The sequence below is a fragment of the Pongo abelii genome, chromosome 23 (assembly GCF_028885655.2).
Source record: "Pongo abelii isolate AG06213 chromosome 23, NHGRI_mPonAbe1-v2.0_pri, whole genome shotgun sequence".
Taxonomy (NCBI): domain Eukaryota; kingdom Metazoa; phylum Chordata; class Mammalia; order Primates; family Hominidae; genus Pongo; species Pongo abelii.
The window spans coordinates 45,906,815-46,045,480 of NC_085929.1; the positions used below are offsets into that span (position 1 = coordinate 45,906,815).

General features: G+C 54.2%; 5 protein-coding genes and 1 long non-coding RNA gene across 15 annotated transcripts; 3 read left to right on the forward strand and 3 right to left on the reverse strand.

Moving 5' to 3' along the window:
- The first annotated feature begins 25,196 nt into the window (after window positions 1–25,196).
- On the forward strand, window positions 25,197–59,940 carry MGAT3 (beta-1,4-mannosyl-glycoprotein 4-beta-N-acetylglucosaminyltransferase). 5 transcript variants are annotated; one of them, XM_054543480.2, is made up of 3 exons: window positions 25,197–25,308; window positions 40,329–40,429; window positions 55,102–59,940. In XM_054543480.2, the coding sequence occupies exon 3, from the start codon at window positions 55,109–55,111 to the stop codon at window positions 56,702–56,704; it is 1,596 nt and encodes a 531-aa protein (XP_054399455.2). In that variant the 5' UTR covers window positions 25,197–25,308; window positions 40,329–40,429; window positions 55,102–55,108; the 3' UTR covers window positions 56,705–59,940. The 5 variants fall into 5 exon arrangements, with proteins under 5 accessions (XP_054399455.2, XP_024095998.3, XP_054399453.2 ...); XM_024240230.3 differs by lacking the exon at window positions 40,329–40,429 and having other exon boundaries at window positions 25,198–25,308; XM_054543478.2 differs by lacking the exon at window positions 25,197–25,308 and having other exon boundaries at window positions 38,051–40,429.
- Window positions 37,426–46,599, reverse strand: LOC129052669 (uncharacterized). 6 transcript variants are annotated; one of them, XM_054543482.2, is made up of 4 exons: window positions 45,740–46,503; window positions 43,612–43,680; window positions 37,864–38,089; window positions 37,426–37,771 (listed from the first exon to the last, which is right to left on the reverse strand). In XM_054543482.2, the coding sequence occupies exons 2-4, from the start codon at window positions 43,667–43,669 to the stop codon at window positions 37,426–37,428; spliced, it is 630 nt and encodes a 209-aa protein (XP_054399457.2). In that variant the 5' UTR covers window positions 43,670–43,680; window positions 45,740–46,503. The 6 variants fall into 6 exon arrangements, 2 of the variants coding, with proteins under 2 accessions (XP_054399457.2, XP_054399456.2); XM_054543481.2 differs by lacking the exon at window positions 45,740–46,503 and adding an exon at window positions 44,199–45,111; XR_008517774.2 differs by lacking the exons at window positions 37,426–37,771; window positions 37,864–38,089 and adding an exon at window positions 42,675–43,099.
- Window positions 59,941–63,761: 3,821 nt separating the features above from the next.
- Window positions 63,762–74,820, reverse strand: LOC129052670 (uncharacterized). Its single transcript, XR_008517777.2, has 3 exons — window positions 74,708–74,820; window positions 74,067–74,281; window positions 63,762–65,050 (listed from the first exon to the last, which is right to left on the reverse strand). It is a non-coding gene; the product is annotated as an uncharacterized LOC129052670 (long non-coding RNA).
- Window positions 74,821–75,032: 212 nt separating this feature from the next.
- Window positions 75,033–90,692, forward strand: MIEF1 (mitochondrial elongation factor 1). The gene is given in 6 exon segments (NM_001132001.1): window positions 75,033–75,110; window positions 76,903–77,234; window positions 83,864–84,014; window positions 84,431–84,608; window positions 84,814–85,076; window positions 86,090–90,692. Coding segments are annotated over 4 exon segments (1,392 nt in total). The 5' UTR covers window positions 75,033–75,110; window positions 76,903–77,234; window positions 83,864–83,870; the 3' UTR covers window positions 86,897–90,692.
- Window positions 90,693–93,423: 2,731 nt separating this feature from the next.
- Window positions 93,424–95,552, forward strand: ATF4 (activating transcription factor 4). Its single transcript, XM_009234396.4, has 3 exons — window positions 93,424–93,617; window positions 94,220–94,537; window positions 94,639–95,552. Exons 2-3 carry the CDS (start codon window positions 94,312–94,314, stop codon window positions 95,469–95,471), a joined length of 1,059 nt encoding a protein of 352 aa, XP_009232671.4. The 5' UTR covers window positions 93,424–93,617; window positions 94,220–94,311; the 3' UTR covers window positions 95,472–95,552.
- Window positions 95,553–101,924: 6,372 nt separating this feature from the next.
- Window positions 101,925–105,664, reverse strand: RPS19BP1 (ribosomal protein S19 binding protein 1). Its single transcript, XM_002831158.4, has 4 exons — window positions 105,492–105,664; window positions 105,202–105,330; window positions 102,640–102,737; window positions 101,925–102,443 (listed from the first exon to the last, which is right to left on the reverse strand). The coding sequence occupies exons 1-4, from the start codon at window positions 105,541–105,543 to the stop codon at window positions 102,312–102,314; spliced, it is 411 nt and encodes a 136-aa protein (XP_002831204.2). The 5' UTR covers window positions 105,544–105,664; the 3' UTR covers window positions 101,925–102,311.
- Window positions 105,665–138,666: the final 33,002 nt, after the last annotated feature.

Genomic DNA, 138,666 nt, shown 5'->3' on the forward strand with positions numbered 1-138,666 from the left:
GCTTTGGGGAAGGATCTTCTATAAATACCAGTCCATAGAGCACTTCATCCTGCTTTCTGGGACTTAAGAACTCATCCCTCTAAGAAGAGCCTCTGCAACAGAAACCGAAACAGTGCATCTGCTTAGGAACAAAGCCACGCTCTGTCTGGTGTGGTCAGAGGGTCCTGGATGTCCCCCCCTCCACTCTGCTGGGCAGGGGCTGTGCCTGCGGAGCTTCCTTCCAGGATCTGTCCTCCTCAGCTTCCCCAGCCGAGCCGCCAGGGGTCCTGAGGACCACCATGGCCCCTGAACACTCCTGGAGCTGTGGTGTCAGCCCTGCCACCTGAGAGAGAGAGAGAGAGAGAGAGAGACATGGTGAGTAACTGAGGCACAGACAGGGTCAGGCACAGTCCTGGTCACAAGTGGCCACCATGCAACTCTAGGCCCCAGGCCTCTCCCAGCACTTGCTCTGCCCTAAGCGTGTGGGGCCGGGTGCTGCACTGTTGGCTTTACGTCCCCTGTCCCCAGCCTTGGTGTTACTTACTGCACTTGAGCCTGTCTCCTGGAGGGAAATGAAGGTGAGAGGGACACTGTTTCAGCCAAGAGGGGAAGCTCGGAAATGGGTTTGAGGACTTAAGGGGCCAGGAGTCAAGGTAAGGAATGTGAATGGCACAGCAAGGCGGAGCTGTGCAGCCCTGGGCGAGTCACTGCCACCGTCTGTGTCCCCAGGTGGCGTCTGACACAAGGCGGGCCAAGGTGGCCCTCTCCAGCCTGTCTGCCTCCCATAGCCTCCGTGGGGAAAGCACTGAGGCAGGATCAGATGGAACCAGAGAAGCCCATCCCCCACCCCGTGCCCCCTTGTTCCTTAAAGACATCAGTCTCAGCCGGCGCAGTGGCTCACACCTGTACTCCCAGCACTTTCGGAGGCCAAGGCGGGAGGATCGTGAGGTCAGGAGATCGAGACCATCCTGGCTAACACGGTGAAACCCTGTCTCTACTAAAAATACAAAAAAAATTAGCCGGGCGTGGTGGCGGGCGCCTGTAGTCCCAGCTACTCAGGAAGCTCAGGCAGGAGAATAGCGTGAACCCAGGAGGCGGAGCTTGCAGTGAGCCAAGATAGCACCACTGCACTCCAGAGCCTGGGCGACAGAGCGAGACTCTGTCTCAAGAAAAAAAAAAAAGACGTCAGTCTCTCCCAAAACCCAGCTAGGTTGCTGGCTTGATGGAGGTCCTGGCCCTCAGAAATCCCGTTGTCCCAGGACAGGGGCAGGTGGGCTGAGGGCGCCGCAGCACCCGTGAGCCATCTTCACTGGGAGTTGTACCGTCCTGGTCTGGTCCTCTCATTCTCTCATGAGCCGGGAGCTGGCAGCAGAGCCAGGAGCGGAGCTGCAGAGCAGGCTCCCCACGATGCCCGTGTCGGGATGTTCCTGCCAGTGGCAGTGAGGGCAGTGGGGCCTGTCTGGAACAACTCCAGGCTGCTCAGACATCAAAGGGAAAAGCACCTGATTGTGCTGTTTGCGGGGCTAGTTCCTTCTTGTCCCTCAGGTCTTAGCACAGATGCCCCCTCTGGAAAGAGCCCTTCCCTGGCCCCCACCCTGCCGCCCCCTGCCCGTCTCCCTGTTGTTTCCTCCATGGGACACTCACTCTCAGCCTGTATCCGTGTCATCTCTCACCTGCTCCATGGGAGCAAGGGCTTTCTCTCTCTTATTCCACTAGGTCCCAGCCAGGCACGCAGCAGCCCCTCACACAGGCATGGCATGAGTCAGGGAGGAAGGGACAGAGGGAATGGCCGTGTGACCTTGGGCAGTTACTTGGGCTGGCTTTTCATGTACAAAATTAGGCGACGACCCACTTAGATTGCTGAACACATCGAGTGGCCATAGCTGTGAGAAGTGAGAGCTGCCCCTGCCCTACTGATGGGGAGACAGGGACAGGTGACAGGAGCGTTAGCCAAGGTGTCCACCTGTCCACCACATACCTATGGGCACCCTTGTGCCATGAGGGCTCAGCCTGGGCCCTGGTGGAAGCAGGTACCGAGTCGATGCTACCTGCAGCCTCATCAGAGCCTAGCTCTTGGGCAGCGGGTGTGGTTCTGGCCTCTTCACAGCCGAAGCGCAGACAGGGGCTGTGGGCCAAGCTCCTGAAATTTCCGCCGACAAGGGCATCTTTCATGAGTCTTCCTTCTGGGCCCCCTGTTTTGAAACCAAACAAGGATGCAGATCTCTGCCAATCCCGATGAGCTCGGCATGAGCACAGGCTCTGTTCCCACGCGGAGGTGATGTCAGCCCCGAGCAGAGACAGGCGCTTGGCATTCCATGAGCCTGGGCGGCCGCGTCAGGGACAGACACAGTGTCTGACAGCCGGCTTTGAGAAATACTGACACCAGTTCACAGACTCCATTCCTGCCTTCAGGGACCCCCAGAAAGGTGAGAGGACCCCAGGTTGTGTGACCAGTCACCTGATCCAGCCCCTTCTTGTCCTGGTTCTCCCATCACAGAGGGGCCAGGGCAGGGCAGGAGTGGGCCTGAGAGCCCATGGCTGGTTTCCACATGTGCCGTGATTAAGCTCCTGCACTCGGCATTTCAGTAAAGCCATCTTGTGGTACAGACGGTGCTGACACCAGAACCTTCCGTGGATCCAGCCTCCTACCTCTGGGCACCTGCTGTGTGGGAGTCACTCCCCTCCCCCAGCCCTGAATGCTCCTCCAGTCATCCCAGTAGCTCAGGGCTGGCCCCTGGGATGTGTTTAAGAACATGAGTGGACAAATAGACGGACTGCCCAGAGCAGGGTTTCTGGGACTTCGTTGCAGGATATGTCATCGCCCTGCAGAAAACTACCCCCACCCTAGGACCCCCCGAGTTTTGGGGTTTGTAAGAAATTACATGTCTCATTTATTTTGAACAGGTGAATTTTGCAGTCAAATTCTTGTGTTCCATTTTAGTACAAAAATAGCATTATCTTTTCAAAAGTAACATTTTGAAATTACTCGTCAAGTAAATTGATGCTTCAGGAAGAGCTGTGTCAATCCTGTAGGTTTATAGACCCGCGCTTCACAGGAAACCCCGGCAGGTCCCCGGCTGCGGGTCCCAGGTGATCCTAATGAAACTCTCCACTGCTCAGGGCCAGGTGCCCTGCTGGGAGCTTGCAAAGCCTTCATTCCACTCCCGCGGCCCTCACCCAGCCCCTGAAGAGCAGCGATTTGTGTCTGAAGGTTCGCTGGGTCCTACTGCTGGCACCCATTTTACAGATCTGGAAAAGCAAGCACAGACCAGTTAAGGAGCTTGGGCAGAGGGACTGGGAGACAGCTCAGCTCTGTATCAGAAAGGGCTTTCTAAGCGTGCATGCTGTTGCATGTAAGCGGCTCCCTGTGGGTGGTGGGCCCCCCCCGCACCACCACCCTGACATCACAGGTGTAAGCAGCCACCGCACACACTGGGTATCACATGGGCCGGGGAGCCTGGCTCTACAGCACAGTCCTTTGGCCATGAAGACGGGGTGGTACTGAAGATACAGAGTCCTTGGCTTGACAGGAGGTGGGGCTGACAGCCTCCCATCTTCCAGCCTGCCCCAAGACCACGTGACCTTTCCTGACCTGGTGCTTCTGTAAGTCCCACCTCCCCGGGTGCCCCTGGGCGACTTTGGCCCATAAATCTCTCTGATCCCCATCACATCTTCAAATGAAGTTTTACAGCTCAGCTTTAAAAAGAAAAAAAAAAAAACTAGTAGGTTCTGGCTGGGCACGGTGGCTCACGCCTGTAATCCCAGAACTTTGGGAGGCCAAGGCAGGTGGATCACCTGAAGTCAGGAGTTCGAGACCAGCCTGGCCAACATGGTAAAATCCCATCTCTACTAAAAATACAAAAAAGTAGCCAGGCGTTGTGGTGCATGCCTGTAGTCCCAGCTACTTAGGAGGCTGAGGCAGGAGAATCACTTGCACCCTGGAGGCGGAGGTTGCAGTGAGTGGAGATTGCACCACTATACTCCAGCCTGGGCAACAGAGCAAGACTCCGTCTCAAAAAAAAAAAAAAAAAAAAATGAGTTCTAACTATGTTCCAGGCACGTAGCTGACATGTAATATCTCATTTAACCTGGCAAAGAGTTGGTATCCGTGACCCTATTATAGAGATGAGGAAACCAGGCCTCAGAGAGGTTTAGAAAGTTGCCCAAGATCACACAGGAGCAAAGATTTAAACTCTGGACTTTTCTCTATGTGCCATGAAGTTTCCTCCTGATTTTCAGAGACCCTTCCAGGCCTGCGAGCAGATTTGACAGCCATCCCTCAGTGCCAACTAAACCTGCTGGGCAGCCTGACCCCAGGGTAGGAAGGAAGTGCCTACACCAAGGGGCCCTCTGGGAGCTGAGATCATCCTGGGGTTTTGTTGCCTGGTCTGACTTGTGCACTGGGATCTGCTCGTGCCAGGCCAGGCCCCACTCCCCCCCTGGGACTGGGCAGACCCCCTCCCTCATGCATCTGTGTCCACTGAGGCTTCCCTCACCTAGAATGGCCCATCCTTCAGGACCCAGCTCACTCGCATCTTCTCTCCAGGGACTCACCCCCCCAAGGCTGTCCTCTGATCTGGTGAGCTCAGGGCTCTTGGAACTTGGTGTGCAGTGACTCTGGGGTTCCTGGTTAGGACCCATGTTCTCTAGGTCCCAGCACCCTACACAGGGCAGTGTTTGTGACACTGGGCCCAGCTATTCTGAGAGAAGGAATCCAACCTTCCATCAGGCATGGCCCGAGATGTGGGTGGCCCTGTGCATGGGGCATGGATGCATTGTGACTTTCATGGGCCTCTTCTGCAAAAAAAAATTTTAAATTATACTTTATGACTATTGGTAGAAAGATAAATATATTAATACATTAAAATTTCTCTTTGAGTAAAAGTTCATTTTCTTCTGTTTTAAAGGTAAAATATTTCCACAGCCCCCTGAAAGGATGGTGGGCCCAAGGGTTCATGCCTGCTGCACCTCATCAGGAGGGTGGCCTTGACTCAGGGGGAACAGCAGGGCCTAAATCAGCCTCTTCAGTGCGGTGGCCTGCAGCTAACGTCCCCATCCCAGCCTTCCTGAACTTTCAACCACCCTGGGGCCTCAGACCCAGGAATAAGATCCGAGAACGGTGGGGGGGGGGGGGGTGCTGAGGGGGGAGAATCGCTTGAGCCTGGGAGGCGGAGCTGCAGTGAGCCGAGATCGTGCCACTGCACTCCAGCCTGGGTGAGAGTGAGACCCTGTCTCCAAAAATCCAAGAAACTTTCAAGAACAGGTGGAAAGAAATCCGGAGATGACGGAGAGGGATGTCCCCTCGTACTCTGCTCCTTTCCTCCAAGCCTTTGCCACGGCTGTGTCGGCTTCCTGGTGTGCCCTCCCTTTACCTCTAGCCAGCAACAAAGCCTGCCAGCCACCAGGCACCAAGTGTGCAGCCAAGTAGGGGCTGAGGCTGGCAGGGTGGGGAGAGGGGAGGCAGTCAGAAAGTCTCTGTTAATACTCCGGCCCTGCAGGGGCTCAGTCTCTGGGGAAGATAAAACTACACCTGGAAGTCTGGCCAAAACGGCCAGAATGGGCCCTGAGACCCAGGCCAAGGGGAGACCCCTTCTGTCTGACGAGTTCCAGAACCTTCCCAGAGCAGGTGGGCTCTGCACCGGGCCCTGGAATGCTCCTGAGGGGTCTGGGCTTCCTGGGACTGACTGCCAGGCTCCTCCTGTGCTGGCAGCTTTGCTAAAGATGACTGACTAAACACATTCGTCCACTTTCCCTCCCTCCTCAAACCCCCTTAAAACAACAGGGAGGGATTTCTCCCTCCCTCTGCAAATCCCTCCCACTGCTTTCCCCCATCCATCCCTCCCTCCCTTCCTCCTTCCCTCCATCCCTTTCTCTTTTCCTCCCTCCCTCCCCCCTCCCTCCTTCCTTCCCTTCTCCCTCCTTCCCTCCTTCCTTCCCTCCCTCCCTCCTTCCCTCCCTCCCTCCTTCCCTCCCTCCCTCCCTCCTTCCCTCCCTCCTTCCTTCTCTCCCTCCCTGCTTCCTTCCCTCCCTCCCTCCCTCTTTCCCTCCCTCCCTCCTTCCCTCCCTCCCTCCTTCCTTCCCTCCCTCCCTCCTTCCTTCCCTCCCTCCCTCCTTCCCTCCCTTCTCTCTCCCTCCCTTCCTTCTTTCCTCCTTTCCTCCTTTCCCTCCCTCCTTCCCTCCCTCTCCCCTCCTCCCTCCCTCCCTCCCTCCTTCCTTCCAGGTATAAACCCACAAGGTTGTAGCAGTCAGGATAGAGACAACATCCACACAGGTTTTGAAGCTGAAAAGTCGACATAGAGTGGCAACTGACTTAAGGGACACAGAAGTTACATCCCAGGTGTGTGATGGCAGCTGAGCACCAGTGTGGTTTACCCTGAAGAACCACGGGAAGCTCAGTCTGAGCCAGCAGTCCCAGGTGGGGGCAAAATGAGGCGCAGTCAGGTCCCCGGACTCCCACCCAGAATGGCCAGGCAGTCCCCTCGTCCGCTCACCAGAGTGCACTCAGAGATAGCGGCACTGCCACGGCACTGGAAGCAGAGCTGCCAGGTGCTTCTGGGCACTGGGACCCCGTGTGCCCTGCCCAGCTCCCAGCACACAGCCCAGTCTTCACCCTCCAGCAGGACACTGAGGCTCCTCGCTGGAGAATCTGACGCACAACAAAATCCTGAAAATCCTGACATGGGGGGGTCCCTAACAAGTACCCCCCACCTCCCTTCAGTGAAATCAAGAGTCTGTGTATCTATAACTAACTTTCTTTTTTTTGTTTTTGTTTTTGAGGTGGGGTCTCGCTCTGTCGCCTAGGCTGGAGTGTAGTGATTCAGTCTTGGCTCACTGCAACCTCCACCTCCCAGATTCACGTGATTCTCCTGCCTCAGCCTCCCGAGTAGCTGGGATTACAGCCACCACCACACCCAGCTAATTTTTGTATTTTTACTAGAGATGAGGTTTCACCATGTTGGCCAGACTGGTCTTGAACTCCTGACCTCAACTGATCCACCCGCCTTGGCCTCCCAACCCACCTCAGCCTCCCAAAGTGCTGGGATTACAGGCGTGAGCCACCGTGCCCAGCTGTATCTAGAACTTTTGATAAGCAAAGCAAATGTTAAAAGATAGAAGGAACCAGCCATTACCATATGAGCCAGTAATTCCACTCCCAGGAAACAAAAACATACAGAAACAGTACAGAAGTGTTCACGGCAGCATTACTCATCATAGCCGAATGTCACAAGCAACCTAGATATCCATCCGAAGATGAGAAGCAGACTGTGCTGCCTCCACGCCACGGAATAGTATTCAGCCGTGAAAAGGAATGACACTGACAGGCCACCACATGGAAGAGCCTCAAAATCACTGTGCTAATGAGAGAAGCTGGTCACAAGAGGTCACATGTATGATTCCTCCTAGAGATGCCAGTTATAGGCATATCCACAGAGATTAGAAAGCAGGGCTGGGGGAAAGGGGAAACTGCAGAGACTGGTAACAGAGCCAGCATGTTTTTCTGGGGTGAGACGTTGGTGAATGCATTGAGTGCCACTGACCTGCAGTTTTCAAGTGGTTAATTGTATGCTATGTGAATTTCACCCCAGTGAAATTGAGGAACCAGCCCAAGGCTTCCTCTGCTTGGAAGGAAGAACTCTAGGTGGCTCCTCTGGACTCAGAAAGCACCTGAATTGGTCCTCTAGGATGACGAGTCCAGAGAGAGAGTGTGAGCCTCACATGCCGTTGTATTATTTCATTTCATTCCACCTTATTTTATTTTTAAGACAGGGTCTCACTCTGTCACCCAGGCTGGAGTGCAGTGGCGTGATCACGACTCACTGCAGCCTCCACCTCCTAGACTAAAACGATCCTCCCACTGCAGCCTCCCAAATAGCTGGGACCACAGGCATGCACCACCATACCCGGCCAATTTTTTGTATTTTTTAGTACAGTCGGGGTGTTGCCATGTTCCGCCTCTGCCTCCCAAAGTGCTGGGATTACAGGCATGAGCCACTGCTCCTGGCCCATATGCTATTTTGTTTATTTATTTATTTACTTAGAGATGGAGTTTCGCTCTTGTTGCCCAGGCTGGAGTGCAATGGCATGATCTCGGCTCACTGCAACCTCTGCTTCCCAGGTTCAAGCGATTCTTCTGCCTTAGCCTCCCTAGTAGCTGGGATTACAGGTGCCCGCCACCACGCCCAGCTAATTTTTTGTATTTTCAGTAGAGACGGGGTTTCACTCTAGTGGCCAGGTTGGTCTCCAACTCCTGACCTCAGGCAATACACCCGCCTCAGCCTCCCAAAGTGCTGGGATTACAGGCATGAGCCACCACGCCCGGCCCATATGCCATTTTAGATGTTCTAATAATCACATTTGAAAAAGTAAAAAGGGGCAGGTGGATTGCTTGAGTCGATGAGTTTGAGACCAGCCTGAGCAACATGGTGAAACCTCGTCTCTACTGAAAAATACACAAAAATTAGCCAGAGGTGGTGGCACGCATCTGTGGTCCCAGCTACTCAGGAGGCTGAGGTGGGAGGATCATCTGAGCCTGGGAAGTCGAGCCTGCAGTGGGCCATGATCACGCCACTGCACTCCAGCCTGAGCGACGGGGGTAAAACCTTGTCTTGAAATCCAGGTGTATTTTACCCGTACAGAATAATTCTGTGCAGGCCCCACGATCTGGGCTTCACGGCCATGGCTCGAGGTCATGCCACTGGATGGTCCAGTTCCAGACTGTTTCAGACTGGAGGCTGTGTATACTCTGAAGAGGACGAGAGTTTTAAATTATAGTGCATTTTAACCCTATGAATTAAAAACAAATAGGCAGCCGGGTGTGGTGGCTCACACCTGTAATCCCAGCACTTTGGGAGGCTGAGGTTGGTGGATCACCTGACGTCGGGAATTCGAGACCAGCCTGGGCAACAGGGTGAAACCCCATCTCTACTTAAAATACAAAAAATTACTCAAAAAAAAAATTAGCTGGGTGTGGTGGTGGGTGCCTGTAATCCCAGCTACCTGGGAGGCTGAGGCAGGAGAATTCGCTTGAACCCGGGAGGTGGAGGTTGCTGTGAGCCGAGGTCATGCCATTGCACTCCAGCCTGAGCAACAAGAGCAAGATTCCATCTCAAAAAACAAACAAACAAAAAAACCCAAATAGGCTATAATCCTCTTTAGGATCATCTGAATAACCACCTTAAAAATTAGTCTTGAGCAACCATAAAAAAGAATGAGATCATGTCATTTGCAGGGACATGGATGCAGCTGGAGGCTGTTCTCCTCAGCAAACTAACACAGGAATAGAAAACCAAATACTGCATGTTCTCAGAAATGGAAGCTAAATGATGAGGACACACAAACATATAGAGGGGAACAACACGCTGGGACCTTTCAGAAGGTGGAGGGTGGGAGAAAGGAGAGGATCAGGAAAAATAACTAATGGGTACTAGGCTGAGTGATGAACTAATCTTCACAACAAACCCCCATGACACACACTGACCTATGTAACAAACCTGCACATGTACCCATCAACTTAAAAGTTTAAGCTGGGCTCAGTGCCTCACAACTATAATCCCAGCATTTTGGGAGGCTGAGGCGGGTAGATTGCTTGAATCCAGGAGTTTGAGACCAGCTTGGCCCAGATGGCAAAACCCCATCTCAGGCCGGGCGCGTGGCTCACGCCTGTAATCCCAGCACTTTGGGAGGCCGAAGTGGGCAGATCACAAGGTCAGGAGTTTGAGACCAGCCTAGCCAACATAGTGAAACCCTGTCTCTACTAAAAATACAAAAATTAGCCGGGTGTGGTGGTGGGCGCCTGTAGGCCCAGCTACTCAAGAGGCTGAGACAGGAGAATCGCCTAAACCCAGGAGGCAGAGGTTGCAGTGAGCCAAAATTGTGCCGCTGCACTCCAGCCTGGGCAACAGAGGGAGACTCCATCTCAAAAAAAAAAAAAAAGCGGGGGGTGGCTGGGCACAGTGGCTCACGCCTGTAATCCCAGCACTTTGGGAGGCCGAGGCGGGCGGATCACCTGAGGTCAGGAGTTCAAAACCAGCCTGGCCAACATGGTGAAACCCCGTCTCTACTAAAAAAAAAGAAAAAAAAAAATTAGCTGGGCATGGGCGTGCACCTGAAATCCCAGCTACTCAGGAGGCTGATGCAGAAGAACCCGGCAGGTGGAGGTTTCAGTGAGCTGAAATTGTGCCACTGCATTCCAGCCTGAGTGACAGAGCAAGACTGTCTAAAAAAAACCCCCAAAAAACTGTCTCTACCCAAAACACAAAAAAATTAGCCATGTGTGGTGGCATGTGCCTATGGTCCTAGCTACTCTGGAGGCTGAGGTGGGAGGATCACTTGAGCCCAGGAGGTGGAGATTTCAGTGAGCCAAGATCATGCCGCTGCACTCCAGCCTGCGGGACAGAGCAAGACCCTGTCTCAAAAAAAAAAAAAAAAAGATTAAATATTAGTTCTGAATTCAACATAGAATTATCATACGACTCAGTAATTCCACTTCTGGGTGTACACCCAGAAGAACTGAAAGCAAAGTCTCAGATGCTTGTGTGGCAATGTTGGTAGCAACATTATATACATCAGCCAAAAGGTGGAGGCAACTCATCAATGGATGAGATGTCCATGGATAAACAAAATGTGTTCTATCTATACAATGAAATATTATTCAGCTTTAAAAAAAAAAAAGAAATTCTGACACATGCTACAATGTGGATGAATCTTAAGCACATTATGCTAAGTAAAATGAGGCAGTCACAAAAGGACAAATACTATATGGTCTCACTCAGACGAGGCACTTATGGTAGTCAAATTCAGAGACAGAAAGTAGAATGGGATTGCCAGGTGCCGGGGGGCAGGGGAATGGGGAGTTAATGTTTAATGAGTGCAGTTTCAGTTTTGCAAGATGAAAATCGTGCTGGGCCGGGCTGGCTTGGTGGCTCACACCTGTAATCCCAGTGCTTTGGAAAGCCAAGGTGAATGGATCACCTGAGGTCAGGAGTTCCAGACCAGTCTGGCCAACATGGCAAAACCGTGTCTCTACTAAAAACACAAAAATTAGTCAGGCATGGTGGCTTACACCTGTAATCTGAGCTACTCAGGTGGCTGAGGCACAAGAATCGCTTGAACCCGGGAGGCAGAGGTTGCAGTGAGCCGAGATCATGCCATTGCACTCTACCCTGGGCGACAGAGCGAGACTCTGTCTCAAAAAAAAAAGCATTCTGGAGATGGACGGTGGTGATGGTACCACACCAATGTGAATGTACCTAATGCCACCACACTGTGTGCTAAAAAGTGGTTAAAGTGGTAAATTTTGTGTTATGTAGATTTTACCACATTTTTCTTTTTTAAAGTTTGGCTACCCAGTGAGTGTGAATTTGTGCTGACCAGGGCATTGAGACTTTATAGTCACTGGAGCTAATGGCAAAAGATGCGGGCAGACTTTGGCCAGGTGCTGCCTCAGCCAGGCCTCCCAGGCTGGGTAGATGTGAACAGAGGAGGCTGCAGGGAGGAGAAAGGCCTTGCTTGGCCTCCACACTGGTCAAAGCCACCGGCCCCAGAGAATCAGCCCCTCATTGGGCACCTCGACTGCTGACTGCGCTGTCTGTGGTGAGAGCCAGCAAGGTTTTTTCCTGTTGTTAATTCGATTTTTTATTGGCTCTATGTTTTTTTATATTCATTTTGCAAATTTGCTTTGGTTTTGTTTTGTTTTTTGAAACAGAGTCTCACTCTGTTGCCCTGGCTGGAGTGCAGTGGCACGATTAAGGCTCACTACAACTTTTGTCTCCTAGGTTCAAGCGATTCTCATGCCCCAGCCTCCCGAGTACCTGGAATTACAGGCGAGCGCCACCAAGGCAGGCTAATTTTTGTATTTTTTAGTAGAGGCAAGGTTTTGCCATGTTAGCCAGGCTGATCTGGAACTCCTGGCCTCAAGTGATCCTCTCACCTTGGCCTCCCAAAGTGCTGGGATCACAGGCATGAGCCACCGTTCCCAGCATTGCTTTGTTTTTAATGTTGGAGGCAAACATAAACACAGGAGCTTTACACCTAGCTCAGTGTCTGTGCTTATTTAAGAAACACTATGATAAAAATGACGACAACCCCAGAATCCATGAGAATTTTTTTCTTTCAAAGAGCATTGGGATTTGAGTCATGCTATGATTTGGCTTCTGAATCTGTCTCCCTTGAAGCAGGGTCATCTCTGTGTCCCCGTGGGGACACAGGGCCAGTCTCGAAATTGTTTCGTGAGTGAGTAATAAAGTGAGTGAATGAATGAATGAAGAGCTAGTGGAAGGAGAAATCACTGGGGGGCGGGGTGCAGAAGCAGCAGGAGAATCAGGGAAGTCTTCCAGGAAGAGGCATCCTGGGCCCAGAAGTGAGAGCAAGAGTTTGAGGAATAGGAGATGGGGTGGCGATGGGCATATCTCAGGGTGAGGCACGAGTCCCGGCCTGAAGGGTGTTGAGGGCCTCTGCCCAGTGATGTCACGCCTAGAACCCAGCCTCTGAGCCCAGCTGTCGGGGTGGGCAGTCTAGGGGCAGCCTTCCCCATCAGACCCCCGGGAGTCAGCCCCACAACTCCCTCCCCATGCCACATCCCAGACAACACCTGGTCTCATCTCCTCTTTCCAGCCTCCCATCTCCACCCCAGCCACCATTACCTCGCCTGTTTCCCAGCGCCTCTGCCAGCTCTCCCCACTGCCAGTCTGGCCCCATCTGATCCATCTCAGACCAGCGACATCCACTCATTCCTCCAGAGAATATGCATCGAGCACTTAGTATGCGCTCAGCTCTGATTAGGAACCAAAGGAAGGCCCTGCCCAGTGGAGAGACAGACAACAAACAAGGAAACCTAAGTGCATCTTCTGACAGCCAGCAGCAATGCGCGCCAGGGGGAAAACAGGAAGAATCTGGGAAGGGATCCACCGGGCGCCTTCTCTGTGCCTTTAGGGCCATGGCTCCAGACCCTCTAGCCTTGTCATGACTGCTGTGAGCTGTGAGTCTGGTCCTAGCCTGGCCAGCCCGGACCAGGCCACCAGCTCCACATGGCCATCACATTGCATGGCACCACAGTGTGATCTTGGACGAGTCACTTTCCAGTTGTGAGCATCAGCTTTGTCCACCTGTAGGATGGGCTTGGTGGCAAGAACACTGCAGGAATCACCAGGTCCCTGAATCCTCGTAGGAGCTGGAGGGCTGGCCCGGTGAGGAAGGAGTGACTTTCATCCCGACCTGATTTAGAAACAGTCTCTGTCCTGCCGGCTGCAGTCAGCGGGGGCTACATCATACCCCTCATGAGACGGTGGAAGGCTCAAAAGTGATGTGGTTCATGCGGAGACATGGCCACGGTAAGTGTCCCCACAGCAGCAGCCCTTGTTAGAATCCCGCTGCTCCGTTCCCTGGAGACTTTGCCCAGCCGGGGAGGGTCTGCCTGGATTCAGCCGTCTCCAAGCCTCTAATAGCAGTGAAAACAACTCGTGTTTCTCTGACACAGCCGCTGGGCCAGCCCGAGCGCCACTCACAAGGCTCGCTCACCCTGCACCGTCACTCCAGACCATGCTGGTGCTTTTACTGTCCCTCTTTGGGGGGAACCAAATCCAGGAAAGGCGATACAACTCACCCAGACCTCCAGTGGGAGCAGGCCTTGCGCCTGGTCCTCCTGCCATGTCACTGTCTCTGCGGTGTTGGCTGGGGCGGCCCCCCTGGCCTCCCTCCCAGGCCCGGTGCCTGGCAGGGGTGGCTGGAACAGCCGGGGGAGGCGGCTCCTCTCTTCCCTGTGTGGTCCAGGGCTGCTCTCCCCTCACATTTCCCTCCATAGCCGCTGACCTCCAAGCTGGAGGAAGAGGACGTTGCAAGGCCACTTGAGGCCTAGCCTGGACATTTCCTGGTCCCTTCCACCTCATCCTAGTGGCCAAAGCAAGTCACAGGCCTGCCCAGGTTGCAGGGAGGGGAAAATGGTGGACATGCTGCCAGGGCCGGGGAGGGAGGGGACCCTGCAGCCATCTTGGCAGACACCTCCCACCCAAGGACCCCAAGCCTCAGAGCCGCCCTTAACTGCTGGCAGCCTCCGGTGGGGCAGGGCAGCAGAGTGTATGGTGATCCCCATGCATGCAGAAGAGGCCCAGGAGGCTCGAGGCCCAGCTGGGGGCGACTAGAGGAGGATAAGCGGGCTCTGGACAGGCCCCAGGGTAACCAAAGGCCTTTTCCTCCAGAGGCCCCGGCTCTGTCCCCGCCCCTGAGGGTGTTTTCCCGGGAATGAGAGCCGGGCCTGCTCCTCCTGCAGGTGATAACACTTGGCCCTGCCTGGGGTTTCCGAAAGGCGGAGGGTGCCACACAGCAGCCGCTCCCCGGCCCCCCCTCGGCCTCACAGATTCTGGAGTTCAGCAAATGTCCCCAGGCAGTGATGTTCATTGAGGGTAGCAGGGGGGAAACCAGGGTGGATCTTTCCCCTCCTCCAACCCCTAGAGGCCTCGAGAACCGTTCAGTGGCCTCCCAGCACAGGTGCTGCCACTCATTAGCTGCCTGATCTTGGGAAAGTTAACTTCACTGCTTCATGCCTCAGTTTCTTTATCTGAAAAATGGGGAGAAAGGAAGGGCAGACATGATTGCTCTGTGCCAGGCCCCGTTCTAAGCACTTTGCATCTAGCAACTCATCCAAGCCTCCCAACAGCCCTGTGAGGCGGGGTCTGTTATTACACTCCTCACCTTACAGATGAGGAAATGAAGGCACAGAGAGGGCAAACAAGTTGCCTGAGGTCACACAGTGAGTCAGTGAATCTCGGAGTTGGGCCCAGGTAGCCCCGGTCTGTCTTGTTAGCTGCTATGCCCAACATCACGGGCTGGCGTGACAATGCAGGATGATGCCAGCCCATGGTCAGTGATGTGGGTTTGCTTCTGTGGTTATCATCCCCGTGCTCTTTCCGGAGCCCGAACTGCACCTGCTCCGCTAGTGCCTGTGCTCCGCCTCCTATTCCTTCCCTTTTCTATACCATAGTGTGGCTGAGGTTGTTTTAAACCCGAATTTGTTTGAGCCCCTGAGCTTTCTAGTTGCAGTTCATTGCCCTTCGCAGAGCAGCTGGCAGGAAGTGTGTGTGGTGGCCAGAGCTCTCGCCGCAGATGCAGTCCACGTTAACAGCGCAGGGCAGCCAAGGCAGGTGAGAGACCCTCTGTGTGCATCTGTGCAAGTCAGGACATGTCGGGGGAGGGCAAATGGAGAGTAACTGGGATGGAAAGGTCTGGAAACCATGTCATAGGAGGAGGCACTAAAGAACCTGGGAGGAAGCTGGGCGCGGTGGCTCACACCTGTAATCCCAGCACTTTGGGAGGCCGAGGCTGGCACATAACGAGCTCAGGAGTTCAAGACCAGCCTGACCATTATGGTGAAACCCTGTCTCTACTAAAAATACAAAAAAAATTAGCCGGGTGTGGAGGCACATGCCTGTAGTCCCAGCTACTTGGGAGGCTGAGGAAGGAGAATCACTTGAACCCGAGAGGTGGAGGTTGCAGTGGGCCAAGATCGAGCCACTGCACTCTGGCATGGGTGACAGAGTGAGACTCCGTCTCAAAAAAAAAACAAAAAAACAAAAAAACAACAACCTGGGAGGAGAAGTGGTAGAGGGACCCTTGCCAAATGTCTGGAGGACCGCCGTGCCAATGAAGAAGCTGGCTTGCTCTGCCCAGTTTCAGGCAGCGGGTTCTAGGGTATCTAACAGCCAAAGCAGTCACATAATAAAGAGAATGAGAGAGTGAGCGCCGCATCACAGGACGTGTGTAAGCAGTGGCATGAGACTGGGGCCACAGGAGATGACCTTGAAGCCCCTCTCCTCACCCAGGTCACAGGTGTGAGGCCCAGTGGAACCATTTTGGCCAGTTCCCCAGCCTCAGAGCATGCTTGAGCTAACGGTCAGTGGCTAAGCCTCCTACCGCCAGCTCAGGCCCCCAGGTGGAGACCCTGTGGCCGATCCCAGATTTCCTGAGTGAATTTCTCTCTTCTTCCAGTTCTACTCACTGGCCCAGGTCCAGCTGGACAGCCTGGACCCCTGAACAGGGCTTCCAGCAGCACCCTGGTTTATTTACGTTTCAGGCCACCAAAAGGACCAGAGTAACTGCTGGCCCCTAGCTGGCCACCTGGGGTCTGTGGTTTTCGGGTTCCGACAATCACAAATAGACTGGATGTTCCCAAGGTTGTCTCCCAGGCCCAGCCCCTGCCCACCTTCCTGGGGCTGTGTGGCTGCTGAGTGATGACTCGGCCCAGTGGCCGTGAGGACAGAGGCTGAAACTCCCTGACAGGCCTGGAGACCTGAAGTTGCTGTAGGATGGACAGGCCAAGAGTCAGTGTGTCTGGGCCCACGCCCCCACCTCCAAGTTTCAAGGCCCCTTCACCAAGGCAGGTGCTGGGTGTGGAGGAGAGGAGGAGGGTGTGCTGGAGTCAGCAGAGGGGCTCTGCGTGGCCTGACACCACCCCTGTCTGGGCCTTATGGTTCCCAGCACTGCCCTCCCTTTGGCGACCGTGTGGAATGTTGTCCTGTGAGTTTGTGGGGAGTGCCCGGCAGGGCTTGTGGGTTCGGGGATGCATCCTGTGTGTGCATGTGGGGCGTGTCTGTGTGAGAGCACATGTGTGTATGTGACACTAGGGTGGGGAGCCTTCCAGTGGGTGCACACGCAGGCAGATGGGGACTTGCTCCGTGTGCACGGAGGGCCTGGGTCTCCCTGTGCCAGGCCTGTGCACACAGGTGTGGACATGTCTGCTTCTCTCAAGGGCCCTGAACAAGGAGAAGCCAGCTGGTGACACTGTTGTGGCTCAGTGTGTTCCCCTGAGGTCTCCAGCCTCCAAACCTCACTCTGCTAGGCCACCCTCCTAGGCCGGCCACAGGCTACAGTGGGTTCACCTGCTCAGCTTCACCAGGTCACTCAGTCTGACTCTCAGCATCTGTTGCATTCGTGCAGCTTAGAGGCATCCTTGGCTTGAACCCCCTTCTTCACAGCCACCTCCAACACTTTCTGGCTATGCCTAGCCCCTCCCTTAAGTGCACCAGGCACTCCCTTCTGCACCATCCCCGCCTCCCCTGTGTTCCCCCACCTCAGTCTGGATGCCGTTCTGTCTTTTTTGGGTTTTTTTTTGAGACAGAGTCTCACTCTGTTGAGCAGACTGGAGTGTAATGGCGCGATCTGGGCTCACTGCTACCTCCACCTCCCATGTTCAAGCGATTCGCCTGCCTCAGCCTCCCAAGTAGCTGGGACTACAGGCGCGTGTCACCACGCCCACCTAATTTTTGTACTTTTAGTAGAGACGGGGTTCCTTTCTCTCTGTGGGGTTAGCCACTGTGGGAGACAGGACCCTCTGGGCAGGGAGCAGGGAGGGGCATGGCTCCTGGTGGCTGGACCACTGGCTCTGGAGTCCCAGACCTGGATCTGAGTCCTGGCTCTGGCACTCAGCCATTGAGTGGGATTCATTTCTTCTTGCTGTGCCTCAGTTTCTTCACCTGGGGGCTGCCTGGGGAAGGCAGAGGGGCCTGCCTTCACAGTGGAGGCTAGAGATAGAGCAGTTACCCAAGTTTTCTTGGACCCCCCGACTTCCCCAAGTAATGGATCCCTGTCTAATCCATTGCTCCTGCTCGGCAAGTGTAGAAAGTAAGGCTTGTAGAGAGGAAGGGACTTGTTCAAGGCCACACAGGCCTAGAGGGCTTGACCAGCTAAGCGTGAGGTTTATGGTACAAAAAGCAGTGCACATTCTGGGCCACACCCATCCACATCCCACAGCACCCCTGGCCCTCATGGGGCACTTCAGTGCTAATATTCCTTTGCCTGGAAGGCTGTCACTTCTCTCCCTGGGCTCTCACCAGCCCTCATGCCCCACCGCCAGCGGTAGACACAGATGGGGCAACCCCCAAAATGCACACACAGAGGAGGGGTTGTCTGCAGTTTCCGTCCCTGCAACAGTACCAACTGGGCACCTACCATGTGCCAGGCTGAGCCAGATGCTGAGGAGACAGCAGCAGGAGACAGTGAGGAGACGGGCAAAATACACAAGAAATTTAATCAATGAGTCAATTACCTAGTATGCTAGAAAGGGAAAAGTGCTATGGAAGAAAGAAGGGCAAGCAAAGGGACGGGGGGCTGCCCTGAGTTGTGGTGGTCCCAAAGACCCAGATCAGAGCCCAGGCTGGAAGGAGGAGGAGCTGTGGGTACCTGGGGCTGGAGCGTTCAGGCAGAGGGGACCGCCAGCACCAACGGAGGTAGTGTGCCAGTGGATGAGAGTAGAGGGGAGGAGACCAGGGAGGTACCTGGCCGACAGGTCTCTGGCCTCCCTCTGAGTGGAGGCGGCAGCCACCGCACAATCTGTGCAGAGCAGGGAGATGAGCTGACTTTGCCCACCAGTGGGGAGGCGGCCGCAAGAACGCAGGCCAGGCAAGGGCAGTGGAAGGGGGAGGTGGAAGAGGTGCTCCTGGTGCCCACAGCCGTCTCTCCTGCGGGACAGGCCAGGATTCCCCACCCAGGGCCTGCTCCCTTTGAGAATCTGATAACAGCCATGGATGCTCCCCCCAAAACACGCATGTGCACGTGCACTCATACACACAGATGGGCAGGGGCACACACCCATGTACACACGCATGCACACACTTCTGCACATGTATACATGCACCCGTGTTCACACACATGCACACACTTCCACAGGTGTACACGCACCTGTGTTCACATGCATGCACACACACATGCTCACAGTCACACACACTATGCTACTGGGAATTTTAGGAGATTACTGGATCCCTTGACTCCCCCAAGTAATGGATCCCTATCTAATCCATTACCCCTACTTGGCAAGTGTAGAAAGTAAGGATTGCAGAGAGGAAGGGACTTGTTCAAGGCCACGCAAGCCCAGAGCGCTTGACCAGCAAGACTTGGCCCAGACACCCTACCTGGACCAGCAGGGGCCCCTCCCTTAGGGCCCTCTGTCCCCAGCACCAGCTAGGGGCCACGGGAAACTTCTCTCATCCTAGTTGCCCAAGAGCTCACAGCAAGGCCAGGTGAGGAGCCCAGGACAGCAGACAGGAAGTGCTCAGGTCCCAAGAAAGGGAGTAAGAGGAGACTCTGGAGAGGTGGCATTTGAGCTGAGCTCTTTGGGCTGGGCTGGGAAGGGCACTCCAGGCAGAGCCCAGTAGCAGCAAAGGCCTTGAGGTGAGAATTCTCCAAATGGAGGCAAGCAGGGCTCCTGGAAACCAGAAGCCCTTCAGGGGCCTTCAAGGGGAGGAGACACCTGGGCTGGGCCTTTGAGGATGAGTAGGAGTTTTTTCCAGAAAGGCTTTTTGGGCAGAACACAGATATGCCAGGTACAGGGATTTTAAAAAGCCAGAGAACTGGCCAGGCGTGGTGGCTCACGCCTGTAATCCCAGCACTTTGGGAGGCCAAGGCGGGCAGATCACGAGGTCAGGAGATCGAGACCATCCTGGCTAACCCGTTGAAACCCCATCTCTACTAAAAATACAAAAAATTAGCCGGGCGTGGTGGCGGGCGCCTGTAGTCCCAGCTACTTGGGAGGCTGAGGCAGGAGAATGGTGTGAACCCGGGAGGCGGAGCTTGCAGTGAGCCGAGATTGCACCACTGCACTCCAGTCTGTGCAACAGAGTGAGACTCCGTCTCAAGAAAAAAAAAAGAGATCAAGACCATCCTGGCCAACTTGGTGAAACCCTGTCTCTACTAAAAATACAAAAAATTTGCTGGGCATTGTGGTGCACGCCTGTCGTCCCACCTACTTGGGAGGCTGAGTCAGGAGAATCGCTTGAACCCGGGAGGCGGAGGTTGCAGTGAGCCAAGATCGCACCATTGCACCCCAGCCTGGTGACACAGTGAGACTCAGTCTCAAAAAAAAAAAAAAAAAAGGCAGAGAAATTGCAAGCATTTCAGAGGGCTGCCAGTGGATGGGACAAGCTCAGCTGAATGGAGTGTATGTGGGGGAGGGTAGAAAGGGGACAGATCTGACTTCACCTGGCAAGTGATGGGGAAGGAAGTCGCTAACAGAAGAACAATGAGGTTCACAAATTTGGAAAGGAGAACTTTATTTCTCATAAAGGGTTGCAGCCTGCAGGGCAGCCATTCTGACAGGCTGGGAAGCATAGCTTCCAGCCAGAAGCCAGGAACACATGCTTCAAGGGAGGGGCAAAGGGAATAGGAATTTATACAGAGCAGGGTGGCTGAATATACATATTTAATAAGCTATAGGGGGAGTCATGAATATTGATGTAAGGAGAAACAGGGACCTGTGCAATTGAGCTTCATGCCCCTTCATGAGTCACACATGCAAAAAAATGGTGGCGTTAGTGTGATCGCAGGGTGTTTTTCAGCCCTCTGATGTCAAAAGGTGAAGCACAGGACCCTACTGTGTGCCAGGCCTCTGTGAATGCGGGAGGGGAAAAGAGTGACAGGGGCTATGTAGGAGGAAGGAATTGGGGCTGTGTCCCCTTCTGGCCAGCTCTCTCTGAGGCAGGATCCTGGCGCCACAGGGCCTGAGCTGGGAGGGTAGAGGGCGGAGGGTAGGGCCTGGTGTGCCCAGCTGTGCCCGGCTGTGCCCGGCTGTGCCCGGCTGTGCCCAGGGCTGGCTGTGTGCAACTGAGCAAGTCACTTATCTCTGACGAACACCTTCACTGGGCGTCCACTGTAGACTGTCTGGACAATGGTTTCTTATCAGGAAGGGATGATGGTCAGTTATTGTGTCAAAACTGCAAAAGAGGGATAGCATCGGACAGCTGGTTGGTATCAGTGGTGAAGTCTTTCAAAAGGGCTGGTTTCTGGCTAGCCCTAACCGTCAGCAGGCTTTCTTCCCTAAGGAAGGGGTTCAGGAGGGGCTGTATCAAGGAGCATCTGACCTCCCATTCTGTTGTAGCCAAGAACTCAGCTTTCAAGGTTTCTCTGGGGTTCCCTTGGCCAAGAGGGGGGGCTGTTGGGGGGCTTGGGATTTCATTTTAATTTCTCAAAGGACCCTTTATCAAATACCTTCGGTGCTGCCCAGCACCACCTTGTCACACATCCCACCTCCCTCACCCTCCCCACACACTGTCAGGTGGCCACCTTTATACCCACTCGGCAGACCAATGGGCCTAGACTTTGAGTGTGGAGCCCTGGCGCAGCTCGGAGGGCCTGGACCGGAGCCAGCTCACTCTGTCCACTGCACCGCCATGCTCCCTGACCACCTGGAGCCTTGGCAGGGCTGGGGCTTGATGGCTTGGTTCTCTCTTTCTTTCTTTTCTTTATTTTTCTTTTTTGATAGGGTCTCACTCTGTTGCTCAGGCTGGAGTGCAGCATCGCAATCCCAGCTCACTGCAACCTCCACCTCCCAAGTTCAAGGGATTCTCGTGCCTCAGCCTTCCCAGTAGCTGGGACTACAGGCATGCGCCACCACGCCCGGCTAATTTTTGTATTTTTAGTAGAGATGGGGTTTTACCATGTTGGCCAGGCTGGTCTCAAACTCCTGGCCTCAAGTGATCCGCCTACCTTGGCCTCTCAGAGTGCTGGGATTACAGGCGTGAGCCATTGCGCCTGGCCTATGGCTTGGTTTTCATGGCATGGGTGAGGGGCCTCCCCACCTGGAGACCCAGGGCCAGGAGTGAGATGCCCCAGGGAGGTGGAATGCGGCTTCCGCAGGCCAGGCAGCAGCTGCTGAAAGGGTAACAGACCTAGCAATTGTTCCCAGAGCCAAAAAAGCCTGGGTGAAAGGTGACAGCAGGGCTGTAAGGAGACACCGCCTGAGATTGGCTAATCTTGTATCTGGGCTTTTCCCACCTCCAGCTCCCACAGCCTCCTTGTCAGGCAGCTCAGCCCCTAGAGGAGCAGCGGGGCAAGAGGGCCACCAACACCCTCCCCCACATCACCATGGAGCTTGGAGCCCCAGCCTCCCCCACGTCATCGTGGGGCCTGGAGGATGGCTGGGAGAGGATGGAGAGAACCAGATTCCACTGATGTCAATGCGATGTCAGGGCAGTGATTCGTCCCATTCTGCAGATGAAGAAACTGAGGCTTAGGGATTGAAATGACTGCAACACTTGGTGAGCTGGCATAGAACCCAGGTCTTAAGCACCCTGGGATTCAGCTTCTCCACCTGCTGAGCACCTCCGTGCCTACTGTGTGCCAGGCCTCTGTGAATGTGGGAGGGGAAAAGAGTGACAGGGGCCACGTGGGAGGAAGGAATTGGGGGATGTTTCCCCTTCTGGGCAGCTCTCTCAGAGGGAAGCTTCTGGTGCCACAGGGCCTGAGCTGGGAGGGTGGAGGGTGGGGCCTGGTGTGCCCAGCTGTGGCTGTGCGTGTGACCGAGCAAGTTACTTATCTCTGACAGGCTGGGCGTGGGGAAGATGTACTTGCCACACAGTGCCCAACACACTGAGTGCCGCATTGAGGACATGGAGGCGGAGTTTGATATGAACCCAACAAGGCTGACTCCAGTTAGGCCTCCCAAGAAGCTTGGGAATCTGGAAAGGTCAGGAGAACAAAGACCCAAGTTGGGGGAAGATGGAGGGCGAGCAAGTCCCCTGACCCTGGCCAGCTCTGGGCAAGGCAGCTTCCCTGGGGAGTGGGGCGTGTCTTTACTTCTCACTGGGCCTCAAGGGCAGGGGCTGGGGCTTGGGCAGGTCCTCCTCCCCTTTGCCAGAAGCAATGGAAATGGAGGAATGTGATTATTTTGTGCCTGCCTTCGTGCTTGGGGGCCAGTGTCAAGGTTTTCTTGATGCTCAGAACAAGTTCAATGGAGAATCCAGACTTGAAACAGCACTTCTTTCATGGGTTGAGGGATGCCCAGAGTTGCTGCCGAAGGCTCAGGGAGGGAGAGAAGGTTCTGGGGAAGGAAACTGTCTGTGAGGTGGTCCCTTCCAGAGGGGAATGAGTCCCAGGCAGGGAGAGCTGTGGCATGGGGAATTGGGGGAGGGGGACATATTTGAGCAGAAATCAAGGGTTCTTTGGGGGCCGGAGAAGAAGGGGCAGAGAGGGTTGAACAGCCACGCTGGGGAGAGGAGGAGGACATTTTTGCAGGGCAGAATGGACTGGATTTTGGGGGAGTGACAACTACCTTAAGCACATGTCATAGAGATGATTTATTTTTTTTTTTTGAGATGGAGTCTTGCTCTGTTGCCCAGGCTGGAGTGCAGTGTCATGATCTCGGCTCACTGCAACCTCCACCTCCTGGTTCAAGCAATTCTGCTGCCTCAGCCTCCCGAGTAGCTGGGATTACAGGCGTGTGCCACCACACCTGGCTAATTTTTGTATTTTTAGTAGAGATGGAGTTTCATCCATGTTGTCAGGCTGGTCTCGAACTCCTGACCTTGTGATCCACCTGCCTCAGCCTCCCAAAGTGCTGGGATTACAGGCATGAGCCACCGTGCCTGGCCCATGGAGATGTTATAATGGAATGTGCTTAGAGTGATAGGAACTAGGAATGGATCTTACACTTTCAAATGGTTGGGAAAACATCAAAAAATGTTTCTGGACACGTGAAAATGACACGAAATTCAAATTTTTGTGTCCATAAAGTTTTATTGGAACAAAGCCAGGCTTATTCTTTTACGTATTGTCTATGGTTGATTTTATGCTACGATGGCAGAGTTGAGTAGTTGGGACAGAGACTATATGGCTGGCAAAGCCTAAAATACTTACAATTAGTCTCTTACAGCAAATGGTTTGCCCACCCTTGCTTAGAGAGAGCATCCAGGAAGAAGAGAGCAGTGAGGGTGAGGTTGAAGAAGGGGGCAAGACTAGGTCACCAGGGGCTCCCTGTGCCCCGCCCAGGCACTGAACTTAAGCTGAGGGCAAGTGGGAGCCATTGAAGGTGCACGCAGGAGAGTGACCTGCTCAGGTGAATGTTGGAGTACGATCACTCTGCCTCCTTAGCAAGGATGGATGAAGCTCGGCACGGAGGCACCTGAAGCAGGAAGACCAGCCCTAGGTAGCCCGGATGGCTCAGCAAAGGCCTCTGGGACCACTCCGGGGCACATTCGCTGGGATGTAGCATAGGTAGCGCATCCCTGCACCTTCGACGATGGCGGCGCAGAGATGTCTGCTGCGTACCCACAATGCCTTGTGCCTCGCACCGCGGGCGGAAGTGGCTGCTCTGTAGGCCCTAGAGCGGAACCACCTGAAAGGCGGGAAACACGTGGGGGACGCCTCTGAGCCCTGAGACGAATGGCCCAGAGCAAGGCCACGAGGAGCCAGGGCACGACAGGGTGGGCCCTCGGGGAACCGCTGGTGGGCAAGTGGCAGGAGAGTAGGCTCAAGAGGGTGGGCATGGCCGGCCAGGCCTGGGGTGGCCGGGTGAGGGGGGCGGGGGAGGGGAGGCCCCCCCCCGTTACCCCGCAAGTGCGCAGGTGGCTTCGGGCATGTGAGGGATGGAGGGGGTCAGAAGGACACAGGCCGCTGTACAGCGGTCACCCACGCCCCAAGCAGACACACAGACTGTGTAGACACCGTAACAGGCCCGGCACCGTGCACACATCACAAGCCCAGGCCTCTGCACATGGTCACAGATGCCTGCGCGAAATCCCGGCCCAGGTTCACGCGGGCACAGCCGGATCCACGCACACACCGCAACACGGGTCTGCACGTCCATGCACACATAGGCACAGACTCGGGCACAGGGAGTCACACCGACCCGGGCACGCTGCGGAACGCACCCGTCCACGCATACACAGAACTGGACTCGCTGCCCCGCACGCACACCAGGCCCACACTCCGAACTACCCGCTTTCCCCGCACACGCCCCCGCGCAGGCCGCCCCGGGCCGTGGGCCGGCGCACGCACAGTCACAGGAGGGGCGCGCGCACACTCGCACTCACACACACTCGCTCGCACACGCACACACTCGATCCAGCACGCGCGGGCGGAGCGGGGCGGCGGCGGCCGGAGTCTGCGGTGCGAGGCGCCCCCGGCCCGGCGCGGCGGCGGAGCCCGGCTGGCGGGGGAGGGGAGGGGGTTGCGGTGGGGGCGGGGTGGGGGCCGGAGCCGCTTGAGCCGGCGGGAGCGGGCACCCCCTGCGCGCCGCGCTCGGCCTCGCCTCCGCGCCCCCCGCGCGCCCGCCGCGGTCCCTCCCCCGCGCCCGTCCGCTCGCCGGGCCCCCGCCGCCGCCCCGGGGTGCAGCCGAGCGGCCGCGCCGGGCCCCCGGGACGGGGTGGAAGTGGGGGTGGGGGGAGGGGATCGGGGCCGGGCCGGGGCCGCGCTGCCTGCGATGCCGGGCGCCCGCCGCAGCCGCTGCCGCCGGAGCCCGGGATGGGGCGAGAGGCTGCGGCGGACGCCAGCATCTCCCCGCCGGGGACCCCGGGGGCCGCGGAGCCGCCGCCGCCGCTGCTGCCGCCGTTGCTGAGACCCAGCGGGCGATGGGTGAGTTGACCCCGACGTCCTGGGGGGCACCGCGGCCCCTCTATCCCCGCGCTGCCCGCCCTCCCGCGCTGCGCTCGGCGCCCCCCGCCCGGCTCCGCGGCCCCCTCCCCGAGCGTGACCTTAGGGGGCGGGCGCGGGCGCACTGGGGCTGGGGGCCCGGGGGCCGCGGTGGGGGCGGGATGCCGGGGAAGCCGCTCGGCGCGGGCCCCCTCCCCCCACCCGCCGCTCCTCAGAGCTCGCCGGTCCCCGGAGGGCAGAGCCTCGGCGCCCGACCCCCTCCTACGGCCGGGTGGGGGACGTCCTCGAGGCGCGGGGCTCGAGCCCTGCTTTGTGCGCGGCGCCCCCAGCCTCCGGCGCGGCGCCCCCACAACCTCCGGCGCGGCGCGGGGCTGGGGTGGGAAGCCTCCGAGCCCGCCTTCCCCACCCCCGACCCCGGACTGCGGCGGCGGCAGCAGAGGCCCAGGCGCACTCGGGGGCTGGGCGGGTGCGGGGGCTGCGGCCATAGCTACCCCTGGGGACCAAGCAGAGGCAAATGTGGAGAGGGCCCCCGGCCTTTTACCGGGGTGGGGGCCCCCGGCTCCTTGCACTGCTCTGCTCTGCTCAGGGCGGGGGAGGGAACCTGGCTGAGGGAGGGCGCTATAAATATCTGCAAATAGTGAGTTCTGGAACCGGGAGTGGGGAGGGGAGTGCGCCTGGGTGTGTGTATGGTGGGGTGCCCGAGCTGGGGTGCAGCAGGAAGGGATGCCGCGCGGCCAGACCTAGTGGTCTGAGGTCGGATGACCCCCAGCCCCGGAAGACGCCCCTGAAGGCCTCTGATGGGGTATGGGCAGACATACCACCCCAGTGGGATTCCTCCCTGGTCCCCCACCTCATTCCTGGGACACACCAGTCCACATTCTCCTTGATGGGGGAGTTATGAGCACTGGCGTGTCACTTGGGGAGGGGGAGCAGTTATGAAAGATCCAGACATGGAGCCCAGCAGAAGGATGGAGTGGAGAGCCCCCACCCCCAGGAGCTGCAGCTCTGAGGGGGTTTTCAGTCTAAGAAGTGCTAAGGGGAGCCGCTCTGGGTCCTAGGAAAGTTTGAAAGAGGGGTCCCAGCCCAGGAGAAAGAGAGAGCTTACTGGAAGAGATGATGACAGGAAGCTGCCAGAGATCTCTGGGTAGAGAAAGGTGGGAAGGGCGTTGTGGGCCAAGGGAATGGCATGAGCAAAGGCTCAGAGGTGTGAGTGCCTGGCGTGTGTTGAGAGGTGGCAGTGGGGACAGTCAGGCACTGTGGGTGCCCCCTGGAAGAAGTGAGATGAAGACGGGGGAGAGGCTGGGCAGGGAGGCCAGGTGGAGGTGAGGTGGGAGGGCACAGCAGGGAGCTGGCACTTGGTCCTGAGGACGGCAGGGAGCCAAGACCTGGCTGGGGGGATGCCGCTGGCTCAGACCCATTCTAAGGGTCGCCTGGTGCCCTTGGTGTGGTCAGGGCTACTTGAGTACTTGAGGCACACTGGTGATTCCTTTTTCTTTTCTTTTTTTTTTCTGAGGTGGATCCTCACTCTGTCGCCCAGGCTGGAGTGCAGTGGTGCCATCTTGGCTCACTGCAACCTCCACCTCCTGGGTTCAAGCGATTGTCCCACCTCAGCCTCCCGAGTAGCTGGGATTACAGGCGCCTGACACCACACCCGGCTAATTTTTGTATTTTTAGTAGAGATGGGGTTTCACCAAGTTGGCCAGGCTGGTCTCGAACTCCTGACCTCAAGTGATCCACCCACCTCGGTCTCCTAAAGTGCTGGGATTACAGGCATGAGCCACCTCGCCTAACCCTGATGATTTCTTTTTCTGTAGTAACTGGACCACCTCAGGAAGTCAGCTTTGTGAGCCTCGGTTTCCACATCTGTGAAATGGGGAGGTTTTGTTTTTGTTTTTGTTTTGAGACAGGATCTCACTCTGTCATCCAAGTTGGAGTGCAGTGGTGTGATCATAGCTCACAGCAACCTCGACCTCCTGGGCTCAAGGGATCCTTCTGCCTCAACCTCCTGGGTAGCTAGGACTACAGGCGTAAGCCAACATACCCTGCTAATTTTTTAAAAAGTTTTTAATAGAGATAAAGTTTTGCTACGTTGGCCAGGCTGGTCTTGAACTCCTGGGCTCAAGTGATCCTCCTGCCTCTATCTCCCAAAGTGCTCGGATTCCAGGTGTGATCAAATGGGGGAGAATTTGATTGTGGAATGAGTTGCAGAGAGGATTGAATGAGAGGATGCACACAGGGTGCCTGGCACCTGAGCAGCACTCAAGAGATAGCTGGCTGAGGTATTATTACCTGGAAAACGAGGATGCCGATGCCAGCTGGTGGGCCAGGCCAGCTTCACTGGGCAGCGGCCATGAGAATCATGAGAGGGCTGGGCTGGATGTGAACGGCAGAGAGCTGAGGGTGGGAGAACTGCGTGGTCCTCGTGCAATTCTGGGAAGAGACTACATAAGCGGTGAGGAGTGGCCAGAGGCAGGGTGGTCTGCAAAGACAGCCCCTCTTGGCCTCGTGGGAACCCACCTGCCCAGCCAAGGCATTCAGGGTATCCTGCTGTGCTCCCTAAGAGCCAGAGCCTCTTTGCTCCCCAGAGTACAGTGATGCAGCCCCTCATCTTAGCCACCTCCAGGCCCTCCATGTGGGGACCAGGTCTTGGAACAGAATGTCCTCAGGTAGGGGTAATAATTTACTGTGCTGGACAGAGAGGACATAGGCCTTGCCCTGAGGAGATTCGAATCCGTTGGGGAGCAGATACCCCTGGGCACCGATGCTCCGCCTAGCCCTCTGCTGGCTGCTTGGGGGCAAGGAAAGAGTCACTAAAAGTAGGGATTCCAGATCTAGTGGTCCGGTTCAAATCCCGGCCCTGCCTCTCTCACTGTGTGACTGTGGGCTGGTGACTGTGCATCTCTGTGCCTCGGTTTTCTTGTGTCTAAAATGGCGCTGAGGCGAGGCGCGGTGGCCCACGCCTATAATCCCAGCACTTTGGGAGGCCGAGGTGGGTGGATCACCTGAGGTCAGGAGTTCGAGAACAGCATGGCCAACATGGTGAAACCCCGTCTCTACTAAAAATACAAAAATTAGCTGGGCATGGTGGCGGGCACCTATAATCCCAGCTACTTGGGAGGCTGAGGCAAGAGAATCGCTTGAACCTGGAGGCAGAGGCTCCAGTGAGTTGAGATTGCGCCACTGCACTCCAGCCTGAGCAACAGAGTGAGACTCCATCTCAGAATAAATAAATAAAATGGGGGTGGGGTGCACTGTTACTATTTGAACAGCTTGGCATAGTTTCCAGTGGCCATTTACTGCTCCCTTCCAGAACGAGTCTCCCGATTCACCCCTGCCTTCTCGGAGACTACACCACCTGCTCTCCGAGATGTGTTGTTTACGTGTTCCTGATGTCTTCCTTTTCTGACTGAGTCCCCCTGCCCAGGGGCCTGCCTTTCCGGATCCATTGCTCCAACCTGGGGCAATTGTAGGCTGGCAACTGGCTCTCTGGGAAACAAACCCCTGATGAGTTGGCCGATTGCCGTGGTGTAAATCCTCCCCATATGGCTGATTTTAAGCCGCCCATGGCCTAACAAGAGTGTCATAATGGGAGCTGGTACGTGCCAGCTTTAGTCCCCAGGCATTCAGTGGGTGCTTAATAGATGATGGTTGAATGAGGAGGAAAGGATGCAGAGAGTGTTGGTCAGCTAGATTTAGGAGCTGTGGGCGATACTGTAGGTGAGAAGGGCTTTCAGGGGGAGGCGTGGGAGGGCTGGAGGTGAGGGGCCACCCTGCACCAGCCCTGGGGTGAGGCTTGATGGAACGGAGAGCTCCTGATGTCCTCCCCGTCCTGAGACCCTTTGCACCCCTGACCCTGATGCACACTTGCTCTAGCCCCTCTTTCCAGGGGCTCCTCTCCACCTTGGCCTGGCTTTGGTGTTCTGCACAGAATGGGCCCCAAGCTTAAGCCAATGAGAGCTCGGAGATGTGGCCCAAGCAGGTCCCAAATCTCATGTTCCATTCCCTTGCTGTGCTGTTCCCTCGACTTGAATTCCTCTTCCATTCACTGTCCCCTGTAACTCTGTTGTCCATCAAAAGCTTCCTCATGACCCTGTTCCTCTGTGACACCAGCCCCACAACCCAAGTCAGACCCTTCTCCCCTCCTGCTCTTCCCCCGACGCTACAGCCCCTCCCATGTACACGTTCCTGCCCATAAAAATATCAATAGCCAACATGTGTTGTGTTCCTATGGCAGCCAGTGACAGAGGTTCCGGGATAATCCCCTCTACAGATGGGGAAATCGAGGTGCAGTCTCTTGTTCACACTGACCCACTCTTTTTTTTTTTTTTTTTTTTTTGAGAAGAGTCTCACTCTGTCACCAGGCTGGAGTGCAGTGGTGCGATCTTGGCTCACTGCAACCTCCGACTCCCTGGTTCAAGCGATTCTCCTCCCTCAGCCTCCCGAGCAGTTGGGAGTATAGGCACGTGCCACCATGCCCAGCTAATTTTTGTATTTTTAGTAGAGATGGGGTTTCACCATGTGGGCCAGATGGTCTCGATCTCCTGACCTTGTGATCCGCCTGCGTCGGCCTCCCAAAGTGCTGGGATTACAGGCCTGAGCCACCACGCCCAGCCTGCACTGACCCACTCTTTACATCTTAGCTGCAGCATCTCTGGCTCAGGGAAGCCCGCATGCTTCCTGGTGTTCTTGCTGTCAGCTCCCAGAGCATCACGCCCGTGTCTTTGGGGTGTTTGTTAGGTGTTCCTGATAGACTTTCAGTGACACAGGTACTGAGGAGGCCCTCAGTTAAATGTGCAGATGGGTGGATGAATGGATGAATGAATGAATGAATGAATGAATGATTCTCAGCCCAGGTGAGCAGCCTTGCTGTCCTGCTTATTACTCCTTCTCCATCCCTGATGGAAGGGACTGACCCTCCAGAGGGCAGCCTCACACTACAGAGGGAGGGTACAGGGACCTGCTTGGGAGGGGCTATTGTCCCCACCGCCAGGAAGGGGACAGTGAGGCTTCGGGAAGGGGTGGAGCTGCCCATGGGCTGGAAGCAGGCCAGGAACCCCCTCTCACAGCATGGAGCTGACAAGGGGATCCACGGCCTTGCCCATAAGTCAGGAAGTTAACCGACTCGTCACGTACTTCTCCTTGGGCTGCCTGAAATGGAATTCCCCCTTTTGGCTCACTTATTTTCATCTTTTCTATAAAAATAAAATTGAAACAATGGAAATCATTCACACACCTAATTACCGTATTGTTTATGAACTTATTTGGCTCGAAACTTTGGTTCTTACCAAAGTGGGAATCCCTTGAGAGGGGTGGGTGAGGGCCAGGCCAGGGAGACAGACCTGTGCACGTGCCAGGACCTCAGAGCCTGCCCTCCGGCTGCCCTCTCTGGGCATGCCAGGAACTTCCCAAAAGGAACAGCCCAGAGACAGGGTTCTAAGTGAGGGAGGCCGGCCCGAGTGGGTTCTGGGACTCTGGCTGGCAGGTCTGGTGGTGGATGGCTCCCACGGTTGTCCTCCCCACCTTGGCCTCCGGGTCATCATAATTTGCTGCTCTTTATCAAGCACTTACTATGTGCTGGGCCCACGGCCAACCAACCACTTTCTGTGCATTCTCCCAGAGATGTCTCTAACTTGCTGAGAGGCAAGCACTGTTATCATCCCTGTTTGGCACTTTGAGGGTACCCAGAGTTGGGGGCCCACAGCCGGGAAGTGGCAGGGCTAGGATTGTGTCCAGCCTATAGGACCCTCAGAGAGCAGGCTCCCTTGGTCACCCAGACCTGTTCCTTCTCTCCTGTAGGCTCCCAGCAGGGCCTGCTCCCTGAGGCTTGGAGCCCTGAGACAGCCATCACTTAGCCTCTTGGCCTCCAGGCTTCCCCTTCAAGGCCCTCCTTCTGCCACTGTCCTGGGCCCTGTCTCTGGAAGGCCTGCTCAATGTCACCTGGGCGGCCTGCATAAAGTACCTGTTTGCCAGACCCTAGCCAGCCCTGCTGAGTCAGCATCTCACAACGGGAGGGCTGGAAGCCCACAGTTTAAAAAATACTGACTTGGACTCCCGAAGTAATCCTAGTACTTTGGGAGGCTGAGGCAGGAGGATTCATTGAGTCCAGGAGTCCGAGACCAGTCTGGGCAACATAGTGGGACCCTGTCTCTACAAAAAATTAAGAAAAAATTAGGCAGGTATGGTGGCAAACGCCTATAGCCTCATCTACTTGGAAGGTTGAGAGGGAAGATCACTTGAGCCCAGGAGGTCAAGGCTGCAGTGAGCTGAGATTGCACCCCCACTCTCCAGCCTGAGCGACAGAGCAAGACCCTATCTCGAAAATTAAAAAAAAATAAAAAATGCTGCCCTGAGGATACAGAGGCCTGTGCACTCCAAGAGCCAGTTACAGCTCCCTGGCATCTGTAGTGGCTATTAGATTTCCCAATCCCCAACCCTTGTAACCCAGATCCTGTGACCGAGCCCCCGCCTGTGTTGGTAGCCTCTGCCCCACTAGCTCTTCATACACCACGCTCAACCCTGCCCCACTGCCCCCGCCATGCTTTCATCCTAGCACTTGCTGCCTCTGCCTCTTCCTGGAAGCAAGTCCCAGGCAGGGCATGATGCCCAGAGCTTGCCTAATGCACTGGGCAAATCTCTCGTGGTGAGTCCTCATCTTGCTACCTGGGGCCTGGCACGTGGTTGTGGCAAATTGTGGTGGGTGAGTGATGGTGGCTGCCGCAGGAGAGGGGCACAGGGAGAGCTGCAGGTGACCGGGGATGGGTTGGGCCCCCGGGCTGGCACCGGGCATGCACTAGGGCCTGGCTCTGTGCGTGGCACGTAGAAGGCATTTGATGCATATTTCTTGTCTTTTTTTTGAGACAGAGTCTCACTGTGTCGCCCAGGCTGGAGTGCAATGGCACGATCTCAGCTCACTGCAACCTCTGCCTCCTGGGTTCAAGCGATTCTCCTGCCTCAGCCCTCCCAAGTAGCTGGGATTACAGGTGCCCACCACCACACCTGGCTAATTTTTGTATTTTTAGTAGAGACGGGGTTTCATCATGTTGGCCAGGCTGGTCTCGAACTCCTGACCTCAAGTGATCCACCTGCCTCCGCCTCCCAAAGTGCTGAGATTACAGGTGTGAGCCTCTGAGCCTGGCCTGATACATATTTCTTTCTTTCTTTTTTTTTTTCTTTTTGAGACAGAGTCTTGCTCTGTTGCCCAGGCTGGAGTGCAGTGGCATGATCTCGGCTCACTGTAAGCTCCGCCTCCCAGGTTCATGCCATTCTCCTGCCTCAGCCTCCCAAGTAGCTGGGACTACAGGCACCTGCCACCACACCTGGCTAATTTTTTTTTTTCGTATTTTTAGTAGAGACGGGGTTTCACCATGTTAGCCAGGATGGTCTCGATCTCCTGACCTTGTGATCCGCCTGCCTCGGCCTCCCAAAGTACTGGGATTATAGCCATGAGCCACCACGCTCGGCCTCTGTCAGGCTTTATCTTTCTCCACTCCCGGACCAGAGCTCAGCCCTGAGCCCAGAGCACTTTGCTCTCCCCAGCTCCTGCTCATCTACTCCGGCATCTGACCTGGTTCCTGCTGATAAATGCTCTGAACTGGGGGTAGGGGAAGAGGGAGGGGTGCAGTCCCACATGGGCCTGGTGTCTCCTCCTTCACACCACACAGGGGATCCTCAGCTCTCTGAGGCACTCTGGGCAAGTTTCCCAGGGCCCCAGACGTTAAGGTTCCCTCTGCAAAAATGGGTGGGTTCAGCTGGCCACGTGGCCTCTCTGGGCTGATACCCTGGGCTCAGCTACACCCCTCGGAAGGTTTTCCCTTGGGATATGGGCACAAGTGAAAAATAGGGCCATACCCTCCAACTCACTGTGGGCATTCAGTGAAACCATGTGTGTAATATGCTTTGTTAATTGTAGAACGCTGCACAAACTCATCAGGTCCCTCACCCGTCAGGCAGGTTCTACTGCAGACACTAGACACGCGCGAACCACTTCCCCTGCTTAGCACTCAATTTCCATATAGTGAAATGAGGTTTATTTTGGCACTGTGGCCCATGGTTTCTGAGATATGAAAATGAAATCATGCAAAAAAACTCCAGCACTTTGGGAGGCCGACGAGGGTGGATCACCAGAGGTCAGGTGTTCAACACCAGCCTGGTTAGCATGGTGAAGCCCCGTCTCTACTAAAAATACAAAAATTAGCCGGGCATGGTGGCGGGTGCATGTAATCTCAGCTACTCGGGAGGCTGAGGCAGGAGACTCGCTTGAACCTGGGCGGCAGAGGTTGCAGTGAGCTGAGATTGTGCCACTGCACTCCAACCTGGGTGACAGAGTGAGACTCCGTCTTAAAAAAAAAAAAAAAAAAGAAAAAAAAAAAGCCTGATAGAGCAAAATGCGCACTGCCCGAAGGTGACAGAAACCCATGTTGATGTTGGTTCCAGCGAAAGGTGCATGGGGAAGAGAAAGGCCTGCGAGGAAGGCCCGGTCAGAAGCCAGCCAGGCCCACGGGTGGCAGGATGGTGGGGACACTGCCCTGCTTCTTTCTCTGTGCTTTCCTGATGTTCTAGAATGGATAAGCCTTTAAACCAGAAAAATGCAGTTGTATTCTAACAGTGGGAAGAAAAGGAGCCCCAGAGACAGCCGGCTCCTGCTTGGTCTGATTCTGGGGCCACCACTTGCGGGCAGTGACCGGCTGTGGGGTCTCACCATGGGGCTTGCCTAGCACCAGGCACTTCCACCAGAGCAAGTGAATCTGCAGCAGGAGGCCTGTGTTGCTCTAATTCCTGGAAATTGGGTCATGGGAGCCCAGGCCTGGAGCTCCTGGAATGCAGTGCTCTGAGAATTTTGTCCAAACACCTCTGACCTCCTTCCTCCGGGGCTGGTCCAGCCTCTTTCTTCCCCTGTGTCCCCTATGCTCCAGCCTCTTGGGCAATTGTCATACTCTGTATGTGAGCCTCACCTTCCTACTTCCCGGTCTTTGCTGATACTGGTCCCCTGCCCTCCTGAAGAGCCTGCCCCCCTCCAGCCCAGCTGCTGCCAGAGCCCCCCCTCCTTAGGAAGCCCCTCCTGCCCCTCCCAGACAGAGGTGCCCACAGGGCAGGAGCCAGGGCTGCTTATTTCACCTCCATGCTGAAGCCCAGTGGGCGTGGTCATCCCTGTTGGCTGATGTTGTTACTGACCCCGGCCTCCAAGTGCTTTTCCCACTATCCTCCTACACACGGGTCAAGTTCTGCCTAGTGGTAGCGTTATTTGTCATTGCATCTGAGCCTTGATCCTGGGTGGGGTCAGTTTCTGTTTCTCTCCCGGCTTCTGACTCTGTACCCAGTACACTTTGTTCCCGGTACAGAGCACTCATCTGTCCATCCGTTCTTTCAGCAGTTACTCCCTAAGTGCCTATTGTGCGCCGGTGACTGAGCTAGGTGGCAGGGGCACAGCTCTGCTGACACCAGGGTGGACGGCTTGCAGTTTGCTTGCATGTGTTTTGTGCACGCTACATGTGTATGCACACAGCATGAACCTCTCCATCACATATAAACTAGCGTCTCTTAGGCTACGCAGTCCTCTACGCACCTTGTGCATTCCTGGTTAATTCATTCAGCGAGCATTGACAGAGTGCCCACCAAGCAGGTGCCAGGCCCTGACATGAAGTCTTTGCCCTTGGGAAGCACCTGTCTTGTGGAGCCATTGCAGTGAGAGCTGGTGCAGAGGGTGAAGGGCAGGGGGTTGGGGCAGCATCCTGGAGAGATGGGAAAGGGGTGGCGAAGGGAATTTCTGCCTGGCTGGGGTGTGCTTTGGGATCCCCTCTGCGGCCCTGGGGGCATCCCAGGCCTAGGAAAGCTGGACTGGGCCTTCTCGCTTTGGGAGTGCAAGAAGCCCTGTCTCTTTGGTTCCGCTGCTCTCAAGAGCCCCAAAGGGTGATGAGGCTAAGAAGGTAGGAGTGGGCAGGAGTCTTGTTGCTGGGCACTGCGAAGAAAATACGAAGTACAGTGTCCCAAAGAGGAGACATGTGGACACGACACGGGACCTGTGATGGAGACCTAGCTTGCTTCCTTCTCTTCCCTCCCCTCCCCTCCCCTCCCCTCCCCTCTTCTTTTCTTTTCTTTTTATTCTTTTCTTTCAGACGGAGTCTGGATCTGTCACCCAGGCTAGAGTGCAATGGCAATCTCGGCTCGGTCTCAAAAAAAAAAAAAAAAAAAGAGGTAGAACCTCCAGATGCAGACAGAGAACCTGGAATCTGGAACTTAGAGGAGGAAACCTGGAGCAGCAAACCTAGAATGTGGGTCTTCCAGAACATGGAGCTTGGAGGCTGCCACCCTCACCTCGATGAGCTGCAGTGGGCACACTGGCAGCTCTGCTAAGCTGGGCTGGGATGAGGACCCCCTCATAGCCTCCTGGGTTCCTGACCCTGGGCACATCCCCTCTCCAAGCAGAGGTGGACAGAGAGTAATTGGGAGAGGAGAAGAGACAGGGTGCCTTGTTCCAACCGAGGGCAGGCTCCCTGGGTGCCCAGAGCCCCAGCCAGCTGTGCGCTTGCTCTGTCAGGACCACCACCAGCAGGAAGCTAACTGATGCTCAGGTTCCCAGATCCCAGGGGCAACGCTGCCACCCTCCTGCCCAGGAGCTGCAGTCTGCAGGCAGATGCGGCCTTGTCACTTCCCCAGGTCTCCACGGTGGCAGAGCCACGTTCAAGCCCATTCCGTCACTTAGCAGCGCACCTGCAGCACCAGGCATGAGGCAGTGAACACACAGCCGTGAGCTGCGGTTCAGATGCTGGCAGGGAGGATCCTAACTGCTGAGCCGCTCTTCCTTTCCCACCGTCTTCCCATAACTCCTCCTGGCCGTGAAGGCTCCAGTCATTTCCTGTATCTCCCCTCTGCCACCGGTATCCCGTTGGAAGGGGCCCTTAGGATTCACGTAGCTAAGCTGCCTCATTGGGGTGTGACAAGCCCAAGTTGGCAAAGCAGGCAGGACTAGGACCGTGGGCCACTTGTGTGAGCCCCAGACAGGCCTGAGAGCCCTGCAGCATTGACTGGAAGGTGTGGGTGTGTGGATTTGGGGTGGTCACTTATTCGTTCAACAAACTGAAGGTGAGCACCTTTTTTGTGTGGGGCTCAGTGCTTGAGGCTGGGGACCCAGGGGCGTCAGACAGCACAGACCTTGTGTGGGACAAGGGGTTCTGGGGAGTAGGCCGGGGTCAGGGAGGCCTGGAGAAGTGCAGCTCAGCCGAATCCTCCAGGAGCAGGCACGGAGATTGAAGGGTGAGATTACACAGAAACTTCTGTGCCTCCTTGAGGGACTTGGACTTTCTCCTGAGGGCAGCAGTTCCAAACTGGGAGGGGCAGCATCAGATGTGGCTTTCACTTGGCTCATGGGGGCTGGGTTGGGGGCCCATTGAGGAAGCTGCTGCCATTCCAGTGAGCGGTAGGCTCGGGGTTGGGAGATTTGGGAAGTGCGGGCAGTGGGACTGACTTCCTTGGTGGTGGGTGGGGAGGGGCCCAGAAGGGGGAAGGTGGGTGGGGAGAGGCCCAGATTTGGGAAGTGCGGGCAGTGGGACTGACTGCCTTGGTGGTGGGTGGGGAGGGGCCCAGAAGGGGGAGTGTTGGGAACGTCGTCATCGGAGCGTCAGTCCCTTGGTGCCAGGCTTGAGTCACAGGTTACTAGCTCAGGTTGTTGGGATGGCGATTTGAGTTTCACCTCGTTTGCCACAGAGGGTCTCAGGCCAGAAAGCCAGGCCTGGTGTGACCCAAAGCCCATGCCCACTGCCCTCCTTGCTGCCCAGCCCAGATCGTTCCCACCAGGTCTGCACCTCGCTGTCCCTCACTCCATCTGGCACCGGGCCGCCTGAGCATGCAAGCGTGCCCACCACCTGCTGCCCTGTACCCATGGGTGGGTGCCGGGGGAACAGCATCCACTCCCACTGCCTAGGACTCTTGGACCAGACCTCCACCTGCCACCCGGTGCGTGAGAGCCTCTGCCAGCCAACAATCCCTCCACTGCCACCCGGGGTGCAACGTCTGGGACAAAGTCCCCAATGCTAGAGAAGGCCCCAGAGGACGGGGAAGGGCAGGGCGCGCCCTCCCTTCCATTTCCCCGTACTCAGGCTCTGCTCAGCCCGCCAGGCTGGAGATGGAGCTGAGGCTCTGTACTGAAGTGGCCCTTTGTATGTTGTCACCAGAGGATGGCGAGCCTGGGCGGGAGGGGCTGGCACTGCCGGGGCTGCAGGGCAGGGCGGCGCTGAACTCAGCAGAGCAGGGGCTTTCTCTGGAGCCACTGGGCAGGGGAGGAGCGCCTGTCAGGTGTGGGAACTCGCAGGCTGGGCCTGCACCCCCAAACCAGAGGATATTTGTCCCTCCAAGTCTGTTGCTGCTTCTCATCTGGGCTCCTGCGTCTTTGGACTGTTCCATGTCATCCAGCAGCTGTCCCTGCAGTGCCTGCTCCAGGGCAGACTTTGTCCTGGGGGGTGGGGAACAGTGGTGACCCTGCTCTCCTGTGGCTTCCCCAGCAGGGTGAGGGCGGGGCAGATGTAAACAACAAAGCGGGATCACCTCTGCGGGGATGAGCGCTGGGGGGACGGCCTGGAGAGAGGGTTTGCGGGCAGGGGCAGCACTTCAGCCAGCTGCTCAGGGGCCCCTGTCTGATGCGTGACATCAGAGCATGCAGGGAGCTGAGGAAGGGCGTTCCAGGCGGAGGGATCAGCCGGTGCGAGGACCCTGGAATGGGGCCACACCTGAAGAGTGTAGGAGACAGGAAGGTGGGGAGTGTGGCTGGAGCCTGGGGGACAAGGGAGGCAAGGTCAGCAGAAATGCAGGCATCAGATGGCCAGGGTCCATGGCACGCAGAGGAGTTGGGGTTTTAATTCTTAGTGTGACGGGGCCATGGGAGGGCTTGAGCAGGGAGATGTGGCCTGATGGGGAATTTGTGGTGACTCTGGCTGCTGCAGAGGCAGGAGGGAAGCTAGTGAGGACCTCGGGGTGGCAGAGGAGGCAGAGAGAGGTCCATCCTGGGAGCATTTGGGGGAACGGGGCCTGCAGGCCTTGCTGCCCCTCTGCCGGGCATGTGGTGAGGCCGCACCCAGCTCAGAGGACTGGCCTATGTCAAGACTCTGGATGTTATCCGTTTTAATCCCCTCGGGGTTGGGATGGCCTCACATTGCTGATAGAGGCACGAGGCCCAGGGTATTCAGTGACCTGCCCAAGATCACGGAGGAGGGTTTGGAAGGGGCAGGATTTGAATCCAGCCCCTTTTGAGTCTAGACTTCAGAGAGCTACGGCCCCAAAGCAGCCCCCGCCCCACGCTGACTCCTGAGAGATTGGGGGTGGGCACCCAGGACAGCCCAGGGTCCAGGAGAGCCCTCTCACAGAGGCAGAAGCACTCAGCCCAGCCCCTCCTGCCCGGCTTTTCCTGGGCCTCTGTTATCTCACGATGGCCACCCCCCTTCAGACCAAAGGCGCTGGCTGCCCCTCTGTCTGGGAGGCACCACATCTCTGGGAGCCCTGGGGGTGGAGGCAGGGGCGTTCTGACCTTGGAAGCCAGGGCAGGGCAGAGCTGCCTCCTTCCCTTCTCTTGTCCAGATGGGCTGGGGCAGTTTGTTCGGGCCTGTAAGGCTGAGTGGGCTGGGAGGTGGGTAGGGAGCTGAAAGCCCGAAGTACGGGGGTCTCGAGGATTTATCCCACTGGCCTCAGTGGGTCCCGTAAGCACGGAAGCTCTTAAGCGTTTGCGGAGGGGCTGGCAACAGGGGCCTATTGATGAATTAGAAGAAGCTGTGTTCCTTCCTTCCTCTAACCTGAAGCTTTGTTAATAATTAATCATCTGCCCAATTAATAATTACAGGCTTGAGCAGCCCCTTCCCACTGCCTTCACCCCACTCCAACCTCCTCTCCGTTCCTCCTTCCTTCGCCCTCCCAGCCCCCACTCCTACCCCCGCCCTTCCGGCCATCAGTCCCTGCCGGCCTTCCTCGGCAGAGATGGCAAGGCCCCTGTGCCCTTGGGAGTCCCCCTGTCCCTGACACCACACAGGGCATCGGTTCTATTCTTCCCATGAGGGCCTTTCGGCAGCCCTCCAGGGCAGGTGCCACACAATCTGGCAGACAGAGACACGAGGCACAGGGGCAGAGGGGCAGGGCGACACGGTACTCATTCACTCATTCTTTCACTGGATGCTATTGCGCTGTTGTCTGCGGTCAGCCACCACCCCGAGCGAGCAAGACAAGCAAACAGGAAATTCCTCTCCAGGCTTAGGGGATAGCGTGGGGGAACTCCTGAGCAGGCTGGGCTGAGGGCAGCCCCCCAGGGAAGGCAAGGGCTAGGAAGAGGGAGGAGTCCCTAGAGGGCAAGGTATTGGAGGGTGGGGCTTTTTGTATAAAGCTCGCCGGCAGCAGGAATGCTCAAAGCTCTGGACTCAGCCTCCTTCCAGGAGAGGGTGTGATTTCTGTCTTCACCCTCAAGAGGGGTGTTCTCCACACTGGGGAATGAATGCCTTGCTAAGGGTGGACCCTTGGGCTTGGAGCCAGCAGTACAATAGCTGTCTGGCCGTCTCCTCTGGGCAGAATCCAGCCTCTGCCCCCACTCCCAGAGAGACCCAACTCCCTCCAAAAGGCTGTGGACTCCTGAGCCCCCTTGCAGGAGAGGCAGTGTGGGTTCAGGCTCCCTGACCCCCGCCCTGTCCCTGCCCGGTACTTTGTCAGAGACTTGGGGTCCCGCCGTGCCGAGAGTGTATTTCTGAGCCCTTCCATGCATATGGTGTTCTTGGTTCCCTATCCTCGTCCCACTGAGAATGTCCAGCAGCCCCTCTGGGAGTCAGGGTGCAGTTCTCGGGAACCCTCCCACACAGAGAGGGAGCAAGGCGAGGCTCACAAGAGATGGACCTGCTTTTTACTGAACGCTTGGCCCTGACAGGCTCTCCACCTGTAAAACCACAGTGTCCCTACCTCCTCAAGCACCTGGCACCTAGGAGTGGCTCTGGGAGGGTGGGGCTGCCTCTCATTGCTGCCTGGTTACCTGTTTTACAAAGGAGGAGACTGAGGCTGGAGACGTGAGGTGACCTAGCTGGAAAGAGGTGGAGCCAGGAAACCAGCCCAGATGGAGGGCAGGGCCAGCATCTGGCGGGACAAGGTCAGTTCCTCCTGCAGTCATCTAACTGACACCTGGGCTCAGCCTCTAGGGAGGAAACTGCTGCCATAAAGCCTTGAAAGCCAGGCAGAGAGGACTAGACACTGTGCCTCAAGGCAGGTATGGGCCGGTGAGGGGAAGGAGGTGGCAATGGCTGGGAGGGGCCCAGGCAGGGGTCAGGCAGCTGCAATGCGGGCTGGAGTCTTGGGGAGTGTGGGCCACAGGGGAGGGTTGGATGCATGTCACTCACAGGGAGGGCCAGGGCTTGTCAGTTTGACTCACTGAACTTTGGTTTTCTCCTCTGTGAAACAGCAGTGGGAGGCAGATGTCCACATGAGGTTAGAGAACAGCTAAGATACTGAGCACAGCCCCGTCAGAGGGCGGCTCTGGGGGAGGCCTCAGATGTGCTGTCCTCTCATTCCCCCTCTTAGTCCTGTGTGTGCTGCTATCACAGAATACCTGAGACTGGGTAGTCTGTAAATAGCAGAACTTTCTCACGGATCTAGAGGCTGGGAAGTCCAGGGTTGAGGAGCTAGCATATGGCGAGGGCCCTCATGCTGCGTCATCCCATGGCAGAAGGGCAGAAGTATCCACACATGGAGAGGGGCAGGGCTGACCCCATGCAGTTATCAGGAACACATAACTAACCCACTTTGAGCCCATGCTGTTATCAGGAACAATAACTAACCCACTCCTACAATAACAGCACAAATTCCTCCACGAGGGTGGAGCCCTTACGGCCTAATCACCTCTTAAAGTCCACCCCTCTCAACACCGCTGCACTGGGGATTAAATTTCCTACATGTGAACGTTGGGGGACACGTTTTTCAGACTATAGCACCCCCTACATGATTACAGGCTGGCAAGGGGAAGCTGTGGACACAGGGGCTTGGGGATCTCTGGGCCTGTGGCCAGGCCAGGCTAGCTGGAGGCCAGGATCAGGCAGAGAGCAGCAAACAAACTCCCCAAGGAGGTGGTGCAGGTGGCATGGGACCCCTCCCTTGCTTGTCTCCAAGTTCCGGGTGATCGGGGCTAGGGGAAAATAATGGGGGTGAGGGGATGGAAGTTAAGGTGAGGAGGGTGGATGGACAAGGAGGGCAGCCTGGATGGAGGTGGGCCGGCACGGTGTGGGCAGGGGGCAGATGGATGTGGAGTGCCAGCTCCAGGGTAGATCAGGGCAGGGGTCTGCAGTGTGGGTCAGTAGCCAGGGCCTCCGGAGCCTCCTGGAGTCTGGGCCTCACCTTGGAGGTTTCCTGACTTTTTGAACCTTGAGCGTCCTTTAAGCTGCAGGAGACCCAGACACTGGAGTCTGGGCCTCACCTTGGAGGTTTCCTGACTTTTTGAACCTTGAGCGTCCTTTAAGCTGCAGGAGACCCAGACACGGTGCACTGTCCAGGGTGACCCGTTCCTGTTGGAGTTGGGTAGTGGTGGGAAGGGCTGCCCTGGGTCCCCTTGGCTTTTCAGGGAACTCTGGGCTCTGGGAAACATAATTTCAGCCTGGCCTTGCAGTGTGCCACCGGGGTGCTCACATGGTTTCAGGCTGGTGAGAGGGGCTTAGGAGGTTGGCAGGATGGGCAGATGCAGCTTTCCTGGGCAGCGGATCCGATCATCTACCAGAGCTGGAGAGCCCTGTGACCTGAAAATGGCAGGCCCATGGGGTCCTGATGGCAGTGGGGGTGAGAGGGGCCCTTGCCTTGGGCAAGGCTGAAGGCAGCAGCCTGGACTTTGCCCCTGAAACTCTGAGAAGCCCTAAGGCCGCAGGTGGGTGTGGACTCTGCTGCTGTCACTTGCCAGTGTTTGAGGCCTGTAGGGGTGGAATGAAGCAAGGCCAGTAGTGCTACAGTCTTCACACCACCCCCAACCCTCTCACAGCCCCGAGCACCTTCCCTGCACACTGGCCCAGCCCTCACGGGCTCCCACTGCCTCCTGGCTCTGCACACAGCAGGTCCGTGGTTGTGTGTGGCCCTGCAGAGGGGACTTTCTTCATGAGGGTGGCCCTCTCCCTGAGAGATAAAGAGCCCTGTGCCTGAAATGCTGCCAGCAGTACTCATTCCTCTGGCTAATCCCAAACATTCACTGAATATTTGCTCTGGGTGCTTCGGGCAGGAGCCACTGCCCACTTCTGGCCTGGCCTGTTCCCCCAGGCCAAGTTTACATCTCTCCATTCAAGGCTTTGTGTGTAAGAGGCAGTCAGAGCCCTCGGGCCCTCCTGAAATGGGCACATGCACCACTAGCCCTGGGTGGGACATCCACCCTCTGCTCCCTGATAAGGTCCCTCTCTGCCTGGACTGGGGGCTGAAGATCCAAGATGGAAAAGCCCCAGCCCAGCGCCCCTGCCTTCCTGGAGTCAGAGAGGCCTGGGTTCTACTTGTGGTGCGGCCTCCACCAATCCCCCCCTCCTCAGGGCCTCCATCTCCCTGCCGGTGTGGAGTGAGGGATGAATTCACAGCAGGGCTTGCCAGGCTGTTATTTTTTTTTTTTTTTTTTTTTTTTTACTATAGAAGCTTTCCTTCAAACAAAATCTTGCGAGGAACTCAGTGTCTGAAATTGAAAAGCTGGGAGCATCTTCTTGATTGTGTTTTTTGGGGGCGAGTCCCTGGGCTTTGTTTTCTCTCCCCCTTCACTCCACCTCTCTCTCAGGTCCCGGGGCACCTGGAGGGGAGTTCCAGGGACCTGGCTGGGAAACAGCTGTCCTCAGTGCCCATGGGACCAGTCCATGGGATGTGTCTGTACATCTGTGTATCGGGCCCTGAGGCCCACCTTTAGCCCACCTCCCCTCCCGAGGTCACCTTCTGCCAATCACCTGCCTAATGCCCCTGTACCCTGGTGTCAGGCAGCCCCCCAGAGCTGTATTCCTCCCTCCTGTAGTTAACCAATGCTCTATGAGCCCCTCTCAGCCAAGACCTTGGCCCTCCCCTTCATCACGGGCCATCTCTCAGGCTTGGCGGCCTGGGATGCTCCCTTGCTCCAGCTCCGTGACTGTCCCCATGAGGGTCCTCCCTCAGTGCAGCCCCATCTCTCCAGCAGTGCTGGCGAGGTGGACCCGGTTGACTCCCTGCCTCCTGCCCTCCCCATTCAGTCTAAACTGCACAGTCTAATGTAGGAACCACTAGAGCATGCAGCTATTAAAATTCAAATGAAATTAAGCTGGGTATGGTGGTGTGAGACTTGTCCCAACTACTCACGAGGCTGAGATGGGAGGATTGCTTGAGTCCAGGAATTCACATCCAGCCTGGGTAACATAGGTCTCGGCTCTAAAAAACAAAAACAAAAACATTATGGAATGAGCCTCTGGGGATGAGGAGCTGATGTCCTGAATGGACCAGTGACCAGTGCAAGAGGGGCGGAGTCCTAGCAGGGGTAGATCCCAGCTTTGGGAACCAACTTTCCCAGGCACTTGCCGGCCACTCCGTGGGAAAGTCCTCAGGCAGCCTGCAGGGAGCTGGGATCAGCTGATGGGGATGGGTTTGGAGAGGAGAGAGTGGTGCACAGGGACTGGAGGTGGGGGAGGGGTGGGGTTGCCATGGAAAGGGCTCCTGGGATGGGTCTTGGGCTGAGCCTTTGGCAAGGCCTCCACCCTGGAGCTGAGCCAGCAGAGAGTGGGGCTGACTCCGTGAGGCCCAGACTCTCGTGGGTATTCTGGTGGCCTGGGCACCCTGTCTTCCCTGAACCCTGCCTGCCTAATCTAAGAACTGCTCCCCTTGTAGCTCTGTCTCTCCTCTCTTGGCCTAGTTTCTTCATCCATGGGTGGGCATAGCAGAAGCTGTCTCACCTGCTCCATGGTGAATGGGGTTTGCAAGGATTTGACTCTGGCCATCCAGGGAAGATGGAGTCTTTGACCAGGCCTGGCCCCTGAAGCAGACTTCTTCCCTCTGAGCCTGCTAGGGAAGCAGAATTCCCCAATGCTGGGTGTCATGGTCTACCAGGCTCTCCCTCGCCCAGGCCACTTGTGTTGAGCCTGGAGCAGAACCCCCAGATCTGTAGTCCGCCTGTCAGCTTGGGGAGTCTCAGTTTCCATCTGTTTCATTCCCATCAGCTGTGTGTGGCTGAGCAAGTCACTTAACCTCTTGAGGCCTCCATGTCCTCATCTGCAAAATGGAGACACACATAGCTGCGTCCCCGATGACCACCAGTAGCTGGGAAGATACGTCGACTGCAGAGTGACCATTTTGTGTAGGCGTCCCTGTGGATGGGTGTCAGTCAAAGGATTGAGTCAGATGATGAGAGGGGAGGACAGCAGAGCAGCAGTTGTTTCTCCAGTCTCACCGGGACTCCAGGATCGGCCATGTTCTGCAGCCACCGCCTCTACCTGTCTCCCCATGTGGGATCCTGAAACCTCCAGCTGCATTTAGTCTCAGAGTCCAGGGGAGGTGCTCACTGTCTTCTGACCCCTGAGATGCCGACTCCCTCTGCCATACCCCAGGGAAGGAACCAGTAGCAGAAGCTCCAGGGAAACTGATGAAGGTCAACAGAAGGAAGAACTTCTAGCAGCCCAAAGGGATTGGAATGGGCGGCCCGTGGGAGTGGACATGCAGAGGCACTGGCCTGGGGTGAAGCCTTGGACCAAATTCTTACTCGCAGGCCCTCTGGACCCAGGAGAGGAGTCTGCAGGCCTCAGTTGGGCCGGATTCCCCAGATTCTGGCCTTAGGTCCTGAATGCCTGGTGAGTTACTGAGAAAGGCCCTGCAGGCTGAGGGTGCCAGTCAGGGTTAAGCAGCCTCCCAATTGGCCCACCTCCCTTTGTACCTTAACAAAGGTGTCTTTGTTACCTTTCTTAAAGGTAATAAAGCTGGTCAGGAGCAAGGCCTGGCATATTCAGGGGGTCATCTGTATTTGGTCGTCCAGCAGGAAACCCAAATGGAAAGAAAGAAAAAAAAACCATGGATTTATAGAACCTCTGCCAATGGCCAGGCTCCATGCAGAATGCTTTGACACCATGGCTCAGCCAGGTCTCCCACAGGACTGCAAAACAGAGGGTGACATCTTACTTTTAGATTAGAGAAGACTGAGGACCAGAGAGGCTAAGTAACTTGCCAAAGGGCACACAGCAAGTAAGTCATGGCACTGGGATTCAAACCAAATCCTCCAGACTTCCAGTAACAGTGGAGCCGGTGTGTCCTGAGCATCTGTTGTGTGCTTAGGCATGGTCCCTAGCTTTTTGCAGGGATTAACTCAACTCTCACAACAACCCTGTGAGATAGAAACGGTTATACCTCCGTATCATGGAGGGAGAAACTGAGGCACGAGGAGGCAGAATGACTTGCCAAGGCCACAAGCAGTGTTCAGATCTGGCCATTGCGGCCACTGGCCTACCTTGTGTCCCGGGAGCTGCTGTACATGGCAGGGATTGCTGCAAAGATGTGCCTCCTGCCTTCCTTTTGGAGGTGGTAGAGCCCTCAGGTCACATGGGGCAGGACCAGGCCGGGTGGAAGGTGAGCACAGGGAGACGGGCTTCAGCGCGAAGCCCTTTCATGCAGATGAACTAACTCCTGGAGAGGTAGTGCGGGTCCACCCCGAGGTGTACCAGGGCTGGGGGCAGTGGATGGGCTACTTCCTGCCCAGAAGTGGAGACTGAGGTTGTTTCTGGCATCCTCCAAAATGCCCCTCATGGACATTCCAGGGATGCCCTGAGTGCCCATTGGGTGTTGGGTCTGCCTACTGCTGGACACGTGACAGCTGGCCCCTTCTCCCAGTTGGAGGAGTTGAGTGCCCAGTGGCTGTCCCCCAGCTGAAGACACCAGACATCAGGTGTTGAGGTGCAGGCGGAGAAGGGGCCAGAGGGTGGTGGACGGGGAAGTGGCTGTTAAGACATGAGCCATCTGAACCATGGAGGAGGGTGGCAGGGGCCAGGGTGAGGCCAGCCAAGGGCACCCTGGGGACTGAGCTAGGACTCTGGCCAGCTCAGGCAAGCTCAGGACCACGGAGAGCTCCACAGGAGCTGCCCTTCACCAAGTGACAGCTGTCAGTGTGAGTCTGTGCCTGGGAGGCTGCTACCTGCCTGGCCAGCTCCCACCATCACAGCCAGTGGCCTCCAGGGAGCACCTCCCTTCTCCCTGGCCAGAAGCCCCTTGGCTGGGCTCCACCTGAGTCCTGACTGTGAGGTCATGGCTGGGTCATGGAGTTTGGGCTCATCAGCTTCTCTCCCTCACAGCCCGTCAGGCTTCCAAGCAGAGCTAGAGAAAAATGGCACAAGAAGTGGGAAGAGGGAGGGAAAGAAGGAAATCTGTCCAGCTCAGACCCTCCGGGCCATGGCCACTGCCTGAGGCCTGCCTGCTGCCATCCTGGGTCGGCCTCGGCCTCCCTCTTCCAGGATCACCTGGCTGCCAGGAAGCACCTGGCCCATGCTCTACCACCTATCCCAACAGACCCAGGCCCGGCCAGAGGCGGTGGCCCACGCTTGCAATCCCAACCCCTGGGGGGCCAAGGTATCACTTGAGCCCAGGAGGTCGAGATCAGTTTGGCAATGTAGGGAGACCTCCTCTCTACAAAAAAATGTTTAAAAAATCAGCCGAGTGGTGGCACACACCTGTGGTCCCAGCTACTTAGGAGGCTGAGGTGGGAGGATCACTTGAACCCAGGAGTTTGTGGCTGCAGTGAGCCTTGGCCACCCCACTGTGCTCCAACCTGCCTGGGTAACAAAGAAAGACAAAACCCTGTCTAAAAAAATTTTAAAAGGCACAGGCCCCTGGAGCTGGGCGCAACTTACAGGGTGTCTGGCAGCGGGGTGGGGATGGAGCTTCAAGCCCCCCTTTTCTTGGAGTCTCAAGAGGCGTGGCTTCCCAGCCCCTGGCGCCTCCCCACAGCAGGTTTAGGTTTTGCTCCCTGTTGCCCTCAGATAGGACAGCACCCACCTAGGCTGAGGCCCTGCCAGGGAGTCACCTCCAAGCCTCTGCTTCTGGTGTGTCCCCACCCAAAGGCTCACTCTTTCTCTTCTCTGCTAGGCTGGGGAATAATAATAGAGAGAAGAGCTAGCACTTATCATTGAGTGCTTACTGTGTGCTAGGCATCTCATCGATGGGAAAACAGAGGTACAGAAAAGTGGTTAACCTGCACAAGGCCACACAGATAGGAGTGGCAGAGCTGGGATTTGAACTGAGGAGTCCGAGCACGTGGAAGTGATGGTGAGGGCATTGTGGAGGTCCAGGACAGTGCAGGGTGGTCTCACTGAGCACCGGCTGTGTACATTCCCTGCTCCAGGGAGCTTATATGCCAGCTGGGAAGACAGACATCTAGGGGAAAATGAGCCTAGTGTTGACTGGGGCTGGGGCTGTGGATAGGTCTCTCTGATTCTCACTTGACATAAGCAGGGCAGAGGTAATGATACCCATTTTATACATGGAGGAGTTGAGGCTGAGAGAGGTCAGGTGACCTGCTTTGTTCATAGTGACTATAGGAACGTCGATGATGATGAGGAGCTGGGGGAGGTTGGGAGAGTTCGGGACGGGCTCTGGCTTGGGGCAGAGGCAGGTGCTTTGGTTCCAGGGAGGCTATCTTGGCACAGAGCAGGCATCTGAGAAATACTAGGTGAATTTTAACAAACTGCGTAAGGGCCAGAGTATGGCATCTGCGCTAACGGAGATTAGCCTTGGTGGTGGGAAGGAGCTGGAGAGGGGTTTTGTCCTCAGAGAGCTGCCTGCGTGGGTTACAGAGGGCGCCCAGCCCAGGGAAGGCCCCAAGCCCTTGCTCAGCTAACCTTATTCTCCAGGTAGGTCCTAACCACAGTGACCCTCCTGGCTTCCTGAGCTGCTGGAGGACCTCAAGCCACGTACATCCAGGGAAGTGAGTGGGAGTGGGACAGTGGGCTGGACGATGTCCCCCACAGTGCCTTGAGGCCACCAGGGGACCACAGACATAAAGCATATCCCACCCCGCCCATCCCTCAGGTGAAGCTTCTAGACAGCATGCTGCAGAAAGGACCTGAGGTTTGGATCTAGAGACAAAGGTTAGCCCAGGACCTGCTGCTAGCCAGTGTTTGACCTTGGCCATGTCCTTCACGCCCAGCCTCACTGTTGCTGTCTGCAGGAGGAGAAGTAGTGGTTAGGGCTAGGCCCTGCAGAGACAGATGCTGGCTGCAAGCCCCAGGTCTGCCAGATAGGGCCAGCCTCCTCCACCCCAGTCAAGGGGCTGGTCCATTCTTCCAGTGCCTGGGGCTACCCAGCTTGCTGCCTTGCTCACATCCAGCTCTTCAGCAAATCCAGCAGAATCTGAGCACACTCTACACCCTACACCCTGGTGGAAGCCACCCTGACTCACCTGGGCAGTTCACTGTGGCCTCCTGGCTTCTCCTGCCCTGCCCTTGAAGCGCCCACTCATTTTCAACAGAGCAGCCAAAGTGAGCCATTCACACCAAGGTCAGGCCATGGCGTCCCTTCTCTGAATCCTCCAGTGAAAGCCACATTTCTAACCATGGCTCCAGGCCCTGTGATCTGAGTTTGTTCTCTGCCCCCCATGTCCCCTCACTTGCTCCATTCCACCCTCCTTGCTGTTTGTTCTTCACTGGCGCACATACACTCCTGCCAGGGCACTGGTTGTGCCTTCCGCCTGGAACATTCTTCCCGGGCGCCCTCTCCCGCGTGGAGTCTGCTCACATCGCCTCCTCGGTGAGCCTGCCCTGCCCACTCCATTCATCACTGGACACATGACGCACTCGCTCCTGCCCGTTACCCACTTTGTCTTTCTCCGGAGCACAGCCTCTTTGGGCGCACAGTTTTCTGAGCTGACTCGTGTGTTTGTAGTTTACACAGGCTCCCTACCCTGCTGCGTGCTGAGCAGGCTCCCTGAGGGCAGGGATTTTGGTCCGTCCTGTCTCCCCATGTTCCCAGTACCCACCGAGGTGCCTGGCACATGGGGTTCTGGCAAAATCGTTGCTGAGTGAATGAGTGACGTGGGTTGGGTGAGCACCCTGTGGCATGTTGTATGGATCAAATGCCCCAGGGGCTGCACCATCCACTGGGTTGTCTTCACTGGTCACAGGTGGACTCCTCAGGGGCCTTGTCAGTCTACTTGGGTTGAAGTTGGCAGCTGGAAGGGGCTCAGGACAGCTTTACCACTGGATACAACCCCGTGATTGACCCTATAGGATCCAGTATGATCCTTCTATTGTGCAACGCTGTGCAAGTGACATCTCCCTGGCCTCGGTTTCCTTATACAAGGGTACCTGCTTCGTGTTGGGAGGAGGATTCAGTACAGTCACATGTGTAACAAGCTTAGGACAGTGTCTGGTGTGTCAGCCTCAGTGATAGTTTTACTGTTACACCTGATAGTTTGTCAATGCTTTGTTATTTTTGCTTTTGAGATAAAAGTCTCACTCCCCTGCCCAGGCTGAGTGCAGAACTGCGATCTCTCAGCTCACTGCAGCCTTGGCCTGCAGGGCTCGAGCAGTCTTTCCACCTCAGCTTCCCAAGTAGCTAGAACTACAGGCACGTAGTAGTTCTACATGCCTGGCACTGCTAGAAAGTAGGCACTGCTAATATATATATATTTTTTTTTGTAGAGACGGGGTTTAGCCATGTTGCCCAAGCTGGTCTTGAACTCCCAGACTCCAGCAATCTGCCCACCTTGGCCTCCCAAAGTGCAGAGATTCCAGAGGCATGAGCCACTGTGCCCAGCTTTGATGAAGCTTTGTAATGGAAGCTGAAATGCTACCAACTGGGGCCCAGTTTGGTTCTGTGGCTTTAGCCCACAGCTGGGCCACCTGCACTACAGAGGGATCTGGTGGTCTCAGCTGTCATGAGGGAGAGAGGCACTGGCTTGAGAACCAGAACTTACATTCAAGTCCTGACTCAGCCATCTCCTTAATGATGTCCTTTGGGGAAAGTCTTGCCATCTTTCTGAGTCTCGTTTTCTCCATCTGTTAAAACACGGCAGTTTAAATAACCTAGCAGAGTGCCTGAGAGATTTAAATGAGACCCTGAGTGCCAGTGCTTATTTATTCCATTTTATTTATATGCTGTCTCAATAAAAAAATGAAAAGACAAAAAGGAATTGAGCTGAAAAGGATTGAAACTATGCGGGCAGCTGCAAGTGAAGGAGTCCAAGAAAATGCTGTCTGTGAGGTGCTGTTGACATGCTCTGGGCTGACCACTGTGTGCTTCTGAGCCTCCTAGCAGCCTGAGTGATGAGGGAAACATGCTCAGATCCTTGATTCTCAGCAGCAACCCAGACTGAGGCCTTATTAAGGGGCCCTGCCCTGAAGGCTCCAGTGACTGAGAGGGGAGCTCCCAAGCACTGGTGAGTCCGTGCTCAGAAGGGCACAGCTGGCTGTGAGTAACTAGATCCTGAAAGCCAGCCAAGGGGCAGCTGGGTCAGTCTGACCTCAGCAGGTCCACGGAGGCCCTTTACGCCAAGCAGGCTGTTTCCTTGCCTCTCTGAGTTCCTCTTACCTTGCTTTGCTAAAGCCTTTGTTCGTGCTGCCAGGGGATTTAGAGTCTGAATGGCAGCCCCAGACCATGCCTGCCACATAGCTTACACCAGTTGTGTAACTTAGAGTGTCCCTCACAGAGGCAGGTCCCAAGTACAGAAAAATAGCCCACTAAGGCCAGGCACAGTGGCCCACACCTGCATAATCCCAGCACTCTGGGAGGCCAAGGCGGGCAGATCACCTGAGGTCAGGAGTTTGAGACGAGCCTGACCGACATCGTGAAACCCCAACTCTACTAAAGATACAAAATTAGCTGGTGTGGTGGTGCATGTCTGTAATCCCAGCTACTCAGGAGGCTAAGGCAGGAGAATTGCTTGAGGCAGAGATTGCAGTGAGCCGAGATTGCACCATTGCGCACCAGTCTGGGCAACAAGAGCAAAACTCCGTCTCAAAAAAAAAAAAAAAGAAATTAAAAAATTAAAAAGAAAAATAGCCCATCAGAAGGATCCAGGCTGCCTTTCCAAGTCCTGAAACCCCAAGAGTAGATTGCTCTGGAAGCTTCCGCCATGCTAACCCCGGCTGCAGTGTTGCCTTTTGCCTGGTCCTGGCCGCAGCAGGAACTCCTAGCCCCTTTTTCTCACCCTGCTGGTCCAGCCCAACTGGTCTCACTTTGCCAGACAAGGGCTGGAATCCCAAATGGAGAATGAAGTGCAGAAGACCCACTTCAAAATGTTATCAAGGAGCAGCCCCTCCTTCCAAACGCCAGTGGCGAACAGCCCCAGCTCTGCCCTGGGACATTTAGCAGAGGTCAGGCCCCTACCTCAGATTGTTCTGCCTGCCTGCAGTCAGCTGTGCCAACTCTGTGTGGGCAGCTCCAGGGGGGCAGGCGTTTACTGGAGGAGGGATATCTGAGCTCAAATGGGGCAAGCGCTGCCCTGATTGTTGGGATCAGCAGCTCGACTGCTTCTTACCAGCCTGCTCAGGACTCCTCGCAAGCTGAGGCCATGAGGGGCACCTGGTGCAGGAGCCCAGCTGCCCGGTTCACACTCCAGCTCTGTTGTGACTTTGAGCAGGTCCCTGAAGGCCCCTAGGTCCTGGTTTCCTCCTCTATAAAATGAAAGAGTTGGAGGAGATGGTCCTTAAAATTTCTAGATCAATCGTGTTGTGCTTCTGTGCCTTATGACCATGTGGCTTGGAGAAAATTAAATTGGGGGCATCCAGCCTTGAGCATTGAAAGGAACAAGAGCTTATTGAGCACATGCTGCATGCCAGGAACTCTGTGCCCATTTCACAGATGGAGAAACTAAGGTTCAGAATGATTAGGAGCCTTGTTTTTTCTGTTTGTTTGTTTTTTGAGACAGAGTCTCACTCAGTTGCCTAGGCTGGAGTACAGTGGTACGATCTCGGCTCACTGCAACCTCCACCTCCCTGGTTCAAGCGATTCTCCTGCCTCAGCCTCCCGAGTAGCTGGGATTACAGGTGCCCACCACCATGCCCAGCTAATTTTTGTATTTTTAGTAGTGACAGGGTTTCACCATGTTGGCCAGGCTGGTCTCAAACTCCTGACCTCAGGTGATCCACCTGCGTCAGCTTCCCAAAGTGCTGGGATTACAGGCGTGAGCCACTGCGCCTAACCCAAGTTCCTATCTTTCCACCCTACCTTGCTGTCCTTAGAGTTAAAAAGTAGAGAGGCTGGCCACGGTGGTTCATGCCTGTAATCCCAGCATTTTCAGAAGCTGAGGCCTGCGGCAGATCACTTGAGGTCAGGAGTTCAAGACCAGCTTGGCCAACATAGTGAAACCACATCTGCACTAAAAATACAAAAAGTATCAGGGCATGGTGGCACACGCCTATAATTCCAGCTACTTGGGAGGCTGAGGCAAGAGAATTGCTTGAACCTAGTAGATGGAAGTTGCAGTGAGCCAGGATCTCGCCACTGCACTTCAGCCTGGGTGACAGAGTGAGACTCTATCTCAAAACAAAAGTGAGGGGGAGAGCATGACCCAGAGAAAGAATAAAAAATAAAGAGAAGCCACAGATGGGAACATTTTAAGAATATCTAGGTAGGGCAGTGCCAGATGCCAAAGGCAAGGTTTCTGTCTCAGCCTTTTCTGTGACTCAGTGGGTTCCCCCTGGACAGGTCACTGGTCTCACTTGGCCCCACCCAGCATCTTCACTGGTCAAATGGATGTAAACTCCTGGCCCGCCTGCCCACCTGCCTAGACTCAAGGGTGAAATGAGCTGGATGCCTACGGTCGGAGGTGCTCTGTGGCTGCACGGCTCATTCATAAAACGAGGGATCCAAATCCAGTGTGGGGTTTGGCTGATGGTAACATTCCGATGTCGGTTTCCTAGTTGTGACAAATGTACCATGGTGGTATAAACTGGGAACAATAGGGTGAAGTGCGTGAGGAAGCCTCTGTGCTATCTTTGCACCTTTTTTGATAATCTACAAGTATTCTAAAATTAAAAGTCTATTTAGGCCAGGCATGGTTGCTCACGCCTGTAATCTCAGCACTTTGGGAGGCCGAGGTGGGCGGATCACCTGAGGTCAGGAGTTTGAGACCTGCCTAGCCAACATGGCGAAACCCCATCTCTACTAAAAATACAAAAATTAGCTGGGTAGGGTGGCGTGTGCCTGTAATCCCGGCTACTTGGGAGGCTGAGGTGGGAGAACTCCTTGAACCTGGGAGGCAGAGGCTGCAGTGAGCAGAGATCGCACCACTGCACTTCAGCCTAGGCGACAGAGTGAGACTCTGTCTTAAAAACAAACAAACAAAAAAACAAAAAAAACCGCTTATTTAAATTGGAGAATGAGAATATACAAGCATCTCCATTCCACAGCCATAAACTAATTGATAAATTAAACTGTATAAATGAATAGCAAATGGTTACATCATGAGTCATGAATACAGAGTGATTTATTCACAATAGCCATGTAATATGTGGGATTTAAAAGGAACTGGTACATTTATTTCTACTGATACCAAAATCTTTTAAATCTGTAATTGATTGCGGAAAACAACTTGGTTAGACTTAGTGTCCAATATGGTAGTATTTATGAAAAATATTAAATCAAGAACAGAAAAATTGCATATAAAGCCAGAGATAGACCTCAAATTTTTTTTTTTTTTTTTTTAGATGGAGTCTTGCTCTTGTCGCCCAGGCTCTGGAGTGCAATGGCGCAATCTTGGCTCACTGCAACTTCCGCCTCCTGGGTTCAAGTAATTCTCCTGCCTCAGCCGGTGTAGCTGGGATTACAGGCATGTGCCACTACACCCAGCTAACTTTTGTATTTTTAGTAGAGACGGGGTTTCACCATGTTGGCCAGGCTGGTCTCGAACTCCTGACCTTGTGATCTGCCCACCTCGGCCTCCCAAAGTGCTGGGATTATAGGCGTGAGCCACTGCACTGGCTGACCTCAAATTTTTATGCCTGGAGATTAGTAAAGGGCATGGGATAATGAAGGGGAACTTTTATTTTGTTTTTGAGAGAGGGTCTCAGTCTGTCGTCCAGGCTGGGGTGCAGTGGTGCAATCATGGCTCACTGCAGCCTCAACCTCGAGGTCTCAAGTGATCCTCCCACCTCAGCCTCCTGAGTAGCTGGGACCACAGGCACATGGCACCACACCTGGCTAATTTTTAAATTTTCTGTAGAGATGGGGTCTCACTATGTTGTCTAAGCTGGTCTCAAACTCCTGGGCTCAAGCGATCCTCCTGCCTCGGCCTCTGAAGGTGTTGGGATTACAGGCGTGAGCCACCACGCCTGGCCTAATTTTATTCATTAAATATGTTAGAATTAAGTGTTTTCCCTTGAGACCTGTGAGTTTTTTCAGTGAAAAAATATTCAAAAGGTTTGTCAGTATGTCCATAAAAAAGAAGATAGGAGGGAAGGGACAGGACCCACGAGGGCAGCCTACAGCCTGCTCTCCCCGTTGTGTCCTGGGGCGGGGTCTGCACTGCGAGTTGAGCTTTTCCCAAGGCACATTTTGCTCCTGGAGCCAAGCCTAGCAGTGCAGCCGTACCGTCAGGGTGGGGTGGGCCAGGCGGAGAAGCAGGCTGCAGAGGGACAGGTGGTGGCCTGGGGATCTCAGGGAAGGGCCATGGGAGCATGGCGGGGTTCTGAGTGCTGGGGCTTTCAGGGGCCTTGGTACCGCGAGTTGACTCTTGGGGGCAGGAGGTCACTCTATGCAGGGGCAGCAGGTGCTGGCCACCACACTGTCCAGCAAGGTGGCAGCAGAGGCCTCCTAGGTCCCCTTCCTAGGAAAGGAGCCTGGGCTGCCCTGATGAGTCTCCTGTCTCTCTCTCTCCCGCAGAATAAAGATGAGACGCTACAAGCTCTTTCTCATGTTCTGTATGGCCGGCCTGGGCCTCATCTCCTTCCTGCACTTCTTCAAGACCCTGTCCTATGTCACCTTCCCCCGAGAACTGGCCTCCCTCAGCCCTAACCTGGTGTCCAGCTTCTTCTGGAACAATGCCCCGGTCACGCCCCAGGCCAGCCCCGAGCCAGGAGGCCCTGACCTGCTGCGTACCCCGCTCTACTCCCACTCGCCCCTGCTGCAGCCGCTGCCGCCCAGCAAGGCGGCCGAGGAGCTCCACCGGGTGGACTTGGTGCTGCCTGAGGACAACACCGAGTATTTCGTGCGCACCAAGGCCGGCGGCGTCTGCTTCAAACCCGGCACCAAGATGCTGGAGAGGCCGCCCCCGGGACGGCCGGAGGAGAAGCCCGAAGGGGCCAACGGCTCCTCGGCCCGGCGGCCACCCCGGTACCTGCTGAGTGCTCGGGAGCGCACTGGGGGCCGGGGCGCGCGGCGCAAGTGGGTGGAGTGCGTGTGCCTGCCCGGCTGGCACGGACCCAGCTGCGGCGTGCCCACCGTGGTGCAGTACTCCAACCTGCCCACCAAGGAGCGGCTGGTGCCCAGGGAGGTGCCGCGCCGCGTCATCAACGCCATCAACGTGAACCACGAGTTCGACCTGCTGGACGTGCGCTTCCACGAGCTGGGCGACGTGGTGGACGCCTTTGTGGTGTGCGAGTCCAACTTCACGGCTTACGGGGAGCCGCGGCCGCTCAAGTTCCGGGAGATGCTGACCAATGGCACCTTCGAGTACATCCGCCACAAGGTGCTCTATGTCTTCCTGGACCACTTCCCGCCTGGCGGCCGGCAGGACGGCTGGATCGCCGACGACTACCTGCGCACCTTCCTCACCCAGGACGGCGTCTCGCGGCTGCGCAACCTGCGGCCCGACGACGTCTTCATCATTGACGATGCGGACGAGATCCCGGCCCGCGACGGCGTCCTCTTCCTCAAGCTCTACGATGGCTGGACCGAGCCCTTCGCCTTCCACATGCGCAAGTCGCTCTACGGCTTCTTCTGGAAGCAGCCGGGCACCCTGGAGGTGGTGTCCGGCTGCACGGTGGACATGCTGCAGGCAGTGTACGGGCTGGACGGCATCCGCCTGCGCCGCCGCCAGTACTACACCATGCCCAACTTCAGGCAGTACGAGAACCGCACCGGCCACATCCTGGTGCAGTGGTCGCTGGGCAGCCCCCTGCACTTCGCCGGCTGGCACTGCTCCTGGTGCTTCACGCCCGAGGGCATCTACTTCAAGCTCGTGTCCGCCCAGAATGGCGACTTCCCACGCTGGGGTGACTACGAGGACAAGCGGGACCTGAACTACATCCGCGGCCTGATCCGCACCGGGGGCTGGTTCGACGGCACGCAGCAGGAGTACCCGCCCGCAGACCCCAGCGAGCACATGTATGCGCCCAAGTACCTGCTGAAGAACTACGACCGGTTCCACTACCTGCTGGACAACCCCTACCAGGAGCCCAGGAGTACGGCGGCGGGCGGACGGCGCCACAGGGGTCCCGAGGGAAGGTCGCCCGCCCGGGGCAAACTGGACGAGACGGAAGTCTAGGGCTGCATGATCTGATAGGGCTCGTGGCAGGGCGGGGGTGGCGGCGGCCCCTAGCGCTATCTCCCTGCCTCCTGCCGGCTCCGTGGTTCTTGAGGGGACCAGGAGTGGGTGGGGAGTGGGGGTGGGGGTAGGGTTTCCCTACTGAAGCCCTTGAGAATCAAGGGTCAGGCGTTTGAGCTCAGAAAACATCCCTCCTGTTGGGAGAGGGCGCAGGCCGTGACGTCTGGGTGGCCCTTATGACTGCCAAGACTGCTGTGGCCAGGAGGTGCCACTGGAGTGTGCCCCTGGGTAGCGGGGGAGGGCAGGCAGGACTGGGGAAGAGAGCCTGCAGGATCTCACCAGGCAGCCTCTGGGGGGTGGCCAGGCCGGGAAAAAGCCCACCATTTGGCATCCCTGGGCCTTGGGCTCGGTGTGGGAGACCGGCCTGCCAGGAGGACCCAGGGCTCTGTAAGTAGATGCATTTGGGTCCAGGAGGAAGCGTGGACACCTGGGAGGGAAAAGATGAAAAAGCCACATCCTACCAAGAGGAGTTGCTGAGGGATGCTTTGCAGTGTAGTCAGAAGTGCTGGGCCAGATGGAGACAGAACTCCACCCCCTGCCGCAAAGGACAGGACCTGGCTGCCCTGGGATGCTGGTGCCTGAGTCTGTCTCTGTGCACCCCTCAGGCTGTTGTGAGCCAACACAGGGGCCTGGAGAACCCTGAGGAGCTTTCCTTTTGGTTCCAAACCCGGCGTTGACGTTCCTTCTCCCTTTCACATTGCTGTCTTGTGGACTGTGCACTCAGTCCTTGCAAGGCCAAGAGTCCAGTTATAGGTGTGGCCTTGAGGGGGAAGTGGGGAGGAGAAGACTGACATGAGGCCTCTGCACGGATCCGTCTCTCCCTCCCCATCACCCCTTCCTTCTGACACCCAGTCCCAGCTGTCCACTGTCCCAGGTGCAGTCACTGTTGTGCCCTTCCTTGGGGCAGGCTGGCTGGGGGCCAGGAAGGGGCCATGAGGCTGTCTTGGGCCCAAGAAGGGACAATAAGGCCAGTTGTATGCTTCCTATTCCTCATAGCTTGCCTTGGTGGGGATGTCTTTGTTGGAGTTGAGTCTGAGCTGCTGTGATTAGGAGACCCTGAAATACAGTGGTTTAAGCAAGACAGAAGCTTGTTTCTAATTAGTCTAGATTGAGATGGCCCAGAGCTGGTAGGGCAGCTCTGCGTTTCTTCATACGCACCTTCCAATTTTGGGTACACAGCGGCTGCTCCAGCGCCCACCCTTCTGTGTGCATCCAAGCCTGGGGGAAGCAGAAATAGGCAAGAGGGGCACACCCACTTTTTGCTAAAGGCATGAGCCAGAATTGGCAGGCTCACCTCTGCTGGCCTCTCATTGGCTGGGACTCAGTCACATGGCCACAAGCAGCTGCAAGGGAACCTGGGAAGTGTAGTCTTCAGCGGGGCTGCCATGTGCCTGGCCTCACCTTGGGAGTTACCTTATTGATGGAGGAGAAGAGAATGGATATGGGGGACCAGTAGCATCTCTGGGAGTGGGGGAGGGAGCAGCAATAACTCAGTCGTCGGATCCAGCTCTCATTGTCAGAGTTTCCAGAACAGCTTGCTCCTCTTTCCCTCACTGTGCAGCCCAGGGCTGGGGGCAGTGAGGAGCCTGCAGCTCTGTGGGAAGGGGAAACACCCCCTCCCCTCGGCCCCTCAGACGCTACCCAATGATGCCGGTTTGCAGAGTTGGCCTGTGGAATGGCTCATGTTTGTGCGTGTGTGTGTGTATATTTATGGGCATGGGTGCATGCTTGGTGTGTATTTGTACATGTCTGTATTGCTGTGTCCCTGTAAATACATGCTTGTGTATGGATGGAGGCCAGGCCCAGGCCTGGCCTCTTCCTTGGGCCTGTGGCCACACCTCCTGCAGCTCCCCAAAATGACTGAGGCAGAAAGCCCTTGGGGAGCCTAGAAAGCAAAGCTAAAGGAGATGCAGGGTCTGTCTATCTGTCTGTCTTTCAGTCTGAGGAATGAGAATCCTGACCTGAGGGCTGTGCAGCTGAGAGCCCACTACCTCCCCAGCCCCTCTCGGCCCCAGCCGCATAATCCCACCCGTCCCCTCCCCCCACCTCCAGTGGGGCTTTCTCCGGATGTCTTATGGTTGGGGGTTTCCTGATGGGCCAGGAGAGGAGGGCATCTCCTTGCCACAGCTCTGTCTGGGTTAAGTGCCCAGTGAGTGCATGGTGTGGGGAGCTGGCCTCAGAGCAGCCACTGGTGGGCAAGCGTGAAGTGGGCTGAGGGGCTCTGAACCACTTTGCTCCCATCCAGGGGACTGCCCCCCATGGAACTCCTCCTTTGAAGTCACAGCAGCCTTCCTTTCTGTTTGCTCTTGGGGCTGAGAGGTGGCTTAAAAACTTGGGGTCCCTGTGGCTCTGGGTCAATCCAGGCCAGGCTGCACCCCATGGACAGGGAGTCTCAGGGCTCCTGATCATGCCCAGGCCCTGGCCTGGGGCCTCCCTCCTTGGCAGCTTTCTCACCCCCACGGCCCTGGCACCCTCAGTTGCTATGGGATGCCCCTCCAGGGCACCGGCTCAGGGCTAAGGGAGGAAGATAGGGGCAGCTCAGAGCTGCCAGGCTCTGCCTTCCTTGCAGACCTGGTGGGGCAGGGCCTGTTCACAGCAGCAGGAATGAAGGCCTGGCCATCGGTGGAGAGGACAGCTGTCAGAGGGGTGGGGGCCAGGGCGTGGGATTGAAGAGTTTCACATATCATCACAGCATACACTGGGAATTTGGTGGGGACAGAAAAACCCAGGGCCACTCCTTCAATATGAAGGGAAACCAAGCTGAATGTGACCACCGGCACACTGCTGCCATGTCCCGTGTCCACGTTTCTCCCCGGGAATAACTGGCCCTGAGACCCCTAGACCCAAGGAGGCCTGTCCATGCCAAGCATCCAGGAAGCATGGCTGGCCTTGTCCACCCATGGGTCACGTCGGTTCCCAGGGGCAGTATGGGAGAGCTTTGGGGGCAACAGGGAGAGTCTGGGTGGGGAGACAGGACTTGTCCAAGAAGAAGGCAGGACCCTGGGAAATGTATAATGTAAGGACATCAATAATAGTATTATTTTTTTTGTAAGGGAAAATCAATATGTACATTCTGAAATCATTTTCTCTGTAAATGGTTGGATTTCATTTCACCCTTAAAGGGATGCTTAAAGGAGAAGATAATATTAATAATAAAAACAGCTACAAAGTCTGAATTGTGTGCGTGTGTGGCCGGTTTGTGGGTGCTCTGGGGCAGGGAGGGGTGGGAGCAAGTGGCTCTGGTCTTGCTAAAGACACCCTTGCTTCTGGATCCATGGGGTGCAAGACCTTCCCAAGGACTGGATGGCCAGTGGGGAGAGGGGGCTGCAGGGAGCACCTTCACTTAGGGATGATGTGTCCCCCAGCCGCAGGTGGAAGCAGCTGGGAAGTGGAAGATGCTGGGCCGAGGTCTGGTGGAAGCAAGCAGAAGTGAACCAGACTCCTAGGACCAGGGGCGCCCACCCTCCTGCAGGTGGGCAGGGACCCTTTTGGGGATCTGGATGAAGGCTTTGGTGCCTCTGCACAGAGGGAGTGGTTCTCCTACAATTCTGCTCCGGAGCATCAAAATAAGTGCTCCTGCCTCAGTAGTTTTTCCTGTCAGGTTCTAAATGCCTCATCCAAGGTCACAGCCATGTAGATTCTGGACCTGGACTCTCAGCACCAGGTTCTCTGGACTCCCAAGAGCAGGTATCTCCCTCCCACGTAGCTAACCTTGAACTTGTGCTTGGACAGCACCTGGAGCCTTGGGATGTTGGGGCTTCCAAGGAGCTTCCTCTGGGCCGGGTGGGCACTGGAGTTGTCCTGGGGGTCCCCTGTGTGTGTCCTAAAGACAGTCTCAGGTGGTGGGAACAGACACTTTTTTTTTTTTGAGGCAGAGTCTCACTCTGTTGCCCAGGCTGGAGTGCAGTGGCGCGATCTCAGCTCCTGCAATCTCTACCTCCTGGGTTCAAGCAATTCTCCTGTCTCAGCCTCCTGAGTAGCTGAGATTACAGGCGTGTGCCACCAGGCCTGGCCAATTTCTCTATGTTTAGTAGAGACGGGGTTTCACCATGTTGGTCAGGCTGGTCTCGAACTCCTGACCTCGTGATCCGCCCACCTCAGCCTCCCAGAGTGCTAGGATTACAGGCATGAGCCACCGCGCCCGGCTGAACAGACACTTTTTGAGCTCTGCCATGGTCCCCTGTGGGGTGGCTGTGCAACCTCCATGTTAGATGGAGAGACGGAGGCCCAGAGATGGAAGGAGGCGTGACCGCAGTCCTGGTGGCCAAAGCAAGGGCTCATGTTTTCTGACCACTCGCAAAGTGTCACGCATGCATCAGTCTGACACCTGCGGGCTGGGGCTGCTTGGACTTCTGGCCACACTTACAAAGCCCAGAAAGGTACCTGCTGCAGGTACTTGGAGTGGGGATGGGGTGAGGGTTGAATTCCACAGGCTTGAGGAAGTGGAGAAGATGTAGACACCCTACCTAGCCAGAAGAGGGCAATATTGACCCACATGCCGTTTAAGATCAAGTTAACAACCCTCAAATCATGTCCTATGGTGAATCATCATCATCATCATCATCATCATCATCATCATCAGTATTTACAGACATTATTAAGTGCCTATTTTGTGCCAAACTCTCAGCTAAAAGATGTCCCTCCCTTTTAGCTGACGTCCCTCAGCTAAAAGACCTATTTTCCACGTCTGTAAAAGGACCCCACAGCACCTGTGAGGTCTGTTGCTAAAAATTAACCACCTGGATCGAATGCCAAGAAAACAGTACACAAACCGGAACTGAGAGACAATCTGCAACAAACTAGCTTCTCTCATATGCATGCATTTCTTGCAATTCTGTTTATCTGAAGTGTTTGCAGAAAAGCCCAACCCTGCATCATTTTCACCAACCACTTTCCAAATTCCTATCCTGGAATTTGGATGGCCAAGAGCTTCTAGAGGCAAAACATCAACAGTGACTCAAATGTTTGTCATGGTGGCCTCCACATGTAGCCTGGTTTCCCCACTCATCCTAGCTGACCAACATGTGTGTGAGCCCAGCTGAGACCAGAAAAACTGCCTAGTCAAGTCCAGCCTAAACACTGATCCAGTCTCATGAGCTCAATTGCTGCTAAGTTTCTTGGTTTCTTACACAGCTTAATTGTGGCCATAGATAACTGGTACAGTTTGCTTTCATTTAATGACAACCTAAACTAGTGAGGCAAACTAGAAAAACCAACCCAAACCAGTGAGGCAGGCAAGGAATTTACTGGTTTACTAATGGTAAAGTTCAGGGGTAATGTCGGCTTCAGGTACAGTCACATTATCATCCAGCTCTCTTGTGGCTGAGCACAGCTCCACTTCCCAATTTGCATTGTCCCAAGTCTCAGACAGGTTTACCCCTCATGCCTGCAAGACGGCTGCAGCAGCTCCAGGCTTCACCATCTCAGCTTTACGCTCAGCACAACAGAAATAGAGCTCCTCTCTCTCAAAGTCCTGGGTGTGGATCTCACTGCCTTGATTTAGGTCACGTGAACATCCTTGAATGCATCAGTGAGACTGGAGGGGCTTGGGATGGAATCTGCCAATTCACGTAGATCAATCAGAGTCCTGTGTCTACTGGCTGAGGAAAAGGGAAGGTGCTTCTCCAAAAGAAATCTGCGGCCCAGATGGTACCTTTGGCACAGCCTCAGCTGCCTCCAACAGGCCTTTCACCAGCCACCAGCCCTTGGTCACCTCCCTCTCCTGGGTCCTCATCTGTAACACAGGACCGTCATAGCACAGACTTCCAGGGGGGATTGTGAGGATGCTCAGAGCTTGGAGCAGAGCCTGGAGCATGGTGAGAGCCCAATGAGCGTGAGCACTCAGCATCGTGGCCCCATTTGCACCTTCCATCTCCTTGCATGTGATGCGTGGATCATGCCTCCTTTCCTGGGTCTGCTTCCCTTAGCCTCTGTGACTCATGTGTGTCGTGGCTCTCCTCTTCCTCCTCCCTTTATGACATTTCTTCCTGTTGTCTTCCTGTTTCCTTTTTCCCCATGCACCCCTTCAATAAGGGGGCTCCCCAGGGCTTGGCCCTGGATTCACTCTCTACCTGCAGTTCTCAATGCTTACCAAGGTGGAGCTGGCTCCATCTCTCTAGGGAGTACTCTCTCCTAAGGACCCAGCCCATGAAGCCCGCTGCCTGCTGGACGTAGCCCCCAGGTGTCAATGTCACCTCAAATACCATGTGGCCTAAATGGAACTCGGCTTCCTATAAAAATCTGAGCCCATAAATTCCTTTGTTTGTTCATTTGTTTGTTTGAGATGGAGTCTCACTCTGTCACCCAGGCTGGAGTGCAGTGGCATGATCTTGGCTCACTGCAACCTCTGCCTCCCGGGTTCAAGTGATTCTCCTGCCTCAGCCTCCCAAGTAGTTGGGATTACAGGTGCCTGCTACCAAGCCTGGCTAATTTTTGTATTTTTAGTAGAGATGGGGTTTTACCATGTTGGCCAGGCTGGTCTTGAACTCCCGACGTCAGGTGATCCACCCACCATGGCCTCCCAAAGTGCTGGGATTACAGTTGTGAGCCACCCTGCCCAGCCAAATTCTTTTTTAAAAAAGACACCACCAAAGGGCAGCAGGTATTCTCTGGCCCAAACTTCCTCCTCTGCAAGGCCTTGCCTACAGGGTAGGTTGCCCCCCAGTTATTGGCCCAACCTGGCCCAGACTTGGCACTGCTATTAACTGCCACACGGGACCCCCTATGGTGTAATTAGAACCTCCCACCTGTCCTGCCAGGCTGCCTTCTGAAGACCCAGCATGCCTCACAGCAGGCCCTGGTTAGAGCACTGGGCCTTCTAGAAGGCCACACGGGACAAGGCCAGGCCCTCATCCACATGAGTGTCCACAAAGTATTCAAAGGTAACAACCTAAACCGGGCTCGGTGGATCATGCCTGTAATCCCAGCACTTTGGGAGGTCGAGGTGGGCGGATCACCTGAGGCCAGGAGTTCGAGACCAGCCTGGACAACATGGTGAAACCCTGTCTCTACTAAAAATACAAAAATTAGCTGGGTGTGGTGGTGGGTGCCTGTAATCCCAGCTACTCGGGAGGCTGAGGCAGGAGAATTGCTTGAACCCGGGAGGCGGAGGTTGTAGTGAGCTGAGATCACGCCATTGTACTCTAGCTTGGGCAACAGACTGAGATCCTGTCTCAAAAAACAAGAACAACAACAACAACAGCAAGACGAGACACATTTTTCCGCTTTCTAGGAGCTCAAAAGTGTTTGAGAGTAGGCGGGGTTTCCCAGGCTGGGCACCGCTGACACCGCAGGCCAGTTCATTCCTTGCTATGAGGCTGTCCTGTACAATGTAGGGCGCTGAAGCAGCGTCCCTGGCCTCCAGCCACTCGATACCAGTGGAACCCACCTCCGCAAATGTGACAACCAAAAAATGTTTCCAGATGTTACTAAATATTGCCTGGAGTGCAAACTCACTGGAGGAAGAAGCGGACGGTTGTTGAGCCCCGAGCCTGTACAAGGCCAGCACTTTGCATACATTGCCTCATGGAATCCTATGGGGGCGCTGCCAGCACTCACTGGAGTGTCAGCTTTTCTCCCATGGAACTGAGTGATATTCAGAGCTGAGCCCTTCCATTTTCCGGCCTGCAAAGATTAAAGGGAGGATCCCAGGATTTAGGGAGATTAAGGGCATGAATTGCTCAAAGGCATGCAGCTCCTAACCAGGATTTAAGACCAGGGGCTCCAATACCTTTCTCATTGTGCTGCATTGTCTCCTAGTGGGAGGGCCAGGCACAGCTGTGACTGGCATTTCACTTGCTTTTCTTTCTTTCCTTTTTTTTTTGAATGTCACACTATCACCCAGGCTGGAGTGCAGTGGCACAATCTCGGCGCACTGCAACCTCTGCCTCCCGGATTCAAGCGATTCTCCTGCCTCAGCCTCCTGAGTAGCTGGAATTACAGTAACCCACCACTACGCCTAGCTAATTTTTGTATTTTTAATAGAGACCGGGTTTCACCGTGTTGGCCAGGCTGGTCTCGAACTCCTGACCTCAAGTGATCCGCCTGCCTTGGCCTCCCAAAGTGCTGGGATTACAGGTGTGAGCCACCATGCCCCGCCCTCCCTCCCTTCCTTCCTCCCTTCTTCCCTTCCTTTCTTTCTCCCTTCCTCCCTTCCTTTCTCTCTGTCGTTTTCTGTCTTTTTCTTTCTTCTTAATATGTTGGTTTTCTTGTTTCCAGTGGGGTTGGATGGCTTGCTTTCTTTCCTGTCTTTCCTCTTTCTTTCTTCTCACTCCACACCAAGCAGGACTTGAGGCATTTTATACAAATACATAGCACAAAATGGAAAAGCAAATATATAAAAATTAGAATCGGCTAGGCGCTGTGGCTCACGCCTGTAATCCCAACACTTTGGGAGGCCCAGGCAGGCGGATCACGAGGTCAAGAGATCGAGACTATCCTGGCCAACATGGCGAAACCCTGTCTCTACTAAAAATACAAAAATTAGCCAGGTGTGGTGGCGCACACCTGTAGTCCCAGCTACTCAGGAGGCTGACGCAGGAGAATCACTTGAACCTGGGAGGCGGAGGTTGCGCTGAGCTGAGATCGTGCCACTGTACTCCAGCCTGAGTGACAGAGTGATACTCCGTCTCAAAAAAAAAAAAAATTAAAATCATGGAACATTATAAAGATGAAAGAAAACTAAGCCTAGGAAATAAAATGAAGTGGGCAGTGCTAGGGGAACACTTTAGCAAGTATTCAAGGCATTCGGAGGAAAGGGGTGTGTCCTCTTCTCTCCCTTTGCAGATCCAGAAATGGAGGTTCCAAAACAGCACAGGAGGCAGCCGAACTTTGAGGATGGTCACTAACGGAGGGCTCCTCTGGAACATCTGTCTTCCCTCCTTGGCAGGGGTGGGGGTGCCTTCCTCACCTCTGTGTCCCTACCACACTGCCTGGGGCCCAACGGTACGTCCTACATTCTCGCTGCATTGTGCTGATGTGATGTGCACATCATAAGCCACCTTTCTTTGGGCGACCTGTCCCCCAGGCCCTTAACTTGCATTATCAGTAATAGTAGTACACACTGCCCCACTGGCTTGTCCCCAAACAGTCGTCCGCAAGAACCCCTGCACTCTGGCAGACCCAGGGCAGCCACTCTCATTAGCTAGGGTTCACTTGTCCCCATCTGCCTCACTGAGGAGAGAGGGCTTCACGCTTGTGTGTCAATGGAGGCTTTGCCAGTGGTGTTTTCAACACCCATAGAAATCAGTGCACATGGTCCAGGGTCCAGGCGTGGTTCTGGGTTTCACCTCACTGATCTGATAAGAAGAAGCCTCAGGCTGGGCGCGGTGGCTCACGCCTGTAATCCCAGCTCTTACAGGAACTGCTCTGCTATGAGCAAGGTGGGTTCCTCAAAGGTGGTCTTTGCGATGAGATGGCGATGGAAGTTCTAGATTCATGAGAGACAAGTTCTAGATAGCAGCATGCAGTCCAACAACTTGTGCCAGCATCTCCAGCCTCTGGCATCACACGTTTCTGCTCCTGTGGCCGCCAGAGGTGCACAAGCTGGTGGTTTACTTGGACCTCTGCCACATCTTTCTTCTTTTTTTTTTTTTTTGAGACAGAGTCTCGCTCTGTTGCCCAGGCTGGAGTGCAGTGGCATGATCTCGGCTCACCGCAACCTCTGCCTCCTGGGTTCAAGAGATTCTCCTGCCTCAGCCTCCTGAGTAGCTGGGATTACAGGTGCGCCCCACCACACCCGGCTAATTTTTATATTTTTTAGTAGAGATGGGGTTTCTCCATGTTGGTCATGCTGGTCTTGAACTCCTGACCTCGTGATCCACCCACCTCGGCCTCCCAAAGTGCTGGGATTACAGGTGTGAGCCACCGTGCCCAGCCTCTTTTTTTCTTTTCTTTTTTTTTGAGACAGAGTTTTGCTCTTGTTGCCAAGACTGGAGTGCAATGGCACGATCTCGGCTCACCGCAACCTCACCTCCTGGGTTCAAATGATACTCTTGCCTCAGCCTTCCAAGTAGCTGGGATTACAGGCATGTGCCACCACCCCTGGCTAATTTTGTATTTTTAGTAGAGATGGGGTTTCGCCATGTTGGCCAGGCTGGTCTCGAACTCATGACCTCAAGTGGATCTGCCCGCCTCAGCCTCCCAAAGTGCTGGGATTACAGGCATGAAGCACCTTGCCTAGCTTCATCTTTCTTCTTTTGCGCTTCAGCTTGTACATTTGCTTCTTCCTCCACTTGGCTCTCGTGGCACAGAGGTTTCCAAGAAGATGGTGCCAAGGCCGAGAGACTCTTCCAGTCTTGACCAATGCATTCTCCATGAGGGCTGACACCAGCCCATATGGGCCTTTGTACTCATTGGCAAGGGCATCCCTTCCTCCAGACATTTTACTTCCGTTTACTGGAAAACTGCCATCGTGCACTGATTTTGTTAGAATGATAAACTGCCTTCTGCCAAAGAAATGTCGTAAGAAACATACAGTTCTACAAGGTCTTGATGTGAAAGGTGCCCCTTAGATGTGGTACCTTTGTGCAGTGTGTGACTACACCCAACAGCCCTGACTATACCCAACTACACCCAGCAGCCCTGCCTTGCCTCACATCCTAGATCTGATTCTATCACTACCCCCAACTTTTTTTTTTTTTTTTGAGACAGTCTTGCTCTGTTGTTCAGGCTGGAGTGCAGTGGCGTGATCTCGGCTCACTGCAACCTCTGCCTCCCGGGTTCAAGCAGTTCTCATGCCTCAGCCTCCTGAGTAGCTGGGATTACAGGCATGCACCACCACGCCCAGCTAATTTTTGTATTTTTAGTAGAGACGGGGTTTCACCATGTTGGCCATGCTGGTCTCGAACTCTTGTCCTCAAGTAATCCGCCTGCCTCAGCCTCCCAAAGTGCTGGGATTACAGGCGTGAGCCACTGCGCCCAGCCACTACACCCCAACTTTAAAATAGTCTATGGCTCCCCATCACAGCAGTGCCAAGTCAAAATTCTGCTATAGTTTCAGGGAGCCCCTGTTATCCTATCCTACTACTTTGTCCCATCCCCTTGGACTGCAGCAGACATCTAATTCAAAGGCAGCCAATCCACCTGCAAAGGGAGGGCGTTCGGTGAGCAAGCTTACATTCCCTTTGTCCCTTTCAACACCACCTGGCACAATGTGGGCAGTGGAGATTTTACAAGTGTAAGGGGGACTGGCCCTTCTGCCTGGGGATATCAGGTTCTTGTCTGGTGAATACAGGAATAATGACATCTGACGACAGCAAACCCCATTAAGAGGGAGGAGGCTCTCTCTTTGACAGTAATTTCCAGGTCGCTGGCTGGCTGACTTCCCAGAGCTTTCCTGATCTGGTTACAGGAACCAGGAACTCCTGATTCCTCTGTTCCTCCATCAGCCTGGAGTAACCCCTGGGAGGGGGTGGGGAGGAGGGGGTGGGCTGGACTGAGCTTTCTGCCTTATCACCCAGTAGCAATTTCCCTCCAATTCCCTCTAAGCATTTACACAGGGTCTCAATTTTATAAGGCATCCTACCGGGCAAAGGGAATGAGACTGGTAAGACACAGGCTCCTCTGCCTTTTTGCTGAGAAGCCTGGGCTGTCCCTCCCTGCTCCCCCTGCAGCTAAGGGGCACCTGGCTTCTCTCACTGTCCCCTGTCTCCTCTGTGACATCACGCCATTGAGGGCTCCCTCTCTCTGCCTTTTTCAACTTCTCTCCCTCTTCTGGCTGCCCCCTCCCTGCATCAAGGCTAGAATAAATACCAGCCAACCCCTAAACCAACCCAGACGCAACATATACAATTGGCTTTTGTCCCCTGTAGCTGTCCTTTCATCTTCTCTTTCCCTTTCCAGCAAAATCACTGTCTCCATTTTTTCTTTTCTTTTCTTTCTTTTTTTTTTTGGAGACAGTCTCACTCTGTTGCCCAGGCTGGAGTGCAGTGGTGTGATCTCGGCTCACTGCAACCTCCACCTCCTGAGTTCAAGTGATTCTCCTGCCTTAGCCTCCCAAGTAGCTGGGACTACAGGCACCTGCCACCATGCCTGGCTAATTTTTCTATTTTTAGTAAAGATGGGGTTTCACCAAGTTGGCCAGGCTGGTCTTGAACTCCTGACCTCAGGTGATCTACCCGCCTCAGCCTTCCAAAGTTCTAGGATTATAGGCGTGAACCACCATGACTGGCCCACTGTCTTTTTTTACTTCCCACTCACTCTTCAGGCCCTGGGTTTCTGACCTACCTTTTGCTGAACCAGCCAGTCACAGGCCAGCTCCTCCCTGGGGAAGGACAAGGTGGCACTCACTGTGGCATTGGCTCTATGACCACACCCTCCTTCCCTCCCAGCCTCTGAGACCCCCCCATGTTCTTTTTATTATTTTCCTTTATATATATATATATATTTTGAAAAATTATTTTGTAGAGATAGGGTCATGCTATGTTGCCCAGGCTGGTCTTGAACTCCTGACCTCAAGGAATCCTCCCACTTCTGCCTCCTCCCAAAGTGTTGGGGTTACAGGCATAAGCCACCGCGCTGAGCTTCTGATGGTTCCTCCGAAGTGCTCTTCATTGTCCTTCAGATTCCTTAGATTTCGGTATCCTCAAGTTTCCCCTCCTTTTCCTCTTTTTTTTTTCCCAAGACAGAGTTTTGCTCTGTCATTCAGGCTGGAGTGCAGTGGCACGATCTTCGCTCACTGCAACCTCTGCCTCCCAGGTTCAAGTGATTCTCCTGCCTCAGCCTCCCAAGTAGCTGGGGTTACAGCCACCCGCCACCATGCCCAGCTAATTTTTGTATTTTTAGTAGAGATGGGGTTTTACTATGTTGGCCAGGCTGGTCTCGAACACCTGACCTCAAGTGATCCAGCCACCTCAGACTCTCAAAGTGCTGGGATTACAGATGTGGGCCACCGCGCCTGGCCCCTCGTCCTCTTTCTCCATCCTGGTCCTGAGTGACTTCATCTGTCCTATGGACGGTTCAGAGCTCCAGGCCTCAGTACAGTTCCTAGTCTTGCCACTTAGGGCTCTTAAGATCTGATTTCTTTGGTTGTAACTGAGGCAATAACAATTCTTATCTTTGCAGATCTGTGCTGAGGATTAGGGAAATCAGTGCGTGTAAGTGCCAGCACACAGGAAGAGCTTAATAAGTGTTAACTCTTCCTGTCGGCTGATGAGAGCCTCAAGTGGATACTGCAGTGGTTTGGCACTGATCTTCGGATCTCAGCCCGCCTGTCTAGTTCCCACAAAGCAGCCAGGTTATGTTTCCCAGATGCAAGTCTGATCATAGCATGTATTTTCCATTGCTAGAAGGATCAGGGCTGGATTCCTGGCTGTGGTCTGCCAGGCCCTGTGTGGTCAACCCCCACCTTCTTCACCAGTTTCATCTTGGGCCTCTCTTTCCTGAATCCCCTGGGCTCCGGTCCTTTGAGCTTCTGCACTGGGCCATACCATGCCTTCTGCCTGGACCTCTGCTGCCCTGCATCCTCACCTGCGGAAAGACCTCAAGGAGACTTGAATTCTCATTGCAAACAAGTCACTTGATCTGCTTATCCCTCCCTCTATCTTGGTTAGCATAAGTTAATTTCAAGGTCTGATTCCTTGGGAACTTCAGCTAATCTTCATTTACAGGTGTGGAAATTGAGGCCCAGAGGTGTTGAGAACCTTGCTGAAGTCTCCCATCAGGTGGTCGAGTTCAAATCACGGCTGACTCCAGACCAGTGGTGCAGGTGGAATGGCCTTAAGCACAACTTGCTGGCTACCATTTCCTCCCTGGACAGCCCCAGGCCAGGCAGGTGTGTCTGAGGCCAAGCTACTCTCCCGTCTGGCCTCGTGTCTCATCCTTCATCTTCCCACTCTGTGCTCCAGACCGTTGGGTCCCAGCCCCAGCTTCTGAGCCGATCACAGACTCTGTTGGGTTCCCATGGCACCTGCCAAGGCTTCTCCCCTGGCAATGTCTGTGTGTTTGTCTATCTCCCCCTTTGACCCTGACCTTCCGGAGGACAGGAGCTGAGCATTTTATTTCTACATTCCTGCCTCTAGTCCTGGCTTCTACTAGCTGCTCAGTAAATGCTGAGCGACTGACTGCTTGGCTAACACATTTGAAACAACAATGTTGGTTCTTATGGGTCATTTGGCAAAAAAGTTTTGTTGGTTTTTGTTCCGGCATCCCACCTCAGCCCTCTGGGCCCAGACCTTTGACCACCAAGGCTCTCTAGGACCAGGGGGGCCACAGCCTGGGACTCCCCTGAGGTCCTGCCCTGACACTGGCGTCCTGGGTTTCCAAAGTCAGCCGTGTCCAACCTGGGGAACATAGTGAGACCCCGTATCTAGGAAAAATGAAAAATTAGGTGGGCATGGTGGCATGCACCTGTGGTCTCGGCTACTCGGGAGGCTGAGGTGGGAGGATCGTTTGAGCTCGGGAGTTTAAGGCTACGGGGAGCTATGATCGCACCACTGCACTCCATCCTGGGTGACACAGCAAGACCTTGTCTCAAGACAAAACAAAACAAAACAAAACAAAAACAAAAACAAAAAACAGTCTGCTGTGGGCCAATATTCCCATGTGCCCATCCATGCCTGAGAAAGAATGACATTTTATTTATTTATTTTTTGAGACAGAGTTTTGCTCTTGTTGCCAGGCTGGAGTGCAGTGGCACGATCTTGGCTCACCACAACCTCCACCTCCCGGGTTCAAGCGATTCTCCTGCCTCCTGAGCAGCCTCCTGAGCCTCTCTGCCTCCCGAGTAGCTGGGATTACAGGCGTGCGCCACCACGCCCACCTAATTTTTGTATTTTTAGTAGAGATGGGATTTCATCGTGTTAGCCAGGCTAGTGTTGAACTCCTGACCTCAGGTGATCCTTCTGCCTTGGCCTCCCAAAGTACTGGGATTACAGGCATGAGCCACCACGCCCAGCTAATTTTTGTATTTTTAGTACAGACGGGGTTTCTCCATGTTGGTCAGGCTGGTCTCGAACTCCCAACCTCAGGTGATCTGCCAGCCTCAGCCTCCCAAAGTGCTGGGATTACAGGCATGAGCCACAGCATCCAGCCTCCAATGACATTTTATAATTAGCCACCGCTCAACTCATGCATCAGGCCTCACATGCCCTCTCTGATCAATCTTCAACAGCCTGATGAACTAGTCCTTTCTCACCATCTCCAATACACAGGTGGAGGGACTAAGGCTCAGGAAGCCCAACGCACTTGCCCTGCACTCACCACCAACCCACAGGCCCCTTTCAAATGAGACAGGCTTGATCACCCTGACCCAGGTGAAACGGTCCATCTCTCCTGTCTTTCCACAAAACGTTCATTCATTCAACAATTAAATCCATTCACTACTACATGTGAGTCACTGTTCTGGGTAAACAACTGCTCCCCTCTCTCCCTCCAGCCATGATCACCATTAAGAGGCTGATGCCATCATCTGGATGTGAGATCAGGGAGGTTACGGTTAAACCCACAATATCTGGCCGGGCGCAGTGGCTCACACCTGTAATCCCAGCACTTTGAGAGGTCAAGGCGGGCGGATCACGAGGTCAAGAGACCGAGACCACCCTGATCAACATGGTGAAACCCCATCTCTACTAAAAATACAAAGATTAGCTGGGCATGGTGGTGCACACCTGTAGTCCCAGCTACTCGGGAGGCTGAGGCAGGAGAATCACTTGAACCTGGGAGGCAGAGGTTGCAGTGAGCCAAGATCGCGCCACTGCACTCTAGCCTGGAGACAGAGCAAGACTCCATCTCAAAACAAACAAACAAACAAACAAACACCCTGCAATATCAATCCAAGAGATCCTGGAAAGCCTCTTGCCCTGTGAAACCTGGCAGAGCCCTGAGGTTTGGGTCAGCGCCCCCTGCCATGAGTCTCTGGCCTACAAAGGCACCATGGGTACGTACATGTAGGTGCTAGATACCACCTCACTGCCCACGCTCCATTGCCACGGAAGCACTGGGGGCAGGGAGAGGCCTTGTCAGTCTAAGTAAAGATAAGACCCTGAAGAGCAGGTGGATCTAGGGGGGCTGATCTGAAGGGGAGACCCCTCCAAATGACCTCCCTCTGTCCCTCCCTCTGAAAAATAACGTTCCACAGAACAAGAAAGTCAGGAGAGATATGAAGAGGTCACCTGATGTGCCAGATGGAAATGTCACCAATTATATTTATTTGGGTCACAAAATTCTTTAAAAAGCAAATTAGGGCAGCCTGAAAGAGTGGAAAGAACACACGTTTCAGAGTAAGACAGACTTGGCTTCCACTGAAATCTTCTTTCGTTCTTTGTTCAGTGTCTTAGAAACATTACTATGCCTCTCTCCATCTTGGTTTTCTTTTCTTTTCTTTTTTTTTTGAGACGGAGCCTCGTTCTGTCGCCCAGGCTGGAGTACAGTAGCGCAATCTCGGCTCACTGCAACCTCTGCCTCCTGGGCTCAAGCAATTCTCCTGCCTCAGCCTCCCGAGTAACTGGGGATTACAGGTGCAACGCCACCACGCCTGGCTAATTTTTGTATTTTTAGTAGAGATGGGGTTTCACCATGTTGGTCAGGCTGGTCTCGAACTCCTGACCTTAAGTAGATCCGCCCACCTCAGCCTCCCAAAGTGCTGGGATTACAGGCGTGAGCCACCGTGCCCAGCCCTGCAACAGACTCTTGATTGGTCTCCCTACCTCAGCCCTGGTTCCATTCCATTATTCTCAAGCCAGACAGATCCCGTTGAAAGGGAAGTCAGATCCCAGCACTTCTTTTTTTTTTTTTTGAGACGGAGTCTCGCTCTGTCGCCCAGGCTGGAGTGCAGTGGCGCGATCTCGGCTCACTGCAAGCTCCGCCTCCCAGGTTCAGCCATTCTCCTGCCTCAGCCTCCCGAGTTGCTGGTACTACAGGCGCCCGCCACCACGCCGGGCTAATTTTTTGTATTTTTAGTAGAGACGGGGTTTCACCGTTTTTTAGCCAGGATGGTCTCGATCTCCTGACCTCGTGATCCGCCCACCTCGGCCTCCCAAAGTGCTGGGATTACACGCATGAGCCACCGCGCCCGGCCCATAGCACTTCTTGGCTCTGAACCCTGCTGTGGTTCCTTTGCACCCGCCATCTCCCTCCCAGTTCTGATAAGGGCCTCCCCCTCTGGCCTCTTTCCCAGCTCCTGCTCACCCAGCTGCGAAAGCACTGGCCTTCTCCCTGCGGCTCCTAGACCACGCTGAGCTTAAGGGCTTACTTGGGGGGAGGCCTGAAATGCTCTTCCCTGCAATGTTCTTCTCCTGGTTCTTGTCTTTTTATCAGATAGCCTGACTATTCTGTAATTGCCCACCCCTCTCCTGGTAGATATTACCTTTTAATCCTCACCACAGCCCCAAGGCTGGGTGAGGTTAGGAAACTTGGCAGAGGGCTGCTGTCCCTAAGTGGTGGAACTGGAACTAGGAGCCAGAGGTGGCCCCGGTGGCCCCGGACTCCAAAGCCCCAGGCCCTGGGCTTGGCAGAGCCAGGCACGGAGGGAGGCACTTGGGGGAGGGGGCTTCCATAGAGACACGGCCTCCGTCCTCAAATCTAGTGAGAGACAGGGAAGCAAATGGATAAATTACAGTGCCTGGCAAATGGTAGGCGCCAATAAATACGTTTTGTTGTTGAACAGATTATGAGCCTTAAGATGTGCAGACATTTCCGTGGGGCCCAAAGAAGGCACGTGGGTGTGTTAGAGGGAGGCGAGGAAGGGGCTGGGAGAGATTTCCCAGTAAAGGGGGACATTTGAGGTAGACTTTGAAGGAAGGGTAGGCCATGGGGCCTGGGGAGTAGGAACAGCATGGAGGGATGAAAAGACGGCGATCTGAGAAAATGGGTTTGGAGGAGCTCTGAATATTAGTGTTAGAATTCCCTCAGGTACCCCAGGGCCCCAGCCAGAGATCAGCACACAGTACAGGAGGCTGGCCAGGCACCCCGACAGGCTAAGGGGCTGCCAGCAGGTGAGGGGCCTACCCGGTGCGGCAGCCTTGTTGGACAGCGAGGCTACCTCCTGCCCTCTGAACTTCTGCCAGCATCGGGATCACCCCGGTACCCACAGCCGGACCCGGACACCGGAGTCCTCTAGGGGCGGGGCGCGAGTGGCCCCTGCAGGCCCGTCCCTTGGTGAGGTCACACACGGAGGCGGGGCTCAGGATTGGGGGGCGGAATCATGCGCAGGGGGCGGGGCCCGAGAGAGAGCTTGGAGAAGACCGGAAGTGCCTCCGCCTCCGCTCGCCCTCGTGCTCCCTTCAGCCCCTTCGCAGCTCTGTCGCAAGGTCGTGTCCCGGAAGTGAAGGGGCCATGTTGATGGGTGACCCGGGGAGAGGTACCTGGCCAGAGGCGAGTCCTGCGGAGTGGTAGCGCGCGCGGCCTGCGGGTGAGTGAGAGAAGGAATGAGGGCCGGCGGCGGCTGGGCGGCCGGGAGGTTGCAGCGCCTCCTCTCAGGCTGCTGCCGGCGCCTCGCATGCGGCCCGGACCCAGGATACCAGCATGCAGCCGGGGGTCTCGCCCCATCCCGCCCTGGACTTTCCCCTGGAAGACCCCTCGGCTGCCCCGCCCCGCCCCAACCTCGGAGACCTCCAGTGCCCCGAAGCAGGCCTGCCCTGGCCTCTGGGCCTCCGCGCCCTGGCCTCTGGGCCTCCGCACCCCGGCCCGGCCCCCACGGTTGGGGAAGTGCAGACTGGCTGGGGCTCAGCCGCCCAGTCGCCCAGCGACCTTGTAGTTACAGCCCTCGCCGTGACAGTCGCCTTTTACAGCATCAAACACTTCTGTTGATTTTCTGCATCGGGAGGCCCTTAGGGCCGAGGGATCTCTTAAACAGTTGAGGAAAAATGGGCAGGGATGGTGGCTTGCTCAAGCTTGCGCAGGAAGTTAGCAAGGCCGGAGGCTAAGGGCCAGCGGACTTTGGGCCCAAAGTCCAATTTTTTTTTCCAGCCAAATACTTCCCCCACTCGGTGTCATTTCTTTATTTCTGAAACGGAGGTGATCATTTCTTCCACATAGGGACGTTGTGAAATTCTCTCCGTTACGCATAATTTTGAGCCCCTTGTATGTGCCAAGCGCTGTGCTGGGAAAGTTCGTGGAGCACCCAGAAGTGCCGTACACATGGTCTGGCTCCAGCAAAGCGTAACTCATTCTAGAGGAAGGCAGAGTTGGGGTCAGGAGTGCAGCCCTCCCCTTGACAGTTGTGGGCCCGCGGGCAAGTTACTTCCCTCTGGGAGATTGTTTCCTCCACTTAAATTGGGGTAATGTTGACCCTAGGGTAGCTGACAGAATGAGTTGTTATGTGAGACATGCTTCGAACATTGCACATTGTATATAGTGCAATATAATGCAATAAGCATTTACTGTTACTAAGAACCCTGACCACCTTCTAGATTCTTAATTTAAATATGATAATGGGCAACAAAGCACTTTACAGATATGCTTGTGTAAGGGTTTATTGTTACTGAAGGAAGGCAGTAGCAGTTTATACTTAAATGTAATTATTTATTGAGCATTTACAAACCTGGCTACGTGGTACTAATAATAGCTGCTGTTGATAGAGTGCTTAGTGTGTGCCAAGTGCTGTTCTAAACATGTTCACATACATTAAACTCATTTAGTGCTTATGCCAACCATATGAACAAAATATGATTTTTATCCTCACTTCACAGATGAGGAACTGAGACAGGCACAGAGAGGTTAGGAGACTTGCCCACGGCAATGCAGCTCGTAAGTGCTGGTGCCAGGATTCAAGTATGGCTGAGTGCTTGTCTTCAACCATCCTAGATCACCCCCTGTGGTGAAGTTCTATTACAGTTCTTTACATGCACAGTTCTCAAAATAACCGTATGTGGTAGGTACTATTGCCATAATATCCTAATCTCCATTTTATAAGTGAGGAAGCTGGTGCTCAGCGGGGGTTCAGTCCTTTGCCCAAAGTCATATGACAAGTAAGTGGCAGGGCCAGGATTTGAGCCCTGGTGAACCACAACCTGTATGTTTCCAGAATGGGCATCCAGAGGCTGGGGTCTCTAGTCCTAGTCTTGCCATTAAGTCATACGGTGACCTGGGGGGGGGGGGGGCGGTCTCTGGAACTTGGATTAAAAAGCCCTCACATAGTCTCTACAGGTCCTTTTGTTATTAATTCTGATACTAGGCTTGTATGTCTTTCCTTCTGTTTATAGTGTGACACCCAGCCCCTGCCAGTCCCCCATGGCCCCGTGGAGCCGAGAGGCGGTGCTGAGTCTCTATCGGGCTCTGTTGCGCCAGGGCCGACAGCTTCGCTACACTGATCGAGACTTCTACTTTGCCTCCATCCGCCGTGAATTCCGAAAAAATCAGAAGCTAGAGGACCCTGTGGCCCGGGAGAGGCAGCTGGAGAAGGGCCTGGTCTTTCTCAACGGCAAATTGGGGAGGATCATTTAGGATCCTCCAAGGGAAAGAGGACAAAGGTGCCTTCTGTAGACACTCCTGCTCTCTTCCGTCCCCGTCTTACAGATGTATTAAGAAGCCTCAGGTACGTAGGCCCTCGTTCCTATAGGTTTCATTATTTTTTGTTGCAAGGGACCGAGAAAAGGATCAAAGTCGTCCTTTTAGTCATTAGAAATCAGTGGAGAGCCAGGTGCGCTGGTGTGCACCTATAGTCCCAGCTCTGCAGGAGGCTGAGGCAGGAGGATGGCTTGAGCCTAGGAGGTTGAGGCTGCAGCGAGCTATGATTGCACCACTGCACTCCAGGCTGGGTGACAGAATGAGACCGTGTCTCTGGGGGAAAAAGAGGACATTTGAGGTCTGCCTCAAATGAGAAATAGAGGCTTACCAGCAGTGAGGCAGGAATAAGCAAATGCTTGGAGTGGGAACTGCAGGTTTTTTTTTTTTTAAGAGACAGGGTTGGCAGGAAGCGGTGGCTCATGCCTGTAATCCCAGCACTTTAGGAGGCCAAGGCAGGAGGATCACAAGTTCAGGAGTTCGAGACCAGCCTGGCCAGCATGGTGAAACCCTGTCTCTACCAAAAATACAAAAAATTAGCCGGGCATGGTGGCGCATGCCTGAAGTCTCAGCTACTCAGGAGGCTGAGGCAGGAGAATTGCTTGAACCTGGCAGGCGGAGGTTGCAGTGAACCAAGATCGCGCTACTGCACTCCAGCCTGGGTGACAGAGTGACACTCCGTCTCCAAAAAAAAAAGAGACGGGGTCTCGCTCTCTCCCAAGCTGGAGTACAGTGACATGATCATAGCTCTCTGGAACCTTGAATGCCTGGCCTCAAGCGGTCCTCCCTTCTCAGCCTCCTGAGTAGCTGGGATGCCAGGCATATACCAATGTGCTCAGCTTATTTTTTATGTATTAATTTTTTTTGTAGAGACAGTCTTGCTGTGTTGCCCAGGCTGCTTTCAAACTCTTAGCCTCAAGCGATCCTCCCACCCTTGCCTCCCAAAGCATTGGGATCATAGGTGCAAACAGCTCTGCCTGTCCAGAAACTGCACTTTGTAGTCTGGAAACTTAAGTCTGATGTGGCCAGCATGGTACCCCTGTAAGGCAAATAGCCAGAGTTGAGGCTGGGCCAGGTCTGGAAGGACATTGACTCCAAGTTGAGATTGTAATGTATACCTTATTATGTGGGGACCATCACAGCTCTGTAAACAGAGGAATGACATAGCCACATTTGTATCGTAGAGGGCGCATACCAGTGGCAGTGTGAAGAATAAATTGATGAGAGATACTAGAGGCAGTGGATGTAGCCAGATGAGATTGAGGGACCGAGGGGTGGGGGTGGCCACATATAAACACAGTGTGTACAGCAGTGGGACTTGGTGATCAGTTGGCTGAGGCAGGAGGAGGAGAGAGAAAGATGAAGAGTAACTGGGTGTAAGGCCTGCCAGCTGGGTGGAGGGTGCTGCTTTTAACTGGGGGAGGGAAAGTAGGAGGAGGAGTCTTACGTAATGACTTTTGGTTCTTCTCAGCCACTTAGGATTGGCACACCTGCCTTTGGCAGTACAGGGCCAGGGGTGGGGTGATGCCCATGGGAGCCTGTCTGCACAGGGAGGGTTGGCTAGCCGATCTGGGAAGGAATTAGGGCGTTCCTTGAAATCTTTGTGTTCCTAATATATTTTGGCAGTGAGTTGGGCTACACGCTGCTATCACTACCCCCTCAAAAAAATAGGAAACAAAACGCCGTAGAGTTAATACTTCATTCCCACAACAGATACTCACTATGCATCAAACACTGCACACCCTGCGGATGCAGCAGTGAATGAGCCCAAATGTCCCCCAGAAGCATATGGTCTGGGGGTTAATGGAGTGGAGATGGGAACAAGGTGTGGAGCAAGTACCTAGGACCCCTGTAGATTAGTTCTCCCCACCAGCATGAACTCGGGATTCAAATCTTGGTCACATAATTTACTGACACAGTGACCTTGGGTCAGTTACAGAAACTACTCAGTTTCTTCATCCTGTAAATTTGGGATAATATTACTGATCTCATGGGATTGTTGTTGTGAGGATTGAGGGAATTAATAATAAGTGTAAAATTCCCAGCACATAATACACACTCAATATCTGCTACCTAGTCTCGTATGTACTCAAGCAAGATAGGTTTATGAAAAGGCCTATGGCTTTTTCAATTAAAATAAGTTGGAACTTTCCCAATTCTCTGCTGTCATCCTAGGAAGCCGCAAGGCCTCCATTATTCATCATCCTTACTATATTAGGGTGGTGGGCATTTCTGTTCCCATGTTTGTATCTAGGGAGACAGGTTAAATAACTTGCCTGAAATGTTGGCAGAGCTGAAATTCTCCATCCCTAGTTCTGCCCACCAGGTCTGTGTTCCTTCTTTGTTTTTATTTTAACCATCTTAACCATTTTAAAGTGTACAGTTCAGTAGTAGCAAGTATATTCACATTGTTGGGTAACAAAGCCCCAGAACCTTCTTCATCTGGCACATCTGAAACTCTGTACCCGTTAAGCAATGGGGTTCCTTCATGAGAGTCCCGATTGGAGGTGGAGTTCTTACCTGCTAGTAGGCTGTAAACTTATGCAGTAGAACCTGAGTGAAGAATGTGTCATGGAGAAGCAGTTTAAACTGGAACAAGTTGAATTAACTTTTCAAGTAAGGTCCGTGTCTGTCTGTTGAGCTTGTGGATGCCATCTTCTGTTCCAGGTCACCAGGTCTGTGATGTCAGTCAGTCCTTGGATGGTGGGTGGGGGATGCCTATTGCACTACAGTAGGAAAAGCCTTTTTTTTTTTTTTTTTTTTTTGAGATGGAGTCTTGCTCTGTCACCCAGGCTGGAGTGCAGTGGGTGCAATCTTGGCTCACTGCAACCTCCGCCTCTCAGGTTCAAGTGATTCTCCTGCCTCAGCTTCCCGAGTAGCTGGGACTACAGGCGCCTGCCACCACACCCGGCTAATTTTTTGTGTTTTTAGTAGAGACAGAGTTTCACCGTGTTAGCCAGGATGGTCTCGATCTCCTGACCTCGTGATCCACCCACCTTGGCCTCCCAAAGTGTTGAGATTATAGGCGTGAGCCACCGTGCCCGGCAGAAAAGGCTTTAACAAGCTGGCCCAACTTAATAGTTTTGATCTCAGCTGGTGGCTCACGCCTGTAATACCAGCATTTTGAGAGGCCAGGGTGGGCATATCACCTGAGGTCAGGAGTTCGAGACCAGCCTGGCCAACATGGTGAAACCCCGTCTCTACTAAAAATACAAAAAATTAGCAGGGTGTGGTGGCACATGCCTGTAATCCCAGCTACTAGGGAGGCTGAAGCAGGAGAATTACTTGAACCGGGGAGGTGGAGGTTGCAGTAAGCCGGGATTGCCTCACTATACTCCAGCCTGGGTGACAGAGTGATACTCAGTCTCAAAAAAAAAAAAAAAAGAAAAAATAGTTTTGATCTCAAGTCCAAGACGGCATCACTGTGAATTTTCAAGGCCGTTTTAGAGCAGTCTCAAAAGGTGCATTGTCACTCAGAGGACAGTCTGGGTTGCTGACTGACTTCTGGAAGCTGACCTTTGTCCTGTGGATGGAAATCTTAAAAGACTAGATGATAACTCATTTGTGGAGCACTTTTACAGTTTATAGACCATCCACTGCAATACAGTTTATACCGTTCACATACAGGATTGCAGTGAATGGTTTTCCCTCACTACTTCCCTGTGATTTGGTCCCATGCGGGGACCATTATCCCCTTTTCGTAGCTGAGGTGTTAAGTAACTCATTTGAGGTCACCTAGCTAATAAGTCAGGGCTCAAGGCAAGTTCTGTATCTCAGGATTTCTGACTCTAAAACCCACGCTCTGTTCTGTCATCTGTAGCACCACCTTGCTCTCACCAGTCATCAGAAGGGCACCAAAGACTAAAATGGTCCAGGGAGGCTGCTTCTGCCTGGAGTGAGGAGGTGCCCTTCTGGCCCTGCTGCATCCCACTCAGGGATCATATAGAGGGCACGTGTGTCCAGTGGCTCTCGCTATTGTAAATATTTCAGTAAAGAGTTAAAACGAGAGACATTGTTATGTGTGGGGAAATGTATAATGTTCTGCTTTTTTCCTGATTGGGTTATTCTGCCCCTGCTAAGTTTGGTATGTCCTGTCTCTATCTCAGTGGCCACTGGAGGGAGGGTGTCTGGTGCTCTTCCCTGACTCCACCTGTAAATACAAATGTTAACTCTTCTCCCTGGCTTTGCTCTGTGCATTTGAGGTAGGAATGTACTCGGTTTGGCCAAATAGTCTCTCATGTCCCTAAACCTGAAGCCTCTATTGACTGTAAATGGTAGAGAAAAGGAAAGTACCCCCAAGGTGTGAACTCTAGTTAGGGAAAAAAATATTTTTGGGCTTGACAGTGACTCTTAGTTAACTCAATTACTGGAATAATAGAGTCAGAAATATTTCTTTGTTTTTCAGGGAGGCAGAGACAGGAGCGTTAAGATGTTGAAGCTAGCAATACCCACTTGTAACACGGTATTAGAAGGAATGTTATTTTACATGGAAGATAATCCTCAGTGATCCTTTTTTTTTTCTTCGAGACGGAGTCTTGCTCTGTCGCCCAGGCTGGAGTGCAATGGTGATTCTCCTGCTTTGGCCTCCCGAGTAGCTGGGATTACAGGCACGCACCACCATGCCTGGCTAATTTTTTGTATTTTTAGTGGAGATGGGGTTTCACTATGTTGGCCAGGCTGGTCTTGAACTTCTGACCTCGTGATCCACCTGCCTTGGCCTCCCAAAGTGCTGGGATTACAGGTGTGAGCCACTGCGCCCGGCCGATCCTGTCTCTTGATGTCCTCCCATTCTGGGACACTAAATGGTATCCGACTTTGTTTTCCCTCATGTCATTCCTGGTATGAAGGACACGGGATATTATAGAGGAGCGTGGCAGCATGCTGAGTGGTATTCCGATCTGAACCACACTGTCATCCTTTACCCGGCTCAGGCCCAGGGTTCTAACTCCACAGGAATGGGCTTATCTGGGGACTGCTGCTGCCGCAGTCAGGAAGACTCCACTGTAGCGGGGAGCAGCACAGGCCTGTGCACTGCACTGGAGGCCAGCCTCTTCACTGTGGTGCCCAAGTACTTCTTTCAGGTGAACACATTTTTAGTTCCTCTTCCAAGTGTAATCGAGCAGATGGGTGTTTTGTTTTCCAGTTAGCAGTCGAGTCTGCAGTGTCCTTTGTGTTTTTTATCTCCCGGTATACTAGTCTCACCTAAGCTTTTATAGTCCCTGCTGCGCACTTCTCTCAAGAAACAAAGCATTTGTCAAGTAGGAGGGTCCATGGAGGGACCTTTCTCACATATGGATGTATAGTTTCAGTTCCGTGTGCAGGATGTTTGGTACAGGTTGTTTTGTGTTTTGTTTGCAGAAAGTAGATAGAATAAGGGCCGATTTGATTTGGGTAAGGGTGAGCATGGTACGTAGAAAAAGCATCATACAAGGAGTGGGGAGTCCTGAGTTCTGGAGATGACTGTGTCATTTTGTTTTCGTTTTTGAGAGGGAGTTTAGCTCTTGTTACCCAGGCTAGAGTGCAACCGTGTGATCTCGGCTCACTGCAACCTCCGCCTTCCGGGTTCAAGGGATTCTCCTGCCTCAGCCTTCTGGGAAACTGGGATTACAGGCATGCGCCATCACGTCCGGCTAATTTTGTATTTTTAGTAGTGACGGGGTTTCTCCATGTTGGCCAGGCTTGTCTTGAACTCCTGATCTCAGGTGATCCGCCTGCCTCGGCCTCCCAAAGTGCTGGGATTACAGGCGTGAGCCACCGTGCCCGGCCCATTTTGTTTTTTTATTTTTAAGAGATGGGGTCTCACTCTGTCACTGAGGCTAGAGTGCAGTGGCACGATCATAGCTAACTGTAGCCTCAAACTCCTGGGCTCAAGCAATCCTCCTGCCTCAGCCTCCTAAGTAGATAGGACTACAGGCATGTGCCACCACGCTCAATTTATTTTTATCTTTTACTTTTGGAGATGGGGGTCTTGCCATATTGCTCAGGTTGGTCTTGAACTTCTGGCCGCAAGCAGTCTTCCCACCTCAGCCTCCCGGGTAGCTAGGATTATAGGCATGAGCCACTGCGCCTGTACCATTTCTTTTCTCTGAGACCTGACACATCACCTCCCTATGTTGAGGACCTCTGTGTGAGGTGATGTGATGGCATTAGATGAGCTCCAAGGTCCCGTTCAGATCTAACCTTCCACAAAGTAGTGGCCAAAGGACGAAGAAATGACCTGCATTATAACCCCTGTGACGGGGTAGAGAGACCTGCTTTATAACCCCTGTGAAGGGGTAGAGACCTGCATTATAACCCCTGTGAAGGGGTAGAGACCTGCATTTTAACATTGTAAAGGGGCAGAGAGAGGGTTGTTTTGCATGGTGGGGTACTTCATTGTAATACAAAAAAGGACTGACACTGAGCTTAATGCTTTCTTAATCTCACTAGCTTGGGGAAAGTTTTCCTACAGTACCCAAGATCAGCCCCTCCTCCTTGCATCCTGATCTATCATGGGACATTGTAGCTCCCTCCAGACCCTAAAGCATGCAGTGCTGGAGGCAAGAAGATTTGGGTTGCTGGAACTCACAGGGTACCCTATACTTGTTGGGGTTTGGCTTGTTGGGGGAGGGAGGTTCTTGGGGTCCCAGTACTTATGGCGTGTTCTGTCTTCATTCTCAGATGAGCAATGGCAGGCGCTGGTGAGCGCAAAGGCAAGAAGGATGACAATGGCATTGGCACGGCCATTGACTTTGTGCTCTCCAATGCCCGGCTGGTGCTGGGGGTGGGTGGAGCGGCCATGCTGGGCATCGCCACGCTGGCAGTTAAGCGGGTAAGTGCACGCAGCCAGGGCCGGGGGTGGAATGTAGTGGTGTGGTCATAAGATGTAATGTTTTATAGAAAGAAAATGTCGAAGCGTTCTAGTAATAGGAGGAAATGATCGCAATGATAAGTGAAAAAAACAGGTTTCAAAAGTATGTATAGAGTGATCCTCATTACATGCATCTAGAAAGAAACATACCAGATATTACAAACAGTTTTCTCTGGGTCATGACATGGATTATCTATGTCTTATATCATTTAGTCTTCCCTGAGATTTTCTGCATGGAGCAAAGTATTCTATAATCTAAAATAAAAACAAAACTACTAAAAGAACTTACTAGGACAGAGCTTCTGGGGAGGAAGTAAATTGGAAGGAAATAGGGAAAGAGGGCAGGTTTATGTCCTGTGTCCTCTCTGCTATTTCAGATGTATGATCGGGCGATCAGTGCCCCTACCAGCCCCACCCGTCTGAGCCATTCGGGGAAAAGGAGCTGGGAAGAACCAAACTGGATGGGCTCCCCCCAGCTGCTGAACAGGGACATGAAGACGGGCCTGAGCCGGTCCTTGCAGACCCTTCCCACAGACTCCTCTGCCTTCGACACAGGTGAGAAGAGCTGCTGCCCCTCCTGGGACCTCTCTGGACTTTCAGTACCACTCCTGCACTCAGCAGATGTTTCCTGAGCACATCTGTGCCAGGCACTGTGCCAGCACTTGCCCTCCATGCCAGGCCCTTTTTTCTGGGGCTGAGGCAGCTGTGGACTGAGCAGGCATGGGCAGAGCTCACGTGCCTCTCTCTCTTGCCTTGGCAGATACATTCTGCCCGCCCCGGCCCAAGCCAGTGGCCAGGAAGGGCCAGGTAGACTTGAAGAAGTCACGACTCCGCATGTCCCTGCAGGAGAAACTTCTTACTTACTACCGGAACCGGGCAGCCATCCCTGCTGGAGAGCAGGCTCGGGCCAAACAAGCTGCTGTGGACATATGTGCCGAGCTCCGGAGCTTCCTGCGGGCCAAGTTGCCTGACATGCCGCTTCGGGACATGTACTTGAGTGGCAGCCTCTACGATGACCTGCAGGTAACAAGGTGGTTCTCATGGTGGGTGGGGTTTGGGTGCTGAGCACAGTAGTGTTGTTGGCACAGATCAGTGTCCCAGGCTTGCCAGAAAGACTGAGGTCTTACAGCTTCCGAATCCTGTGTACCTCAGCAGCATTTGGAGATCCATGCTTGTTATTCTTTTTTGAGACGGAGTCTCGCTCTGTCGCCCAGGCTGGAGTGCAGTGGTGTGATCTCGACTCACTGCAAGCTCTGCCTCCCGGGTTCAAGCGATTCTCCTGCCTCAGCCCTCCGAGTAGCTGGGATTACAGGTGTGTGTCACCACTCCTGGCTAATTTTTTTGTATTTTTAGTAGAGACGGGGTTTTGCCATGCTGGTCAGGCTGGTCTCGAATTCCTGACCTCAGGTGATCCACCTGCCTCGGCCTCCCAAAATGCTGGGATTACAGGCGTGAGCCTGGCCTGTTGTTCTTTATTCTTGTGTCTTTAATCGTTTCTCATGTTTTAGTCCTACTTACAACTTTTAGGAAGCTATAAGAGGCCTCCTCCTTCCTATGTTCTTGTGCCCATCTCTCCTTTCTAGTTTTCTCACTCTGTGTAGATTGATACGGTGACATGAAAGAATTTTTTTTTTTTTTTTTGAGATGGAGTCTTGTTCTGTTGCCCAGGCTGGAGTGCAGTGGCGCGATCTTGGCTCACTGCAAGCTCCGCCTCCTGGGTTCAAGCAATTCTCCTGTCTCAGCCTCCTGAGTAGCTGGGATTACAGGCGCACGCCACAATGCCTGGCTAATTTTTTTGTATTTTTAGTAGGGATGGGGTTTCATCATGTTGGCCAGGCTGGTCTTGAACTCCTGACCTCAAGTGAGCCAGCCGCCTCAGCTTCCCACAGTGCTGGGATTACAGGCATGGGCTACCGCACCCGGCCTAGAGTTCCCATTCTTGCTGGGGGAATGTAAGATGGTGGGAACCATCTTAGAGGAAGCATGTCTTTTGAACAGAGTAAACCCTCAAAACCCTTTAAATTCTGCCCTGACAGGTGGTGACAGCTGACCACATCCAACTCATTGTGCCCCTTGTGCTGGAGCAGAACCTGTGGTCGTGTATTCCTGGTGAAGACACCATCATGAATGTCCCTGGCTTCTTCCTGGTGCGTCGTGAGAATCCAGAGTACTTTCCTCGTGGGAGCAGTTACTGGGACCGCTGTGTAGTAGGGGGCTACCTCTCTCCAAAGACAGTTGCAGATACATTTGAGAAGGTAGTGGCTGGCTCCATCAATTGGCCAGCCATAGGGTCCCTCTTGGACTATGTGATCCGCCCAGCCCCACCCCCAGAAGCCCTCACACTGGAGGTGCAGTATGAGCGTGACAAACATCTCTTCATTGACTTCTTGCCATCAGTGACCCTCGGTGACACAGTCTTGGTGGCCAAACCACACCGGCTAGCCCAGTATGACAACCTGTGGCGGCTGAGCCTGCGTCCCGCGGAGACAGCACGCCTGCGGGCTCTGGACCAGGCTGACTCGGGCTGCCGATCTCTGTGCCTCAAGATCCTCAAGGCCATATGCAAGTCCACCCCGGCTCTGGGCCACCTCACTGCCAGCCAGCTAACCAATGTCATCCTCCACTTGGCCCAGGAGGAGGCCGACTGGTCTCCGGATATGCTGGCCGACCGTTTCCTGCAGGCCTTGAGGGGACTTATCAGCTACTTAGAGGCTGGAGTCCTGCCCAGTGCCCTAAACCCTAAGGTGAACTTATTTGCAGAGCTCACCCCTGAAGAAATAGACGAATTAGGATACACTCTCTATTGCTCATTGTCTGAGCCAGAGGTGCTGCTGCAGACGTAGGGCAGGTGAAGGCCAAAGCAGGTGTTGGTGGTCAGGCCCTGGATTCTCCGTTAGATACACTTGGCTACGTAGTTGGTGCCTCACAGGGTTCCTGGTGCCTCCTGTCTTGCTGATCATCACCCTGGTCACTTCATGCTGATTAGAATGACATCTCTTCCGTCTCCTATTTTGTTACCCAACTCTTCCTATTTTTGTTACCAATCACTGTGCTCTCTGCCGCCCCCTGGCTCCAGGCTAATTTTTCTGGAATGAATTGAGAAGGTGGCGTGCTGGCCTGAGCTCATGGACCACTTGGTGTTTTGCGTTTCAGCCCATGTTTGCTGCCTCTATCTGGTCTGCCTTGCCCGTTTGCCTGTTCCTATTCAGTGTCTTTTCTATCTTTTCCTCTCTCGTTCATGCCTTCTGTTTTGCTCTTGTCCCTGGAGCATATCTGCCTAATTAAGATGTTGCCTTTTAGTTGAATGCCACTGAAGAGCTGTGATAGCATGTTTCAAAGCTGAACTCTACAGAGCGAGTGCTGAGACAGTATTTAGGGTTTCTGGGAGTGAGGCTGGTAGAGGAGTTGGCCTTTGACCGCGGTTCCTGGAGTAGAAGTCCATCCTCCCTGCCACCTCCTGACCCATTCGTAAATGCTGAGAATGTCTCTCATGGGAACACTGTTAATGACCCACACAGGATAAGCTGAATGCAAAGTTATTTGCAGACTGAATTTCTTGGTGGCTATTAGCAGAAGTGCAGAGTAGGGAACCAGAGCTGGTTAAGGGCGTAGTGAAGGGTTTGTGTGCCCAGTGTCTGCTCGTCATCTGTGGCTGCAGGGGTCAGACAGACAAGGATGGGGGCTGCCAGGGCATCACCTCATCATGAATGCTGGTTTTCACACCTTTTCCTTATTTTATTGCCAATCAGGACAAGGCCTTGAAGGAACACAACCTTAGCCATCAGTTGAGGGTGACAGAAATAGACAGTTGACTGAATGTCAGCTGGAAAATCCAGTCACCAGTTGGGGTTTGGTGGCCATGTTTTCTCCCCAGACAGGCCCTGCTTTTCTAGGATGTGGCCTTAGAGCAAGAACAGACCCAACAGCCAGCCCTTCATCCTCCAGTGTCTGCCATGGGAACGTGAGAGGAGTGTTTGCTGAGCGCTCTGGGAATGGCCAGAGGGCAAGTGAGCATGCACAGACCTTTTCCCCCTGTCCTGTTTCTCACCCAACACCTGGGGAGATCGGTGCTACCAAGGAAGAGAGCACACAGATAAGACAGAGGGGAGGAGGTGGGCATTTCCTATGTTCCTCCTTGTTTCCCGCTGCTGAGATTGCAGTATTTATTGCAATGTAAATGTATCCTGAAGGTGGGGAGGAATGTTTAATCTACCATGTCCGTGTATCGTCTTGGTTTGTGTTTTTCCCTGCTTGTAGCAAGATGCTGATGGTAATTCTGTTTCTCATCTGCCCATTCAGTATTTTGTTTTCCTCCCGTCAAGTTGTCTTATTTTTTCGATGACTACCTCTCCATCAGTGAGGTTCTGGTGAAGCTCTCTGCAGCTGTCTCATTCCTTCCCAACGATAGTAACAGGAAATGACCCGTTAGCATTGATACCTCAGCATCAATTTAGGGTAGAGATTCCTGCCCCTCTTTTGTCACAGATTAGGAAATTGATAACTAGGGTTAATCTTGACTATATTTAGAGGTCTTTTTGCCCCTTTTCCCCTTAACAAGGATTTCTTATGGTGGTTTCAGTTTCATTTGCATAAAGGTATTGAGAGGGAACAAAAAACATAAAGCTGAGAATCTTGAGAGAGCTTATCTACCCTGTCTGTTGGTCAGACTCAAATGAGAGTTAAAAAAAAAAAATCTGTATGCCTGAGTACCATCCTGGATGAATCTAGAAGGTATGGGGTAGAGCCTGACAGGGTTCCAATGTACCCATTGGGTATCCATTAGAGGGAAGGGAGAGGAGAGGATTGATAGAGTGTTGCAAAAGTATAGATTATTCATTGAGATAAATGATTTGGTTTCCCTGCCATGAGTATTAAAAAAATTTAAGTTTTCCCAAGCTTGCATCTCTGACCAAATTTCACATGAAACATTGGAAGAAGACCGGGTGCAGTGGCTCACGCTTGTAATCCCAGCACTGGGAGGCTAAGGTGGGTGGATCATTTGAGGTCAGGAGTTCGAGACCAGCCTCGCCAACATGGCGAAACCCCATCTCTACCAAAAAGATAAAAATAAGCTGGGCATGGTGGCAGGTGCCTATAATCCCAGCTACTCGGGAGGCTGAGGCAGGAGAATCACTTAAACCCGGGAAGTGGAGGTTACAGTGAGCTGAGATCGTGCCACTGCACTCCAGCCTGGGTGACAGAGTGAGACCCTGTTTCAAAAAAGTAAAAATTGGAAGGAGAGCTTAAAAAAGATAAGATTTTAAAGAGTCCCAAGTTATTTGAGTGTAATTGTCATTTAAGGAAGGCAAATGAGTTTATCATCCTTAAAGAGCATCTCGTTTAACTGTTTGACAAAACCGTAACTTTGTCGTTTTATAAGCAAGAACCTCTTAAGAAGTCCTCAGAACTAGCAGCAGTGTGAACTCTCAGCCCTGGTCCTGGTGGGTTTGCTGACCATGACTGGGCAAGCCATTCTTTTTGCTGCCATCTTCCTCATCATAAAGTGTGGAACATAGGCAATTGCTTTGAGATTCTTGGATAGAAGAGGACAACATTCTGTACCTGCCCCGTTTTTTAAATCTTTGGGGAAAGATGAGTAACTTTCCCTGCTACTCTGCCTTCCTGTTCAGTAACTCTTACTTTTGCCTGAAGTAACAGCATCTTCTACTTCTCCATCTAGAGATTTGTGTGTGTGTGCCATCAAGGTTAGCAAACTTTATACTTAGCCTAACACTTAAAAAATGCACTCATTATCTTAAACCTAATAAATTCCAGAGTTTATTTTGGTTCTCCTCTGTTGCCCTTCCTAAAAAATGAGTTCAAGATGACAGTATTTTTCTTTACATGCTTGGTTGTGACTTTTAAAGTTTTATTTAAATAAAGAAATGTTGACGCTCAAGTTTAAAGAAGCGTTGCAGAGGCCCACGGTCTCCTGGGTCCCGGCCACCTGTCCATATTCCACATTCGCTGACTGTGCTCCCTGCACTCCACTCAAGTTGAGAGTTCAAATAGTCTTGAAGGGGAATCAGCTTCAGGATGGAAGGACCCAGGAGAGGCCCCGAGGAGGGGGTTCTGTAAATACAGACTACTGCCAGCGTCCAGAGCTCTCTGCCATGATGCTTCCTTGGGACTGACTTGGCTGAGAACGTGTTCTGTCAGAGGATTTGTTAGAACTCTGCCCTTTTGTCTGAAACTCAAGGCCAAGGAGAATGATAGGAGACTTAGGATAGAGCTGACCCCTGCACCAGGCTGGGAGGCTGCAGCCCTGTTAGATGCCACTTACTGTAAGTGGCCAGAATACCAGAGAAGTGGATTCCATGGTCAATTGCACACTAGATGTTTACCTTACATTTGGATCACCTTGTAGTCTTTAAATTCTTGGTCCCTGAGGCCAAGTCCACAACTTGCCTTCTAGTCACCTGCCTGCCCGTCAGTGGTGGTGGATGTGTTAGCTGGTAGATTTGGAATCGGTCAGCAGTCTTTCTGTACTGTCTTGGTTAGGTCTGTATAAGTAGGGGCAGCTTAGCCCTGAGACCCAGAGACCTGCTGTCCTTTTTCTCCTTGAGGGAGGAAATAAATCTGCGGAACACAATGTCCTTCCATGGCATGGGAAGAAGAAAATAAACATCTCCTTTGCAACAGCTGTGACTTGTGTGTGTCGTATGGAACATTTTCCTGTGGGAGTGGTACTGGGTCTCCATTTTCAGCTAGGGGAACCTTTGAAGTGTTTGAGCTAGGTCTCTATAAAAGAATGGATGGGATAGGCTGCCACGGGAGTCATTCTTTTATGACCTTTTCAGTGTCAAAACTGGGGCAGTGTTACTTTAATACTCAACCATTTGCACAGTCATCTGTCAGGAGGTACTGTCTATAGCAAAAGGAGAACACGTCCTGTGGGTCCCTAGTTCTGCCTTTGGAAGACATGGCTAATGGCTCAGGGATTCTTACTGACTTTGCATGGAAAGGCTAGAAAACTCCTGTATTTTTTTTTTTTTTTAAAGACAGGGTCTTGCTCTGTTGCCCAGGCTGAGTTGCGGTGTTGTGATCACAGCTCACTGCAGCTTGGAATTCCTGGGCTCAAGCAATCCTCCTACCTCGGCTTGAGTAGGTGGGACTACAGGCTGGAGCCGCTGCTCTTGGCGCCAACTTCTGTATATCTCAACACTCATGATTCCCCAAGGAGAAAGAAAAAAACATACTTTTATTCCAGCATCCAGTATGCCTTGTGTATACCAGTTTTAAAGTTGTTGGTTTTATCTCATTAAATAATAGTGAAGAGTCCTCTGAGGCAGCAGGAGGATGTGATGGAGAGTGGCAGAAGTCAGGGTTAGGAGACGTGAGTTCTATGAACGGTAGCAGCAATAGCAACCATTATTGGGCGCTTACATGTACCAGGCACTGTGCTAAGTGCTTTACATGTATGATCTCACTTCATAAGACAAGGATACTCATCTGTAGTCTCATTTTACAAATGAGGAAACCGAGGCTCAGAGAGGATAAGTCACTTAGCCAAAATGTCCCAGCCAGGATTCTTTTGGATGCGCTCCCCAAAATCTGTCTTCTAACTCCTACCCCATACTCCCTTCTCTGGGAGCCGTGTGACTGAGCAAGAAGCCTCATCCCATTGGGCCTCGGTTTACCATTGGAAAGGATTTGTGGGCGAGGGTCAATGAGCGCAGCAGATGGCCTGTGGTTATTTAGAGCAGTGCTTCCCTGGTTGATATCACAGCGCTCATACTTGTGTGGCCCAGTGAAACGGAGGCGGAAACTCAAAATTTCCATCTTCACAGGGCCTGACTGGAGGGGGCTGGAGGAGGATGCGGAGGTTTCTTGTACTCTTTTTTTTTTTTTTGAGACGGAGTCTCGCTCTGTCACCCAGGCTGGAGTGCAGTGGCGCAATCTTGGCTCACTGCAAGCTCCGCCTTCCAGGTTCACACCATTCTCCTGCCTCAGCCTCCCAAGTAGCTGGGACTACAGGAGCCCGCCACCACGCCCGGCTAATTTTTTGTATTTTTAGTAGAGACGGGTTTTCACCGTGTTAGCCAGGATGGTCTCGAACTCCTGACCTCGTGATCCACCCACCTTGGCCTCCCAAAGTGTTGGGATTACAGGAGTGAGCCACCACGCCCGGCCGGTTTTCTGTATTCTTAAAACAGACTACCCCTTCCCAACGCACAACCCCCAGCAAGTGGCTGTGGGTTCCCAAGCGCCTCTCCTCCCAGGGCCATGGGCGTGACTGCTGAAAAGCGGGTTAGGCCGGGGAGTTCAGAATCAGGAGTGAATCGGAACTACGCCAGGGAGACGGCAGCGAAGAAAATCCTGTTCTTAGGGGAACGCAATCTTCGGACACCAGAAGTTCCTCTATGATGCTATTCTGTGGCAGCCTTGCACTTGAGCCGGATGAAAATTGTAAAAACCCCGGTTGGGCGACAAGACGGCGCGTCTTCCCGGCTCCTTTCCAGAGTTTAAGAGGAGCCATGCAGACTCAGCCGGCCTTTCGGGGTAGGTGGACAGGCCCGGCGCGCCCTCTCGAGACCCCTTCAACCTCCCGGGGGCAGCAGCGCCGTGTCGGCTATGAATAGGGCCTCTGGAAAACTCAGGCTTGGAACAGGTAACCCCCCGGTTTCCGCAGGCCACAAATCACCACCGCGACCGAAGGACGCGCAGGCTGGGAGCGGTGGCGGGGCCACCAATGCGGACCTCCACTGAGGGCGGCGGGATCCGACCGCAGGGGCTGGTCCCTGAGGCCACTAAGGGGTGCGCTGGGCTAAGGCCGCCTGGGGGCAGGAGCCAGCGTGATCGTGGCGGGCCGACAGGCGGGGCTGGCTGAGGCCTAGCAGAGACTTAGCAGAGACCCCAGACCCCAACCCTTCCCACGCGGACCCCTGGATCCCTCTCCCAGCAGCCGCCCACCTAGGGCCCTGAGCCAATAAGAGCTCGAGGTATATATGATTCACCTTGCCTGGGCCAATCAGCTTGACGCGCGCTCTTCGCCAGCACCTCGCGCGATAACCTGGAGTCCTCGGCCTTCAGAATAAAAACTCTTCGCCGGAAAACGACCTTTCCCCGCCCACTGCGCCGACACTGGAAGCGAGGCGTGTCTGGGAGATCACTCCGCGCTCCAGCGGCGAAGGAAAGAACGGACTCTGATCATGGAAGCCTAGTAAAGTAGTACACCTCTCTCCTTTCGTGAGGCCTAAGAAGAAACTCCTTTTCTCGTCACAGCTACGCCCTGGGCATAAACGGTTGGGGCGTCAAAGGGAGGGAAGGGAGCGGGCGGGAGGAGACGGTCACGTGGCCGCGGCGGAAGGATGCGTCTGTGCTGCGTCTCCATAGGGACGGTCTATAAAGGGCCGGCGGGCGGCATCTGCGGCCATTTCTACTTCACCCGCCCACAGATGTAGTTTTTTCCCCACGTGCGCGCTTTCCCTCCTCCCCGCCCTCAGGGTCCACGGCCACCATGGCGTATTAGGGGCAGCAGTGCCTGCGGCAGCATTGGCCTTTGCAGCGGCGGCAGCAGCACAAGGCTCTGCAGCGGCACCCACCAGCGGCTTAAGCCATGGCGTGAGTACCGGGGCGGGTCGTCCAGCTGTGCTCCTTGGGCCGGCGCCGGTTTTGGATTGGTGGGGTGCGGCCTGGGGCCGGGGCGGTGCCGCCAAGGGGGAAGCGATTTTACGAGCGCCCGGGACGCGTGGTCTTTGCTTGGGTGTCCCCGAGACGCTCGCGTGTCCGGGATCAGGAAAGCGCAATCGGGTGCCAGGACTGCTTCCTCAGGGGCCGTACAGCCCTCGGACCCCGAGCCCCGCAAGGGTGCTAGGGGTCTCGGCTGTTGCCCTGCGAAACGTGGCAGGAACCAAGATGGCGGCGGCAGGGCGGCGGCGCGGGCGTGAGTCAAGGGCGGGCGGTGGGCGGGGCGCGGCCGCCCTGGCCGTATTTGGACGTGGGGACGGAGCGCCTTTCTCTTGGTGGCCGGTGGAAGAATCGCCTGGTCTCCGTGAGCGTCCATTTTGTGGAACCTGAGCCGCGAGCAGGGAGGGGCGGCTACAACTGCCCTGTTCCTGATTCTCTAGATGGCCGATCTAGAGAAGTTCTGCCTAGTAAGTGGAAGGATGAAATTCTCAGACCAGCTAACCTCTAATGGGAGTTGGTTTCTGATTCTCATTCAGGCTTCTCACGGCATTCAGCAGCAGCGTTGCTGTAAGCGACAGAGACACCTTCGAATTAAGCACATTCCTCGATTCCAGCAAAGCACCGCAACATGACCGAAATGAGCTTCCTGAGCAGCGAGGTGTTGGTGGGGGACTTGATGTCCCCCTTCGACCAGTCGGGTTTGGGGGCTGAAGAAAGCTTAGGTCTCTTAGATGACTACCTGGAGGTGGCCAAGCACTTCAAACCTCATGGGTTCTCCAGCGACAAGGCTAAGGCGGGCTCCTCCGAATGGCTGGCTGTGGATGGGTTGGTCAGTCCCTCCAACAACAGCAAGGGTGAGTGGGTCACCACCACATCATCCAGGTGGGATCTAGGGTTAGGGGCCTGCTACCTTTGTATCTGACTCACTTGGCCCCATCGCTCAAATCTTTTGCAGAGGATGCCTTCTCCGGGACAGATTGGATGTTGGAGAAAATGGATTTGAAGGAGTTCGACTTTGATGCCCTGTTGGGTATAGATGATCTGGAAACCATGCCAGATGACCTTTTGACCACGTTGGATGACACTTGTGATCTCTTTGCCCCTCTAGTCCAGGAGACTAATAAGGAGCCCCCCCAGACAGTGAACCCAATTGGCCATCTCCCAGAAAGTTTAACAAAACCCGACCAGGTTGCCCCCTTCACCTTCTTGCAACCTCTTCCCGTTTCCCCAGGGGTCCTGTCCTCCACTCCAGATCATTCCTTTAGTTTAGAGCTGGGCAGTGAAGTGGATATCACTGAAGGAGATAGGAAGCCAGACTCCACTGCTTATGTTATTACCATGATCCCTCATTGCATAAAGGAGGAAGACACCCCTTCAGATAATGATAGTGGCATCTGTATGAGCCCAGAGTCCTATCTGGGGTCTCCTCAGCATAGCCCCTCTACCAGGGGCTCTCCAAATAGGAGCCTCCCATCTCCAGGTGTTCTCTGTGGGTCTGGGCGCCCCAAACCTTACGATCCTCCTGGAGAGAAGATGGTAGCAGCAAAAGTAAAGGGTGAGAAGCTGGATAAGAAGCTGAAAAAAATGGAGCAAAACAAGACAGCAGCCACTAGGTACCGCCAGAAGAAGAGGGCGGAGCAGGAGGCTCTCACTGGAGAGTGTAAAGAGCTGGAAAAGAAGAACGAGGCTCTAAAAGAGAGGGCGGATTCCCTGGCCAAGGAGATCCAGTACCTGAAAGATTTGATAGAAGAGGTCCGCAAGGCAAGGGGGAAGAAAAGGGTCCCCTAGTTGAGGGTAGTCAGGAGCGTCAATGTGCTTGTACAGAGTCTGCTGTAGCTGTGTGTTCCAATAAATTATTTTGTAGGGAAAGTACTTGTGCATGTGAATTCCTTCTCTGGCAAAGTAACTGAATGAAGCGCCACTCACCCACCCCTAGCTGGTCTTAACATTTCTTGTGAGATCTGGGGGAGGAGGGCAGTCCAAGGCTGAAGATTGGTTCCTAGAGTGGGATTTGCTCAGCCCGGCTAGGTGTAGGCCACGATGGCTGATTCATGGGGCCCTGGAGCCTGATAATTGGCCAGTTATAGCAAGCTGGGTCCTTTGCCCGGAGCTGAGTGCTGGTTGTATAGGGAGGAGGCTGGAGATCTCTGGGAGGTTCAGAGGGAGGGACAGCCTGGGCCTCCACCTGCTTATTCAAGAGGGCTTCATGCCAACAGCTATCGTGTAAAACCCTGGATGAGGTTGCACAGTCTTTGAGATGGCACACAAGATTAGGTTTCACTTGTTACCTGAACAGTTCTGCAGAAGCCTCATCCTGAAGAAAGAAATGGCTCTTGGAAATTGATGCTGAAGCAGGACAGGAGCTGAGGGTTGGCCTCCGTTTCCCCTTACGGGGTGGAAGGATGACAGCCTGCGCAGGTTCTGGCTTAGAGCTGGGCACAAAGGCAGGCGACAGTTCCTGTGAAGCCTGTTGTGCCTGCTGGTATCTAAACTAGAAGGCCTGACGGCCTCAGGACATGTTAGGATGGATCAGTGCTTAGAAGCCACACCTCGCTGCAGCTTCAGACTTCTGGCCGGGTGACTTCGCCTTTCCAGGCAGGCGATGTCTTTTGTCCTTTGTTGCGGATGAATGCATGAATGCAAGGATCAGCCCAGCCCGGGTAGGTCTGCCCTTCCTCTTGTGTCCTTCGGGATTAGCCACATTTTCTGTCTGTGGAAGGTAGTGTAGACCTGGTGTGCCCGGCGAATGGCTGGGAGGAGAGAGAGGGTGAGTGCAGCCCAGGCACTGCTGTAACTGAGCACAGCATATGTGTTCTTTCACTCAGTCCCCGCAGCACACCCATGAGGCAGACGCCACACCCAGGAGGATTTTTTTTTTTTTTTGAGATGGAGTCTCACTGTCGCCCAGGCTGGAGTGCAGTGGCGTGATCACGGCTCACTGCAAACTCCACTTCCCGGGTTCATGCCATTCTCCTGCCTCAGCCTCCCGGGTAGCTGGGACTACGGGCGCCCGCCACCATGCCCAGCTAATTTTTTTTTGTATTTTTAGTAGAGAGGGGATTTCACCGTGTTAGCCAGGATGGTCTGGATCTCCTGACTTCATGATCCACCCGCCTCGGCCTCCCAAAGTGCTGGGATTACAGGCGTGAGCCACTGCGCCCGGCCTTTTTTTTTTTTTTTTGAGACAGGGTCTCTCTGTTGCCCAGGCTAGAGGGCAATGGTGCATTCTCGGCTCACCACAACCTCCACCTCCCGGATTCAAATGATTCTCCTGCCTCCGCCTCCTGAGTAGCTGGGATTATAGACTCCCGCCACCACGCCCAGCTCACCAAGGAGGATTTTGAGCAAAGAGGTAGAGCTGGGATTTGAACCCAGGACTCGGGCTCCAGTCTGGGCTCTTCATTTTGCCTCTTGAGCTGGAAACAAATGGCCCGTAATGACCTGCACGGTGGGGCCCACATGACCTTTCTGGTGCCCAGCATAGACTGTCACCTGAGAGCCAACTGTTGATGGAATGCATGCAACTGGTTGTGGAGAAGTTGCCTGAGGCACCACTGGTAGTGGGCATCACACATGGGTCTTGGACCTGGTGCTCTTTGAGGTCTTTCCTGTTGAGATTCTAGGATTCTCCAAAGGCCATGGGCCTCCATCTACATCCAGGTACTAAATAGGTGTTAGGGTGTGGCCAGGAGCATCAGAGTCATCCAGTGCCAGTGGGGGTCGGCCCTCATTTGGCAGACGAGAAACTGAGGCACCAAGAAAGGCAGTGCAGGTCAGTGGTGTGGAGCCAGGATGCTGGGGCTGTGCCCTTCCCAGGCCCCTGCAGCTAAGGCCTCCCACACCCAGAAGGCACCAGCTCAGGTCACAGTGGATTTGCCCTTCTCCCTGACCTCACCTCCTCCCCTCACTGTGCTCCCGGCCTCTCTCCATCTGTCTGCCAAGCTTGGTCCTGCCTCAGAGCCTTGCACTTGCTGTTTTTTTGTAACTTTTTTCTCCATTGAGTTTATCTGTATACAGATTCACTTTCTGTTCTCCATTCCCTAACTACAATATAAGCTCACTCTATGGCAGCAGGTATTTTGCTGTCTTGCTCATTCCCGTATTTCCAGGACTACAGCAGTGCCTGGGAAATAGCAAAAATGACTGCAGCGAAAATGTTCAAAGAGCTCTGAGGTTCTAGGCGCCTTCCAGTGATGAGCTCAGAGTCCTCCTGAGAGGCTGTGAGGAGGGTCTTATGACTGTAACCCTCTTACTGATGCAGCTGAGACTCAGACTTAGGTACCCCCTTGGGAAGTCTGGCCTGTGGGTGGACACTGGCCCATGGGCAGGTGGTATAGGCAGTGATAGTGGCCTGGACAGACGGGCTGGATTCGGCTAGGCAGATATCTGTTCCGGAGAGCCCAGCACAATAAGGGGTACGGGAAGAGGGGGCAGAAATGAAGTTGATGTCTGGCCACCACCCTGCATGGGGAAACTTGTGGCCCCTGCCAGGCCTTGGCCAGCCCAGCCTAGGCTGACCAGGTCAGAGGTGGAGCTGGGCTTTACCCAGTGACCAGGGGCCCGGGGTGGGGGATAGGAAGGGACCTCACAGGCGGGAGCAGACAGCACTCAGCATTTTTTCCTGCTTTGTGTCTGGGACAAGGCCGTAGGTTGTGGAGAGCAGAGAACGACCATCTTTTCTACAACTAGTCCTGAGTGGGTGCCCGCTCTGCACTACACTGTCTGGGTGCTGGCCACAGCAGTGAGCCAAGTAGATAAACATCCCTGCCCTCATGGAGCTTTGCTTCTGGTAAAGGAGACAGATGGACCCTAAAAAGAAGAAAGATGTGACATGTGTCACATTCAGATGTGACACAGCAGCTGGGTCGGGCTTGGACATGCTGGGCATGCTCCTTAAGACGGGTGCTTAGGGAGTTGCAGGGGTCAGCCCGGCAGGGGACTGGGCTGGGATTGGCAAGGAGAGGCGGCCAGGATGTGGGTGTGAAGAGAGGGAACCTCCCCGCTGCCAAACAAGAGAAAGGATGGAGGGCCCATTTCCTGAGATGGGGAAAACCAGGGGAAGAGCATGATTTTATTTCAAAGAGGCCAGGGAGAAATAAAAAGTCCCTGGCTTTGGTAGGCCAAGGCAGGTGGATCACAAGGTCAGGAGTTCAAGAACAGCCTGGCCAATATGGTGAAACCCCATCTCTACTAAAAAATTAGCTGGGTGTGGCAGCATGTGCCTGTAATCCCAGCTACTCGGGAGGCTGAGGCAGGAGAATCGTCTGAACCTGGGAGGCAGACGTTGTAGTGAGCCAAGATCACGCCACTGCACTCCAACCTGAGTGACAGAGTAAGACTCCCATCTCAAAAAAAAAAAAAAGAAAAGAAAAGAAAAGAAAAAGTCCCTGCAGTGACACTCAAGTGCCAACCACCCTTGCCAAGGTGCCCCATGAGGTGGGGTGGGGGCTCTCAGCCTAGTTGGGAAATGGAAGGTGGACGCTTAGACCAAGTAGAAAGTGGCAGCTTCAGAAGACAGAGCGGGGCCTCCCAGCTGGGCTCTGACGGGTGGGGAGAGTTGTCACAGAGAATGAGAACACCCCATGAAAGTCAGCTGGGCAGGCCGGGCGCCGTGGCTCACGCCTGTAATCCCAGCACTTTGGGAGGCCGAGGTGGGCGGATCACGACATCAGATCAAGACCATCCTGGCTAACATGGTGAAACCCCATCTCTACTAAAAATACAAAAAAAATTAGCCGGGCGTGGTGGCAGGCGCCTGTGGTCCCAGCTACTCAGGAGGCTGAAGCAGGAGAATGGCGTGAACCCAGGAGGCGGAGCTTACAGTGAGCCAAGATGGCGCCACTGCACTCCAGACTTGGGGACAGAGCGAAACCCCGTCTCAGAAAAAAAAAAGTCAGCCAGGCAGGAAAGAATGGGGCTCACACCAAGTGCCACAGTCCCACTGCCTGTGGTGGAGGCCTGTGCCCAGGCTAAGCTCTGAGCCTGCAGCTGGGCCTCAGCACCGTCCCATGTTGCAGTCCTGGCCCACTCCTGCCTGGCCCCCTTGGCCAACTCCTCTAGTAGCAAAGAGGGTCGGAGAGTATGGGGGCTTGAGCAGCCCATCCCACTGTGGAAGACACAGGAAGCCATGGCTGGGGCCCTCCTCTGGGTCATGGGGTGGCTTCCTCAAACCCTGCTTCCCCAAACCACCTGTGATGCAAATGCTTTCACACCCGTCCACGGTCTAGACCCAGGGAGGCCTCCTGCTTTGTCCTGTCAGCCCTGGGTTGAAGTGACAACTGTGTCCTCTTTTTTTGAGACAGGGTCTTGCTGTCACCCAGGCTGAGGTGCAGTAACGCCATCTTGGCTCACTGCAGCCTCTGCCTCTCGGGCTCCAGTGATCTTCCCACCCCAGCCCTCTTCCCTGCAAGCAGCTGGGACCATGAGTGCACACCACCATGCCCGACTAATTATTGTATTTTTTTTGTAGAGATGGAATTTTGCTATGTTGGCCAGGCTGGTCTTGAACTCCTGACCTCAGTGATCCACCTGCCTCAGCCTCCCACAGTGCTGGGATTACATGTGTGAACTACCATGTCTGGCCTCAGTGTCCTCTTATTTGGGCCCTGTTGGTCACCAGGTCCTGGCCATCACAGCACCTCCTCAGCCCCGCATGGGGACAAACCCTCTCTCCTCCAGTGCTACCCCAGTCGCCCCAGCTCCCTGCTGCCTTCCAGACACCTGCACCAGAACTGCTCAGGGTGACAGTTAAAAGGCAGACTCCTCAGTCCTGTCCTTGACCCACTGGACCAGAGTGCCAGCGGTAAACACAAATGACTGTCACCCAGAGGGGGCATGGACAGGCACCTAATAGTGTTATTTGGCCTAAGTGTAAGATTTATTGGGAAGCTCACAAGTGGGGAAGCAGCAGGACCCTGGCTCCCATCCTTCTTGTGGGACAGTGCCTGTCACTCTGCACTCTGCACAGGGAGGGAGCAGGAAGAACACCTGGGTGATTATGTAACAGTGGGCGTGTCCTTGTTAGAAAGGGGCCCTGGGCCTATGGTCAGCCTGTTCTTCCAGGCGCTAGAGGCTGAGTTGGCTTTTTGTTAAGCTGCTTAAAAGATTAAGGGATATCCATGGACGGATATCCAAGTTTCTCTGCCCAGTGGGGTCATTACAGCCTAGCAGGCAGGAAGAGGCCCTGGTCTCTAAGGTTTGGGGGTCACAGCACACTCCCTCCCCCTCCCCCTGCTGATGGAGGTCACCTGGAGACAGGACCTGACTCCAGCTCTGCCCCTGGGAAGATGTGTGGCCCCCTCATGTCCTCATTTAGGATGGAACACCGGTTAAAGACCAGGAACAGACCACCCAGGGCAGTGGGGGAGCAAATGCTCTTACAAATAACAGGTCCGAAGGCAGTGTCATCAGGGAACCCAGGGAGCCAGATGTCACTCCCATCAGACCCAGCCTCAGGGGACTGCCAGGCTACCAGCAGCAATGGGAGTCACTACACCAAAGGAGCCCTTAGGCTATGGTGGGGAGGGAAGAGTTTAGGAGACAAAAGGAGCTGCCTGAAGGCTTCCCAGTTCCCTTCCCCTGAGGCCCCCTGATGAAAGACTCCTGGGCTCTCACTTCTCACCTCTCCCCCGCTGGCCCTGCCTCCACTTCCGCCTCCGGTCTTCACTCACACAGGGATTCAGTGCCTGCCTGTCCTTCACCTCCTGATCCCACCCCATGCCTGCTGGAAGGGTCCCGCCTGCCTCCCCTTGCCTCCATCCTTCAGCTCAGGCACACATCTGAGTGTGAAACCGTTTCTTTAGGTTACCTCCTGAGTCCTCTCTACTGTCCCCTCCCCACTATGACAGGCATTTGACCCCACCTGGCTGCTCACCAGAGCATGAGCAGGAAAGGGAACACACTGGGTGAAATGCTCCGCTCATGGTGGACTCCACGCTCTCTGGGCGCGGACTGAAGCAGCACCACTCCCACTGCTGGACCTAGCCACCTGCACTGGAACTGCTCCCAGCAGCTATTTTTGCCCCAAGAGTCACCTTTTCAGCTGTGGTGGCCATCCCCAGAGGAGGGAGGCTCCCCTGGCAGCAGAGGTGGGTGTTCTGATGGCTGCCTGCCGGGGACTGGACTGGAGGACTTGTGACCCGGAGCTCAGAAGCACGCTGGGAGATGGGGAAGGCAGGGTGGCGCTTTGGTGCCACGGGAGATGGGAGACACCCTGGGGGGCAGATCAGCAGCACACACAGCTCTTGGGTTCACATTTATTATAACTTGGAAGCCCACCCTTCTTCCTACTCCTGGAAGTGTCGTCCCCGGGGGCTCAGGAATTAGCCTTGCTCCACAGCAAACAGCCCAGAGGCCCCACCTGGGCAAAAGCAAACAAAACAGACAGGTGCAGATGCTCTGCCCAGGCCTGCGGAAGCCAGCTCCGGTCTGTGTGTAAATCCTCCCCAGGACTTCCGGCCCACCAGCTCCATTCCAGCCTCCACTGGACTCCAGCTCCGCGGCTTCCTCGAGCCAGGCTGGTCCTGCATCGCCATCTGCTGGCCGCGCTGCACGGCCGGTTCCTGGAGCCAGCAGAGGAGTCGGAGGCTGCGGGGCTTGAAGGCCTCTTCACTGTGCCCTCCAGGGAGCCTAGCTGCCGAAGTATTCCTGCTGGAACTTCTGGAAGTCTTCCTCGGTGAACACGGTGCCCTCAGCCTTCTTCTTCTTGGTCTTGGCCACAGGCCGGTCACAGGCCTTGCGGCCCCGGTTCTGGCGCAAAATCTGGGGAGGGTACGGGACCGAGGGCCCATCATTTCAAGAGCAGAGGAGGCCCGCAAAGATCACGGGGGGAGTTCGGCGCAGGGCAGGGCTGGCCCAGCCTCCCACCCTATGCTCAGGACTGAGACCGCCATGGGTCCTAGGGGAACAGCCTCGGCTCTCACCTCCCAGGTCCCTTCCCATAGTCCCCTCGACCAACCTGCTGGCTCACAGACTCAGCCACGGTGCTTCTCGTCCTGGTCAGAAACTTCAGGTTTACTCTGAGGTGGTCTTTACACTCTCGCTTCCGGTACTCATCTGTGGGTAGCAGGCAGGGAGCACCACTTCAGATTCACTCCCCCTGGAAGCATTCTCAGTCCCTGGCCCATGGCCCTGCCACAAACCTCATCGTTCCCTTCCCAGGTTATTACAGCGGCTAGGCTCTTCTCCATCAAATGCATTCTCCACACAGGTCCTGCTGAAAGCCCCAGGCGCTCGGTCCCCCCATTTTCCAACAATTATGTCCTAAATACTACTCACCAAGGGAGCTACTCTGGAGCTTTCGCTTCAGTGAGAGATGAAGGACAAAGGACCCAGTATTTTAGAAGCACAAACATTTCATGGAGAAAAACAAAAGAGGAAACAGAAAAGGGGAATTCCAGGGGTGGAGGGTGCAATTTTAAATAGGAGGGAATGAGAAGGTCTCACTGAAATGACTCGAAGAGAGCTGTGGATATCCGGGGGAAGAGCATTTGTCTAGGTAGAGGGAACACCCAGTGCAAAGGCCCTGAAGCAGAAATGTGTCAAATGTGTTTGAAAAACACAAAACAGCTGGAATGGCTGGGTGTGGTGGCTCACACCTGTAATCTCAGCACTTTGGGAGGCCGAGGCAGGCAGGTCACCTGAGGTCAAGAGTTCGAGATCAGCGTGGCCAACATGGTGAAACCCCATCTGTGTTAAAAATAACAAAAATTAGCTGGGTGTGGTGGTGGGCACCTGTAATCCCAGCTACTCGGGAGGCTGAGGCAGGAGCATCGTTTGAACTTGGGAGGCTAGAGGTTGGAGTGAGATGAGACTGCACCACTGTACTCCAGCCTGGGTGACAAAGCAAGACTCCATCTCAAAAAAAAAACCAAACCAAAAACAACAACAAAAACAGCTGGAGTGGAGGGAGTGGGTAGCAGGAAGAGACCAAGTTTGGCTGGGGGTGGGGGTAGGTCATATAGCCCTCGTCAGGCACCCTAAGACCACTACCTTTTACTGACTACAATGGGAGCCACCCAGAGGAAAAACAAGGAATGACTTATGATTATACAGGATCACTTTGGTTGCTGTTGAGAACAAGATTACTGGGGGAGGGGGCATGTGGAAGGCAGGAGACCAGCTAGGCTTCTGCAATAATTCAGGCAAGAGACGATGCAGCTTGGAGCAAGGTGGCAGCCGCAGAGGTGTTCTTTCCATTGGCTGTGAGGCTTGCCATTCCTTTCACTCAGCATCTATGTGCCAAAACCTGTGCTGGACACCAAGGCTGCGGACAAGCCCAAGGAGGTGTGTGCCTTTAGGAGCTTCCATCCAACAGGGGAGGTGGGTGAGCCCCCAGGACACGACAGTGAGACAAGGGCTGGGACAGATGGGAATGACCTCTGGCACTCCACACTCCTGCTTCATGGCAAGTATCGCTGGGGCTCAAACCTGTCTCACTTTCCTGCCTCCAAACTTTCGCTCAAGTTGTATTTTCTCCTTGGAATTCATAATTCTTTTAACAAATACCTTAACATCTTTTATGCATTAGACTCTAGGGATTCAGATACAGTAGGAGCTTACCACGTCCTGACACATGTCAAAATATCACCATCTTGCCTACACCAGCCCCTCCGAAAGTCTTTATGTCTGTTAAGTGACACTACATCCTCCAAGAAACTAGGCTCCACCTTCACAGCCAATTCACCACTAAAACCCCTCTAAAGGCTGAAATTCTCTGCTGCCCCCTCTTTAACATATTTTCCACCTGCACAATTCTCTAGTTATCTCTGCTGCTATGGCCACTGCCCAGGCCACAGCATGTCCCATCTGAATGGAGGAGCTAACAGCAGCACTCTGGAGACACAATGCCTGGGCAGCCACAATGCCTGTACCACCTGGGCAGGTGCCTTTTTCTGCATCTGTAAAACGGGGGTGATAGTAGTATCGACCTCAAAGGGCTGTTGTAAGGATCAAACGAGCTTACATTTGTACAGCACTGAGAATCAGCACCTGGCAGAGTGTTAGTGAATGTGTTTAAATGCTCCATCTTTGATCCTCATTCACTAGGTCACCCGTACCAGCCTTTATTTTTTCAAATTCTCAAAGGCAACAACCTCCTTTCTGACTCAGGACCTTTGCACATACTATTCTTCCTAGAATATTCTCCAACTTTTCACCTAGCTCAGTCTTATACCTCCTTCAGCTCTCGGCTGAAATGTCACTTCCTCAGAGAAGGCTGACTTGGCCTAAGTCCCCATCAGAGTACCGTAGTCTTTTAATTCATAGGCTTCAATGCACTTAGCAATGATACACTGGGTTTGATATTCTTTGATGCTTCTCTCCCTACTAGGGCCGTAGTTCACGAGGGCCAGGACGGTGTTCTGTCACCTTCGTATGTCCAGGGCCCCGCTCCGCGCCTGGCACACAGTAGGTCTAGCAATACCGGGCGAACGCTTCAAGCCCTGCCTCAAGCGCCACCTCCTCTGGGGCGCAGGTCCCAGCACCGGAGGCAGCACTTTCAGCCCCTTTCCGAACTTACCCAGTGCCGACTTGGGGACCTTTCCCTTGGCCGAGTTCCGCAGTTTCTGGGCCTGAATTGCCTTCGTCTTCCGGGGCCGTTTCACCGGAGCCCCTCTCGGCTTGGCCTGACCTGGAGGGTCCCGGGGGGCTGTAGGGGAAGAGAGGAAGAGACCCAGGTCAGAGGGCGCGCAGCGTTCCCGTGCCACTGGGGCTAAGCCCGGCCTGGATTGTTTTCCATCCAGGGCTCCCGCCCGCAGCCACTGCCATCCTCCTGCCCGCGCCGGACGTCCCCTGGCCAGCCCTCCTCACCCTCGGACTCCGCCAGCAGCTCCAGGCCCCGCCGCAGCAGGGCCGCGGACATGGCTGCGCTTGGCTCCGCCCACGAGCCTCACACTACTTCCGACCTGGCAGTCCTTGCAGTCTCGGCGGAAACCCGAGCCGGAACAGAGGGTTCCAGAGGGGATGGGCGGAAGTGCCCATCTTTCTTAGGACGCATGCGTTTGGGGTTTACACTTGAGCGGAAGAAGCGGCGGAAACTGGAGGCGGGTCCAAGGCGCAGAAAGACACATTTGTTATTCAATCCCAATCTACCTGGCTCCTGGCGCTCAGTCCCCTCCTTCCCCGGAAGCCGTCCGCAACCTGCTCCGCCGTGTTGGCCAATCCTCTCGGGTCTCGTGGCTCCGAGGAGGGCTAGGATGGCGACAGGGCGGAGTGTTTTTCATATACTTCAACCAGCGCTAGGTATCGCACAGGTTGAGTGCGGCATGCGAATCCAGCTGTCTTCCCTTAAGCCAGATATTAAAGCAAAAAAATTTACATATTTTTGTTTTGAAAAATACAATTATTTCTCATAAAATATGTTGTTTATGTTACCAAGCAACGGGTTTATTGTTATTTTAAGTGAATTAATGAATATGTAAAAATTTTCTGTTTTAGTTTCCAGTATGGCAAATATCAATTGCCTACGTACAAAAGTTCTTTGGGATCCTGAATTTTTAAAAATTTATTTTATTTAATTAAATTAATTTTTTTGAGACAGAATCTCGCTCTGTCGCCCAGGCTGGAGTGCAGCGATCTCGGCTCACTGCAACTTCCGCCTCCCAGGTTCAAGCGATTCTTTTGCCTTAGCCTCCCGAGTAACTGAGATTACAGACGCCCGCCACCACGGCCGGCTAATTTTCTTTTTAAAAAATTTTTAGTAGAGACGGGGTTTTGCCATGTTGGCCAGGCTGGTCTTGAACTCCGGACCTCAACTGATCCGCCCACCTCGGCCTCCCAAAGTGCTGGGATTACAGGAGTGAGGGGATTCTGAAGTTTTAAATGTAAGAAGCTTCTTAGACCAAAACATTTGAGCCCCTCTGGCCTAGAAGTGACACTGCTTACCTGGGGGAGGAGCCCTGGGCTTGTCTGCGGCTCCATCTGCAGCTGGCAGCCCAGCACATGGCATGCAGAAGACACGCAATAACTGAACGGTGAATCAGAAGGGACCACTGGGTTCACTCAGCCGGGTTCTGAGCGCCTTCTGTGTACCTGACACCGCAGAGTGTGGGACCTGGAGTTGGTCGTCCGGGATAGACCACGCCGTTTAAGCTCCATCGGCTAGATAGTAATAATAACAACCAACACAAACGTTTGTTAACTCGTTTATCCCCCTTACCCTTCCAGGTAGGAATTGACTTTTGCATTTTACAGACGAGGAAACCAGGACAGAGAAGCGAAGGTCACACGGGTGGAGTCAGAGGTGGGAATTAAGACTGGCAGCCTGGCTGCAGGATTTGTGGGGGCGCTCCTGCCCCAGCCACCAGGGAGAGCAGTGCTGTGGTGCTAGGTGGGGCCTGTCAAGCCATGGGGTCAGGTAGGCCCCTGGAGGGTGAGGAGGAGCTGACCATGTATGGGCAGCGGAGATTATTCTAGGCGGAGACCGCTGTAGCGAGGACCTATCTATCCCCTGTGACACACGAGTGGCCCCTCAGGATGCCATGCTGGGCTGGAGGGTCGCAAAGGCCTCAGACTCCATGATTTTGTCCTAAGGGGAGTGTGGGGCCTGGAGCCCAGTGACTGTTCAGACATATGCCTCCTTCCTGCTTCTAACATAGCCGGATTGTTGTCTTATTATGTGTATTGCGTATTGTCTGTTTCCTCACCCATACCGCACTGTAAGCTCCTCAAGGCAGGGATCTTTGGTTTGTTCATTGTTATATCCCTAGCGCCTGGAACAGTGCTTGGCATACGGTAAGAGTTCCAGAAACGCACGAAATGAGTGGATGAGAGCTGAGTTTGGGACGCCAGTGAGCCGCTGGGTTGAGGCCCAGTAGGTCGTGGGATGTACAGCGAGTCAGCCTCTCAGGAGGGTAAAGGACCAAGCTCTGTCCTCCTTCCGATCTAGGCTGATCAGCCCACGGTCCCCCGGGTGGAGGAGTTTTCTGTGTGCCAAAGTGCCAGGTGGACCCCTGCAGCGTCCACAGCCCAGCCGGGCACGGGCGGGACGGCAGGCCAGGCGCTGCCCCAGCCTCCCGCGGAGGTACCAGCACATCCGCGGGGCCGGGCTCATTTCTGCCACTAGGTGGAGCCTCAGGACAGCTTTCCCACGCGGCGAGACTCCAAGGCCTCAGCTGCGCCCACCCAGGCTAGGTGGGGGTGGGGGTCCGGACGTCCTTCTGCCTCGGTTGGCTCCTTGCAGCCAGCACCGTGTGGCGCCGGCTTCCTGCTGTCCCGCACCCCCTCCCACTCGCAGCCTGGCCTGGAGGAGTGGCTGGGGAAGCTGAGGCAGAGCCACCAGGCTGGGCTGCCCAGGGCGGGGGGCGAGGTCCCTTCCTGAAAAGTGTGCAAATGACAGCTGGGAGCTGTGTGACCCCAGCAATCCCTTAACAAAGAGTGCCTCAGTTTCCTCATTGGTTGGATGGGGCTTGGCAGGGCAGCGGCTCCCTTCTAGGAGAGGTGTGAGAACCGGTGGATCAATACCGTGCAGTGTGGGCCGGGCCTGGGTGGGTCTGCGCCCAGGGACTGCGTGTAGAGGGTGCTACAGCGCTGCCATGCTACCTGCTCCCTCTGGGCAAGACGGGATGGGCAGGGGCAGCCACTGTTGGGCCCAAGCAGGTCATGCCACAGCCCGCATTTGGGCACCTGCGACCTGCCAGTCTTGATGTTGGCCCTGATGGGTCAAGCTGGGGGAGAGGGGGGTTGGGCAGCTGGTTCCTGTCTCCCTGTGGGAGGGCCGGTCATGAGGTCTCCCAGGCTAGTTCCCCACCTGGCATGACCCTGGGTGAGCGGCTTCATTGCTCTGAGCCTGTTTCCACACTGGGTCCCTGCCTGCCCCTGATCCCCCCACTGGGGCCTTTGGCCACACAGAGGAACCATCACCATAAGGAGCCCTTCGGCCCCCATGCCCTATGTCTCCTCCCAGGCTCCCTGGAACAGCTTAACTTCCCTGGGCCTGGTAGGCTGAGAGGCAGGTGGGCTTTCTGCAGGGCTGTGCAGCCCTTCAAGAGCAGAGTCAGGACTCAAGCCCAGGTCTCTGGGTCCTAAGCAAGAGTATGTGTGTGGCCCCCAGGGACCAGTGGCCCCCTGGAGAGGGGACCGTAGGGTCTCTGGGAGGTGAGCAGTTCTGGAGAGGGTGTCCTGGTGGTCTGGGGCTGGCACAGATGCCCCGGTTTCCACAAGGCCTCGGCTCACACAGCTGTGTGTCCACAGGCAAGCTGCCCCCCCTCCCCTAGCCCGTTTCCTCCTCTGAGGTTTGGAGGGCTTTAGAGAGTATTGTCCAGTCCTCCATACAGGGCCGAGGTGGGAGGCGCCCGGAGGTCCTGGCTCCTGTGGTATGAAGGGAGCGCTTGGTCCAGAGCCAGGCTGTACATCCTGGCTTTTCCACTCACTAGCTGTGTGACTTTGGGCAAGTCCCACAACCTCTCTGTGCCTCAGTTTCTTCGTTTATGAGTTGATTATGATAATAATCCCTACCTCATAGGGCTGCTGTGAGGATCCAGTGTCGAGCATTTGGAATTCGTTGGACGCAGAATAAGCACTCTAGTTTGTAAATCAGTGATTGCTGTGTGGACAGCAGTGTGCCCGTGGGACCTGGGCCCCCGTCTGTGGGTGTGACCGGCACTTGTATGTCGCCGCTGGATTTCCACGCTCTTGTGCTCACACACGGGTAGGTTGGAGGCCACAGGGAGTAACACCTGACAGCCTGGAGTCGCTGATCCCTGTTCAGACACCGCCTTTAACACTTAGCAGCTGTGTGACCTGGGAGCCTACCTCACCTTTCTGAGCTTCGAGGGGGCGCTTGGGGTCTGTTGGAGGTGCAGTGAGGTGGCATGAAATGTGCTCAGCACCAGGCCTGGCATTTATTCATCTGTGCAGTCAGTAAATACCTGCTGATGCCACCGATGGAGCAGCCAATAGGAGAAAAACCAGCCAGCATTTGCTGAGCGTGAACCAGGAGCCGCTCCACGTGCAGGAGGCGGGCACTGGGGTGAATGAAGGGCTCCGTTGGGCCTGGCGGTGCCCACATGCTTGTGTTACACTCTCAGCAAGTGTGAGTCTCTGTCGTCCAGGGTCTGCAGGGTTCAGGGTAGCACCCACCAGTCTCAGGGACAGCAGCCCCCTTAGGGCGTCCAGGAAGAGGCAAAGTGGCTTCTTTCCAATGATGTGAATGGTGAAATAGTGGCATGCCTGATTTTAAGGGTGTAATGAAGACACAGAAGAAGCTACTGGAAATTCTCCATGGAGATATGGCGTCAGATGGTAACCCCTGGGTGGGGGTCAAAGGTGGGGTCTTTTTAAGTTCTCCGCCCTGACCGGCCAAAGACGCAGCTCTGCCATTAAGCTACTGTGTGATCTTTTTTTTTTTTTTTTGAGAGCAAGTCTCGCTCTGTCCCCCAGGCTGCAGGGCAGTGGCACGATCTTGGCTCACTACAACCTCCATCTCCTGGGTTCAAGCGATTCTTCTACCTCAGCCTCCCGAGTAGCTAGGATTACAGGTGCCCGCCAGCGTGCCTGGCTAATTTTTGTATTTTCGGTAGAGACAGGGTTTCACTATGTTGGCCAGGCTGGTCTCGAGCTCCTGACCTCAGGTGATCTGCCTGCCTTGGCCTCCCAAAGTGTTGGGATTACAGGCGTGAGCCACCGTGCCCGGCCTGCTGTGTGATCTTGGGTACATTCCTCCCAGTCCCTGGAGAAAGATGGGGCAGAGTCCCCAGTCCTGCCAGGTCCCCAGGGCCACTGAGATGTTAAGAGGTTACAGGGAGAGGAGGGGGTGAGCTTGGAAGACTCAGGGGAGAACTTGGGGGCCCCTTAGCAAGCAAGCACCCCTCCCTCAAGCCAACTTGTACCCAAAGACCTTACCAGTAGGTTGGGGTCAGATGTGAGGTCCTTAGGCAGAGTGGATGGCACCTGGCTCTGGGAACTTGACCACGTTGTAAGATCTAGAATAAGTCCCTCCTCTATTCTGGGCTTTGCTATCCCCATCTGCACAGTAGGGACAGACATAGCACTTTGTGGCAGAGAAAATATCCCTATAGGGCTTTGGGAGAGGAGGGCATGGGGAGTGGGTGGTTCTGGGGCCTCAAGATCTCTGTGGTGGGGGTTCTGGCTCCCAAGGGGATAGAATGGGGTTGGGGAGAGTTCTGTCCCTTCTAATCTCTGTCCTTTAATTCTAATTACGTCTCCATTAAAATGCAAATTTCCAACCAATACCCTCGGAAGGGAGGCCCTGTTGTCATGGCAACTAGTGTCTGTGGGGTGGTGGGGAGAGGAGCAAGTCTCCATCTTCTGATCCTTCCAGACCAAGCTGGGGCCTGCCCAGAAGCCCCTTTCCTCCCCAGCTCAGAACTCTGAGCATCTCATCCACAGCTTGAGGGGCTCCTACCCTGAGGTTGTGTCTTCAGAGAAAGGGAGCTGGGTAACTGTGCATGAATCATTTCCCCTTCTTGGCCTCAGTTTCCCTATCTGTGAATTGGAGATAACAAGGCCTCTCTTGCAGGGCCATCCTGGGGATTCAGTGAATTAATGTATGAGCCGTCAGGGAAGGGAGTCTGCCTTCCAATGAGGTTCCAGCGAACTCCCTGAAGCCAAGGCCTGGACTGCTCCCTGTGTGGGGTCAAGGCTGTCTCCTGCCTTCAAGTCCTACCCCCTGCTCCATCTGTGGACAAGGAGCCAAAAAGATGGTGTAGGAGGTACCTTTAAGGCCTATGTAGGCTCATTTCTTCAGGCTGAAGCTTCCATCCTGCTAATCATGTAACCATTTAACTTTATGCTGTTCTTCCCTTGCAAGTTGGATATGCATACCTAGAAAATGGGGAGAGGGGTCTTTCTTCTCCCAGTGGATCTGAAAACAAGGGAGGATAAAGAGAAGAAACTTTGAGAAGGGAAAAGACAGCTGGCAAAAGAAGCAGCAAGAGATGAATATGTGGGGCCTTTTTGCCTCTGCTGGTAGGAAGCTCAGGTTAGAAATTATTATTCAATTGTCCTAAGTGTAATTTATTACACGACTGTATTATATCCCTATATTATTCAGCTCTAATAAACGTTCATGTCAACTTTCTAGTACATCTAGCTCATGCCTATTCCCTAAGTGGTTTCTGATCTTTTATTTCACTTAAAAAATCCTCTTTAGAAATAGCTGAGAGTATAAATTATAAATTAGCAATTATGACAGAGAGAGAGAGGAAGAGAGAGAGAGAGAGAGCGAGCCTGCACAGCTGTTCTGTGCAGACCTTTCAGCCCCTAGGCTTCCATGATCGTGGCCTTATACTAAGTGCCAGGAGGGGAAGGATATACGCAGTCTTGTTCTGTTGCCCAGGATGGAGTACAGTGGCGCGATCTAGGCTCACTGCACCTTCTGCCTCCTGGGCTCAAGCAATCCTTCTGCCTCAGCCTCTGGAGCAGCTGGGACTACAGGTATGCACCACCACACCTGAATAATTTTTTTTTTTTTAGGTGGAGTCTTGCTCTGTTGCCCAGGCTGGAGTGCAGTGGCGCGATCTTGGCTCACTGCAACCTCTGCCTCCTGGGTTCAAGTGATTCTTCTGCCTCAGCCTCCAGAGTAGCTGGGACTACAGGTGCATGCCACTACGCCTGGCTAATTTTTGTATTTTTAGTAGAGATGGGGTTTCACCATATTGGCCAGGCTGGTCTTGAACTCCTGACCTCGTGATCTGCCTGCCTCAGCCTCCCAAAGTGCTGGGGTTACAGACGTGAGCCACCGTGTCTGACCCACACGTGGCTCATTTTTGTATTGTTTGTAGAGTTGGGGTTTCACTGTGTCATCCAGGCTGGTCTTGAACTCTTGGCCTCAAGTGATCCACTGCCTTGGCCTCCCAAAGTGCTGGGATTACAGCTGTGAGCCACCACACCCAGCCCAATTTTGCATTCTTAACACTGAGCTGGTGAGAATGTATCCCATCAAGAACAAAGGTGAGCCCCTGCCTCTAAAAAAATTAAAAAAAAACCCAACTATTTTTGTATTAAAGTTCTGAGATTTTAGAATTTTGATAGCATAGCCTAACACGAACTGACTAATACATCTTCCAGTTCCCCTCGTGACAGTCCCCCTTGATCCCTCTGGGAAGCCAGGCTGGGGCTCTGGCATGCTCTGTATCACAGGAGGGGCGCAGAGGCACAATGAGGAGCAACAGGCTTTGCCATAGTTTCAAAGTCGCATGCTCACTCAGTCTTCCAAACCACTCCCCCTGTGGGCTCAGCCTTCGAGAACACAAAGGACTAAGAAGCCTGCGCCTCAGCCCCTCCACTTCCCTGGCCAGGAGCTGAGCCTTCTTCCAGGCCCTGGGGTTTCCTCAGCCACAGAGAACACCTGGGGATCATGAGGTCGCTGGGAGGTGGACTTAGAGAAGAATGAGTGTTGGGGCTTGGGCTCCCTACCATGTGCTAGTTGCCAGCCTAGGACAGTCAGCCTCTCTGGGCCCCCTTGGCCAGCGGAGAGAAGGTGCAGAAGTATGCTCCTGTTCACCCTGCACGGTAGAGCTGAGCGTGCAGGGAACAGGGCCTGAGGAGGTTAGGGGGAATTCTCTGGACCCCAGAGCTCCTGGGTGGGTATGTCCTGAGGGCTGCATCTGTGTGAGGTGCCCTGGACCAGGAGGCAGGATGTGGTCAGAAGGGAATTGTAGGAGCTCAGCGGAGAAAAGAGAAAATAGTTGAACACTGGACCACAAAGACCCCCAACAGGGGGCCAGTTCAGTCCATTCCAGCCCGTGGGATCCAACCCAGGAGACGCCCCCTGAGTCTCCACTTTCTGTCCCTCAGGGCTGGGCTTTGGAGACACAGAGAAGAGTGGTGCTGTCCCTGCAGAGACTCCTGCCTTGGTGTGATAAGGGCTGGTGGTGCCAGAGTTGGAGAGGACGGGAGACAGGGAAGGAAACCAGCTGGGGGCCTGAACACCACGCAAAGCATTGTTACCCTGAGGGCAGGACTGGCTATGTACTATGTGGAGCCCACAGCAAAATAAAAAGGCAGGGCTTGGCCGGGAGCAGTGGCTCATGCCTGTAATCCCAGCCCTTTGGGAGGCTGAGGCGGGCAGATCACTTGAGGTCAGGAGTTTGAGACCAGCCTGGCCAACATGGTGAAACCCCATCTCTACTAAAATATACAAAAATTAGCTGGGTGTGGTGGCAGACACCTGTGATTCCAGCTACTCGGGAGGCTGAGGCAGGAGAATCACTTGAATCTGGGAGGCGGAGCTTGCAGTGAACTGAGATCATGCCATTGCACTCTAGCCTGGGTGACAGAGTGAGACTCCATCTAAAAAGAAAAAAAAGGCGGGGCCCCCTGTTTGAAAATTGTTAAACATTTCGAGGCAGCCACAGCAGAGCATTAGCCAAGCATGAGGCCCTTCTGAGGGTGGGGCCTTGTGTGACAGTGTGGGTGGCTCTCTCTGTGAAGGAACCCTGCTCACAGGCACACAGAGCTCTGGAAGAGTTTTGGCTTTGGCATTTTCTTTTTCTTTTTTTTTGAGACAGAGTCTCAGTAGTAGCTGGGACTACAGGTGCACACCACCATGCCTGGCTAATCTATTTTTTTTTTTTTTTTTTTGAGACAGAGTCTTGCTCTTTCACCCAGACTGGAGTGAAGTGGCGTGATCTTGGCTCACTGCAACCTCTATGCCCCGGGCTCAAGTGATTCTCCTGCCTCAGCCTTCCGAGTAGCTGTAATTACAGGCACCTGTCTCCACGCCTGGCTAATTTTTGTATTTTTTTTTTTAGTAGAGACAGGGTTTCGCCATGTTGGCCAGGCTGGTCTGCAACTCCTGACCTCGGGTGGTCCACCCGCCGAGGCCTCCCAAAGTGCTGGGATTATAGGTGTGAGACACTGTGCCTGGCTTTGATTTTTTGTAGAGACGAGATCTCACTGTGTTGCTCAGGCTGGTCTCGAACTCCTGCCTTCAAGCGATCCTCCTGCCTTGGCCTCCCAAAATGTTGGGATTATTCAAGTGAGCCACTGCACTCGGCAGCTTGGGCATTGTCTAAGACACCCCACCCCCCACCCGCAGTTAGCATGGTGGCTTCTAGCATGGACTCTGGAGGCAGATGGCCTGGTTCAAATTCTGTCTGTGACAAGAGGCCAGAGACTTACCCTGCCTCTGCCTCAGTTTCCTCATCTATGAAATGAAAAGAATAATAACACCCACCTCAAAATGTGGCCAGGAGGGTGGGGTGAGAAACCTCCAGCCAGGCAGGGCAGTAATTACTCCACAGGTGGCAGCCATTGACATAGCCCTTGACACCCCCCAGCCCCCACCCAAACTCACAGCTTACTTCTTCATCTTGCTTCTTGTCTGTCTGCCCCCACAGCATGTAAGCACCTGGGGCTTCGGTCTGTCTTGTTCCTCTGCTGTTGCCGGAGCCCCCAGTGGTGCCTGGTAGATGCATGACACCTACTATGTGCCAGACACCATTGTTGAATGAATGAATAAGTGTCGAACCATTTGTTTAGGTTAAAAAAAATCTGTTGAGTGCTACTATGTGCCAGGGGCTGTTTGGAGTGTGGAGGAGGTGGAGTGTCATTCTGTTGCCCAGACTGGAGTGCAGTGGTGCAAACACAACTCACTGCAGCCTCAATTTCCTGGGCTCAAATGATCCTCTCACTTCAGTGTCCCTAGTAGCTGGGGCCACAGGTGCACGCCACCATGCCCGGCTAATTAAAACTTTTTTTTTTTTTTTTTTTTTTTTGTAGAAACAGGGTCTCATCATGTTCTCTAGGCTGGTCTCAAACTCCTGGCTTCAAGCAATCCTCCCACCTTGGGCTCCTAAACTGCTGAGACTGCAGGCGTGAGCCACCCAATACCTTGCTTTGAGAGGCTGAGGTGGGAGGGTTGCTTGAACCTGGGAGTTCGAGGTTGCAGTGAGCCATGATCACGCCACTGCACTCCAGCCTGGGCAACAGAGCAAGACTCTGTCTTAAAAAAAAAACAACAACCCCACCAGGCTCACACAGGTGGTGGCTCACGCCTGTAATCCCTGCACTTTGGGAAGCTGAGGAGGGCAGATCACGAGGTCAGGAGTTCAAGACCAGCCTGGCCAACATGGTGAAACCCCCGTCTCTATTAAAAACACAAAAATTAGCCAGGCATGGTGGCACGCGTCTGTAATCCCAGCTACTCAGGGGGCTGAGGCACGAGAATTGCTTGAACCCAGGAAGCAGAGGCTGCAGTGAGCCGAGATCACACCATTGCACTCCAGCCTGGGTGATAGGGCGAGACTCCATCTAAAAACAAAAAAGAAAAAAACAAAAACAAAACCCCAAAACAAAAGTTAAGTCAGATAAAGTGCCTGCCAAGAGAAGACCTCAAGAAACGCTCACCACGATGATGATGGTATGGCCATCTCCAACCAATTCCCCGGCTGCGTGAGCGAGCACTGTGTGCTTTCCAGTACCACGTGGGGGCGTTCTCCTCTGTCCCTTACTTTCTCTACCCCCTGCCTCCCCGAACCAAAGCTCAAGTCTGAAGGGGGATTTCTTGCAGGGAAGCAGTGGTATACACAGTTCTGCAGGAAAATGAGAGCTTCTAGTCTCTCCTTCTCCCTTCTGTGAAACAGGAGAGGAAATCCTCCCTCCCTCTTGGAAACTATTGAGTGTTTCCTGAGACCCAGCTGAGTCTCCAGTCCCTAGTTCCTCGGAGACCCAGACGAATTAAAGATGTAATTAAATTAGGAATCGTTCATTATTTGATGGCTGGGATCCTCTGGCAGGTGGAGTGGTGGAGGAGGGGAGGTGGGGCCATCTTCCTGCTGGGCTCAAAGATTCTCTCCTGAGAGGTGTGTGTGGCCCAGGCCAGCCCTGGGGCTTAAGAGAGAGAGCTGACCCCCACTCCTCCTCCTGCTCAGAAAGACCCCACAGTCTCAGATGCCACTGTCTTCCTGGACAACCTTGCAAGAGGCCTTTTCTCTCTTAGCCTTAGTTTTCTCATCTGCAAAATGGTACCAAGGGTGGGGGGGAGGATTCTATTCAATTGTCTTTAAGGTTGATTTAGGCAGTAAGTTTCTTTTTCTTTTCTTTCCCTTTTTTTTTTTTTTTTGAGTTGGAGTTTCACTCTCGTTGCCCAGGCTAGAGTGCAATGGCACAATCTCGGCTCACTGCAACCTCCGCCTCCCAGGTTTAAGCAATTCTCCTGCCTCAGCCTCCTGAGTAGCTGGGATTACAGGAATGAGCCACCACCCCAGCTAATTTTGTATGTTTAGTAGAGACGGGGTTGGTCAGAATGGTCTTGAACTCCCGACCTCAGGTGATCCACCCGCCTCGGCCTCCCAAAGTGCTGGGATTACAGGTGTGAGCCACAGCGCTCGGCCTTCTTTTCTTTTCTTTTCTTTTCTTTTCGAGACAGAGTCTCGCTCTGTTGTCCAGGCTGGAGTGCAATGATGTGATCTCGGCTCACTGCAACCTCTGCTTCCTGGGTTCAAGCGATTCTCCTGCCTCAGCCACCCAAGTAGCTGGGACTACAGGTGCACGCCACCATGCCCAGCTATTTTTTTTTTTGAGGTGGAGTCTCACTCACCCAGGCTGGAGTGCAGTGGCACGATCTCAGCTCACTGCAACCTCCGCCTCCCAGGTTCAAGCAATTCTCCTGCCTCAGCCTCCCGAGTAGCTGGGATTACAGGTGCGCACCACCATGCCCGGCTAATTTTTGTATTGTTAGTAGAGACGGAGTTTCACCATGTTGGTCAGGCTGATCTCAAACTCCTGACCTCGTGATCCACCTGCCTCTGCCTCCCAAAGTTTTGGGATTACAGGCATGAGCCACCGCGTCCAGCCTGCCCAGCTAATTTTTATATTTTTAGTAGAGATGGGGTTTTGCCATGTTGGTCAGACTGGTCTTGAACTCCTGACCTCAGATGATCTCCCCACCATAGCCTCTCAAAGTGTTGAGATTACAGGCGTGAACTATCATGCCCACGTCCTCCCAGGCTCAAGTGATCCCCCCACCTCAGCCTCCTGAGTAGCTGGGACCACAGGCATGTGCCACTATGCTCAGCTATAGGCAATAAGTTTCTATCTACAAACTTGGACATCTCTTCTTCTGTAATACCTGCGATACTGTTTTTGCTCGAGGAACCAATTTGTACCCCCACCCTAACCCTAGGATATTCAGCCAAGTATTTTTCTCGTATAGAAGGACAGCTAACTAAGTGAATTGGTATGGCAGGCTCTGTGCTAGCTGCTGGGGGCGCTGCAATGAGTTATGGTATTTCCTGCCTTCCAGAAGCTCCGTGTTCAGTGGGGGAGACTGGGGAGCTGGGCCTCGAACGAGAAAGAGGGAGAAAGGAGGGCATTCCAGGCTGGGGGGAACAGCATGTGCAGAGGCCTGGAGGCATGAGTCAGTGAGGGATAGGGAAAGTGTAACTGACCTCTGAGGAGCAGGTGTGTGCCAGCGAACGAGGCCCCTTGGTATGACCAGGGGAAGGGAAGGTTAGCGCTCTTCTCCCTCCCCAGAGGAAAACAAAATTTTAGAGACTGTCAGAAATGTGATGGAGCTGTCAGGAGAACATGAAACAGCCACGTACCCTGGGAAACGGAAGTCACAGCTCTGTTTGTTCTGTGACAGTGTGAAAACTCACAACATTTTCATCGAGATGGGTAACAAAAACATGAGAAAACTAGAAGTACTTTGGTTCGGCTCAGCTGAGGACATTACTCCAAGCCCGCCCAGGCTCTCCCCTCCGGCCTGTATCCGTTTCTGTGTCAACACTCGCCCAGCCTTGCACAGCCGGGCACACGGGCGTCTCCCTCTGCAGTGGTTCCCCGGCTTGTCGGCCATCTTCGCTGGTGGTGTTTTCCTTGGTCACTGTGGTTATTTGAAAGCGATGTCAAAGCAAACACTGCTCTCTCTCCCTGAAAATCCCTGGCAGGAGCTGCCTTTCTCACCGTCCCTGTCCTTCGTCTCCTCCTGTCCCTTCCTTCCTGCCGCAGCCTCTTCCCTCAATCCTACTGAACTCCTTTCTGGGAGAGGTTAGGGCGGGAATCGCCCCCTTCCAGGGCACGGAGAGGCGAAGCGGAATTCAGCACCACGGACAGCAGCGCGGTGCGCAGTTGGCGTGCGGTTGGCTCGGGAAGTTATTCTGTAGGTTTTGTAGGTTTATGACCCGCTGTTGGGTAGCAAAAGGCCTTGAACGCCGAGTTAGGAGGTCGGGGTGCAGGGAGCTGGATCGGGGGTGCTGATGATGTCGGAGGAGCTCCTTGTGGGTCTGGAGATAATTTTCCTATAAAATTCCCTCTCTCCTTTGTTTCCAAGACCCTTGACCACACTTGCACCTTCCCCTACCACCTCCCCCTCCACAGTTAATAATAACATACATGTGTCTGTGTGTACTCGACAGGGAATGCGAATGTATTTGCGTGAATCTGTACCTTGGTGTAAGAGTGTATTTAATACAAGTAGTATCTGGGTGTACGAGTGAGGGTGTTCATGAGATTTGTGGGTCTGTGTGAACGTGTCAGTCTCTGTGCCTGTGTGTGTGTGCACATGTGGGGCTACGAGTGTCTCCGTGGATTTCTTCTCCTTTAGGGGAGGGCAGCTCTGTGCCTGGGAAGTGAACGCTCTGGGTTAAGCATCAAAGAACACCCTCCCCACCAGTTTTCTCTGGAGGGTCAGGAGGCAGGGGGATCCCTAGACTCAGGGATCCAGAGATTATTTGCCAATGGTATTCACTCCCTCCTTTGTTTCCAAGACCCTTGACCACCCCTCCACCTGCCCCAACAAGTTCGAGTGCATGCATGTGCGCGCGCACACACACACACACACACACACACACTTCTTCCATGGTCTGCAAGCCTTGGCTCTTGTTTTTTCTCCCTTCACACCCCACTCTCCCCTCTCCAGCCCCTTGTCTTGGGTCCTCAGCCCCACTACCCCAGGCCTTCATTCCCTTCTCCTGGGGGAGTGTCTGGCCTGGCAGCCACAGGAGACTGGCATGGTTCATCTTATACTTGCCTGCTGTGTGACCTTGGGCAAGCATCGCCCCCTTCCACTTGATTTCCTGGCTTCAGAAAGGGGCTCTTTGGACCATGTTATTTCTAAACTCAGAGCCCAACCCCATGGTCAGCTCCTGGCACTGACTCCCTGGTGGGGAGAACTGTGGGTCAGGTTAGGATGTGTGCCAATGGCTGCAGGAGAGCACAGGCAGCACCCTGTGGGAATGGAGAGGGAGAGGAGGCAGGGGCTCTGAGTGTGTATGGAGGGGAGGGGAGGTGAGGGTGGGAGGAAGAACACAGGAGCTGCTGGACCAGAACAGAAGAACCCCTTGCCTGTATATTTAGCTCATCAAGGAATATAAACAGAAACCTGGAGCTGGCTCAATGCTCCCCCCGAAGTGTGAGTCATCACTGCTGCTGCAGCTAAAGTTAGGCTCCAATCACAGGCTCCCTTCTCCTCTCACTCCTCTTCATCCTTCTCGGTCCCCTTATTGCCTCCTTATCTCCTTATCTCTTTCTCCTCATGTCTCCCCTCTCCTCTCCCGTCGTCTTTCTCCCCCAATTTTTCACCTCTTTGATGCTCTAAACTCATCCCCTCCCCATCAGTCAGTTCCCTCCTCTTCCCTCTCCTTTGATTTTTTCCTATCTTCCTCCTCTCTCTCTCTTTTCCCTCTGTCTCTAGTACCCACGTCTTTCCCCCTTCTTGAGTGCATTTGGGAAAGGATCTATTTGTGCTTGTGTTTGTGTGAGTGTGAACTTAATAATAATAACATGATGTGTCTGTGTGTACTTGAGAGGGAGTGTGAATGTATTTGTGTGATTTTGTATCTTGGTGTGAGAGTGTATTTAACAAAAGTGGTATCTGTTTGGGTGTACACGTGAGGGTGTTTGTGGGTCTGTGTGAATGTGTCAGTGTGTATCTGTGTGTGCACACGTGGGAGTGTGAGATTGTGTTGTCAGTGTCTCCATGTGTTTATTCTCCCTTGGGGGGAGGGCAGCTGCATGCCTGGAAGTGAATACTCTGAGTTAAACATCAGAGACCACCCCCCAAGTTTGCTCTGGGGGGTCAGGGTGCAAGGGGACACCCAGACCTCTGCAGGCTGAGATTGAGGTGGTCACAGGCTCTGGGCTTATCTGGACCTAGCTGGGCAAGGGGAGTGGGGTAGGCATGGGCTTGGCGTTCAGGCCCTGCCCTGTAACTTTCTGCTGTGTGACCTTGGTCCAGTTTCTTGGTTTCTCTGGTTCCTGCTCTGCATGTGCCAGAGGTGTGTGATGAACCTGCTCCCCTCTGCAGCCCGGGGCCCGGTGGGGGCAATCAGGGAATTCACAGGCATGGGGGAGTAGTGAGGATACGCTAGTCACCGGATATCCTGAGGACTCTTGTTCAAGTCTGTGCCTCATAGGGGTTGGCTCATCTACTTCCCAAATGTCTATTTATAATTTATGCCGACTTTCAAATAGAATCGGAGGCTGGGCCCCCCACTGGAAGGGCCCCCCCATCTGAATCCGTGGATGGCCACGCCCATGTTCAGGGCACATCTTCAAAGGCACTCCCTGCAGGGAGCTCCCCCTCGGAGAGTGTGCATCTGCCTCCTCCATCCCTCCCTAACATCCCCCACCATGGCCTGTGTCTGCCCTCCACGAAGGGATTCCTGGAAAGGTTTTATGAAAGGGAGAGTGTGTGAGAGTGTGTAAGAGATGAGAGATGGACGGGAGGAGCTGAGAGAGGTGCCTGGTGGCTGGCAGGACAGCTGGATCCCCAGGCTCTGCTCAGTCAGCCTGGAGAAATATCTGGGTCCTCAGCAGGGTAGGTGGGTGCAGGTGTCAGGGCCCTTTGTTTCAGGAACCAAGGAACCTGCACAGCCCTTTTACTCCAGAGTGACACCTTTCTCTCTGTCTATTCTATATAGCAATAAGGGCAAGCTTTTTAGGATTTTTCTTTCTTTTTTTAGAGATGGGGTCTCACTCTGTTGCCGGGATGGAGTGCAGTGTCGCGATCATAGCTCACTGCAGCCTTGAACTCCTGGGATCAAGCTATCCTCTAGCTTCAGCCTCGTGAGTATATATCCGACACATGGCACTTAGTACAGGCACATGCCACGATGCCCAGCTAATTTGAGATGGAGTCTCAGTCTTGTTGTCCAGGCTGGAGTGCAGTGGCATGATCTCGGCTCACTGCAACCTCTGCCTCCCGGCTTCAAGCAATTCTCCTACCTCAGCCTCCTGAGTAGCTGGGATTACAGGCGCCTGCCGCCATACCCGGCTAATTTTTGTACTTTTTAGTGAGACTGGGTTTTGCCATGTTGGCCAGGCTGGTCTTGAACTCCTGACCTCAGGTTATCCACCCGCGTTAGCCTCTCAAAGTGCTGGGATTACAGGCGTGAGCCACCGCTTCTGGCCGCCTGGCTAATTTTTTTTTTTTTTTTTTAGACAGAACCTCGCTCTGTTGCCAGGCTGGAGTGCAGTGGTGCAGTCTTGGCTTACTGAAACCTCTGACTCCCTGGTTCAAGAGATTCTCCTGTCTCAGCCTCCCGAGTAGCTGGGATTACAGGCACACACCACCATGCCCAGCTGATTTTTATATTTTTAGTAGAAACAGGGTTTTACCATGTTGGCCAGGATGGTCTCGATTTCCTGATCATATGATCTGCCTGCCTTAGCCTCCCAAAGTTTTGAGATTACAGGCGTGAGCCACCTTGCCTGGCCATGCCTGGCTAATTTTTAAAATGATTTTGTAGAGATAGAGTCTCACCATCTTGCCCAGGCTGATCTTGAACACCTGGGCACAAGTGATGCTCCTGTTTTGGCCTCCCAAAGTTCTGGGACTACAGGCGTGAGCCACTGTGCCTGGCTACTTTTTAGGATTTGAGTCAGACCATGTCCCTGACCACCTCATTTAAAATGACAAGCCTCCCCCAATCCCATCCTTACTCCCCACCCACCACATCTGCTTTAATTTGCTCTACAGGCAGATCAGCATCCGATGTACTATATATTTTACTTATTTATCTTCTGACTTCCCTACTAAAATATAAGCTCCAAGAGGACCAGGACTTTGTTTTGCTCACTGCTGTACCTCCAGGGCCCAAACTGTGCCTGGCACATGGTGGGAGCTTGGGGGTAGCTGCTGAAGAGGCAAAGCTGCCCCATCACAGCCTCCTGTGTGTGAGGATCACTGCCCATTCATTCCTTCAGCAAACCTGCTGGCATTCTCTCTATGCCCACCTCTGGTCTCTACAAACGGGTCCTGCTTTGTAGGGCTCCCAGTCTGGCTGGGGTGGCACAGAGGGGGGCCATGGAGACAGGGCAGGAGTTTGGAGGGAAGGACCACTGATTCTGCCTGGGGTTGCCCTGGAGGAGTCGGGCCTGAGGGAGGCAAAGGCACTCTCTACGTGGCAACGTCTGATGATAGCTTTTTCTACCCACATAAGACCACAGCTGAACTGAGGGCAGCAGGGCTGGTGAATATTCTCCAAAACCCACATCTGGCGAAGGCACAGAACTGGCCTCAGCTGGCGAACTGGACTGAATAATCCTTTCCAGGAGGTTCTGGTTTTAACAATGATCAAAACCTTTCAAGAAAGCACTGTAGCCCTGACGGTGGAATTCAAGTGCCCTGGGAGGTTGAGGCTGCCTCTTTTGCCTCTGGGCAAAGCTTGCCTGCTCCCTCAAATGCCCACCCTAAGCCATCAGGGCTTGAAAGACCGCAGGGCAGGGCCCAGGCTTACAGTAATGACCTGGCCAACTACAGCGCCTCCAGCCTGAGACCCACTCCCACCGCACAGGCCTCATCGTTTCTCCTTGATGGTGACATTGAGGGTGTTTGCCTGGAAGCCTGACTGCCCAGGTGCCGGGACTTTGTCCAGCTGAGGATAAAAAGCATAGTTGCCTGCTCTATTATTCTATCTCCAAGCAGCAGGAGCGGCAGAAAGGAAGAGTGTGAGGGCACACGTGTGTGAGAGATGTACATACACACACACAGTGGGGAGACGGGAGAGCAAGAGACAGACAGGAAGAGTTAGGGAGACAGAGAGACAGAGGGGCATGGAGAGAGCCAGAGAAAGCGTAAGACAGAGAAACAGCCAAGGAGGAAGGGAGCCAGGCAAGGGAAACAGGAAGCAGGAGAGAGACGCCCAAAGAGACAAGAGACAGAGGTGGACAGAAGCCAGCAGGGGCAGAGGGTCCCCAATCCCCGCACCCCAAGGTGATTTCTGCTCTTTTTGTCGTCCACTCTCCTCTCTGGCTCCGTCGCTCCTAAGCTGGGCTTTCCGGTCCCTCCTCCACCTCTTCCCTCAGTGTCATTTTCTTTTCTTTCTTTCTTTCTTTTTTTTTTTTTTTTTGAGATAGAGTCTTGCTCTGTCGCCCAGGCTAGAGTGCAATGGCACGATCTCAGCTCACTGCAACCTAGGTTGCCGCTTCCCGGGTTCAAGAGATTCTCCTGCCTCAGCCTCCCGAGTAGCTGGGATTACAGGCGCCTGCCACCCTGCTTGGCTAATTTTTGTGTTTTTAGTAGAGACGGGGTTTCACCAAGCTGGCCAGGCTGGTCTCGAACTCCTGACCTAGTGATCCACCTGCCTCAGCCTCCCAAAGTGCTGGGATTACAGGGGTGAGCCACTGCGCCCGACCTCCATGTCTTTTTTTACCCGATGCTCTCTGGACCTTTGTTTCTGCTGTCCCTTGGCCTTCCTCCAATACTCGGCCAGGAAAACTCAGATCTGCCCACTGCCTGTTGTCCCTTCCAGGCCTTCACTGTCTCTCCCTTTGTGGAGCCTTCTTTGGCCCTCCTGGTCTGACCCCAGAAAATATCGTTTCCTCCTGGGGGCTCCCAGCTCCTTTCTTCCGAGCTTAAATCCAGGTTGTCCAGATGTGGCTTCTCCCCACAGGGCTGGGGTTCATCTGTTTCTGTATACCTGACATGTGGCACTTAGTAGGTGGTCAATAAACATCACTGAGTGATGGCCTGGCGTGTAACTGTTGTCACACCAGCTCTCTTGAACTCAATTTTTTTTTTTTTCCTTTTTTGACATGGAGTCTCGCTCTATTGCCCAGGCTGGAGTACAGGGGCGCGATCTTGGCTCACTGCAAACTCCACCTCCCGGATTCAAGCAATTCTCCTGCCTCAGCCTCCCGAGTAGCTAGGATTACAGGCGCACGCTGCCACACCCGGCTAATTTCTGTGTTGTTAGTAGAGACTGGATTCTCTGAGCCCCATCCAGGAAGCTCCTCAGGCATCAGCTACCTGTTTTGGTTGAGAGTCAGGGACCTCCCACCTGGCAGGAACTTGAGGTTCCTGGGGTCTGTCCCCAGCTATGCTCTGCCCCCACTCCAGGCTTTTGTCCTGGGCAGATAGACCATTCTCTCTCTCTCTCTCACACACACACACGCGCGCACACACATGCACTCTGGCATAGAATCCTGTTTATGCTGCTTATTGGCTGTGTGACTCTGGGCAATTTACTTAATTTCTCCGGATTCTGGTTCTCCCGAGTGTAAGTGGAGCTGCATGATCCCTGTCACTGTCCTGTCAGGACTGCTGGGGGTTAAGTGGGCTGATGGAAGAAGTGGACACCTGCAGCCGGGCCCAGGGGCTCCCTGCTCCTTAGCTAGATAAGCCAGCTCCACCCCCACACTTCCTGCCCAGATTCCCAGGGATGCAGCAATCTTGGGGGGTTGCCAGTGTTCTCCTGGACCCCTCTGGCTTTGACCTTTTGCTTCTGCTGGTTTAGTGCAGTTGGGGATGGACTGGGTGACATGCCCAGGGCTGTTCTTGTTCATGTCAGCACCGAGGGGGAGCTCGGCTCCTTTCTTGATATCCACACACTGAGTACCCCTGTGGGTCCAGCAGATGTTCCTGGGGACTTGGCAGGGGAGGGACACTGACACTGCAGCCATGCAAACCACTTCAAATAGAAGTCCCCCCGCTTCTGGGGGATGCCCCCAGGTGCGTCCCCCTCTGCGTGTCCCTGGTGTCCTCCATCTTGCAATCTCTTCTCTCCTCTCCCTTCCCTCTCCACTCTTTTCTCTCTGGACCTTCTGGTTCTTCTCTCTTTACGTTGCAGAACAATCCAGCCACTACCTTCCAGACTGGGATCTGGGTCCATCTTGGCCTCTTCAAACCCATCAAGTTGCCCACAGGTGCTGGGGTTCAGCCTGCCCCATCACATATGGGAAGCCCAGTGTCTGGCCCATCCTCCCTAGGGTCTAATTCCAAATCTCCTCCCTGTTTCACCCACAGTCAGCACTTCCAGAATTTTCCATCTCGTAATGTCCTCCAGCCATGGCACAGGCCTGGTACGCAGAGGTGATTAACAGATGCTTTTGGACTGTTGAAGCTTGCATTCTGCCATTGGTTTTGTCCTATCATGGTGGACTGCTCCCAGGCCAGGGACATTTGGGGCCCAGTGCTCCTGTCTCGGCCTGGTTCTTGGGTGTTCAGGCCACATCACTGCTTGCAGCGTGATTGGGATTCTGGGGCCTGAGCAGGGCTGGTGAGAGAGGCCCCTCTCCATGTCCCAGAGGAACGTGCTCTACCATGGGGTGGCCCATGGGGGGTGGGTAACTCAGGTCAGTTCTCTTTCTTCTTTAGTAGGTGGAGCCACTCTGTCAGTTTGGAATCCTGGAAACCTAGAATCTTAGAGCTTTTGAGTCTTAGAATGTAGGATACTAGTTAAGAGCACAGACCCCCTGAATTGGAATCCCAGCTCTGCCATTTATTAGCTGTGTGACCTTGAGCAAGTTACCTAACCTGTCTGTGCCAATGTTTTCTCACCTGTAAAATGGTAGCAATGATTTTACAAGATTTTTTCTTTTCTTTCTCTTTCTTTCTTTCTTTTCCTTCCTTCCTTTCTCTCTCTCTCTCTCTTTCTTTCTTTTTGATGGAGTCTCGCTCTGTCACCCAGAGTGCTGGAGTGCAGTGGCACGATCTCAGCTCACTGCAACCTCTGCCTCCTGGGTTCAAGTGATTCTCCTCCCTCAGCCTCCTGAGTAGCTGGGACTACAGATGCATGCCACAATGCCTGGCTAGTTTTTGTATTTTTTGGTAGAGACGGGGTTTCGCCATGTTGGCCAGGCTGGTCTTGAACTCCTGACCTCAAGTGATCCACCCACTTAGGCCTCCCAAAGTTCTGGGGTTACAGGCGTGAGCCACCGTGCCTGGCCTGATTTTACAAGATTATGGTAAGAATTAAGGGGGTTAATTTTTGTCAAGTGCTTAGACCAGGGCCTGGCGCAGATAAAGGATCTGTGAGCATTTGAGAAATAAATCAGTGTGAATTCTGAGCATACTGGAATCTTTGTCCCTGTGCTATTAAGATCTTTAGGCCTGGAAGGGACCTCATTTCATGTCATAGGGCAGGAATTCTGCCCCAGTTTCCTTCAGCCCAGCTTGTTTATTTGTCCCCATGGACAGATGATCCCTTTCTATCCAGCCACTACAATTGCAAGAAAGTTCTGGGGGGCAGAGGTGAGCCTGGGCCCAGCAGCTGCTGCAGCAGTGAGGAAGAGCCTGGTTGGACTTTGTCCCTGGAAGAGGGCAGGGGATTCCGGGTCTAGGGAGGTGGTAGAGCGCCTGGTTCGTTTGTCAGGTGGGTGCGTTAGGGGGCTCCAGGCTGGGGTCTACCTCGTCCACCCTCTGGTAGTGGCCTGGCAGCCCTACTCCCAGGACATGGTAGGACCAACAAATATGTGTGGCTGATGCAGCCTTCTGCAATTACCAGGCACAATATAAATAGCAGAAATGAATGGATGAAGCTCCTGCAGTCAGCAAGGGCCCTCAGGAGGGACCTCCCCAGTCTTGCTTCTTGCTGAGACATGGAGTAGTACTTTCAGCCCCAGTAGGTTTCAGGGTCATCCCTCATATCCACATAACTCACTCCCTATCCTGGGTGGATAGTGGGGTGGGCAGAATAGTGACAGAGACAGAGTGGACAACTAAGTTTTTTGTTTGTTTGTTTTGTTTTTTTTGAGATGGAGTCTTGCTCTGTCACCCAGGCTGGAGTGCAGTGGCATGATCTCAACTCACCGCAACCTCTGCCTCCTGGGTTCAAGCGATTCTCCTGCCTCAGCCTCCCGAGTAGCTGGCACTACAGGCGTTTGCCACCACGCCCATCTAATTTTTGTATTTTTTAGTAGAGACAGGGCTTCACCATGTTGGCCAGGCTGGTCTTGAACTCCTGACCTCAGATGATCCACCCACCTCAGCCTCCCAAAGTGCTGGGATGACAAGTGTGAGCCACTACGTCTGGCCTAGGGTTTTAGTTGAAACATAAAGCATGGGCCAGGCATGGTGGCTCACGCTTGCAATCCCAACATTTTGGGAGGCTGAGGTGGGCAGATCGCTCGAGCCCAGGAGTTCGAGACCAGCCTGGGCAACATGGTGAAACACTGTCTCTACAAAAAGTACAAAAAATTAGCTAGCTGTGGTGGTGTGTGCCTGTGTTCCCAGATACTCAGAGGTTGAGGTGGGAGGATCACTGGAGCCTGGGAAGTCGAGGCTGCAGTGAGCCGAGATTGAGCCGCTACACTCCAGCCTGGGCAACAGAGTGAGATCTTGTCTCAAACAAACAAACAAACAAACAAACAAGAAAACAAAAAAAAACATAAGGTTAGATATAAAACAGGACTTTCTGCTAGTATTGATGCTTGAAGGAGGCTGAGGTGGGAGTGTTAGTCCTGTCAAGACAAGGAAGGGACCCAGATCACAAAGGGTAGCAGATTTCTGCTCAAATCTATAAAAGAGCTTTGAATGATCAGAAATACCCAGAGAGCAGAGGAGCTGCCCCAGGAGGTGGTGAGATCTATGTCACCTCAGGTGTACAAGCAGGGACAGGGTGGCCACTTCGGAAGACTATAGCTGAAGGGACCCAGACCTGAGAATCACCGTCTGGTGGCTTCTCAAGGCCCTGTCCAGTCTTCTGAACTTTGCTTTATGAAAATGTCCCTGGAGGAGAATGGGAAGAAGTCGGCGATGGTTGGTATCTTCTCCCCAACGTGCCGCCTGATTTCCTTCACCCTCCAGGACTGCGGCTTTCTAGCTGTGCATTCAGGTGCTCAGGGCATGGAGTGCCTGCCATGCTACCTTGTTCCTGCCTCCATGCCTTCTCCCTCCTTGATGCCATTTCTCTACCCACCTTCTCTCTTCTTATCTCAATCCTGTACAAGCTTTCAAGGCTCAGTTCAAGTCTCTCGCCTTTGATGAGGCTTCCCTGAAGACTCCTGATCTGAAGCCCACTCTGATCTGATATAAATCCATCCCACCTGCAGGGCTGTCTGGCTTGCTGAATTCACACCTGTAAGACACCTCTCAGCCCGTGTGTGCTTAGACGACATTGCCTTGTAGTCTGGATACAAAGGCTTGTTTTGTCTCCTTAGACAGATTAAAAGCTAGAAAGGGAGGAGTATTTGTTGGACACCTCCTATGTGTCAGACACTGTGCTAAGCCCTTTAAAGATGGTTTGCATCCTGCAAAGTGTGAACTCTTATCCCCATTTCACAGATGAGGCACCTGAGACTCAGAGATGTTAAAGGGTTTTGCTTCCCATCCTCAGTCAGGAAGCAGCAGAGCTGGGATAAAACCTGAGTGTACCTTTCTCTAAAGCTGTGACTATCTGCCAGCATTGCGGGGGGGGGGGGGGGTGGCACCCAGGGCAGCCCTCAGCATCCCCCTGGTGCCCCTCACCACACATTCTCCAAAGAGGTGGAGAGGGTTGCGCTGGGCAGCCCAATGTGACAACATCTGGGCAGGGGTTGGGAGCACTGGACTCGTACTGGGGGCTGCTGCTTCCCAGTAGAGTAACCTTGGCCAGGCAGCTCATCTCTGGCCTCAGTTTCTTCATTGGTAAAATGGGGCAAAAAGGTGGAACTCCAGGCGGTTTCTTAAAGAGGTGCCTAGCATGCAGCAGGTGCTCACTAAATGCTTCCTGAGTTGTGAGGCAGTGAGTAGACCATTTGGCCTGCATTGGGGAGAATCTTGATGCTTTTAATTTGTTTGGCTGGATGCTAATGAACAAATAAAAGAGGGTTATAACCTTGAATACTCCCTCTCCCCAATACACAGCCCTTGGGTGAGAGAGGAAGGGAGACAGGCCTGAGGAGCGTGGGATTGGGGTAATCCCATGTGTGACAGGGTCCTGGGAATTGGTGAGACTGAAGCCTTTGCAGCTGGATAGAGGCATCTGTTTCACCTGGGGGCCCTCTGAGAAGCCTTCCTGGAGGAGGTGGCCTTTCAGCCAAGCCTAGAGGGTGGGAAGAAGCAGGAGTGTGAATGAGAAGTGGGGAGGCAGCCTAGGCGGTGGAGCGACCTTTAGAGCTGGGTTCTAGCTCAGCTCTACCGTTTGAGCTGGGGTCTTAGGTGGGTGACCCCTCACCGGGGCAGTGGGGTGAACACCCCCGACCTGAATCTCAGTGAGGAGACAGGGTGGAACCTGGCAGAGCAGGCACCTGGGACACGGGGGTGGTCAGTAATGCCCCCCCTCTACCTCTTTTTACTCATGGCAGAGCAGGCACCTGGGACACGGGGGTGGTCAGTAATGCCCCCCCCACCTCTTTTTACTCATGACGCAGCCCCCATGCTGAGGGGTCAGGACCCTCCCCCAGGCACGAACCTGGATTTTAAGGAGCTGGCCGCGGGCTGGGGGCTTCCTACCCCCTGGGAAGGGTGGGAGCTCACCAGCCGCCGCCGTCAGTCTGTCTGTCGCCTCCACGCCTCCCCCCTCCAGCGTCCCGCGCCTGCAGCTTTCCCCGAAGACATTTGGTGTCAGTATAAGGACGGCTTTTTCTCGCACGCGGCGCGGCTCGGTCTCGCCGCCGCCGCACGTCCCCGCACCGCCAGGCGCTCGGGCTCCTCCGCAGCCCCCGCCGCGCGCAGACCCCGCGCTTCGAGCCCCGAGCCGGAGGCGCGAGCAGAGCCGAGGCGGGCGAGAGACCGGCCTCAGCCCTGCGCTCCCCGCCGCGCTGGTCTCTCCCGGGCACTTGCCCCGCTGCTCGGTCCCCGCAGCACCCGCGCCCCCGCCCCGGCCCGGAGCGCCGCGCTCCCGCCCGCCGCCAGCCCAGAGCCTCGCCGTCCCTCCCGCCCGCCGCCTCCTCCTCCTCCCGACATGGCCCGGGCCCCCGGGCCCGCCGCCCCCCGCCCGCCGCCCCCCGCGCCTCGGGGACTCAGCTGATCCTGAATTGGCGGGGGGTCGGCTGGCGGGGCTGGGGGTCCCTCTCGATCGCCGGCTTCGGGTGGGGACGCGTTGTCCCCGCGTCTCTAACCTGGACGACCCCCCGCGGCCGGGCCACGTCCATGCCAAGGTAGGTGGGGGCTGGGTGGGTGGGGGGAAGGAAGGGAGGGCTCCGCTTCGATGACAGTTTCTTGGCGCGTTGGCTTCTCTCTTCACTGGGGCATTTATTTATTTCTGGGGACCGATCCTCCCCACCCGCGCGTACCCGTTAGGTGAGCCCCCCATCCCGCGCCTTCGGGGCCATGCCTTGGGAGGAAGGACAGGAAACTTTGACCGGTCCCCTCTCCAAGGCCACGAAAGTTCTCTCGGTGCCAATACTGAAGCCAGCTGAGCCAGCGCTGCAGAAATTTATTCAACAAGTCAGGCTGCCGGCCGGGGCCCGGGCTGTCCGCGCGTCCGGCCGCCCCTCCCGCGGCTGCGGCTCTGCGGGCAGCTGGGCCAGAGCTGGTGCCGGTGTCCGGTGGGCTGAGCTGGGAGCGCTGGCCTGGGAGCGCGGCAGCGGGGGGCACTGGATGGGGGAATCCCGGGCATGGTTTAACTTTCCTGGAGGCGGGGGTGGCGGAGACCCCCTCTTTGGCTGGCACACCAGCGGGGCGGAGGCCTCGCTGCATGAAGCCTGGCCAGGGTCGGAGCCGGGGCTGCAGGGGTGAAAGGGACCCTCGGCCGGCTGGAGGTGTTATGTAATGAGTGCTTATGATGATTGGGTGCTAATTGCCTGCTGGGTGGTGTTGTGGGGGAGCTGTGGGGGACTAGGGGGCTTGGCGGTGGTGGGGAGGCCTCTTTTGGGGGAAGTCATGGTGCCTGGGGGAGGGGGCTGTGGTGGGGCCCAGGCTGAGGCCTCAGTCAGCCCCTCTGCTGGTGTCTTTCTGCCCTGTCAGAGCCCTGGGGGCTCCTGATCTGAGGATGAGATTGGGGTCTGAGAAGACCTCTGAGCTATATTCTCGTCCTGAGGGTCTGTATCCTGGGTCCAGGTGTGTGTGTGTGTTTGTGTGTGTGTGTGTGTGAGAGAGAGAGACAGAGAGAATGAGCGAGCGCTGGAGTGGGCCTGCGTGTCTGGCGTGTGTGGTGTGCCGGGGTCTGATCACCATGCCAGGAGAGTCCTCGTTGGAGCACTCAGATTGGCCCAGGCGGTGGCCAGTTCGTCCTCTGTCTCTCACTGCCTGGAGGATTCACCCCGCAGACGCTGGCACCACCTCGGGGCTAGGACGCTGTGTGAACAGGGGTGTGGGTCTGTGGCCCAGCCCAGGGGAAGGGTTTGGCACATGGTGTGGGCCTACCTCCCTGCACCCCGTCCTCAGACCCTGCTGGCACCTGGTCACCTCTTGGATCTGTGGCTCCTCTTAGCCCTAAGGACTCGCTTCTGGAACTCTTGTCCACCCTTCAGGACAAACTTTCTGTTCAGGCTTCAGGATCCAGGGCTGGGCTGGGGACTGGGCTGGGAGTCTAGAGACCTCCCTGTTCCCTTCCTGCCTCCAACGTCAATGCAGAGACAGAGGGAGGGGACACCAGTGGGTGACAGGTCAGGACAGGACAGGGTGACACTGAGCAGGGACCAGGTCTGGGGCCGCAGCAGGGGGAGGAAGAGGAAAAGGAAAGAGTGTGCCTGGAGGCTGTTGAGCTGGCCTGGCACCAAACCCATGAATCTGCCCACAACTCCAGAGGGCCTGGTCACCACACCGTGCCCCCTCCATGCTCTCTTCCTAGCTGTGCAGAGCTGCTGTGCCTGCCCCAGGGCTCACAATGGGAGGCTTGGGGAAGGGGCTGCTGGCCTGGCTGGAGGCCCCTTCCCCTTCCTTTGACCAAAGTTCTCTGCCCGCTTCTTCGCTTCTTCCGCATTCCTTCGTCCTCACCCTGTATGCCCCTCCCCTCCCTTCGTCCCCATTCCAAGCCCTCCTGAGAAAGCTGGGGCTGAGAGGGCATCGTCCAGGCCCACCAGGGGGCGCCAGGCTGTCCTCGGGTCCCGTGGCCTCCCCTTGACCTTGAGTGGTCCGGTAGGGGTGGAGGGTGCCGTGAGAACCCCATCCTCTCTCACACTCTCTCTGCTCCAGACATCCTCCTGAGCCCATAGCCAAGCTGGGAGCAGTTTTGGGGACTGCAGCCTCTCTGTGGTTCTGGATCCAGTTCCCTGCCCTGAGCCCACGGGGGTCACCACCTCTGACTCCCCTCCCCCAGTCTCCTTCCTCGTGCCCCCCTCCGTGGCCCTCTCTGCCACCTTCACCCCACACCCCAAGTGTGGCTGCCCTGGGCCTCAGCCCCAAGGAAGGGGCTCTCAGGCCGGTATGTTTCTGGGTACCACTCTGTCCCTCCCCCACGCTGGCAGGGCTCCCGCCACCCTGCAGTTCCTAGCGCTTTCCAAGGTAACCAAACAGGCTCCTATGTGGCTCTTTGATCCGTGGCTGTCTCCACTTCAGCAGCTGCCTTCTTTTGATTCCCAGCCCCCCAGCTCGTGGTGTCAAAAACTGTCTGGAAAGAGGGGATGCTGGGCTGGTCATGGGATCTAGAGAGACCCCTCTGGGCTGCAGAGAGAGCAGGGCGCTCTCCCCTCCATCCCTTCTCCTCTGCAGCCAGCTCTTCCGCTGCTGCTGCTCCTCTTCCTCGCCTGTCCCCCTGTCCCCACTTCTCCTTTCCAACCCCTTCCCTACCTCCTGTTCTTTGCCGCTGAATGTTTTCTTCCCATATGTTCCTAGGACATGCCCCAGCCTTAATGCCCTCAGTCTACTCTTGTGCCCCTGGAGTCCTGGGTCTGGCCTGGGGACTCAAAGAGCCCAGGGTGCTGTGTGTGCCCTGCACACTCTGGGTGCGTGGTCTGTAGATCTCTGGGAGTGTGAGTGTGCAGGTCTGTGGGTCTGTGGGTCCAGGGATCTATGGATCTGTGGGTGTGTCTGTGAATCTGTGGATGGTGGATCCATGGGTCCGTGGATCTGTGGATCCTGATATCCAGGAAGATGTGGGTTGAGTCTGTCCCCCACCGTGGCTGCCAGTCTACAGAGGGAAGAAAACAAATTGGATTTTCTGATTTCCTTTTCTCTTTCTCTCTAATATTTATTCTTCACGTACTGCGTTCTAAGGCCTGTTCTGGTCACTGGGGGACACAGCAGTGAACGGAAGGGAACAGACAAAACCTGCCCTTTTGGAGCTGCTGTGCCTGTGAGAGGATCTGGCCTCCCCTGCCAGGTGCCTTGTGGGGACATGGCCACGAGTCCTGGTTTCCACTCGTGCTCTCGGATTGGAGAACCCAGACCGTATTGATAGATGAGGGGTACAGATCACAGAGGATTTAGCACAGTGTGTTTGGACACCTTTGCAAAAGAACTGGGTGCTTTTGGGGCTCCTTGAGCAGGAGAGGACGAGAAGGACATGGTATCTTGAGGGTGGAGGTTCTGTGGAGGCTGTGGGCTCTTCAGGGCTAGGTTCAGTGCAGACCTGGCCCTGCCTGCCAGAACTTTTCCCTTCATCTCTGAGGTCTGCCTCTGCCCACTGCACCCTTCTCCTGGACTCTGGCCAGAGCGGTCTGGCTAACGGTGCATGTAGAGAGGCGCATTAGGGTCTTGCTGCCTGCCCTACTTTGTTGAGCAGCGGGGGCTGCATCCAGCCCTCTGTTGTTCTAGGGTCTTAGGCCCCTTTTGGGAGGGGCCTAAGCTCTGTCCCAGCTGGGGTAGAGATGAGCAAGTCCACGACTATGGCAAGAGGATCCCGTCACCTAGCATCACAGGAGCATCCGCTTCTTATAAAACTGGGATAATACCTTCCACCTGAAAGGATTTTTGTGAGGCTCAGACGTGTTTCTGTGGCACCTAGCATGGGGCCTCATACAACGAAGCTGTCTTTTCTTTCATGAAGTTGCTTTCCAAATGTTTTTCCCCATTTGCTATCTGGTTTTCAAGGCAGAAAAGGCATCGTCTTCTGCATTTTATACAAAAGGAAATGAAGCTTGGGGAGACCATGTGATGTGGGGAGGGCAGAGCTGGTCCTTGAGTCCTGGGACTCCTGATCCAGTGCTCTTCCTGCTGGCCACCCCTCCCTCCCATCAGGGGCCATGTTCCCCCTGATTTGCTAGCTGAAGTAAGACCCAAGGCCCTAATTGCTGCAGAGTGAGTAAAAACTGATCAGCAGAAGCGCCTGCTGGGAGATGTTCAAACACACCGATGGCGGTTCCGACACAGCCTCGCTTGCCGCACTTGTCATAAGGCTGAGAGCTGGCTGAAAACAAACAAATGGCAATGCCTGGTGACAGACACGTGGGCAGGTGCAGGGGGTGGGGGGGCGGGTAGGCTGCAACCTCTTGTCCACAGTCTGGCCTGGACAACCCTTTAACTGGTGACCTGGAGCTGGACTGCCCGGATCCAAACCCCAGCTCTTTTACTAAGTAGCTTTTGACCTTGGGAAGATCCTTTAACCTTCCAGTGCCTCAGTTTCCTCACCTATAAGGTGGACAGAGCAAAAGCACTTCTCAAAAGCTTACTCTGTGCCTGGCATATAGTAAGTATTCACAGATCATGTCGGCTTTGATTTTCGTTGGACATCACGGGAGGGGTTGCTGACTGAGAACCTACTCAATAGGCTGCGGAGCTGGGAGGCCTAGCTGTTCATTTCTGAGGTGAATGACTACAAGATGTGGGCAGGCTCAGCTGACCAGACCAGAGCAAGTTTTGTGACAGGTCATGCAATTGGGGGAGCCGCACTTCCGTCTTTCCTCTTTAGGCTGAGAAGCTCTGGCTTGGCTCAGCTTCTCTGAAGAAGATCTGAAGGGATCAGTGGACCACATGCCCCACAGGTGCTGCAGTAGGACTGTGTTGCCAGCTGGGCCCTGATGCTCCCAGTCTGCATCAGGAAAGGCCAGAATCAGGCAGCTAACCTGTCTGTTGTACTCTGGGTGGCTTGGTGCAAATCCGGTCCTGCCCATGCAGAGGAAAGGGCACAGACTTGAGTGTGACTGTGGAGGGGGTCCCAGGGAGGCATACGATGTGGAAATTGTCACCCAAGGAATGGTTGAGGGAGCTGGTGACAAGAGGCCTGGGGCAGATGAGGCTCAGGGGTGGGCGGGCTGTCGTCATGCGTCTGGAGGGCTGTCATGCGGAAGAGGGAACAGATAGAGGGTTCCAGGAGCTCTGGGACGCTGGCTGGAAGATTCTGGAAGGCAGGCTTCCTGCAGTCTCACAAAGGCTTTTCTGCAGATCACCAGATGCAGGCTCTGCATTGGTTTGTATGTGTGAGTGGCTGTTGTGTCTATGTGTGTGTGTGATTGTGTGTATGTGTCTGTGTGTGTGCATATGTGTCAGTGTGAGTGTATGTGATCTGTGTGATTGTGTGCATATCTATGTGTCTGGGTAAGTGTGTGATTGTGTGTATGTGAGTGTGTCTGAGTTATGTGTGTGCCTGTAAATGGGTGTTTTGTGTGTTTGTGTGTGTAATTGCATGTATGTATGTCTGTGAGTATATGTCTTTGTGATTGTACGTTGTGTGTGTGTGATTGTGTGTGCCTGTGTGTCTTTGTGTGCATGCATGTCTGTGTCAGTGTGAGTGTAATGTGAGTGTATTTGTGTGATTGTGTGCATATGTATGTGTCTGTGATTGTGTATGTATGTGTCTGTGATTGTGTATGTATGTGTCTGTGAGTGTGTGTGTGTATGTGTGTATGTCTGCATGTGTGATTGTGTGTATGGGAGTGTGTGCGTCTGCGTGAGTGGGTGCTGGTGTATCTATGTACCGTGTGTGGTTGTGTGTCTGTGTGAGTGTGTGTTATGTGTGTATGTCTGTGTGTGATTGTGTGTGTGTGTTTCTGTGTGAATGGGTACTGGTGTATCTATGTGCCGTGTGTGGTTGTGTGTCTGTGTGAATGTGTGTTGTGTGTGAATGTCTGTGTGTGTGATTGTGTGTCTGTGTTATGTGTGTATATCTGTGTAATTGTGTGTCTGTGTATGCCTGTGTGTGTGATTGTGTGTCTGTGTGAGTGTATGCTGGTGTACCCATGTGCCATGTGTGATTGTATGCCTGTGTGTGTGATTGTGTGTCTGTGTGTTGATGTGTGTGTTATGTGTGTAACTGTGTAATTGTGTTTCTGTGTATGTCTGTGTGTGTAATTGTGTGTCTGTGAGTGTGTGTGTCTGTGTGAGTGCATGCTGGTGTACCCAAGTGCCATGTGTGTGATTGTGTGTGTGTCTGTGTTATGTGCGTATGTCTGCATGTGTGTGATTGTGTTTCTGTGTTATGTATGTGTGTGTAACCGTGTGTCTGTGTATGTGATTATGTGTCTGTGTGTCTGTATGAGTGCATGCTGGTGTACCCATGTGCCATGTGTGTGATTGTGTGTGAGTGTGTGTCTATGTGTGTGTTATGTGTGTGTGCATGTCTGTGTGTGTGAGGTTGTGTCTGCAAGTGTGTGTTATGTGTGTATGTCTGTGTGTGATTGTGTGTGAGTGTGGTATGGAGCATGTGATTGTGGGTGTGTGAGTGTGACTGTGTGATTTTTGTGCTTTTGAAACAATGCGAGTTTAAAACCAGACACTGTTTCTGGGACCCCTGGGGTTCAGGAGTCTGGAACTCCATGGCTGAGGATACTAACAAGGATGGGAAACTGTCGAGGGTCTCACTGTGCACCTGCCTAGTGCTCAGTGGTGCTACCCTAGCTTGTCTGCACAGCAGCCCTGCCATGGTGCGGCCGTCTCCTCATTTTATAGACAGGGTAGCTGTGGGCACCTGCCAGGCTGAGTTGTGTGCCAAGGTGGATTGGTGTTGGGACCCGAATACAGGTCTCAGCTTCCACTGCCTGTGCTTTGAAACCCACATTAGAGATTCAGGGTGATTGTAGTTAATATTTTGGGCCTCCGAAGTTCTGGGTGATTCTAAGATAGTCTGAAATTCCTGGATTCTAGTATTTCCTGTACGAATTTGTTGCTTGTTCTTCTAGCAGTGTGTGGTTGTTGACAAAAGGATAAGCAAGTTGCCTCCCTGTATGAAAACACACATGTGCACACACATACATACACATGCACACACACACATGAGGTGACCAGGGCAGACCTCAGGTCTTCCTCCACCAGGGCTCTGAGCTCTGAAGTTACAGGACATCCTGACACTGCACTTCCAGGGCTCTAGAGTGCTGGCTGGAAGATTCTGGGAGGCAGGTTTCCCCACTGCCTTGGGAAGACTTGGGCATCTTGCTTGGGCATCTTGGCTGGACCAGCAGCTGTATTGCCACTGTCTGATGACTCAGCTTGGGGAGGCCTGGTTCCAGGGCACCATTCCCATCCCAGGTTGGTGCCTGGAATGGTTCAGTGCTTGGGCTCGGGAGTAAGCAGACCAGAACTGGGACAGTAACTGCCCAGTACCAGCTGGCTGACTATGGTCATGGCTGTACTTCCCTGTTCCCCTGTCTCCCTCTCCATGAAGTAAGAATGAGAATGGTCTGTATGCCATGGAGTTGTGGTAAAAATGGACACAGATGATGCATAGAGAGCCTGTTGGCCATTGCTTGATGGGGTCATGGTGGTGATAGTGGTGATGATGGTGATGGTGGTGGTGATGGAAGTGATGGTGTTAGTGATGGTGGTGGTGGTGATGATGATGGTGTTGGTGATGATGGTGGTGATGGTGTTGGTGATGGTGGTGATGATGGTGTTGGTAATGATGGTGTTGGTGATGGTGATGATGGTGATGATGATGGTGTTGGTGATGGTGGTGATGATGTTGGTGTTGGTGATGGTGATGTTGGTGATGGTGATGATGACAGTGTTGGTGATGGTGATGATGGTGGTGATGATGGTGTTGGTGATGGTGATGATGTTGGTGTTGGTGATGGTGATAATGTTGGTGATGGTGGTGATGATGATGGTGTTGGTGATGGTGGTGAT

Excerpts from the sequence above, each read along its gene's own strand:
- LOC129052669 (XM_054543482.2), bottom strand. The coding sequence starts at position 43,669 with ATGTTACCCAGGCTGGATGTGAATTCCTGGACTCAAGCAATCCTCCCA. Across the intron at positions 38,090-43,611 it reads AATCCTCCCATCTCAGCCTC|GCTCCAGCCACACTCCCCAC; the intron begins GTGAGTAGTTGG and ends CTTGTCCCCCAG. Across the intron at positions 37,772-37,863 it reads CAGCGCTCATCCCCGCAGAG|GACAAAGTCTGCCCTGGAGC; the intron begins GTGATCCCGCTT and ends CCCACCCCCCAG.
- MGAT3 (XM_054543480.2), top strand. The coding sequence starts at position 55,109 with ATGAGACGCTACAAGCTCTTTCTCATGTTCTGTATGGCCGGCCTGGGC.
- ATF4 (XM_009234396.4), top strand. The coding sequence starts at position 94,312 with ATGACCGAAATGAGCTTCCTGAGCAGCGAGGTGTTGGTGGGGGACTTG. Across the intron at positions 94,538-94,638 it reads TCCCTCCAACAACAGCAAGG|AGGATGCCTTCTCCGGGACA; the intron begins GTGAGTGGGTCA and ends AATCTTTTGCAG.
- RPS19BP1 (XM_002831158.4), bottom strand. The coding sequence starts at position 105,543 with ATGTCCGCGGCCCTGCTGCGGCGGGGCCTGGAGCTGCTGGCGGAGTCC. Across the intron at positions 102,738-105,201 it reads GGTCCCCAAGTCGGCACTGG|ATGAGTACCGGAAGCGAGAG; the intron begins GTAAGTTCGGAA and ends TGCTACCCACAG. Across the intron at positions 102,444-102,639 it reads CTGAGTCTGTGAGCCAGCAG|ATTTTGCGCCAGAACCGGGG; the intron begins GTTGGTCGAGGG and ends TACCCTCCCCAG.